General features: G+C 37.0%; 6 protein-coding genes across 7 annotated transcripts; all 6 read left to right on the top strand.

Moving 5' to 3' along the window:
• The first annotated feature begins 14731 nt into the window (after positions 1-14731).
• On the top strand, positions 14732-30600 carry LOC136251420 (ephrin type-A receptor 4a-like). The gene is made up of 7 exons (XM_066043868.1): positions 14732-14772; positions 15314-15598; positions 15662-15821; positions 16352-16444; positions 19009-19122; positions 30099-30184; positions 30256-30600. Exons 1-7 carry the CDS (start codon positions 14762-14764, stop codon positions 30446-30448), a joined length of 942 nt encoding a protein of 313 aa, XP_065899940.1. The 5' UTR covers positions 14732-14761; the 3' UTR covers positions 30449-30600.
• A 6743-nt stretch (positions 30601-37343) lies between these two features.
• On the top strand, positions 37344-56424 carry LOC136251421 (uncharacterized). Its single transcript, XM_066043869.1, has 14 exons — positions 37344-37478; positions 41149-41216; positions 41269-41757; positions 42015-42209; positions 42256-42450; positions 45245-45553; positions 46915-46973; positions 48767-49083; positions 49146-49430; positions 51012-51162; positions 52566-52658; positions 52704-52817; positions 52961-53046; positions 56174-56424. Exons 2-14 carry the CDS (start codon positions 41159-41161, stop codon positions 56367-56369), a joined length of 2547 nt encoding a protein of 848 aa, XP_065899941.1. The 5' UTR covers positions 37344-37478; positions 41149-41158; the 3' UTR covers positions 56370-56424.
• Positions 56425-56833: 409 nt separating this feature from the next.
• On the top strand, positions 56834-86150 carry LOC136251422 (uncharacterized). Of its 2 annotated transcripts, none has more exons than XM_066043870.1 (12): positions 56834-56969; positions 61480-61527; positions 62978-63463; positions 65764-66345; positions 68815-68903; positions 77987-78342; positions 80013-80297; positions 80520-80673; positions 85362-85454; positions 85505-85618; positions 85681-85766; positions 85816-86150. In XM_066043870.1, the coding sequence occupies exons 2-12, from the start codon at positions 61482-61484 to the stop codon at positions 86027-86029; spliced, it is 2505 nt and encodes an 834-aa protein (XP_065899942.1). In that variant the 5' UTR covers positions 56834-56969; positions 61480-61481; the 3' UTR covers positions 86030-86150. The 2 variants fall into 2 exon arrangements, with proteins under 2 accessions (XP_065899942.1, XP_065899943.1); XM_066043871.1 differs by having other exon boundaries at positions 62981-63463.
• An 8144-nt stretch (positions 86151-94294) lies between these two features.
• LOC136248618 (uncharacterized) lies at positions 94295-114123 on the top strand. Its single transcript, XM_066040378.1, has 12 exons — positions 94295-94374; positions 99138-99185; positions 99910-100413; positions 101845-102264; positions 102686-102810; positions 103274-103650; positions 103707-103991; positions 104043-104196; positions 112612-112704; positions 112751-112864; positions 112915-113000; positions 113825-114123. Exons 2-12 carry the CDS (start codon positions 99140-99142, stop codon positions 114036-114038), a joined length of 2418 nt encoding a protein of 805 aa, XP_065896450.1. The 5' UTR covers positions 94295-94374; positions 99138-99139; the 3' UTR covers positions 114039-114123.
• Positions 114124-122349: 8226 nt separating this feature from the next.
• On the top strand, positions 122350-125611 carry LOC136248619 (uncharacterized). The gene is made up of 2 exons (XM_066040379.1): positions 122350-122437; positions 122615-125611. The coding sequence occupies exon 2, from the start codon at positions 122822-122824 to the stop codon at positions 124901-124903; it is 2082 nt and encodes a 693-aa protein (XP_065896451.1). The 5' UTR covers positions 122350-122437; positions 122615-122821; the 3' UTR covers positions 124904-125611.
• Positions 125612-125933: 322 nt separating this feature from the next.
• Positions 125934-128559, top strand: LOC136251423 (gamma-aminobutyric acid type B receptor subunit 2-like). Its single transcript, XM_066043872.1, has one exon. The coding sequence runs from the start codon at positions 126148-126150 to the stop codon at positions 128485-128487; it is 2340 nt and encodes a 779-aa protein (XP_065899944.1). The 5' UTR covers positions 125934-126147; the 3' UTR covers positions 128488-128559.
• Positions 128560-132439: the final 3880 nt, after the last annotated feature.

Here is a 132439-nt window from a genome sequence, read left to right on the forward strand (position 1 = left end):
AACTCTTGATATGATGTACAGGGTAACACATCAAACCCATTAAAGCTTAACACTTGCACATAGATAATTTTTCGAAGTGTATATTTAGCTGGTCACCGGTCATGGTGCAAATATTTATTTAGCTGGTCATTTGTTGCATAAGCATTGGGAATTTGACCCTCGATTTGACCCTATAGTTAAGAAACACAGTTGTAGGATTAGTCCCTAGGATTAGGAACAGCACCCTTAGGATTAGGAACAGCACTTTTAGGATTAGGAACAGTGCTCTTAGGATTAGGAAGACACGCAACTAGGATTAGGGCACGGTTTTTAACCATTAGGTTAGGGTATGGGTTAGACTATATAGTATTTTATATATGTAACATTTAAATAGTACAAAAACAAGAGGAGTAGCCAGTGGAAGAGCGTGGGTACTCCACCTCGTTTGTGTCAATCTTTTTTTCTTCATTTCTTATAAAATAGCAGTGACCGGCTAAATATCAACAGCATAATTTTCAACAGCATAATTTTATCTATATTTGGACTCAGTGGATATGGATGTTTGGATCATGCCTGAGTCTGTTGAGCCCCTGGGGGTGCTAGCTATTGAATCTGTCTATCCACAGAGTCTCCATACATTTCAATTCTGTTTCCACCGGGTCTCTAGTGGCCAGTGATACAAATATCATAGAAAGAATATGTTACACTCCCCTCCCATAGCTGTCTTTGTCATGTATAAGTGGCAGCTATACACTTATACAGAAGTATCTCAGTATACTTAGCTACATCTGCTCTGCTTTATGGAAGCTATATTTTCTCCCCTTATAGCTATCCAGTCCATTGAGACTGAATAGAGCTCTGTGTGCATGTGTAAGTGTTAGGTAGGGTTTGACATGCTCCATCTTAGTTCTAGAACAGGTTAATTTACTTGTTTGACTCTTGTTTCTTTAGTCTTTCAGCGATCTCCATCAAGCATTTTAATAATATAGCTAATTTGTGTACTTTTTATAAATCTATTTACGGATAAATACACATTATAAAATTAATTGTGTATAACAGTAATGATCACAAAACTGGTGCTTGATACTAAACATATCATTATCATGTTGCATACAACTACTTGGTGATCAGCTGGCAGTTCACCAACACCAATATGTCCTCTCTTTACAACTTTGTACTTACAGCTTTGATCTATTTAACTATATAGGCACTGCATAGTATGCTGTGGTCAGTGATGTATGTATGGCTTCTAGTATTTAACAATGCACCCAGATCAAATAAGTTATATAGGCAGGCAGTGGTAGGCAACACTGTGGTTAAAATATAGGTAATGATATGTGTAGGGTTTCCAAATAAACATGTTCAGAACTTGGATAGCTAACTATTAGCACATATTAACACAAAACTTGTAAAAGTTTTGCTGCTCAAATCAATAGCTACAAGACTTCAGAATGCAATATGCACTTAGGTCATGGACATGGAGAAAGGGATAGTAAGAAGTTTTATCCTCCAAAAGAGCATAGATTTTCTTGTACACCTGCATGCATGCAAAGAAATCATACAGTACGGTAGTACTGTATATTAGAGATCATGGAGATTTGGCTTTTCCTAGCCACAAAATTCACCCAAAAACCAGCTTCACAACTCCATCCTGGCACCTTGGCAGTATTGGTTAGGTATAACCAAGCCCAAAAATTTCCTCAGTATGATCCTAACGGCTTCCAATAAATTGTTACAAAATTTAAAAAGAAATTTATTCAATGGAATTTTCTACTGACTAACTGCCTGCCTGCCTGCCTGCCTGCCTTCAGGCAAGCATAACTCGATATCTGCTAAGGCTATGGGCTTGATTTTTTCACTGTTTGACGTCGCTTCATCCCGAGACGTGCCTGTAGGGTATCAGCGCGCGGATCGTCGTATTTTCGTGGTGACTGGGTTGTTGCAGAGGCACTTCTTGAAGTCTTTTTATACTGTTTTTCATTTGTAGCGATGTGTAACGGGCTGAACGCAGCTGAAAGCAAAGCGTAGTGACCACTCCACTTTCAAAGCAGTATTTGATAGCTGGGGCACGCGTTTAGACGAAAACATTAATTCTGGTGCCATCCTTTCTTTTGATGCGGTAGATGCATGGGTCCACCAGTTATAATAATGTTTCAAAAAAAGTAAACAAACAAGTTAAAGGAAAAATTAGGAATTTTAAGTTCGATTAGGGATCATAGAAAATAAGGGAGGTTGCCTACACCTACAGATATACTAGTGAACATTTAATCCCTAATTTAGTCTTGGGTATAGACTGAATTAGGCACTAAATGTTAGGGATTAAATGTTCACTAGTATATCTGCAGGTGTAGGCGACCTCCCTTGTTTCCCTACTTTTTTTTCTATGATCCCTAATCGAACTTAAAATTCCTACTTTTTCTTTACACTTGTTATAATAGCAAGATGAACAAAGTGGCATATTTCAGTTCTTATAAAGACTTTTTCCAGTTCCTTTTGACTCATACTCACTTGCAGAACTATGTACTTATCATATAATTTAAGGCCTCTTTTGAGATTAGGATTTTGACAAAAATTATAGGCAATACTATGGTTCATGATATAATTTTGGGTGCTGATAGGCTGTGTCAGCATATATATCAGCTGCAATATATACAATCAATCTCTTTGTATATCTGAGTCTGTAAATTTCTGTTGTAAATGTAGCAAGTATCATTAATAATAAATAATCAAGTCCATACTTCTAATTTGCTATGGTGATATGTGCGATGTTAATGTGACAAGTATCAGTTGTGCTGTAAATTTCTGTTGTAAATGTAGCAAGTATCATTAATAATAAATAATCAAGTCCATACTTCTAATTTGCTATGGTGATATGTGCGATGTTAATGTGACAAGTATCAGTTGTGATATGTGAAATGTAACTTGAGGCCCCTAGTGGGATAGCATGTTAAGCTATTGATGTAATTGTTCTGTAGTTCAGAAGCTTTATGTGTAGCTGCTGTAAATGACTTGTATTATGTAGCTAATTACTGACTACCAAAAACACATCATTCTACTCATAATAGAAACCATTGCTGTGAATAGGTTAAGTTACACATTTTAGAGATAAAGTTTCATCATTGCTTTTCTTGTCCACGACAGCCACCACAATTACTTAATATGGTAATAGTACTGTCTAGCTACCATACTACATTGTAATATGTCAAGCATGTGAATGCAGTAGTGGCATCTTTGCTATGGTTGAGCTTTGTTATGGCAATTATTATAGCATGCATCAGTCACTTAAACAAAAACACCAAATTTGGCATGAATCCAGATCTGCTAGCTAGTGTATTGCATGTATTGTGTATATAACAACCTGTTGTTTGTTGCTTTAGATTTTATGTAGTTAGTATTGCTGTATGATGTACTCATTGATTATCTGGACTTTCCTTCTTCAATTCTTATTATCCGGTAAGCGAGCTTCTTAGCTAAATAATTACTGAATATTCAAAAGTTTATGTGTTACTTTGCTTTCAAACTAGAAGTGTCTTCACATGCAAATACTTTGTTGTCCTCAACATAAAGTGCATGGTATAGATACATTACACACAGAACTGGGTATTAGCTATGCGAATACCCACATATTACTCAATTATTTAGCATTGCTGTACGTATCTTATTATATAGATGGACAAGATTATTGTACTACAGTAACAGATGTTCAGCAAGAGGGGACTGACACATTGAATACAAATACTCAAGTTATTTCCAATAGTGGTTTCTCATGTAATGGAAGGATAACTAGTTATGAAATAAGTTTAAATCGGATTGGTGGTCCAAATGTTTATCCTAGTATACAAGTTTGGCATCCTTCAGGCTCCAATTTTACCAGAGTTTCAGAATACTTGCTAGTCAGCAGTGATATTGCTGAAACTGCTAACTATAATTTAGCAAATGTGTCATTTACTGGAGCTAACAGGATTGAGTTCCAGTCAGGTGATGTTATTGGATATTATCTGCCAAACAGCCTTCGTTACATTGTGTGGAACATTCAAACTGTAGGATCTGTTTCCTATACTTTAAGTACTGGTAATTCCTTAGCCATTTTCTCTATGAATGATGCTAATACAGAAGTTGATAGACAGCCATTAATCCAAGTAGCTTTTGGTGAGGCCATTATACTGTGCTTCACTATTTTGTAGCTTTCTGCTTTAGACATTCGATGTGATGACCTGTCAACACCATCCAATGGAGAGATAACATCATGTAGTTCTGGTAGAGTAGGAGTGGGTTATGAGGGAGACACTTGTAGTTTCACATGTAACACTGGTTATGAGCTAACTGGTAGTGACACTAGGACCTGTCAGAGTGATGGGAGCTGGAGTGGTAGTAATATTATATGCATGAGTAAGTTTGTAAATACGTATAATATACATCTGCATCAAGACACACGATAGTGTGTCATATGGCCAAGAAAGCCAGTGCACCACACTGAGTATATTGACAGGAAGAAAGAAAACAGGCATGCATAGCTCCATGGCCCCTTCTCCAAAGCACACCATTTTTGCATTATAGCTGTCCGTCAGGTAGGGTACACCACACAGCAAATTTGATTAAATTCACAATAGCCATTTGCAAGATATAGGCATTCAAAGTTTTGTTTTAATTTCTTCATTGTTTTCTTCTTATGCCGTATGGGGGCTTCAATTTCTTTTCACACACTTTGCAAACATTGCTATAAAATGCAAACATGGGGTGAAAAAGTTGTGAAATCAAAGGTGGCGGCCACGAAATGGCTGCAATGATGTTGAGGCTAAAAAATTTTAATAATGGCTGTGCACATTGTTAGCATTAACATCATTGCAGCCATTTCTTGGCCACCATCTTTGATTTCACAACTTTTCTCACCCAGACTTTTTAAGGCTACACCATTTTTTCACAGCTTGGCTGTTTTTGTGTGGTGTACTTATCAGCTTATCATATAGCTATAACTCATTCGGTTGTGCAACACGCGCTCATGGTGGATTGAGGATCTGGTAAAGATTTGGTAAAGGGAGTGTACACCTCTGAGGGTAGCAGGTACATGGAACTGGGTTGGGTCTGGGAGCAACCCAAAATTAAAAATTAAAATTCCTCATATTTAGCATAAATTTCATACCCAAAGTTTTACTGTTTCTATATTCTGAATGGTGTTTGTTAAATGTAAGCTGCATAGTGGATGGTAATTTCCATGAGCAGTTTATACCATGTGCAAATTGTGATGTATTGCAAACTATGGTATGCAAAGGACTTGCATTTGTAGCACCATACTATGGCATAGCTAGAGCTGTGAAACTGAAGAGAGTATCATAACCGGTTATTGAGCAGGTCCCATTTATTGACTTTGACTGAATCGGTTCCAGTTTGTCACATTGTTTGTTTAGTAGCCAAAATAATAGGTACCAGATAATTACATATACCTATTTACTACAAATGTGTTGTCAGTGTTGAAGAGTACCCATAATATACATGACCTTGAGCGAAAATTTTAGAGATCAGTTATCCAGGTATAGAAAAAATAAACTGATAACTAAAATAACTGGTTGGTTAATTAATTAGTTTATCTGGTAAAGTTTCACAGCTCTAATAGATACTCACTATTAATGTTTTATTCTAAATGGAGTGCACTTGGAGGACTATTAAAATTAAAGGTTCAGACTTATTCCTCCTTCTTGGGTTGTTCCTCCACAAATGATATCAACTCTTGTTACAATAGATCATGTGGTGATTTTCTATTAGAGTATTGGCCATTCCTTTAGATTGTCTCAATCTTGTTTGAATTCTTAGTTTGGTTTGCGTGGAAGGGGATAGGGTATGAGTCTACCACTGACCCTTATCTGGCATAATATTAATAGGTAGTAATTATTTATTTAGTTAGCTAATGCACGTATGTAACTACCCGTGTGGTCTTCTTTTAGACTTGTTACTACACATAGTTGTAATAGTAGAGCTTCTAAGTCTTAAAAACAGGCAGGTTTGTGCAGTTTGTGATAAAAGCATGAAACTTGGTACATAGTTTGTATATACCATAAAGGTCATTTTAAAATTGGGAGCCACCTCAGATTTGACCTTTGGTGACCTTTGTGTCCAATTTTATACTTAAAAATTGATAGTTTTCCTCTATTTTGCTTATACATGACTAGAAACCCACAAACTTGGTGCCAAATTAATGCTTTTACTCTAAAGAGCAAGTTGATGCTTACAGAAAGTCTGTAGCTTTCTCTATTCAAGAGTTACAGTTATTTGTAAGATCATACTTTCACCCGCCCATGCACTCCATGCATGATAGTTGTATATATGTATACTACAGCATTTTCACATAGTTCTATTACATCCTGAGTAATTGCTGTACAGTTATATAGTGGACCCTGTCTTAGTAACCACCTGTGTAAAGAGACCACCTCTCCATACCAGGGACACTAGAACAGCAAATTAAAAAAAAAACTGTATTGCATGGTAAAAGCCTGCTTGTCTAATGCAGCCATTTGTCTATCTACATACCACAGCAAAATAACCCTGAGGTGATTACAGTAACTATGTATTGTATCAGGTTACATGATTTTGTTTAAGTAGCCTAGTCTACAACTGTAATAATTTTCAGGATAGGAAAACTATAATATGCAGCAATATGCACCGATTAAATCCTGTGTAACAGATTAAGTGATATCAAGTATAGAAGGCTAATCACTCCATGTAGTCTGCAGGAGAATGAAGTGAATAGCATATATTTCATATATTAACCCTATATATGGCCATAATATAATTTTATATTGACATAGCTCCAAGGTAGTTTGCCTCTCCATATTTGTGAACAATGGTTGTTAATAAATCTGTACAGCAGGATATTTGTATTTGAATGTTAAAAAGTAATGAGCATTTTATGATTATGTGGATATACTTTCATTTTTATTGTTGCCATTCAAATCTGTTATTATACCATATAGGCAGAATCAAGGGATGAGCAGAATCACGTAAAAAGTGATTTTCATTATTCATAAAATTCTAGATTGTGCGGCCTAGCAAAATAATATTTTAAACTCAACCATATTCATTCATGATCACAATTACATACGTACGTTTTCACAAATTTGTCATCATTCACTCATGAAATTAGTGAAAATTTTCTTCCTTATATTTTTAAACTATAAAGTAATAGACTTTTCTAACTCATGACTAGTTTCATTCTTGGCCTATTTGGAGGTTAGCTATAATTACATATCACCCAATGTGCCTTGACTTTACACATTGGAATACAAATTGAAATTATAGAACAGTATCACTGTGTGCATGGCTGGACCAAAATAGCATAAGTAGATTTCTCAGTAAATAGATCAACCTTGACTGTGAAATATGTCATAAATCGAACGTACATGTGAGTAGCTATTAGACCAACCAGCTAAAAGGCATGTTTCAAATGTAATCAAATGTTGTACTTCCATGCTAGTACACCAATTCTAAATAAAGCTCTTCCTAAGGTGATTTTATATATAGATACATGCATATTCCAAACTATCGGCATAACTACAGTATCTTAACCTGTAAGTGTACATACAAGTCTAACAGTAATAGGGATGCTATGCAAATAATCTCCTTTACACTTCTGTAGGTTCCTTGTTACAACTATAGATTGTACAGAAAGGGGATTGGAAACCACATGTTCCATCCGCACCTACAGACCCAGTGTAACCTTCGTGTTATTACAAAGATATATTATAGCCTATAGCATAGAACTAATGTACATAAAGTTAACTTGTAAATCTTATCGCAAAATGTGCAAGTACAAGCCCAATAGAAGGAGGACAAAATGTGCAGTAAAAAGTGAAATCCGAGTGAAATACTCTTTATTCACTTCCGCTCAAGTTCTACATAAATACTACCCTATACTCAAGAAATAGTATTAAACAAGTCACTGTACAAGTTTCAGTCAAAAATTGGCTAGGGAGGACAAAACCTTGTGTTTCTGTAGTCATGGATCAGAATGCATACCAACTGTATTTTACCCTATAATCTATGTTACAACCTTAGCCTATACCCACTTGGTTAATAGAATTATTTAAAATTGGTCTCTACTTTGTATAATTTATATACTGTGCAAGTGGGTTATCCCAACCCCCTACCCACCTCCTATTGTACTCCTACTACGTACCTTATATGCATCCTTTGATAGTTCATGGGTCTGCTCCTGATACTCATGCCCAATTGAGGTGATTAGCTACCAAATAGTATGATAATTGAATAAACAACCTTCTTTCTTTTTACATATCAAAAAGTATATGCGTGGGCGGGAGGAAAATGGCATTTGTTATAATTATAAAATATTCTATAACTTTTGGAATAGAGAAAGCTACAGACTTTCTGTAAGTATCAACTTGCTTTTTAGAGTGAAAGCATTAATTTGGCACCAAGTTTGTGGATTTTGAGTCATGTATAAGTGAAATAGAGGAAAAACTGTCAATTTTTAAGTATAAAATTGGACACAAAGGTCACCAAAGGTCAAATCTGAGGTGGCTCCCAATCTTAAAATGACCTTTATGGTATATACAAGCTATGTACCAAGTTTCATGCTTTTATCAAAAAGTGCACAAAGAAAGTGCTTAGCAGCTCTACTATAAAAGAAACTATAACAATTAAAAACAAAATGAAATGAATTAAAGTGAAACACATGTGTTTGAGTTAGGTGGTGCCCAAACACATCATTTTACAATTGAAGGAATACTTATGTACTTTAAAACTCATAGTGGTTTAATGTGTACCATGATAGATTTGGTTGCTACAACAGTTGCTCCTAGTGACACAACTTTATTATCTACCACAATTATTCCTACTACTACTGATACTGTCTCATCATCTACTACACCAGCTATTGCCAGCACAACTTCAGTTACTTCTCCTACCAGCTCAACTGTTGATGCAGATTCATCAGCTTCTGACACTGCTGTGATGTCTACTAGTAATGAAGCAGCCATTACTCCTAGTACTGGTGCCAGGGGAGATGGTGGTGGTGGTGGTGGTGGTGGTGGTGGAGCTGGAGGAATTGTTGCTGGTGTTGTAGTGGCCATTTTATTGTGTGCTGCTATTGTATGTCTGATAATCTTTCTGATATGGTACCGAGCAAAGAGAAAAGAACAATACAAAACTGATCAAAGTAGTGAGTCTATCAGCATTTGTTGCATGTAGAAATCATATGACTTACTCTATTGTTGTCACTGCATGTAAGCTAAGCAGAAATTATCTTTGCATGTGATTAAGAACTGACTGGTTCTAACCCCTGGGGGAAGCTGGGGTTCAGACAATTCTACATGCAATTGTCAAATGATACAATAGTGTAAATAGAGCATTAAACTACTCTAATAGAACATCCATTTGTCATTAATGTACTTCAGAGGTCATTTTATTGTGACAGATAAGGGGCACAGTGTAGAAATTATGGTGCTCTGTAAGCGCTAGTTGTTTAATAGTAGGCCATTCCACAAATATTGTGTACTTATCATGTAGCTATATAGAAAAAAATGTGTGTGTGTGTGTGTGTTTATAGTTAAGGCCAGAACAATAACGTACTGTATATATTATATGCATGTGTTTGTGTGTGTGTGTGTGTGTGTGTGTGTGTGTGTGTGTGTGTGTGTGTGTGTGTGTGTGTGTGTGTGCGTAATGTGTTTGTGTGTGTGTGCGTACATGCGTTTGTATAGTGTGTGTGTGTGTGTGTGTGTGTGTGTGTGTGTGTGTGTGTGTGTGTGTGTGTGTGTGTGTGTGTGTGCATCAGGGCACCTGTGAGACATGGCACTGCCTCCTGCTGGTTATTATAGTCCTGCCACAGAAGGATTTGCCCGTACTGACTCATAGTACCTGAGTAGTGCACAGGTGTCCCAGTGCTGGTTCACTGGGTAGGCATAACTATGATAGCATGGCAGCTGAAGGCTTTGCTCTTTGTGTGTGTGTGTGTGCATGTGTTTTTGTGCTCATGTATTTGCATGCACAGTACATACACACATACATATTAATTATTTTTCATAATTTATCTATATAGACCAAAGTAATGTTGAACAACTTTCAAACTATTTACCCACTCAACATTCTCTAAGGAACAATGGCACAGACATCTCTATGGCTACCACCTCAAAAAGCAATTCATTAAAGGTATGCAATCTTGTGGTGCAGCTAGTATGAGTAACTGTTGATGTATTCATGTATATTATACCTACACATTTTTCATCTCAGCATTAGCATGCAATGGTTATTTGTGAGACGTTTGTATCTATAATGTAGAAATATCTATTTCAGTTAACTGAATTATGCTTACCACTAAGTACATTGAAGCTGCATAACATCTGCTTGTCACTAATATATGCATCTATTTCACCATATTGCATTAGTACAGCTGTAATAATGCTCTACCTTGGTTAAATGTAGTGAAAAGTTGACTGTTTTGATATACAGTGAATTTAAAATTTTGAAATTTACCTGCATTTCATCTGCTTGACTGCCTGCCGTAAGACCTGGTAGCACTAGGTGTAGGGCTCCAGAAATTGCCTTCTCCTTCTTCCCAAAAGATAATTTATCGTTGCGGCGGACGCATCTGCACACGTGATTTTTGCACACTAACATGTCAGCCATAGTAAAACAAGAGTGTACAGGTGTAGTATTCAAAGAGTCATTGCCTTAACATTACATTGTGTAGTCGTTTTAGCTATGATTTTACCAATTTAGTTTTAGCTCTAATCATGTCTAGCAAAGAAAAAAGGCTACAACAAAAAGTACTATGCTGAAAGCAAAGAAAAGATAGCAGACAACAAGAAAAAATATCAAGAAGACTTAGAGAATAGCTGTGCAGGCAGTGCAGCACAACTTACATGAAGAGCCCAGTGCTAACAGTGAAACAGTGCTGCATGGAGCCAGGAAAGTTACACAAAGGACCCGGAGAAGAGTTGTGCTAACAGTCAAACAGTGCTGCATGGAGCCAGGAAAGTTACACGAAGGACCCAGAGAAGACTTGTGCTGACAGTGCACTATTCTAGTGTTGAAATTTTTGCGATTGTGTAATATAGTTAGCAAGCTAGACCTAAAAAGTGAACAAACTAGCTATAAAATTTAAAAGGCAGTAGGGATTGATATAATGCACACGCTATAAAAAGTAAGGAAACAAGCTAAAAAAATGTTACAGGTGAAATGAGAATAATCCATGCAACGTAGCTACTTGCTAAAATGAGGCACATTTTAATTCCTACTTTGACTAATTTGATATAGCTAGTCCCATTTCAAGATGTTAGCCAAAACTAGGCTAATATTAAAATGCGTCTCATTTTAGCAAATAGCCATCTAATCTTGTTTCCTTACTTTTTGTTGTGTGAATCATTCTCATTACAGCTGTAACATTTTTGAGCTTCTTTCCTCACTTTTTTAGCATGTATATTATATTGATCCTTACTTCCTTTTAAACTTTTAATTTTTAACTAACTATTAGTAGATGTACATATATAATGCAAAAATAATTGTGTGCACTACAGCTATACTTCAGCATTTGTACTGTGAAGCCTTAATATTATATAAAAACAAATTCCATTTGGTTTCACATGGGGTAGGTACTGTGAGATAATAAGTCAATCGCTACAGTTCCTATGGATACAAAAACATGAAATTAACAAGGAGAAGATATCTTGACTGCTTGGCAGACTCCTGTATAAGCACCCAAGTGTAAATCGGATTGCTGCAGGGTTAAGAACCACCATGCAGGTCCAGTCATGGATTTTTCTCCTCTCTGCAATTTTTCAAACATACTTATAATATCCTTAACCAGGCTGTAGGACCAGGTGTACTACAAACCTTCAGTACTTGTGCTGTAAAGCCTTAATTATAAGAAAAAGACTAAAAAACAAGTTCTTTGCTTTACTGCCAGGCATGGAGTGATTGCACAACAAATTCAATTGACTTCAATTGCATGCAATTAAACTTACAATGATTCCAATTGCAATAACATGATAGCATTTACAATCAAGACACACGGTAGTGTGTCGTGCGGCCCAAGAAGCCGGCGCACAACACCCGTGAGTATATTGACAGGAAGAACGAAAATGCAATTTTCGCACCTTCGTAGCTCTGTACTGCCTTGATGAAACAAGACGTTTTTTGCTGTGGACACTCCCTCCAACTTCAGTACTCCACATTCAAAATTTGAGCAAAATCGCTTCAAGCGTTCTCGAGCTATGCGACTTCAAAAATTGGCTTAGTTTCTTTGTTTTTTCTTCTTATTTTTCTTCCTCTTTTCGCACACTTACAAAAACTGCTATAAAACACAAACGCAATATATGATTGCCTTGAAATGTGGCACACAGAAGGGGGGTATAAAGGCGCATCTCTGTACCAACTTTGGCTGGAATATGATAAACAGACAAAGCGTTATTAGCGATTATTCACGAAAAATAACACCAATATGTTGTCACGCCTACAGGGTAAACTGCTTACGGGAAGAAGTTGAAGGTGAATAGGTTAACTATTGAACCTCAAACCTTTTGTAGTTTGAAAGAAATCGAGCTAAAAACCAGGAAGATACAACGAAAAAACTAACAGTGTGTAACAATTATGCAATTGAGATTAGCTAATAAAAAACGAATACTTTCCACACCTACCACAAAAACCACTTAGAGTAATTCACTGTACAGATGGAGTAATCATCTTAGAAAGGCTCTTCAATGGTGTAGAAGAATCAGACTTAAAGCCACGGAGTTATAACACGAAATCCAACTTGGTGTAGCAAGTGCGAGATCAAGATACTCTAATAGAGCAGTCATCCTAATAGAGCAGTCACCCTGAAAAGAATTCAAGAGATCAGCTAGAAACTAGTAACCTGTATAGAGATCAGCTACAAACAAATTGCCCTGTAGAGAGTTCAGCTACAAACAATTCACCCTGTAGAGAGATCAGCTAGAAGAAGTTACCTTGTAGGGAGTTCAACTACATAGTTCAGCTAGAAGAAGTTACCTTGTAGAGAGTTCAGCTACAAAGAAACCATCATGTAGAGAGTTCAGCTACAAACAAGTGATCCTGTACAGAGATCAACTAGAAGAAGTTACCTTGTAGAGAGTTCAGCTACAAACAAATCACCCTGTAGAGAGATCAGCTAGAAGAAGTCACCTTGTAGAGAGTTCAGTTACAAAGAAACCACCATGTATAGAGTTCAGCTGCAAACAAATCACCCTGTAGAGAGTTCAGTTAGAAACAATTCACCCTGTAGAGAGATCAGCTACAAACAAATCATTCTGTAGAGAAATCAGCTAGAAGAAGTTACCTTGTAGATAGTTCAGCTACAAACAATTCACCCTGTAGAGAGATCAGCTAGAAGGACTCACCTTGTAGAGTGTTCAGTTATAAAGAAACCACCATGTAGAGTTCTGTAATAAATATATGTATTATATATATAATTTGTACATTTACTTATAAAATCAGAAATATTTAAAGTATTTAACATCTGCTTCATCTTTTATTCTTCCTATGGTAAAGAAAAAAGACAGGTAAAAAAAGCCCCAAAGCCAGCCTATAAGCCCCAAAGCCGGCCATAGGCCGGCTTTGGGGTATACAATTACAAAAAGAAGTGAAATCTAATCCAAAACAGCCAAGCTGTAAAAAGAGTGTGGCCCTCAAAATGGCTATGGTGAAAAAAGATGTGAAATCCAAGGTGGCGGCCAAGAAATGGCTGTGATGGTAGGTTAATAGTAAAAAGTTTAATGGTAAAAATTTTAATAACAACAATTCAGGTGAATTTTGTGCCAAGATCAAGCAGTACCAAAATTCACCTGAATTGTTGTTATTAAATTTTTACCATTAACCTACCATCACAGCCATTTCTTGGCCGCCACCTTGGATTTCACATCTTTTTTCACCATAGCCATTTTGAGGGCCGCACTCTTTTTACAGCTTGGCTGTTTTGGATTAGATATTACTTTTCTAAAGGAATTGATTGCAATTATGAGTGGGTGTGTACTGCAGAAATTGTAGTATGAAACATTAGACTAAACTATTTTTAGTAAACATCATGTGTATTGCAATAATTTTGCTGTCTATGCTAAATATATAGAACTGCATAAAATGCTTTTGTGCAATCCTGATAGCTACTGAGATTAGTTAACAATCATATTTTTCATATTGAATAATTGTTTAATAACTGGCTTATATAGTAAGTAAACACTTCTACGTTCACACAGAGGTAACTATGTACATGATCTGTTGAGTGTTTCAGTGATAGTCATCAGTAATATTGTGTTGAAATACACATAATCACAGAAGTAGCCATTTGTAATTATGATTATTATGATGCATTTTAAAATGTTACAATAACAGTTAAATCCATAACTAATTGTATAATCAACAGGATTAGGGATTACAATTACCCCATGCCTGTTACTGCATGTGTATTCTATAGAATCAAGTCTATCACAATCCTACTTATGAGAAAATGAATGCTGGTGATGATGTTGGACCAATGGATTATTTAGACCCTGTGGCAACAATGAAAAGAGACGATTATGAAGTTGTTCCCAGTTTGGATAATTATGAGCAACCACACATTAATGAGTCTCATTATGAAGTTGCTCCTTTTTTGCCACCTGATAATGATAATGATGGAAACGGCGCATTACATGTTGGAGGAACACTTCCTGAAGACGAAGAAGTTTATGTTGACCCAGGACATGAAAAAGAAAAGATATATGAATGGCTTGAGCAAAAAAGAATTTGGCTTGAGCAAAAAAGAATTTGTAAACTTAACAAAATGTTTATTAGGTATTTTGCCTATTCATTGTTAGTATCAGTATATCATAGGTGTAGCAAGATATTTTTATCTAGGGGGTAAAGGTCCAAATAAATATCTATACTAGTCAGCATGTGAATCATGCTCTCTCTGGAGGTATGTCCCCACAGAAAAATGTGAAAAGATTTTAGCTTTCTGAGGTTAATTCTGAGGCATGCACTGACTATTCTGTTAGAATATCTGACTGTTCTTTTAGAGTGTCTCAATCTTTTACAAAATTAAAGTCATATATATCAGTGAATTAATAAAGGGCTCCAACTCCTTGTCCTCTTAAGTTGCAATTCCTATGTAGCTATCTAATTATATTATCTGTCTGGGAAAGCTGCACTAGTGGTTGTAGACACACAATACAGTCCAAAGATTGCTGCATGTATACGTAGCAAGAACGTATGCTCACTGACTCCACTGTACTCTTTTCATTCCATTAAAATGTTGCTGTGGTTATCAGTCATTAACAAATTAAACTTTATTTTCATATGTAAAGTGTGATGTTAGCTACCTTCTTTGTTTTAGTGTTGCTGAATTTATTGGATCAGGTGAATTTGGAGTAGTCCATTTGGGCACATGGACTGATGGTTCTGCTGATCCTATACAAGTAGCAGTGACGACACTCAATTCAGAAAGTTCAGAGTCAGACAGGGTGAAGTTTCTGAGGGAGGCAGCCATTATGGGTCAGTTTCAACACAACAATATAGTACAGTTACATGGAGTAGTGACTGAAGAGGAGAACATGATGATTGTACTGGAGTATATGTCTAAGGGAGATCTACAAAGTTGTTTAATAAAAACTAGAACAGTGTAAGAAGTATACAGATAGCATAGTTTACTTAAGTTTATGAACCTGTTGCATTGAAATATTAGAACCATCCAATGCCAGAAAAAGGATGTTGATTTAAAACATGACCTACTCAGCTACTGCAGACAGATATCATCAGGACTGAACTACCTTGCTAACAAACACTTTGTACACAGAGACCTGGCTGCTAGGAATATACTAGTATCAAGTGATGATGTGTGTAAGGTATATATATATAAAAGATAAATCCAGGCATGCATGTGTCATCAATATAAGCGAGGGGTCCACAACGTAGCCAAAATTTGTAAATTTGTGTATGGGATTTGGAATCTGTACAGATTCACAACAGATTTCAGGGATTCAAGTATTAAAGATTCAACGGGCACCACCAAACTAATGTATAGTATCCTGAAGAACACAAAGTTTTACTAAGATTTAGAAGATTCAGTGGTAAAACTGTATGAGATTCAGCTGCATTGCGGACCCCTTGAATGTAAGACTGCCTGTACAACATAATGCAGTGCAACACAAGATAGTAAATGAGCACATCATGTTTTCATTAACTATCCTGTTTTGTACTTCATTATGTCATTATATGCTCTGTTGATTAGGTAATATCATCAAAATGGGTTTACAAGTGTTCATTCAAGTTCTAGCTAAATAGTTTTAAAAGAGCAAGACACTTTTTTGACAATCTACTGAGTGAACGTTTTGGTCTCATAACACTTTAACTGCAATTTGTTACATTTTTACAGATTGCTGATTTTGGAATGGCACGGGATATGACTGATGAAGACTATTACGTTGCTTCTGGAGGGAAAATACCAGTGAAATGGACAGCTCCTGAGGTTGTTTACATATAGTGTCACATTACTCTAAACAATGTGATGACCTTCTTAGTTTTAGTGATGCTTTGATTAGTGTTACCAGTATTTAACTATAGGGAGCATTTCAACCAGAGCACCCACTATATGCGACAAATACATAACTGCTTCTGACATGGCTTTTAAAATGCAAAAGAATTGCACAACATAAAAAGGTAGCATGGAATTATTAATTAATATTAGAGAGGGTTACTGATGTGTCCATCGGACTAGTCCAAAGTAAGTTAGAAATATCATCTTTATACAACAATGTTGATTATTCTGGACAAAGGTATTTAGAGGATATGCGTAACTGATCTTCATTTCCATTTATTTTAGTATGTTTGACTGCACTATGTGTATGCTAGCTCAAGTTGCTTTAATTTACATTAGAAACTGAGGTTTCTGATGTAAGTCATAGAAACCAACTAATGTAGAGCATAGCTCGTGTAGATTACACATTACTCACTCATGTTGTATCACACTTCTCATTGTAATGAATCTTGTTAACAGAGCTGGTTTTCAACATGGGTGGTACAGAACTACAATATTGTTATACAGATTCTACCCTCTATAGGAGGTGGTGATACAAGATACCACTTTTGGGTCTTCTGCTGTGTTCATACCCATAGGTATATATAGCAACATGGAAGGCTAGGGGGGCCCTCCACTTCTATTTTTGTATTTTAACCTATCAAATTGTGTTGTAGCACTGAAAATTATTGGTTCAAAATTAGTGGATTGGATTCAGGCACAAAAAGCATCTGTGTAGGAACAAAAAGTAGTACTTGTCTTCAAGCATATACATTATTATGGTCTAATGTAAGATCCAGTAGTGATTGTGAAGTTCACATGAAGAGGTCAATGTACATAGCTATAAGCACTAGGCCTGTACACATGTCCATAATATTATGTAACACTTTCACACCTCAGATCAAAGGAGCCGCCCGGGCTACATTTTGTATGTAGCCCAGCTATAGTATGTTCATGTTGAGCTGAATCCTGAAAAACGGCTAAAAATTAAAAGTGGATTTTTTCTCAACAGAGTAAACATTTCAGCCAACCAGATGATTATTGGTAACAGCAAAGGTGTCAACAACAGACACGTACGGTTTGGCTCCATTACAAGTTCGGCAAAGGGCTGTATTGGACACTGTACTTATATGGCTTCCACGTAGGAAATGTATTGTGAATAGTTTGATTGACCATAAATATTATGTCTAACATTTGAACAACAAGATTTTGAAATTTTTTAGCGGGTCAAACAGTACTACAAATGAGCCAAATTTCAAGATCGTGTGTAATTGCATCCATGAGTTATTAAATGTTTTTGAGGGTTCAGCTCAACGTGAACATACTATAGCCAGGCTACATATAAAATGTAGCCGGTCTACAACTGGGCAGTGATTATATAGATGTTGATGCTGAAATCGATTGTGGGGATCGATCAACACTCACGTGATTAGGATGCACAACTTGGATTTCGCTATGAAAACCACTCAGACGGAGAGCGTTTTGTTATCCTTGCCATCCTACAGTTGAAAAACATTGGGCTAAGGTGAAAACTAGTGCTATAGCTTATTCATTGATCGTTTCCGCATGTTTTCGAATACGGACACGCCCCCATCACAAAGCTATCACTCTGTATGGAGTAAGGCCATACCTATTTGAAAAGTTGTTGCTCGGATTTATTTTACAACAAAATGGGTCGGTCGGTAGGCAAAAAAGAAAGAAAAAAAAGCTAGCTAATATAATATTATTATTATAGATATGTACATGCTGGTTACAAGCCATATAATAGATCAGTAAGTCACATCAAAGCTGTATGTAGACCTATCAAATACATAACTATTAAAAACGGATAAACATAGCACTGATGCTATATAGATTTTCTTCGCCAGGGGTGAGGAACATGCTGGTTTTATGTTTAGCATTATATTTGAGATCAAAATTGTACCAACTGACTGTTCTATTAGAGTATCTTGATCTTTTGCAGCAATTTTTATGGTGCCATGTGATCTAATTTTTTTCTTTTCTTAATTAAAATCTGTGCAAAATTGGGTCGGTTGGGTCCGAGCAACAACTTTTCAAATAGGTATGGCCTAACCATTCTACAAGCAAGCTTACCTGCCTAGGCCTTTAGTGAACTGTGTAGTTTTTCCATAAACGATTCAATAGCACTGATTAAAACATTAAACTCGCATAACGGAAATTCTCCATGATATCTCTAGGGTATGTCCGTTTATCATAACCGAACGTAACCAGAACATACTAGCTGCTGACCCATAATCAAAAATTTTAGGTATGCATATATAATACATCCAGTGGCTGCACTCATATTGGCTTGGGTGATTGATTGCCCTGTACAGGCTATCAGCCTAATAAGTGTTACATATTAGCTGTAACACAAGCATTCAGGCTTTGCCTGATATGTATGCCCTCAGGCAGTTGGGCATACATATCAGGCAAAGCCCTCATGCCCATGTTACAACTATTACGTATACACTGAGTGCTGATCAGTCATTACATACAGTATGTATTGTTTACAGGCAATATTCTACAAGAAGTACTCAACACAAAGTGATGTGTGGAGTTTTGGATGTGTAATGTATGAGATATGGAGTTTGGGTCACAAGCCATTTGAAAAATACAATGGCACTCAGGTAAATACTAATGTACCAGTTGTTTGTTAATTGATATGGTATAATTATTCAATTCCTACATGCCGTCATATAGGTTTTGTTACAGTGCATGTGTATTTCATCAAATAGAAAATCATGGGTAGCAGCATCTCACAGGTTCCATGGTAGTTGTAGTTCAGCTACAGTACCTTGGATTTGGTGCAGCTGAAATCACTCACACAATTATGGAATGGCTTATGTGTTTTAGTAGCAAAAAACTTTCATTGTTAATGTGTAACTTTTGTTGTTCTTTATTAAGGCTTTACAAAATCTTCTAAAGACCTTAATAAAGCAGCAGTGGAATATACTTAGAAGTGATTATTTTACCACATACTCTGTTCTACAACTAAGTAGCTAGCTACACTGTAGTCATATGATGTCTCAAAGTAGAACTTTTATTATGCTATTTAATTTTGAGTGTGTGCACGTGCTCCCTTGGGCCACGCGTTATAAGTTTCCCACTATTTTTTAACTTAAGGTTGACTTTATCAGGTGATCTCCAATAGGAGGAGCTGGGTGGAGGGGAGGGAAAGAGGCTGTTTACAAAATGAAAGAGAAACAAGTAGGGATGAGTTATGTGAAATTATGGACCATTCTGGTCTCAAAACTGGCTAAAATGAAAAGAAATTTACAGCACAGGTCTTTATTCAATACCATAGAGCTGTACAGCTACATACCAGTCAGTCAGTCATTCTCTGGCTCTATTAAGGCCCCAGACCACTTGTACAGTCCTACAAAAGCAGACCACTAAAGCCTTGATTGTGAAACTTTGATATGTATAGCTTTGTGTTCTTGGTGAAAAATGAAATCTGCTGTCAGGGGCAATAAGACCGGTTTTCCCAGATCCAGTCACAGTCCTATATAGTGTTGTTCAGGCTGGTCATATTATCTAATCAAAAACAGCCAAGCTGTAAAAAAAGGTGTGGCCCCCATAAAGGCCATGGTGAAAAAAGATGTGAAATCCAAGGTGGCGGCCAAGAAATGGCTGTGATGGTAGGTTAATGGTTACATTTTAATAACAACAATTCAGGTGAATTTGGTGCCAAGACCAAGCGGCACAAAATTCACCTGAATTGCCGTTATTAAAATGTAACCATTAACCTACCATCACAGCCATTTCTTGGCCGCCACCTTGGATTTCACATCTTTTTTCACCATGGCCTTTATGGGGGCCGCACCTTTTTTTTACAGCTTGGCTGTTTTTGATTAGATATCACTTCTTTTTGTATTTGTATACTGCAAAGCCGGCCTATGGCTGGCTTTGGGGCTTTTTTAACCCATGTGTTTTTTTCTTTACCACAGGAAGAAGAAAAGAACTTAAAGAAGAATTTTAGTACTTCAAATATTTTTGATTTTATTAGTAATTATACAAATTATATACATATATTTATTACATGTTCATTATTCCCCACAGGATTTTTTTTGCAGCTGATTTCTCTACTGGATGACTTGAAATGTAGCTGAACTATATACAGGATGGTTTCTTTGTAGCTGAACTCTCTGTAACAGGTGATTTGTTTGCAGCTAAACTCTCTACATGGTGGTGTCTTTATAGCCGAACTCTCTACATGATGGTTTCTTTGTAGCTGAACTCTCTATAAGGTGACTTCGTCTAGCTGAACTCTCTACAGGGTGATTTTTTTGTAGCTGAACTCTCTGCAGGGTGATTTGTTTGCAGCTGAACTCTCTACATGATGGTTTCTTTGTAGCTGAACTCTCTACAAGGTGACTTCGTCCAGTTGATCTCTCTACGGGGTGATTTGTTTCTAGCTGAACTCTCTACAGGTGAATTGTTTGCAGCTAAACTCTCTACATGGTGGTTTCTTTGTAGCTGAACTCTCTACAAGGTAACTTCTTCTCTACAGGGTGATTTGTTGTAGTTGAATTCTCTACAAGGTGGTTTGTATGAGGCTGAACTCTCTACATGGTGATTTCTTTGTAGCTGAACTCTCTACAGAGTGATTTGTTTGCAGCTGAACTCTCTACATGATGGTTTCTTTGTAACTGAACACTCTACAAGGTGACTTCTTCTAGCATGATCTTTCTACAGGGTGAATTGTTGTAGCTGAACTATCTACAAGGTAACTTCTTCTAGCTGATCTCTATACAGGGTGATTTGTTTGTAGTTGAATTCTGTACAGGTGGTTTCTTTGTAGATGAACTCTGTACATGATGGTTTCTTTGTAGCTAAACTCTTTACAAGGTGACTTCTTCTAGCTGAACTCTCTACGGGGTAATTTCTTTGTAGCTGAACTCTCTATATGATGGTTTCTTTGTAAATGAACTCTCTACAAGGTGAATTCTTCTACCTGATCTCTCTACAGGGTGATTTGTTTGTAACTGAACTCTGTACAAGTGCGTTTTTGTGGGTGATCTCACTGCAGGTTGATTTGTTGGTAACTGAACTCACTAAAGGGTAATTTTGCTTGTAGCTGAACTCCTTGCATTGTATCTAGTTTCTAGCTGATCTCTCTACAGGGTGATTTGTTTGTAGCTGATCTCTCTACAAGTTGATTTGTGTGTAGCTGATCTCTCTGCAGGTTGATTAATTTGCAGCCGATCTCTCTACAAGGTAATTTGTTTGTAGCTGAACTGTCTATAAAGTGATTTATTTGTAGCTGATCTCTCTGCAGGTTGATTTGTTTTAGCTGAACTCTCTACAGGGTGATTTACTTGTAGCTGAACTCCTTACATTGTGACTAGTTTCTAGCTGATCTCTCTACAGGGTGATTTGTTTGTAGCTGATCTCTCTACAAGTTGATTTGTGTGTAGCTGATCTTTCTACTGGTTGATTTGTTTGTAGCCGATCTCTCTACAGGGTAATTTGTTTGTAGCTGAACTCTGTACAAGGTGCTTTTTTGTAGGTGATCTCGCTGCAGGTTGATTTGTTTGTAGCTGAACTCACTAAAGGGTGATTTGCTTGTAGCTGAACTCCTTACATTGTGTCCAGTTTTTAGCTGATCTCTCTACAGAGTGATTTGTTTGTAGCTGAACTCTCTATAAGGTGATTTATGTGTAGCTGAACTCCTTACATTGTGTGTAGTTTCTAGCTGATCTCTCTACAGGGTGATTTGTTTGTAATTGATCTCTCTACAAGTTGATTTGTGTGTAGCTGATCTCTCTGCAGGTTGATTTGTTTGTAGCCGATCTCTCTATAGGGTAATTTGTTTGTAGCTGAACTCTCTATAAGGTGATTTGTTTGTAGTTGATCTCTCTGCAGGTTGATTTGTTTTAGCTGAACTCTCTACAGGCTGATTTGTTTGTAGCCGATCTCTCTACAGGGTAATTTGTTTGTAGCTGAACTCTCTACAAGTTGATTTGTGTGTAGCTGATCTCTCTGCAGGTTGATTTGTTTGTAGCCGATCTCTCTACAGGGCAATTTGTTTGTAGCTGATCTCTCTACAGGGTGATTTTTTTGTAGCTGACCTCTCTTCAGGGTGATTTGTTTCTAGCTGATCTCTCTACAGGGTGATTTTTTGTAGCTGACCTCTCTTCAGGGTGATTTGTTTCTAGCTGATTGCTCTACAGGTTGATTTGTTTGTAGATGAACTCTCTACAGGGTAATTTGCCTGTAGCTGAACTCCTTACTTTGTGTCTAGTTTGTAGCTGATCTCTCTACAGGGTGATTTGTTTGTAGCTGAACTCCTTACATTGTGTGTAGTTTCTAGCTGATCTCTCTACAGGGTGATTTGTTTGTAGCTGATCTCTCTACAAGTTGATTTGTGTGTATATAGCTGATCTCTCTGCAGGTTGATTTGTTTGTAGCTGATCTCTCTACAGGTAATCTGTTTGTAGCTGAACTCTCTATAAGGTGATTTGTTTGTAGCTTATCTCTCTGCAGGTTGATTTGTTTTAGCTGAACTCTCTACAGGGTGATTGCTTGTAGCTGAACTCCTTACATTGTGTCTAGTTTCTAGCTGATGTCTCTACAGGGTGATTTTTTGTAGCTGAACTCTCTTCAGGGTGATTTGTTTCTAGCTGATCTCTCTACAGGTAGATTTGTGTTGATTTGTTCATTGCTGATCGCTCTAAAGGTAATTGATTTGTTGCAGTTGAACACCCTGCAAAGTGTTTTGTTTGTAGCTGATTACTCTAAAGGGTAATTTGTTTGTAGCTGAACTCTCTCCACAGTGACTTGTGTGTAGCTGAATTCTGCGTAACTGAATTCTCTAGAGAGTGACTTAATTGTAGCTGAATTCTCTACACAGTGCATGACTTGTTTACAGCTGAACTTTCTTCAGTGTGGTGTTCTGAATCTCTATAGTGGTGTATTTGCTTAACTCTCCACATGGTGACTGTCTTCTTGCTGAACTGTCTATAAGATTAACTGTTTGCAGCTGAACTCCCTACACAATAACTTGTGATGTAATAAAATTCTATAATGGAGTAAATAAATTAGCCGAATGCTCTATTAGGGTGACTGTTCTATTAGAGTATCTCGATCTCGCATTTGCTACACGGAGTTGGCTTTCGAATCATAACTCAGTGGTTTGTAATCCGATTCTTCTGTACTACTGCAAGGACTTTCTATGAAGATTATTCCAGCTATACACCGATTTTCAGCTTATTGCTCTAAGCGGTTTGCCTAGTAGGCGTGAAAACTAATACTTTTTTATTCATAAAAATCGATTGCGTAATTGTGACACAGGTTGGGTTTTGTGTCATATCTCCGTGGTCTTTATCTCGATTCCTTTCAAAACACCAAAAGGCACTCCTACGATGGTTACTCCATCTACATAGCAATTTTCAACTCATTCCATGAAGCGGTTTACCCTGTAGGCGTGACAACAAATCGATCTTGTTTTACGCGAATAATCGGTCATAACTCCTGAACCATTCATCGGATTTGTACCAAATTTGATGCTAGGATTCGCCTTTGGACTCCCTTTCTGTGTGTAAAATTTCAAGGCGATCGGAGTACGCGTTTGCTTGTTATAGCAATTTTTGCAAGTGTGCGAAAAGACGAAGAAAAAAAAACGAAGAAAAAAAAACGAAACTTTGGCAGCTCGTATCTCGGAAATGGCTGGAGCGATTTCCTTCAAATTTGGAATGTAGACTCCCTTGGCTGGCGGGCAACTGTGTAGCAAATTTGGTTCCAATCAGATAAGTGATCCCCGAGATACAAAGGTGTGAAAATGACGTTTTCGTTCTTCCTGTCAATATACTCACGGTGTGGCGCGCCGGCTTCTTGGGCCGCACGACACACTACCGTGTGTCTTGATACACTCCATGAATGGCTGATCTCCTAAGGCTTGACTGTAACCTAAATGCTGCATTATGAAAACTATATACTGGTATATGTAATTTTCATGGATTAACAAATTTCAGGATTTTTGCAGCATTATTTTCATGGGTTACCTATTATATAGCATAGAGCTAATCTCAGTAATTTTTGAGAACGAAAATTTCACAGAAAGCTAAGCAACCGTGAAATCCGTTAAATTACATCCCACAAAAATTTTGTACATATACAGTAATATATACATGCTGTGCAGTTGTGCTTATAATTATACAGTTTTCAGGAGATGGTTCTGTTTAGTTATCATGGTATATCTCAGATGAATGCACACTGTTAAGGCCACTCCAAATAAATTCTCTGTTTCCCGTCCACCACCCGCATTTGGGTACTGTCAGCTCTAAATATTCCATTATTCCGTATTCTTCCATTATTTTCCGGTTATTCTTGCATACTGATAGGCTCATCTTGAAACAATGTCAGCTCACGTGTCATCAGTGCTATCAAGTCGGCACAAATTTCACGTTATACAGCGATGTAGTTTGGTTCTTACTTTATACACAGTGCAAGTTTCGTATGGATCTGAGCTTTCCTTCCATGGCATGAAATTTCTTCCTAGCACACCTGAGACTAAAACAGGAGGCATGGCTGCAATAACTCCAAGTTTTAGTTTCTCCAGCAAGTTATTTAGGTTTCAATATTAAGTTGTGACCACCTAGTGGAATTAGTTTCCAACCAGAAATGAATCACGTGATCATCGATTGATTTTTCGTTTGCATTAAAGCTACATGGTTAACTACGTAGTGGTATAATCCAGGTAAAATTCGCAAGTATTTTCATCAACATTTGACTGAGACACCACTGACAAAGCATAGAGTTAGGCATAGTAAAACTTGGGCTCTACCAAAAAATTTTTAATTGCAGGGTTGTTTGTAAGATCGAGATACTCTAATAGAACAGTCATGCAAACAATCTCCAGTCTCTCTACTATTCCGTTCTCTTCAGTAAGAAAATGGAATCCAAAAGCAGGAAGACTTAAATATCAGGGTAAAGTGCAATTGGAAAGAAACCTCAAGAGTATCAGATTGTTGCACACCATAAATGAATCCATATTATGAGCGCATGGCTATACCTAGAGGCAATATTTATAGAGACAAGATTAGCTAATAAAAATAATTATACTGCTAGAGTTTCAATTCACTACAATGATAATTCTATGTAGTTGCAGGGACATTCCAAAAATAAATATTGGTGTGAATTGGCCACCTTGCAGTACTAAATGGCACAACACACACTATTGATTAATTAGCTATTACCTTCATACTAAACTGTAACTGTAAGTTTTGTACATTAAGTAATTGTAGTGATGTGTATAGGTCCTGCTAGCATGCTGCTAAGCAAAAATTCATCACACAAACTGGCTGTCAAATGTTAATGGTACAAATGCATAACTATGTAATTATAATTTTAATGGTACAAATGCATAACTGTATAATTATATTTTAATCAAATTTGCAAGCTTTTAAATTTCTGTTTTGCTTATAGGATGTGCATGCAATTTTATGTTGAGCTAGACTGTGTATGGTATATATTTGGTAGCATAGTGCATGTGTGAGATGTAGACATTATACTATAGATATCCTTTTTATTATGAGTCATAAGTTTAAGGACTTATGATACTCGGTAATATATGCAGTTTCAATGGCCTGTGTCTTCCCACTATGGATCTATCACCTTAAATGCGATTTAAAATGTGATTTCTAAGGTACGTACATGTGATTTGCTTCAATGGCTTATAAACCTCACATAAATTCAGGAATGGCTATACACATGCATAGACAGCTCTACAAAGTGTTACACATATATTATAGAGCACTCAGTACATTGTGGCTGTTGGCATAACAGCTATCCAACAGGCCTTTGGTGTTTCTCATGATAAAGCCAAAAATAAGTAATACCCTTCAGCTATGGGTGGAAAACCTAAAATTTCTTGTTTGTTAAAGGCTCATATATATAGCACAGAGTAACTTGCTGCCTGCTGTAGAAAATAAGATTGAAGACATGCCTCCCTAATGTTTAAGAAGAAAAATTATTAAGTACAAACTAGCTAAACTTATATACCACTGATGTAAATGATTTTTGTTGGGTTTTTAAAAATACAAAATGCAATACTCTTTGTCAGCTGTCTGCTTCAAATCCGTTAAAATACCATGACTGTTTATATATGACTGTTCTATTAGAGTAGCTATCTCGATCTTGCATACAAACAACCCTACCATTTTTGGTAGGACCCAAGTTTTACTATGCCTAACTCTAGTAGCTCCGTCAGTGGTGTCACAGTAAAATGTTGATGAAAAATACTAGTGAAATTTTGTCTGGATTATACCACTACGTAGCTAACCATGTAGCTATCAATGTGCATGAAAAATCAACCAATAATCACGTGATTTCATTTCTAGTTGGAAACTAATATCATTAGGTGGTCACAACATAATTTTTAAGCCTTAATAACTTGCTGGAGAAACTGAAAGTTGGAGTTATTGCAGCCACGCCTCCTGTTTTAGTCTCAGACTCACTAGGAATAAATTTCATGCCACTTAGTTTGATGGAAGGAAAGCTCAGATCCATATGAAACTTGCACTGTGCATGAAGTGATAACCAAACTATATTGCTGTATAGTGAAGGTTTGTGGGCTTTCCTTTTGTGGATTGCTGGGTTGCTCCGAATCCAAAAATATGTGATTTTCGGCCGATTTTCGGCAAAAAGTAGCTCTGTACCAAATCCACAGGAGTAAATCAATTTATTTTTTCTGTGGGTTATAATCACGTATAGACCTGGAGTATATATGCCAAGTATGGGAAGGAACCCATGCTTCATCTGGAGAGTGCACAATTTTTCATAATTTCCAGTACAAATCAATCTGGAGAAAGATAGAGAAATCCACCTATATAATATCGGAAGGGTTCACCCTGGACACACGATTATACAAAGATGAATTACAAGGTTAAGGTTGCATGAGTTCACACACCAAGTATCAGCCTTCCCAGATTCCTTGTCCCGTCACAGCAGCCTTCCAAAGAATTATCTGATTAATACGTATAATCGGAAAAAAACAGTTGATTCACGGACACCCACTGTCCACAAATAAGACTTACATCCAATCAACAGTTTTATATTTGTAAGTTATAGAGTAACTTATCTACTTTCTAAATGTCCCAAGTTTATTTGATCAAATCCTTTTAATCACGAATTACAAATCAAATCAAATGAGACATCACTAAAGTAATGATTGCACCATGAATTTAAGTATACGGAAGTATATGGTGTTTGTTAAAGTATACGGTACACATTTTCCGTAAACGTATCTCAAACTATGTATACTTAATCAAGTTTCCGTATATTTAAATGTATGGTGCAATTATTACTCCAGTGGCATCTCATTTTATTTGATTTGTAATTCGTGATTAAAAGGATTTGATAGAAAGTAGATGGGTTACCCTACCACTTCAAGATGTAAAACTATTGATTGGATGTAAGTCTAAACTGTAGACAGTGGTGAGTGGATGTCCGTGAATTGACTTTTTTTCCCGATTATTATGTATTAATCAGAAATGACTTTGCAGGGTTGCTGCCGCCAGCCTCAAAGAAGCCAAGAAAGTTGATACTTAGTGTCCCAAGTTAAACTATCTAAAGACATATAAGTTGTTCAAAAATTCCTGTTGTAGCTCGAGTAATCACGTACGATTTTGGAGCCCGTCTGATAATAGGTGAGGTACTCTACATAAGGTTTATTAGTACATACAAAAATATACTTCGATGTACCCTACAGGTTGAAATAGTAGGGAGTAATTTCATGATTATCGATTTTTCATTGCGGACCCTTGTAGTGGTTTGTAATCCGATTCTTCTGTACTACTGCAAGGACTTTCTATGATGATTATTCCAGCTACATACTGATTTTCAGCTCATTGCCCTAAGTGGTTTGCCTGCATGGTAGGCGTGAAAACGAATAGTTTTTTACTCATAAAAATCGATCATGTAATTGTGACACAGGTTGGGTTTTGTGTCATATCTCGATGGCCTTTATCTGGATTCCTTTCAAACCACAAAAAGGCACTCCTACGATAGTTACTCCATCTATGTTGCAATTTTCAGCTCAATGTTTACCCTGTGGGCGTGACAGAAGTTTGACCTTATTTTACACAAATAATTGGTCATAACTCTGTGAATGTTCATTGGATTTCTACCAAACGTGGTACTGAGATCTGCTGTAATGAGCCCTTTAAGTGTGCCAAATTTCAGTCTGATTGGAGCACGCATTTATGTTTTATGATGGATTTTGCAAAGTGTGCAAAATGAAGAAAAAAAACGAAATTAAAATGAAATTTTGGTTGCTCGTATCTCGGAAATGTCTGGAGCGATTTTCTTCAAATTTGGTATGTAGACTCCCCTACCTGGTCGGCACGTTTGTAGCAAATTTGGTTCCAATCGAATAAGGGATCACAGAGCTACATAGGTGTGAAAAACGTGTTTTCTTTTTTTAGGCTTCCTGTCAATATACTCACGGTGTGGCGCTCCGACTTCTTGGGCCGTACCAACACACTACTATGTATCTTGATGTATTTATAATGTAACTACCAAAGAAACTTTTAATTGTGGAATTCATTCTTTGATACCATTAACACCCAATGGGTGTAACTATAAAACCTCTTAAGGTATTATTATTTCAGGGGTACTACATCAACACCCTTTTTGATTTTTAGTAAAATATAGGTGTTGTGGTAGCACCTAAATTTTAGCAGTGAAGGGCACACCCCCAGATGCTCAATTAGTTTAGTGTTGCAAAATCTGAAGTGTAATAAAATGTAACAAAAAAAACAAAAAACAGAAAAATCACCGGATCCTGTGATAAAGTAGCTAGCTGCAATCCATCCAGATAATGGAAGGAAATGCAGCAGTGGTCAGAATCTAGAAATATTTCATTTTTGACTCAAGTCTCACAACAATCTAAATCACTTTACTCTATAATGTTAGATATGCACTCCTCACAAAACCATCCCTCCAGCAATAGTTAATGTTATAAGTGTCTATATGATAATTATTATCGTGTGATGGAAACTTACATCTCTAATAATGAACTCTTATCCTTTAATCCTTGTGTAAAAGCTTAATAGTAGATTAAATTTTCAATTTTTACTATACCAACACACTGACGATCCCATTCACTAACACTTTCTATTCCCTCCTCAACTATCAATCCTTACTGCCATTTTTTTTGTTAACACTCCTTTTTTATGGAACTCCATTCCCCATCAGATTCTTCAATTGTCTAATTGTCCTGCATTTCACTCTGCACTTCCATTGTATTCTTCTTGTATAATTTAACTGTTTTGTTATATTTTTATCTGTTGTAATTGTTAACTTATTTTTCATGTATATATGACTGTATGTACTTTGTTTGGGTAGCACGTTAGCAGGCTAATATGCTTTATGTGTACCCTTATCTTTGACAAAATGGATAATCTAATCTAAATATTACTTGCACTGAGTACAAACCAGCTAGCAATACAGTAGCTAGCTCAACTCAAAATGGGCTTCTGGAACCCTCAACTCCCCTGAAAGCACCCCATAACTTTATTGTCAGTTATGGGTACTTTCAGGGGAGTTGGGGGTTAGTTAACCACATTTGACATTGTCAGTGAACCACATTTGTTTCTTTCAGTATTTGGAAAAGATCACTACTGGATACAGACTCCCACCACCTCCTGGTTGCCCCAGAGCTATATATGAACTGATGGTGCAGTGTTGGTGAGTACAGCAGCTGTTTGAAGACATGTGCACTGAATGTATGCATATTGCATACACTTATACATATACAGGCATCCTGATGTTAATGGTCGTCCACTGTCCAGTGCAATGTTGAGAACATTACAAAAGTCTGACAGGAACCTACTCCACTGGTCTACAATTGTGGATGATCAGACTGATGGACAAGTGGCAGTGTTGGGAGCCCCACTCTCCTGTGGTGTACACCTCTACACTGATCTGCAGCAGATGTATATAGTTATATAATCATGCATTTGGATGATGTTTATTATTAATAAAAGAGTGCTTTTCTTATGAACATATTATTTCCTTCCTATGAAGACACTTGTAGTTTCACATGTAACACTGGTTATGTGCTAACTGGTAGTAACTTTAGGACCTGTCAAAGTGATGGGAGCTGGAGTGGTAGTGATGTTGTGTGTAGAAGGGGTATGTGTGTCCATTGTACATTCTTCATAATTTCTAGTTTATTTCAGTAGAAACGTGATCTCATGTTTATGGTTTTTCTATCTCATGTTTTTGCAAAAACACTGTATGAGAGTCAAAACGAGTCACACTGTTATCATTTAAAGGTAATATCACAACTGTACAGCACACTAGAAAGTTACACACATCACCGAGACAGCTATAAGAAAGTTTATTTGTTCAGGTAGTGTACATAGCTATATTATTTTTTTATTGAAACATGTATATACTATTTTGGTGGGGGACACATGGATGCATACACGACACACAACTCTCTTGAAATGAATTTAGGAAACTAAATATTGAACTATGCTGATATTCATCTGATCTATGAAATTCGCTACTAATATAATGTTGTATTGATTTGTTATTTATAATGCTGTAAGATTGCTGGCCTGATAGTCCAATTAATAGTATAATTACAGTCCAATTAATAGTATAATTACAGTTGCCATTATTGAAGTCAGTGTTAAATATGATATGGACCCAAATACACAACCCAACAATAGGGCACATATTATAATTCATACCAGGAATTGCGTGGGAACTACTTCATATTTTAATGGCTTGTATATAGAACAGCAGCTATCTATTCTATATTTTATACTTTGTTGTTTTATTTCACAAGAAGCTTGGTACGTTCTAGGAAAATTTTTCACTGTATAAAAACTAATTTGCAGGTGTGATTGTATAGCTTCTTAAAATGTCTACACTAGCAAATAAACGATAGTACTGTAGCATTGAAGAGCAATGTACAGTATCTATTGGAAGAAATGTCCTTATGAAGATTGGTATATTGAATCAGCCTTTTCTGCACAGTATCATTTCCAATTGAATTTGCTCAACCGGGAGAAATTTTTTGACATTTTAATGGAATTTCACAACATTGTAATGAGAATTCTTAATGTCATTATGAAATTTCATAAAATAATGAAACACCCATACCTACCAACAATATTCTGTTACACAATTGGTAGTTACCTCTATAGAAAACTAACCAGAAATGTGCACCTTAATTATCACAAAATTAAGAACCAATAAGCGGTTGTGGTGTAATATAGATACCCAGTGCAGGTCACAGCTCTAATCATACAATATGGTAGATGTTTATAGTGCTTACTTGCCCAAAACTATCACAGCCTCACTTTCCCTTCATAACAGCTTGGCGGTAATTGGTTGGCATAACTAAACCCATAATAAATATATTCAGAGCAACATGCAAACCCTTCCAACAACTTTTTATTCTGCACTTGAGTGGTGCAGCAATCAACTTTTAAAGTAAGGCCATTTTCGAGTATCAAGTAGGGGTGGTCAAGTTTGAGTAGTCACTGTATCAATTTTTGATAAACACCATGGTGTTTAACCTAGTATGTACCACATTAATGTAACAATGTAATTGTTGACAGATTATGCTTACTTCAGTTGGTTTGTCAGTCGGTGGGTCAGTCAGTCAGTCAGAGTCAGACAGTTGGTAATTCTGAATACCATTGTTGTAGCAATTTATCGTTAAGTATGGTAGTACTTAATAAGTAGGGATCGGTAAGAAATCATACAGCTCATAAATTTTCACACTTTAAAACACCAGCCTTGCAACAAATTTTAAATGAAAAACCACCCGGAATACATTAGTACTGCTGTAATGATGCTGTACCTTGGTTAAACGAAGCGAAAAGTCGAATGATTTGATGTACAATGAATTTTTTAAAAATCGAAATTCACCTGCATTTCGTCTGCCTGCCATAAGGCCATTATTATTATATCACCCAATAGGACAAAAAGTGATGCGGGTGGGAGGTGATTATTGATTATTAATTATAAACTTAACTCTTGATATTATTGATATCTGACTGCTCTATTAGAGTATCTCGATCTTGAAGACTGCCAGGACTGTACATCCATACAGCCTGTTGAACAACAATGGAGGGGCTTTCACCCTTCTTCTATGCTTATTTGCACAGCTAATGTATTTACCTTAGAACTTCATCACTCTGTACCTCCTTCTATCATGAAATAGTGCATTCATGTGATCTATAATCATATAATTAAAATTTGGTGCAGGTGCCAAAAAAATGATGCGGGTGGTGACGGGAAACAAGGAATTTAATGATGATGGCCTAAGACCTGGTAGCGCTAGGTGTACAGCTCCAGAAATTTCAGACAGTGAAGGTAGTGGTTGATTCACGAATCTGTTGTTTCAATTACGTTTAGTCCACTGCACCATGCTGTTCATCATTCAAGCCTTTCTTGTTCTTCAGAAAGGATAATTGATAGTTGTGGCGCTTGATAGTTGCAGCGTGCATCACTGCCTGAACATGTGATTTTAACAAAGTGTGCTGTAAGACCAGGTTAGTAGTCAAGGAGTCTTCTCTAGCATTTGTTAATGTGTATAGTCTTGTATAGTCTTACCAGTTTAGTTATTTGCGGAGTAATCATGCCTTTCAGGGTGGATACAGTCTTCTAAAAGGAGGTTTCACTCTTAATGATAAACTCTCCAGCGATATTTTACTGTTAAAATTTAGGCATTTAGAAATGTATTTGAATTGAAGCCTTTAACAGTTGCTGTGATAGCTTTAAAGACAAAGACGATAATTATTTTAGAGGCGCTTATTGTGTACGAAAATGAGTGATCATTGTACTATGCAGGAGTGTAACATAGCTAGCTAGCTGTGCATAAAAAGTAAACAAACTAAAATTTAAAAGGAAGTAGGGATCGATACAATACACATGCTACTAATAGTAAGGAAACTGACAAGCTCACAGCTGAAATGAGAAACGATCCATGCAACAAAAAGTAAGGAAACAAGATTAGATGGCTACTTGCTGAAGAGACACATTTTAATCCCTACTTTTGGCTAATTTGATAGTCTCATTTCAAGATGTTAGCCAAAAGTAGGGAATAAAATGTGTCTCTTCAGCAAGTAGCCATCTAATCTTGTTTCTTTACTTGTTGCGTGCATGGATCATTTCTCATTTCTGCTGTAACATTTTTGAGCTTGTTTCCTTACTTTTTGTATAGCATTCAGTTTGTATTATATCGATCCCTACTTCCTTTCAATTTTTAACATTTTTAAATAGCTAGTATAACTAACTTTTAAGTACTAAGTTGCTGATTTCTTGTGATATAGTACAAATCATAAACTTTGCTGTGTGCCTTTGCTGTGTGCCTGAATCAGATGCTCCAGGTGAGTCATCTGATTCAGTTGATGGTGGTGTTGTCGTCAGTGGAGCAGTGGCAGGAACTGTTATATTAGTTGTCATCGTTGTATCATGTTTTATGCTGATGTTGGTGAAAAAGTTTCGAAAGAAAGGCAGTTACAATACTGCTTCAAACACAAATGAATTGGATATATATGTTGCTTTTAATCCAAACCCTGCGTACAGTGCTGCTGTTACACCAAACTGGCAAAGTGAAAACGTGTATGATTATATACCACTTAATGAAGATCCTCGTAATGCTGTTAACACAACACATAACCCAGCTTATGGAGTAACCAAAAGTAGTTACACTGGTGGACATTCTGATCACCATTTGATTAGTTCTACTGTTCCTGTGGCAACTACAAACCAGACATCCAGTATTGAGATGAGTGAAAGTTGCTATGATTACATTATAAAAGACAAAAATAAATTATTACCTGAAACTCACTCACATCAAGTGCTGAAAACAAGAAGTAATATTGAGTCAAGTTATCTGTCACTGATTGAGGACTAATGCACATATACAGTTTGTACAGTGTAAAGCAAAGTTTTTCATATTCATGTTGTACATACGTAGCTGTGTATATCAATCTGACAATTTTATAAATTGTGCATGGTCAACTGTTTGTAACTGAAAGTCCTCATAGGAGCCAGGGCTTTCTTTGCATGCATTATTACCAGTGTTGGGCAAGTCACTTTTTAAAAGTAACTAGTTACATATTACATATTATATTACTTTGTGTCCACAGCCTTAAGTTGTCACGTGTGAAACTACCACCTTATCACGTGACATGATTGCGTTGTTGGGCAATGTGCAAATCTTGGGTATAAGTAAGAAGCTGGTAAATGAGCCTCATTCAGTAGGCTTCATTACTTCGTTGTGGCTAGGCGTTACTCAGTGGATTACTAACGAGATTAATAACTTCGTTACTTGTAGTAGTATTACGTAATATTAGATTCGTTACAGTAACCATATTACTTAGGTAACGCGTTACATTTGTAAGTAAAGTAACTTGAGTTATATTACCTGTTTTTGTAGCGTATTTCGTTATATTACTTAGTTACCACAAAAGTAATAATATTACGTAACGCGTTACTTATGTAACGCGTTACTCCCAACACTGATTATTACTCTCATGGTTTGCACTTATACATGTATATATACAGTTGACTATAGTTGGATACAGTATATTTGTCTATAGCTATACCTTAGAGGTTTCAATTGCTAGATTAAGCCACTCCAAATAAATTCTGTTTCCCGTCCACCGCCCGCATCTGGTTACTGCCAGCTCTAAATATTCCATTATTCCGTATTATTCCATTATTTTCCGGTTATTCTTGCATACTGATAAAAGCTATCTTGAAACAGTGTCAGCTCACGTGTCAGCAGTGCTATCAAGTCAGCACATACTTCACGTTTGAGTTATTTTTGCAACTTACACAGGAAGGAACAAGCTTAAGCATACTTTTGTGCAGCCTTTTTAGCTGTGCCAGGCAAATAATGGCTTGAAAACTAGCCAATCTTATCATAATGAAATAATGGAAATGGACCGCCCGCCCGCCCGCATGCAAATATGCCTGAGTCCAGGACGGGAAACAGAGAATTTATTTGGAGTGGCCTAATGGCACATAGACAGTTAGATTCAGCTGACTGCTACCCATGCATGTATTATCTATAATCTATTTATCTGGCATTTTCAATCAACCAGTGTGAGCTTATTGCTGTATACATTTCACATTTTCAGAAAAATGCAGGCAGTGCCGGGACTAGGGTCTGGTGATATGAAAGTGAAAATGAAACCAATGATACAATTCACAATAAGTATTGATACTTGATACCAAAAGGGTTGATATGATATACTTTCAGATGGCACTTTTATGCTTGATTAAGTATTGTTTATAGCTACTTATGCACTTCCAGGTTTTGAACCACACTGATATCATGCATGTTGTTACATTCCAATATAGGAAGGACAACCTGGGGCGGACCCAGGAGCTGGCAAGGGGAGGGGCACAAACAAGTTCAGATTCACACCATTAAAATCAGTGGGTAATCAACTATTAGCTGCGAGGATTAGCTGCAATCTGTTGTAGTTGATATACATACAGCAACAAATAATCACCTCTCAGCAGTGTTTCACTGTTGAATTGTGCCATTTAGGCCATTGCAGAAGGTTGTGAAGTCTTAAAAAGGTGCTACAAAAGCTAAAACCTGTCACACGATAATTATTTCTAAAGGCGCTTAATACGCACGAAGGTGTTGGGTCAGTGACAGTTTGAGTTTTACTTTCAGGTTAATGTGTAGTAAAGAGAGGTAATATGTCTGCATTTCTTGAGTAATAAACTGATATTGGCCTAACTGGCATTATTAAAGTGATAGCTATTCTTTCTAAAAGGAAAGGGCGGAGCCGCTGGAGGGGTGGGGGGCATTTGCCCCAAATACCCCATCCTGGATCCGCCATTGACAATACTATTATCTATTTTTTTTCTTTCAAATTGTATAGCTAATTGTGTAGTTGTGTGATTCACGTTTGTTTAGTGTCCATTTTGTTTTTGTAGTAGCTAGTATATAGCTATGTTGAGTGTAATATCTGTGGGGGCACACCCACCCTGTACAGGCTTAGCTATGCCTTTTGTGTAACTCCCAAATTTGATACGAATTTATTTATTTTTAACCTGGGCTAGATGGACTGCTTGCCACCATAGATAATGCCACCACTCATACGAATGAATGAAAAGTACACCTACTGGCATAACTTGGCAATGCAATGTTTGGCATACCAATTTATTGATCTTTGTGAAAATTTACCATTTATCCAAGTTTTTGTTGACCTCCCAAACTTGCAAGCCAGTGTGTCACCTCCAGCCACAATTCCACCAGAGGTGATGGTGACTTCTTATTGTCCAGACCTTGTATTTTACAATACTGCCACCAACTCTATTGCCTTACTTGAGTTGACCTGTCCATTGGATTCAGAAAACCATCTTCAGTCAGCCAGGTTACGTAAGCAGAACAAAGTAGAGTATCAGCAGCTGTTAGCAGAATTAGATCGTCTGAATGTTTCTAACTATTACGAAACTCTTGAAATCAGCGTTCTAGGCCACTACCATCCTTCTTGTGTAAAGAACTTATGGAACCTGTTACGTTTTGTTCACCAGGAAATATTGGTGTCAAAAGCAGCTCTAAGGAAAGTTTTGGATTCTGCTTCGCAGAAGTGTATTACAGCATCTCAAAGAATATTTATGGCTAGGGACTGTCGTGAGTGGTTTCCTGCCTCCCCAGACTGACTCTTTAGTTAGTTAAATGTACATGCATGTATACTTACTTTATGTTTTGTACTCCCTTGCCATGCCCACCCAGGTGTTTTTAACCAACCCTGTCTGGTGGTCGCATGTAACCGAGGATTCCTTAATGTTTAATGTAAATGTTTGTGTCTCATTATAATAATGATGGTTTTCTCTCTCTGTTGAGGCGTTTAGCTATAGTGCGCGGAAATCGGGTTCAAGTGACGAATTGCTGAACAATCACTATCATTCACAGTATCATTTACCAAGGCTCCAAATGAAATATGCTCCTTGGTGATTCAGGGACATTGGTCTGATGCGTAACAAGGTAAATAAGGTTTAGTTTACATGTTCGTCGTCTGATGTATTTGTACTATTAAGTGAGCTGGCCGGGCCCGCTGACCGGGCCTTGATCACAGATCAGCATACATTATATGTATCCTATCGCAAGTTTCCAACCCAAATTCCAGGAACATAATGTATCCATCATTCGACTAACATTAGATTATACGATTTACTTAATTCGTTAGTGTTGATCAAGGAGGAGTAGCGCTACTGGAAACACTTACAGTCGCATTGCCGGAAGCTCTGTCTTCTTTGTTCGCTCTTTAGTCAGGTTTATCTGGAGTAAAACACTGGTCCTATTCGAGGTCCCTTGTATATGAAGGGTTCAGACTTTTAGCCACACCCCTGATGTTGGGACACCTCATAATTAGTATGGGAAAGAGTTCATGATACAAGGGGTAGTCACTACCAGTAGCCCTGTAAAACCATCTGCGACCGGGATCAAAATCAAATCAAGCGATCAAGAGTTAAATTTGGAGTGAATCAAGCGATCAATACGTCCTAGAAAGTGGTGATTAAACTAGCCCGAAACCAAAACGAGAATTTACGAAAATATGCACTAAACTATCAAGCAATCAAGGCTATTTTTAAGGCGAAATCAAACGATCAAGGTATATTTTCGTCGATCAAAAACCTTGATCCTGGTCGCAGATGGTTCTACAGGACTATTGGTAGTGACCACCCCTTGTAATAATATATATATTTAGGGACACCCCCCAGTGTGATGTGCACACACACAAATTAAATAAAGTATGTATAGAATGCTGCTATAGCACCACAAGTCTCCTTATGGAGTCTCGCATGAGAGTAAGATCTCAACTTTCCTCATTTACTATTGGTGGCTCTCTCAGATAACATTGCAATGAATCGTAGGCACAATTCACCTGGTGACTAACATTGATGTTATAGTTGCCATAAGAGTAGAGGAGGATTTTCAAAACAGCAAAATGTTGGTCTAAAATTATGAGTATTTTTGTAACAGGTAAAGAAGGCTTGGAGAACCTGAAAAGCCTGATCTTTACAAAAAATAGATTAACAAAAACTATATACAACTGTTAGGCGGTGCTTGAATGTTATATTGGTGATCTTTCATTAGTTTAATTATTAGGTCATTTGTTTTATACATGTATACATTCTCTTGTACTATTTGTAACTTTAGTGTAAAAGCCTAAATGACACTATAACTGTTTATGACCATCTGTCATACCTTTTTGTGCATGTAAGCCATGTATCACTTATTAGATTAGTATATGCAATTTGTACTAACTATACGCCTGACAAGTGCTTGCCAGTTGTGTGTGATAGACTTTTTGGTTTGTGGTAAGAAAAGTGTATTTTCTGGTGGTTGAACGCAGTGAATTAGACAGAAAATAAGCTCCCACAGGAATACGTAATGTAGTTGCGTCACGTGGGGACGTGACGCAGCAGGGTGGGTATATAAAGTTGGGATAGTGTGCACTAATTCAATCTATGCCACGTTTTCAGTACAGGTTGGCTCCCACCCACCCACCCTAATTTCCTTAGCTGTGTTTAGATGAGTTGTTACAATGAAGTGGATTGGATGCTGGACTCTTCTGACATTTTGCATACACTGAACATCTGTATCATTTTGCACACATGCAGAGTGGAGCATTTTTGGGTTTTTTCCCTATTGGTAAAAAAAAATAATAATAATAATAAAAAAAGAAGCCATCAGGTTTTTCCTAGGGCCGCTTGGGCTGAGCATTCCTGAATTTTTTTGTTAAGTTTATTATTATTATGCTAGCCCCCACTCTGCCACTCAAGTTATCGTGCATACTGTGAATTTTACTGTTAGTGTATGGTGTCGTGCGTTTTGGTGTCGTGTGTGTTTTAGTAGTATCAATAGCCAACTGCTTTGGTGGCACAACCCCATTGGATGAGAGTTTATATGCATGTGTATTGGGGTGTATGGGTAATCAGGGTATGATGTGGGAGGTATCCCTTTCCTTGTAGACCAGTTACTAGCTGTTTAAACCATTGTGATGTTTAGGTATATGCTTTATGGGGACTACATCTTGAAATATTATAGTGTAGTTGTTGCATAGAAAGTACTTGGGACTATTCAGCTATTGGTGTATTAAGATTCTTTGAACAGATTATTCAAGGTAGTGCATGTGTTTGCTATATATTGTAAGTATCTATTGATAGTTTAATGTTAACTAAGTGCTAATGTGATTGCTCTATTATATTAATGGACCATATTTATGCTGTTTTGTTTAATATTCATTTCACAAACAGATTTCTGAATACCAATTGGTCCCCAAGTTCCACTACAATTTCTTTAAATCACCACCTAACTTGTCCATGTAGCTATTTGACTTGATTATTGATTGTCTTGCGAAGAATAAAATGTGTTGACTGTAGTTTAGCTGTACGTAAACAGCATTGCGCTGCAACTGTTGACTGAGGTGATTGCACGTAAAGGCAACTGTACTGTAAAAGTTAAGAAGAATGTACCAAGTTGTATATTGCATTTTGTTGTTTCTGTTAAGAACACACTACATGGTATGGAGTGCTGGCTTCCTTGACAGCTAGTACATGTCTTGAAGACCACCGTAGTGCACCAATTGTCTGATCAATGTTGTATATTGTAACAGAATATACCGTATAGCTTAAATATTTCAAGGGGGGAATTTTTTGCTGATTTTGTGGTTTTGGGTGTTATCAGCGAAAATTTTCTCCTCGAAATATTTAGACCTCCATATAGTCCAATACATTTTGGGAGTGTTTGCAAATCCGTGAAAATTTTATTTTTAGCAACATTGCTCAACCTCGAAATATTTGCCCCTCGAAATATTTTGGTTATACGGTACTGGATGCACTTCAATTAGGAACCACCTGGTGATTAGATATACCATATGGCTCCAAATTTTCGTAGTATAAAAATTTCGTAAAAAGCCATGTTTTCATCAATAAGTAAATTTTCATAAAAATAAATTCGTAATTTCAAGCCCTTTCGTAATTAAAAAAAAATCGTCACTTTGCACGTACGTGCTTTTACAGTAATATGTGGAACACAAGTTACATCGTCGCGAAGTAGAATACTTGTGAAGACAAAACCAGAAGCACGGATGCTTAATGGATGGATGAGTACTGAGAAAAAAAGCATCATACTTGTGTCAGAGGTTATTAAGTCTACCAAAAACGACTGGACAGGTAGTACACCGAGCATTATTTTAAGGTCGAAGAGTAATAATAATAATAATAGTAAATTTCATGTGATAGTAGCCTACTTGGAGATGGTATTTAACAAACTCCTTTTACACCAACACTCTCGTATAGCTAAACCCTCACAAGCCTCGTGCTTTAACTATCGGTGGCTCAATTTCAATGCACATGAAAATCTCGTAATAAAAATTTCCGAAATTACAGTGCAATTACGAAAAATACAAAAACTTTTTGCTACGAAAATTTGGAGCCATATGGTATCATAACTGAAAATTTTGTAAAATCTTTGTAGCAGTCTTGACTACTCTAAAAAGAACACATAACTATGAACTCTTGTTAGAAAAATCATAGAAAGCTTGAGGTTCCACCGTATTGTACCATCATGACTAAACACTCTAATTAAGCACTCAATTTTATAAGATCTGTATACTATGCATCTTCAAGTATATTACATGTATTCGTAGGTTAGACACAATGGACATGATCATATATGGTGTTACACTGTTTCTGATTGCTTACCTCATGACTGCTGGTAAGCTAGTCTGTACTATTAGTATGTTAGTATCATCAAAGTCTCTATACAGATGGTCAAAACTGCTTTAATATAGTCAATGTTCAACAGAAAGGCACCGATACACTGAACGCTGAGAGTCAAGTCATTGTTCCCAGGAGTAGTTTCTCCTGTAATGGCAGAGTGACTGGTTATCTGATAAGTTTAAATCAAGTTGATGATGTCACTGGTGACTATCCTAGTATTCAAGTATGGCGTCCATCAACCTCAACAAATTACAATGCGATAAGTCTCTACACACTAACTCAAAATGACATATTCAATATGAATAGTTATTATTTGGCAAATGTGACATTTACTGGAGCTAACAGGATTGAGTTCCAGTCAGGTGAAGTTATTGGATATCATCTACCAAACACATTACGTTATACTGTGTGGAGTATTGGAACTACAGGATATACCTCATTTAGTATCAGTGCTAGTAGTCCTCTGAGCAGATTTCGTACTGACAATGCTGATAGTATGGATTCTGGTAGGCAACCACTGATCCAAGTCCTATATGGTAAGGTCACTGGTGATCTGTGTTGGTTAGAAATGTCTCCTGCAAATTAATCATGCAAAAAGTCTGATTTGTTGAAAGGGTGTATGTGTGTGTGTTTAGTGATCAAAAATTAATGTAGAAGATGTCGGTTGTAAATAGTGTATAACAATATTTCTAATGGGTGTATGTGTGTGTGTTTAGTGATAAAAAATTAATGTAGAAGATGTCGGTTGTAAATAGTGTATAACAATATTTCTTTATGACATTTCGTGTTTTAGACATTCAATGTAACAACCTATCAGCACCATCCAATGGAGAGATAACATCATGTAGTTCTGGTAGTGTAGGAGTGGGTTATGAGGGAGACTCTTGTAATTTCACATGTAACACTGGTTATGAGCTAACTGGTAGTGACACTAGGACCTGTCAGAGTGATGGGAGCTGGAGTGGTAGTGATGATGTGTGCAGAAGAGGTAATAAAATTTTATATGTCTGTTTCACTTAATTCATCCTGCACAGTTTCATGTCCACAATTACCCACCATCGGGGCAAATGGAGGGTTTACATGTACTACTGTTGTTATGTCATCAACGTACTATTTTGAAGCTACTTGCAGCGTATCATGTGACCTTGGTTATGAGGTAATTGGTGATGAGATCTGGACTTGTCAGAGTGATGGGAGCTGGAATGCCAGTGTGGCTACATGTGGAACAGGTATTTGTTCTTATTATGAGACATACATGTGGTGTTGATGTGACTCGGGCTGGCCAGCATATAGAGAATCTCTGGAAGTAGGGGAAGAGTACCCCAGAAACTGTAGCCACTTTTTCATAATGCTTAAAATTTTATTTATGGTGTGGGCAAATGAAGAGAAGCAATTTGACTGAAACATCATCTGTAGCATCATGGTGTAGTTTATCACTACATGAAGAGACTATGAACTTACTGTAGTACCCTTATCCATGTGTATAATACATAGTTTTAGTCACTTTTAGACTCTATTTCAGCCATTTTAGATGGGTAGCTAATCCCTTAACCTTGTTTTTCCATGCCTTCAGGCAAGATGCATGAAATCATAGCATTATGGCAAATGTGTATGCTGACATGACACATTAAGTGCCTTCATTACATCACTACACATAAGAAATGTGTACTCATTGGTTAAATCTATGCTTCATACTGTATATTAGGTATCACTGAGGTTTGGGTCTTTCTGGCCAAAAATAATCACTCTTCATAATACCATCCTGGCACCTTGGCAGTATTGGTTAGGTATGACCCTAAATGCTTTAAATGAAATTATTAAAAACTTTTAATCAATGGAATTTTCTACTGACTAACAGGCAAGCGTAACTTGATAACGGCTAAGGCTACAGGCTTGATTTTTTTACTGTTCAAAGTTGCTTCATCCCGATGGCATACTACTGCATGCATCATGGACTTACCTTTGTCCTCCTTTGTGTCCCCTTTCTTTTTGCTGACTGCCCAAGGTGTCCATTTGCTGTAGTGTGATGCATGGCTTCCCTAGGTTTGTAAATGGGAATTGTCCGTATTTTCTGTGGTGACTGGATTGATTGCAGAGGCACTTCTGATACTGTTAATGCTGTGTATCAGGCTGAAAATAGGTGAAAGCAAAGTGTGATGGCCACTTCAAATTCACTTTTGAGTCAATAATTGATACTTGAGGTGCACAAATCGTCCATATTTTTTTGTGGACTGGATTGATTACAGAGATGCTTCTCCTACTGTTCTTCATTTGTAGTAGTGCATAAACGAATGTCGATTTTATGCTTCGAAGGTTTGAATGCAACATTCGAAGCTTTGATGAATATTGTATGTATCTATAGCTACAGTTAACTACATATTATGTAGGTGGCATAATTTTAAGCGTATTGTAACTTAATCCATTAAACAATGGTTGTTGTTTGTGGCTCCCTATGGCAAATGGAATTTCTTACATTGACACTAGTAGTATAGCGGCACAACCAAAAAATCGTGCACTTTTTCATAAAGCCATGAAACTTTCCACATAAATAGTAGTCCTCAATACATGTATTTTTAGATATAGTGCCATGGCTGATTTGACCTTTGGTGACCTTTACGGCCATTTTTGTACAGAAAATTGATCAATTTTGTCTTTAACTCCCTGAGGTAGTAATTAACTTGTTAAAACATGGTGCCAAACAAAAGATCTTGCTGATAGAAACAACTTGGTTTTTATTTGAAGTCAATAGGTGATTTCATTACAAAGTTATGATCATTTTTATTAGCTGCAAAATTTGATAAAATTTAATTTATGCATAATTATCTGCCCACTGCCCACAGGTAATTCACACCTCGAAGGCAGGTAAATATATCAAATTTTGTAGCTAATAAAAATGATCATAACTTTGTAATGAAATCATCTATTGACTTCAAATAAAAACCAAGTTGTTTCTATCAGCAAGATCTTTTGCTTGGTACCATGTTTTAACAAGTTAATTACTGCCTCAGGGAGTTAAAGACAAAAATAATCAATTTTCTGTACAAAAATGGCCATAAAGGTCACCAAAGGTCAAATCAGCCATGGCACTATATCTAAAAATACATGTATTGAGGAGTACTATTTATGTGGAAAGTTTCATGGCTTTATGAAAAAGTGCACAATATTGCCAATTTTGGGGGCTAGCCGCTATACTATAGCTATTGCTTGTCTGTTTAACAAGATATAGTAGCTGGAGAAAACATAAAACAATATGTAGTTGCTGTTAAAATACCTTACAGTAGTACACAACTCGCGAATATTCTTCCTCTACAGCTTGTCCCAACTGCACTTCACGATGTGGTCACTCGTGGCGTGAGCTAATTAACTTGTCAGACACCTAGTACAACCACTTTCCATTACTTTCTAGTGCTGCCGTAACTGCCCATGCTGAAAATTATTCATAGCATGATGAGCAGTCAGATTCTTACAGATGACCAGGTTGTGCATGTGCAAAAATTCGAACTTCATTTATGTCATTCGAATAACGCACCATTTAAACCATTGAACGAATGTGTTTATGTACTAGTTTGTATCACTGTATCAGGCTGAGCATAGCTGAAAGAGAAGTGTATTGCCACTTCACTTTCAAGTCAGTAATTGATAGCTGGGGCAGGCATTCAGACAAAAGTATTAGCTCTGGCACCATCCTTTCCTTTAATGTGGTATGCGTGGGTTCGCCAGTCTTACAAAAAAGTAAGCAAACAAAAATTAGGAATTTTAAGTTCGATTATATAGGGATCATAGAAAAGTAGGGAAACAAGGGAGGTCGCCTACACCTGCAGATATACTGGTGGAAATTTAACCCCTAACTCAGTCATGAGTATAGACTGAATTAGGGATTAAATGTCCACCAGTATATCTGCAGGTGTAGGCGATCTTCTTATACTTTTTTCTATGATCGAATTAATTTTTCCTTATACTTGTACTAAAATTGCAAGAAGTTTAATACAACGTACTCTATAACTTTTACTTGTGTTACTTTAGTGCTTACTACTACTATGGCAATCACTACTACTAATGTTGTTATGACAACTAGAACCATTTCAATGGATACCACACCCTCTACCATAACAACAATTTCAACAGTAGCAACTACACATTCTAAGAACAGTGATATGACCACAACACTGAAGACTACTGGTACTGCTGCTGGTGCCAGGGGAGGAGGAGATGGTGGTATAGCTGGAATAATTGTTGGGTGTATACTAGCATTGATAATCTTCTTCATCTTTGTTGTCTGCCTCATCATATCACTGTTATGTTATTATTCACAAAGGAAGAGAAGATACGAAGGTATTGTGTATATAACCCATGGCTGTACTATGTCCCTGATCATGAGAAGAGAAATTTACTGTTAGTAAATCTTTCAAGTTGCAAGTTTCAGTGGAAAAGCAATCTAGTACAACAGCCATGTTCAATATTCTAATAGAGCAGTCACATGTGCTGTAGACCAGTCACATGTGCTGTAGCTATAACAAAAAACATAAACAAACTATTATCAATTTAGAGATGAAGTAGGGATCTAAGTGATAACAACTGGTGAGTCAAGATTATATGAATTAAGGTATTACAGCATAGCTATGTGGAAAAATCCCTACTTTTATGACATGCCAATGTAGGGTTTTCTCACAAAACTATGTTGCAATGCCATCATTTTTGTCACACTAGTTTTTATTACATAGATCCCTACTACATAATTTTTAAAGAAAATTTTGTACCTGGAGTTGGCGATTACACCATGAATTGCAACTTTGAATGAGACCACTTGGATACGATTGGCATTGTCATATCATATTAATAAATTGTGTTATTCTGTAAAGAGATCAGCTACAATCAAGTCATCATGTAGAGGGTTCATCCACAAACAAGTCACCTTGTAGAGAATTCAGCTATGCTAAGGTCAACTTGTAAAGTTCAGCTATGTTACAAGTCTCGAGATTAGCTACACTACAATCAAGTCACCATATAAAGAGTTAAGCCACAAGCAAGTTACCCTGTGAAAAATTCAGCTACATTACAAATGTCCTGTAGAGAGTTATGTATGTATAATACTATACAGTTTAATAAATATATAGTCAAAAACACATCTTCATCTTCTTCCTGTAGCAAAGAAAGACGATTGAGTAAAAAGAAAACTTCAAAGCTGGCCATGGCCAACCGTGGTGTATGCAATTACAAAAAGAATAATCCACAACAGCTAAGCTGTGAAAAAGGGTGTGATGCGGCTTCAGTCCAATGTTAAAACATATAGCTAATTAGTTGTATTAACATTCATTCTTGGCTGCTTCAGGTATCAGCTCTTTCTGTTGCCAGTTACTAGTACTTTTTTTACACCTAAACTGATGTTTTTTTGTATGAAGAATAGTAAATCCATATGCGCACATGGAACATATACTCGTTAAATTGTAATTCACTTTTCTTGATGAAAGTCACACAGACACACAGACACACAGACACACAGACACACACACACACACACACAGACACACAGACACACGGACACACGGACACACAGACACACACACACACACACATACACACGCACACACACACATACACACGCACACACACACGCACACACACACACACATACTGGTTATGGTTATGATTATTTGCTCTCACTATTATACATGATATGTTTAATGTCATTGTAGTTCTGTCACCAAAGGGTAAAGGACTAACACCTGCAGCATACTGTGAGCCAACAATGAGGGTAAATTATATTGTATAGTTTTGTTTATTTACTTTGCTACACTGTAAGGTTATACTATGAGGACTAAATGGGGGTATATTCATATAATAAAAATTCACTTTTTCAAATACACTCACTATGTATACGTCTTACAGCTCCCCAATTATCCAAATAATTTTCATGACATAACTGTTTAGTTCTACTGTCTGAGAAAGACTTGTGGTGATATTGCCAGACCTGGCGGTGTGTAGCAGTCTTCAGTATAAACATACAATCTTTATTGTAGTGCTATAGCATCAGTATCACTTGTGTATTGTTCTTAGTCTTCTATACACATAATCAAATGGTACGGTAGTACCAGGAATCACCCCCAAAGTGCTGCCCAAAATTCCGCCTCTGAAAATCATCCTAGAGACACCTTACGTGACAAAAATCACCTTTACACAATAGTACTAGTCCATATAATATATAAAGTATAACAAAACACTTACAAGTGGCTGGATATAGAATTTTTTTTTTAAATGCCTAAAGTTGAATTTTAGTCTCACTGCCTCACTACCTGCCTGACCACAGTTGCAAGGCTAGAGGCCAAACGAAGCAGCGCACAGCCACTATTTTATGCCACAATAACAAACTCACTAGTGGGATGTGTCTTTTGGGGTTCTGATGAGTGTAGACCCTCTGCACCTTGTCTTTTCTTTTATCTTCAATCAGGCTGCTTGTCCTCTTCTTCATCCAACGAAACCATTATGGAGGCATTAATTTTCTGTATCAACACTCAGCATATTTAGACGCCACAGAATTATTTCAGAGCTGGAGTTCAGAAGCGCTTTAGTCCTGGCGCTACTATGAGAGGTATATTAGCTAGTAGATATCTGCAATTCTGTGATTGGGATCCTATTTGCGATAGGTTCGTGACCACACTCATTACTACACTGTGAAAAATTAGTAGTGAATTTCAGTACTAATTTTTGCTACAATGCTCACTATTTTTGTGTAGTTACGTTCACTACTTTTATAGTGACCCTCACTACATAGTAGTGAACATCACTGCATAAATTAATAGTGAATGTCACAACACAAAAATAGTGAGTATTGTGGCACTGCCGGACAATAGTAGTGAAATTTAGTAGTGACCTTCACTAGTTTGTTTTTATTGTGTAGGTGGACCAATAGCAATAGAGTACAGATACCTCTTAATAATCTAGCTATTTACTCAACAGTAAACAAGATGACCTCACCCCTTATTGGTCTAGCTAGCTACACACACCTTGGCTGACTCAAGACACTCTAATACAACAGTCACTACAGTCATGTGTGATATTTTAATAGAACAGTCACAAGTTTACACTCTAGCTAGCCATGCTACAATAACTTAAAACTAAACAAACTAGTATTTTTTTAAAATGTTAATTTAAAAGTGAAGTTGGGATCTATGCAATAAAAAGTAGTGAAACAAGAGATGAATGCTGATATTACAGCATAGCTTGGTGGGAAAGTCCCTACTTTGGCACATTAGCTATGACAATTGTTTTGTTCAATGCTAAAGTAATGTGCCAAAGTAGGGACTTTCCCACCAAGCTATGTTGTAATATTATCATTCATCTCTTGTTTCACTACTTTTTATTGCATAGATCCCTACTTCATTTTTAAACTAACATTTTTTTTAATACTAGTCCTAATCTAACATTATACCAATTATGATTCCTGCTTACTTTGATTTGTGTCTTTACGTATATGTTATACTATAGTATGAGATCATTCAGATACATTGTATGATACTATTACAGTTAACACAATTTGCTTTATTGTAGAATATTTTCTTTGAGAATTCTGACTCACTTTACAACACTATTGATGCTGTACCATATTTGGAACCAGTGACAGTGGCAGGGACATTTGTTAGAAATGATTATGAGCCACCTCCTGTCGTCTCCTCTGATATTCATTTGTCTAACCAATATGAAAGTGTTGATGCCAACAGTGTTGGGTTTGATAATAAGGGGTACCAATCCAATGGTGTACTTCCTGATAATGAGCAGGTCTACGAAGACCCAGGACATGTAAAGGAAAAGATTTATGTGTGGCTTGAACGAAAGGACATTTATAAACTCAAGAAAAGTCATGTCAGGTACTCATGCACAGTACACGTGACTTCATTTATTTTACTAAATTTGCATTCTAAATTTCTAGAATTTTGAATGAAATTGGATCTGGTGAATTTGGAGTAGTCCATTTGGGCACATGGACCAATGGTTCTGCTGATCCTATACAAGTAGCAGTGAAGACACTCAATTCAAAATGTTCAGAGTCAGACAGGGTGAAGTTTCTGAGGGAGGCAGCCATTATGGGTCAGTTTCAACACAACAATGTAGTACAGTTACATGGAGTAGTGACTGAAGAGGAGAACATGATGATTGTACTAGAGTATATGCCTAAAGGAGATCTTTTAAATCATCTAATTAAGATTAAAGCAAGGTAAGAGTTACGTATGATGGTGAGACTAGCATATATATTAGACAAGTGTGTAGTGTGTCACATACATGCTTCTGTTTTTCATCTTACGGTAAACACATATAAATTTGAAATAGAAACTCTATACACCCTGCAATGCCTGTGAACCCTGCATGTGTATATGGCAACTACTGAATGTACATATCCAGCATTGTAAGTGGGTCAGTACAGTTGACCCGGTTGACCCACTGACCCAAATAGTAATCCAGATGGGACCTGGATTGAAGCGATCGTACGTGATCGATTTTTCGTCACGAATTTCGCCTTTGTATGCAGGGAAGAAGGGTGAGTAAAGGAAAAACTTACCCAGTAATTGATTCCCCTGTTCATGGCGAACACGATGGTGAACATTTTAGCTCTGTACCTCACTCCGTTGGTATGTTACAACCGTTTTTGTAAGCGCCTGTAATCTATTTTCCCTATACTAGCTGTACAAATCGATTTTTCTGCTGTTGCTACTTTGAAGGGCTGTAACTCCCAAAGTATTTGGCATATGAAGCTGAAACTTTGCCAGTGGGTACACTTGGCTAAGTACATTACAAATATTTAATAAACAGGAATTTGAAAAAAAATGCGATTATGTCCTGTTTACGCAGATCCAGTCACACAATTGGGTGTGACTCCACGTAAGTCTACATGGAGCTACAGCAATAAAGAATTTCCAGAAGTTAGTTACATACATTTCAAGTAGCAACACGGATCCAGTGATGCCATGCATGCCCACAGAGAACAGTTGATATAACTCCAATAAGTGGCCTTGGCTCCACATATCCCACACAGACAGCAAGCATATTCCTGAATGGTGGGTGTGGCTCCATGTAAGTTTCTTGAGTATTTACAACTGCATTTCCACCAACACAATCGAGCTTGTTAACTTATTGTCACAGGTGATCTCATCCGGGTCAAACCCAGATATTCAGTGAAATAGATAAGACCCACTTTACCCGGAAAAATATGATCAAATGACCTGGATAATCTGGATGACCCGGCCCACTTACAACGCTGTACATATCAACTGAATGTGCACATATGTACAGGTTGACAAAAATAACACAAACATAGTACAATAGGTATGTATTAGATGTGTACACAAACACAGAGTCACAGTTGGAAATAACATTAGTACTTTAAACCTATACACACGTAGCATATCACTTAGTTCAAAGCATACGGTCTGCTTCTGCAACCAATCAATGGGCTGACTTTAAGGTTGACCAGATGATTGGAATGCCCCCAGTAAGTATTCTTTTAAGAAATATTTTTGAAGAACTGTGATCAATTGTAAGATAGCTTGACGTTTGCCATTGTATTGGTGAAAACTTTGGTGAGCGCTTGGTTAAACTTTCAATACAAAATGTATGTGCTCATGTGTGTGCATCCAACCTCCTCTGGCCATTAACATATACATGGGGTATACCACTATGGCTGTTCATCTCCATGAGGTATTCTAGGGTTGCCATCAAAGAGCTATTTAATGACTGCATCCATATGTCCTTTCATGCTTGAGTTGTGAGGCATCTATATAGAGTTGGTATCCTTTTACAGAGGTGTCAAAACAGACCATGAACTAAAGTGTAATCTACTCAGCTACTGCAGACAGATATCATCAGGACTGAACTACCTTACTAACAAACACTTTGTACACAGAGACCTGGCTGCTAGGAATATACTAGTATCAAGTGATGATGTGTGTAAGGTATATGCAATTGTACATGTCACAACACTATGGGATATTGAAAACCTCATAAGTGTCACTTGTTAAATTCTCTAAGTGAGTTTTAGATAAACAATTTTGGCATTTAAAGAAATGTCAGCTGGCCTAATTACAAGTGGCCAGATGAATGCAGACCAACTCCTAAAGCTGTAACTTATGTAAGCATTTTAAACTTGCATGTTTATAGGAACACTTCATGACAGCACAGCGTAACAAGTTCATATAATAGAAGAAAAATTTCAGAATTTTAAGTTGGACTAGGTAGCACAGAAAAGTCATGAAACAAGGGAATAGTAGTGAAACAAGAGAGGTTGTCTACAACTTCAGGAAAGCTGTACCATGCTATTGCTAATCAACACCTTGCCTTGTCAGCAAATAGAACTGGGATAAAGGAAAGTCCATGTTGTATGGTTAGTGAAAAGGCACGTCTCAGGATGAAGTGACATTAAACAGTGAAGAAATCAAGCCTGTAGCCTTATCCATTGTTGGTTTATGCTTGGCTGTTAGTTAGTCAGTCAGTCAGTCAGTCAGCATGAAATTCTGTTAAATAGAAAACCTTTAAAATGTAATCTCATAGAAATTTGGTCAAAGGGTTTAGGATCACTCCAAAGACATTATGGGTTTGGCTATACCTACCAAGCTGTTACAAAGGAAAAGAGAGGCTGTTTTTTGGGTGATATTCACCCAAATCTCCACATTCCCTAATATACAGAACTGCCATACTGTATGATAAACAATTGAGTGGATGTTGGAATATTATGTGTATGGGTGTACACATAACTCGCCAATATTGTTGTTGTGAGTATGAAGTTGTCAGTAAAGTGGAATTGTAAATGGTTTGAACACATCCAGCGTCAAGCTTTTAGAGTTACCTGTCGTATGACATATATGCATAGCTTTGTATTGAGAATGGATGTATTACAAGTCATTACATCTATGAAGGTAGTTGGATGGAGGTGTCAAATATGACAAAGAGGGGATTTGTGGCACAAGAGCAAATTACAGTTTGTTGAGCACAATTAAATATTAACATATTTTTATGTGTTCAGTATCCTACTGATCTGTCCAAGGAGACTGCAATTGTCTCTGAACAGCTGTTTCCTTTTGAAGAATCTTATAAAACAGAAATGCTTTTACAGTTGACAAATTATACCAGTGGTCCAACAAATGTACAGCAGGTTTAGTTTGGTCTCAAAACTTGCTTGTATACGTATGTTGTTTTATTACACCAGTGTGATCACATTTATCTGTGGCATATATAATCATTACAGTTATGACATCAAATTTAACTACCTACTATGGTTACATAATGTGACTACATGTTGATAATAGCCTATGTTGATAATAGTATATGTAGTAGCTATAACTACACTGTTTGTTGAAAGATTGCTGATTTTGGGATGGCACGAGATGTAGCTAATGAAAACTACTACATCACATCAGGCGGAAAAATACCAGTGAAATGGACAGCTCCTGAGGTTGTTACAAAACTCACAAGGTTAACTATTAAATTACATTAATAGGTATTATTCTACAAGAAGTACTCAACACAAAGTGATGTGTGGAGTTTTGGATGTGTAATGTATGAGATATGGAGTTTGGGTCATAGACCATTTGATGAATACAATGGCAGAGAGGTTGGCAACTTGTATACTGTGATCTTTTTATAGTGGAGGGTAATGTATTGCTAAGCCAAGTCTGCTGCAGTCTTGTTTGATGCAAACAACATTGATGCATGACTTTCTTTCAGTTTTGATCATTGATTATGCATGTTATCTAGTACATAGAGAAGATCACTACTGGATACAGACTCCCACCACCTCCTGGTTGTCCCAGAGCTATATATCAACTGATGATACAATGTTGGTAAGGCCATGATGTAATGATATACAGTGTTGGGAAGCTACTTTGTAGAAAATTACGCTTTGCTTCTGAGCAATAAGTTACATAGAGGAGGTTGGATGCGCTCTAAATATATTACCCTTAATATTAATAACATTATTTTATTTGGTATTTCACGTGACCATCAATAGTCACAATGCAGGTTTCGTTGGATAGTCGGATTGTGCTTCGCGTAAGCTTCAAGGCAGTGTACTTTGTTTTGTATGTAAGATACAATAATAGTGTATCACATGATGACGTAATGCTGTTCTATTTCTCAGAAACTGGGAGCTTGCCTTGTACTATTGTAATTAATTCACCATTTAAGTAGTTTAATTACATGTTGAGTTCACAATCTGAAACCATCTGTCTGATCGTCTATCTACATTCGTTTTGGATCAGACAAAATATGACAGGTGTCCAAGTGATTTTCTTACCTTGTGAACCACTGTTCACCTGGCTTCACTGATTTTTTTTTGTTAAAAGAAGTTTTTAACGGTGATCATTTGCCATCTGTTGAATGCAAGGGTGTAAAGAAAATTTGCTGCATCATTCCTGTCAGAAACTACAGACAAACAGCTATAGTGATAGCACATTGGATGTTCAGAGTTTGATTCCTGCTCATGACAACTTTTTCTTCTAACAGAACCTTTTGGTGATATCCTTTTTTCATATGTTGGATATTTGCGATGTTTTCTCAATTACACAAATCATGCTTGAAATAAAGCACTCATCACATGGTTACTTGAAGGGTTTTGAATAAAGCACTCATCACATGGTTACTTGAAGGGTTTTGTTACAAGCTAGCTTCTACAAACTTTCCTTTATCCACTACACTACAACATGTTGAAGGCCATAGTATAGAGAAACCTTGAGCTACATGTAATTGCAAACCACAGGACAATTTGTTCAAGTGTTAGAACACCTGATTTGCATGTGAGTGTTGTGGTTAAGTATACTGTAATGACCCACTGTACTGGCAAAGGTTCTTAGCTAAGATCATGTGATTTCTTGATTTTCGTCAACTTTTAATCAATACTATACATCAAGAGAAATTTAAGTAAAGTAGAATGGTGCTGCACTGCTCTACTGCTCTTTAGGGAAGCCCCTGAAATCTTTTGAAAGCTTTCTCTTGTGTTTGAATCTTTATTAATTTTGTGTGAAGTGTTTTCACAACAGGTCATGCCCCAGGTGAAGTACTTTATTCTTAAGTTACAAACATTGAATTTTATAATACTCATTTTGACATGCTATAATATAACTGGGTTTTAGATAGTTTTGGATAGCATATAGTCACCTACATATAAGTATGAAATACCAGGGTTGTATAGTTTAAGGTCACAGCAAAGTTCTTTATTTAAGTGTCTCATCATGTACTCTATTGAAGCAAAGGAAAGTGATGCATACTTTAGTAATTAGGCCAAACACATTATTCACCCTATATGCCACAGTTAAGAGCTTCAACCACAAGAATCCAAACACAATGTGGATTAAAAATCTTTTTTAACAGTGTATTCATTGCTAGTTATTCCAATGTTTACATATAACTGATGGTCCATATTACGTGCCTAGTGGTTTATAAAATGTCATGGCTATTCACATGACCAAGAGTTTTTATCATGTGTTCTTAACATGACCTGTAATATCCTGTAAGGTTCTCTTGAAACATATGTTAATCTGTTTGGGTGTTTAACACATGCAGTCTGTAAATATCTTGAAACTTTCTGGATCTCTTTAAACTTCCAGACATCAAAGGAATTACCTGTATTATTTTTATAAAGTAACTTACTGTGTTGTGCCTATGACATCTTTTCTTTCTGAAGAGCTATCTGCATTAGATGAGTAATTGTGTTACTTTTGTTGCTCCCAGTAGAGTATTGCTACTCTCATGTAAACTGCTTTTTCTTTAAGACTGCTAACAAAACCCTTGATCAGTTGTCTAGGTGTGCTCTATGAGATGATTATGACTATTGCAGCATGTCACATGTATTATCAAAACAGCCAAGCTGTAAAAATAAAGCCGTAGTGAAAAAAGATCTGAAGCCCAAGTTGGTGGCCAAGAAATGGCTGTGATGGTAAGTAAATGGCAAAAATTTTAATAACAATTCAGGTGAATTATCAACAAATTCCCCTGAATTGTTGTTATTAAAATTTTTGCCATTCACCTACCATCACAGCAGTCCAAACAGTAGAAACCGTTGCACAATTTAATAATGTGTTATTCTAAAACCTTAAGACGTAGCCATGTAGCTTATGTAAATTGCACTGTAAAGTAGCAAACTACAAGTGATCCATGACTGGAAAGTTTTTGGCAGCGGAGGTGTTTATTAAGACTTTACAGTAAGTGCTGAAGGCTGGTTGTACAGCCTGTTTAAAGTTGTTACAGATATATGTTCCTTCATGTACAATATACGTGTGCATACATGAGGGCTTTAAACTATCAATTATTTTTGTCAGAATTGGTGATTACAATCATTTAATTGGGTTGTTCGTATTCTAGTTAATGAACCACTGTGGATGTCATGAATACACTATTTGTGTTATGTCACAAATGATGCATGCATGAACATTTATGTCTGAGTAAAACATAAACAATCATTTTATATAGCTGTGTGAACAAAAGACAGGTAGCTATGTACCTTCGTATGTACATAGAGGGTATCCATTTATATTATTATTGTAATTAGATAGTTACTAAACATCATGATGTTTTGAGGTAAAAATTAATGACTCGCATGTGAGAAAATGAAACTTTGTGCAACTAACTTACAATAGTCAATTCAAGAGAGGGAATGAAGGGTACTGGGCTAATACAAACCAATGAGCCGCTCGGAGAAGCTTACTGAATCTGTTTCTTTTTAGCAGTATTGTCAAGTAACAAATAATGTAACAACTATACAACACAGCTTCCTTATTTTTGTCAGCGCTCTTTGGCTTATAGCTCACTCTTGGCTCACACATTCACAAAGACAACTTGTCATCATACCGATAATATTTAGTGTGACATCAAATGGATAGCAAACACAAACACGTATTATACAGATTAATAGTTAAATCAAGTTTGTATACATAAATTTAACATGTCAGCTTGAATAGTGTGTTTATCATACAGGCACCCTGATGCTAGTGGTCGTCCACACCCCAGCATAATACCACAAACACTAGAAGGATCCAGCACAATACTACTACACTGGACCACACCAGATGATGATCAGACTGATGGACAAGTGGCAGTGTTGGGAGCTCCACTCTCCTGTGGTGTACACCTCTACACTGATCTGCAACAATTGTATATGACTCGTGCATAATCAAAAATATTTTTATTTATTTATTTATTAGTATAGTCATCATGTCTCTAGATTAGTTCCTATCGTACTTAAGACAGCTCAGCTGGTTTTGCCCAGGGGGTGAAAAACCCCAACAGGTACAATCACCTTATAAGTGTTAAGGGTGCATGGCTTGTGGCAGGATAAAGTGCATGATTCAAGTGGTGTTGCCTTGTGTGAAATTGGGTACATTGGTAATGTGCGGGAATAGAGATAGGTTGTGAGTTGTTAATTATTTTGTAGAACCGAATGTTAGCCTTGATGATTGACAATGCTAAGAGTGATGTAGCACTGATAGTTCTTGGTGACAGTGTACATGTTGTATGTTTCATCGTAGTTATTTATAGATTGTACCACATCAAGGATGTTAACTGAACAAGCTCCAGTTCAGTCACCCATTATTAACTCAATTACTCTGGCATGCAAGAAGGTGTGTGCTCCCCTAAATGATGCCCTATCAAAGTGCTATGTATAGCTTCCATATACGTATAGAGTGCCGAATTGACTGTATTTTGTAGATTTAATCAATTGCACGGTGTGCAGTGAAGTTGGCGCCACTACTAGTACTACGCTGTTACAAAGGTGATTGTTTTGTTGTGCATGTTGTGAGGATAGAGGGCTACTTTTTCAGACGTGTATATATATGTCTGTAGCTATGTAGTACCGGTTATTCCGGTTTCTTGTATCCTGCCGCTGCTACGCCAGCTATCACAATTGCGACTGATTTGCTAATAGCTAGCTACATGCATGGAGTCAGAAACAGGCCGCTATAAGTTATGTATATATTTCATGACACGAAAGTTCGTGAACAATGAACATGATCGTCTACAAAGACTAGTATATTGTAGTGTTTATGTATTGTGGTAAATAAAATTGAATCATAGATAATATATTCTCATTATCTATGATTGAATTTAGTTGTTATAGTTCTTGTTATGTAATTACTAATTACGGAAGCCACTGATATAATGTAGTTAGAAGGCTTCTTACATGTGTGAATTTTATCTTGTGGTAATGTCATAATCAGTGTTGCTGATTATGATATTATTCAGATGGTGTACATGATTGCAGCACAGTAGTACCAAGAGTTAATAATAGTGGAGGGAGAGTGTCTAACACTGCATAGGCCTGTAAAAAATGATCCTGAGAAATTCAAAGGGATTCTTTCTGTACAACTCTGTAATTTGTAGTATTCTCCATAGGTGAAGATTGTTTCAATCGTCACATTTCTTTGTTCTCTCAGTGTGCAATCATCACATTACCTTGTTCTGCCTGTGTGAACATTTTACACATCTGAAGGAATCCCTTTGAATTTCTCAGGATCATTTTTTACAGGCTTATGCAGTGTTAGACACTCTCCCTCCACTATTATTAACTCTTGGTAGTACTGTATGTTATAGGGATCATGGAGATTTGCCATTCCTCACAACTATTGACCACCTTACAATACGCTCATGGCACCTTGACAGTATTGGTTACAAGCCCAAAAGTGACTCTATAAACATTTGCTTTTAAAAAAATCAGTAAAGCTTTCTGCTGATTAACTGACCGATCATGACTGACTGCCTGCCTGATGCCTTCAGACGATAGATAGATGTTTTTAACTCCACACAATCAGCTAAAGCCGTCCTTCCTTGCAGGAAACATTACAATACATACGTGCAATACAACTACAAAAACAAACACTACAGTTAACTACAGTTATAAACAAGACAATGCGTACACAAAATAATCATTACAAAAACTATTAAAATAGCATCAGTTAATGGTATTGTGGAGGGAAGCTGGACAAGCATAACTCAATTACAGGTAAGGCTACCGGCATAGGCGGCGGAAAGGGGGGGGGGGGGGGGGGGGGGCTAGGGGGCTAAAGCCCCCTCTCAGAATGATATCACACCGAAATTATCTTTCTTGGAGTGGGGCTGAAAACCGTGATAAAGATCGAGATACTCTAATAGAGCAGTCACTCTAATAAAGTAGTCAGTGTGTAGCGAGCTATGTAAGGATTTTTATGTAGTTTATCAGCTAGAAATGGTAGCTGGTGAGGTGGAAAGCTCTTGTCAGTTGGTTGTGACTTTTTTTTTTTTTGGTCTCACCTTACCAAACTATAGAAATAAGTCTGGATCAGCCCAGCCCCCCCTCATATCAACTACTTCCTCCGCCGCTGGCTACCGGTTTGATTTTTTCACTGTTAGATGTCATTTCAGCCTGACAGGTACCTTTTGGCATACCACAGTATGTACAATACATGCATCATGGACTTACCGTTGTCCTCCTTTGTGTCCCATTTATGTTTGCTGACAGCCTGCCAAGGTATCGATTTGTGGTAGCACATGATGGCTCATCCGTATTTTCTGTAATGACTGGATTGATTGCAGAGACTCTTCTTGTACTGCTCTTCATTTATAACACTATGTAACAGGCTAAACATAGCTGAAAACTGAAGTGTAATGTATGGCCACTTATCATAATTGATATATAGTTGGGATATGTGTTCGCGTTAAGTCTGGCACTATTTTCTTGGACATGGGTTCACCAATCAATGTGCAAAATAGTGAAAAAATAACTACAAGGAAAAAATGTAGTGAAACAAGGAAGGTTGCAGATATACAAGTGGACATTTAATTCCTATTTCAGTCATAGGTGTAGAGATTTAACGTCCATTAGTATATCTGCAGGTATAGCGACCTCCCTTGTTTCCCTACTTTTAATGACCAACTATGGTACTTTTTATCGCTGTAAACTAAATTTTATGTTATGTAAAACTTATACCAATCTTTTTTACAAGTACACAGAAAAATTTGGAATTTTCAACTAGAGTAGGGACCATAGCTCATCGATGAAAAGTACTGAAACAAGCTGGAGTAGTGCACGATATTAAATCACAGTAAAACAATAAGAAGTATTATATCCCTACTGTGCTCAGGATGTGTACTTGACTTTTTTGTAAATAATTATTATGACTGTCATACTGCCGCATCTGAAATGGCACCGCACGCCCCAGCTATATCAATTATTGTCTTAAAAGTGAAGTATCTGTTATGCTTCATTGTCAGCTATGTTCAACCTGTTACACAGCATTTCGGGTCTAGAACTGTTTGTAAAGCACCCCTGCAATCCATGCGCATACTGGTGTGCACTCCAGTTATATCAATTATCATCAAGAAAGTATCCATTACACTTTGTTGTCGACTATGTTCAACCTGTTGCACAGCAGTACGAATCGAGAACTGTTCAAATGTACATCTGCAATCAGAATAGCCACTATGAAAAATACGGACGATTCCCATTATGAAGGAAAGCCATCAAAAAAGCCCTCATGTGCTACCGCCAAATCAACACTTTTCGCTGTCAGCAAAGATGAATGGGACACAAAGGAAGACACTGGTAAGTCCATGAAGAATGCATTGTATGTACTGTGATATGCCAAAAGGCACCTCTTGGACCAAAGTGACGTCGAACAGTGGAAAAAAAGCTTTTAACCTTAGCCATTATCAAGTTACGCTTGTCTAAAGGCATCAGTCAGTCAGTCAATTACTCAGTCACTTACTCAGTCAGTAGAAAATTGCGTTAAATAAATATTTTTATAAAGTTCTGTAGCAACTTATTGAAAGCGTTTCGAGTCAATCTGAAAGCTTGTTTGGGCTTAGTTTTACCTAACCAATAATGCCTCATTGTTGGCTGGGAAATTCGAGGCTGGGTTTTGGGTGATGTTATTTCGTGGGCCACGCCTACTCCTTTGTGGTCCCTACTATATAGTACTATCATACTGTATGATACATGAAAAATACTAACTAGCTATATAGCTAGATATCAGCTGCAGTTCCCAGGCTGTGTGGCTTACCGCCTTAAATACTATAGCTACTGACTTCTAACTAAAGCAGATCAAGCATCAAAGAACCTGGCTATGTGACATATTTTTACTACTGTAGCTACCAGTGCTGCAAAAGATCAAATTAAATTACTCTATTTTTTTGTATCCACAGTTGTTTACAGTTTTAAAACTGTACATCAGTAATTCAGTATGTAGGGATCTGTGCATAGCACCTTAAAATTTTCAATTTTACCAATTCACTTTATTCTCACCTACTATTTTCAAAATATTCTTGGGAGCACATAGCTATTACCCTGTTTACTTGGTTAAATGCCACATTACACTTGAGTGGTGCCACAGTTGATTTAAAATAACATCATTTTCAATCATCAAGTAGTGGTCAGGTTAAATGATTACCACAGTAATATTTGAAACTAATAAGGTAATAAACACTGAGGCATTTAACCAAGGAAATACAATATTCCCAAAGTTATTTTTGGAATTGATACCATATATAGACAGCTTAATTAATTTACTAGTATAACATTTTATAATGTACTAGTAAACATAAACATTTCACATGACCCATGATACCTATCACATGACCCATGATACCTATCACATGACCCATGATACCTATCACATGACCCAAGATATACCTATCACATGACCCATGATATACCTATCACATGACCCATGATATACCTATCACATGACCCATGATACCTATCACATGACCCATGATATACCTATCACATGACCCATGATACCTATCACATGACCCATGATACCTATCACATGACCCATGATACCTATCACATGACCCAAGATATACCTATCACATGACCCATGATATACCTATCACATGACCCATGATACCTATCACATGACCCATGATATACCTATCACATGACCCATGATACCTATCTATGAATTTAACTCATACAATAAATACTTTTCGTGTTGATATTCATTGGTCTATAAATTTAATTATCATTGTCACATCATTAGGGTACGTACTATGGGTAATTCAGATTTTATTGCTAATTTACAAAATACTCTATGAAATGTTTCATAGGTAGATGTACAGCAGAAATGAGTTACTTGCGTGTATAGCTTTAAGTGAGGTGCTGAATTTTGATATTAATTTTTTAAAACAATCTAGCACAAAATTTACAAGGTTTTCCTCTTTAGAGAAAATTTATATAGGTATACTGGGAAGTAGCTCTGGGATATTGCAACTTTCAATGAAATGTGTTTATGTGTTGATTATTATAGAAATGATTTACGTTGTGATTTGGATTGCTGTTGAGCTGATCGTACCAGGTAGGTTTGTATGCATTGTCCATAAATGTATTTATAAAATTTGTACTTCAACTAAATTAAATCACTAAAGCTTGAATAAAATTTGGATTAGACTGTATTGTATCACCACAATGCTTCTCTCCATGAAATTATCGGCTTTTATGCAAAACTTTTAAATAAACAAAAAAAAAAATGCCCATTGGACACTGGAAGTTGTACACAGAAGGTAGAGCGTGTTCAAGGTACTTACCATAAAATGAAACTTTTGAGGCTATGACATTCATCAGTACAAAAAATATACCTTGTATGAAACAATAAATTTCCATTGCTTCTTAGTATGTGACTTCATTGAGTCAAATGTTCTGTCGCTACATTATTACCATCAATAGATGCACAAATGAGTGCAGACTCCATATCTTGTGTGAAAGATCTTAAAGAAAAATACTTTGACAATAACAGGATTCAGTTCAAGCAAGAATGCTTTAGACTCATCATGGCGATAGCAAATTACCAGGATTTATGATTAATATTGTAATGAACATTCATCGGTCTGTTGAAGAAAGTCAGTGTACCCTCAATAGACAATACAGAATCACTACGTTCACATGTTTGTTGCTCAATTATGCTGAAACAAAAATGTACGGTGTAAATTTAACCAATGGAAATCTCCTCGGTATGTATGAAACACCTTCCATTCCAAATTTAAAATAAAGTCCATGTGGCTGTCCCAGAGATTATTTCTTTCAAAATTTGTCATATTTCTCTTGTGGTATTTAACGCTCACCATAATTTGTCCATACTTTATTTAATTCCCTTCACATTCAGAGAGAATTAATAAAGACTCTATTTACGTATTATTTTTAATAATTAGCAAGTAATATTTCTAGCAATTACTGACAAATCACGATGTCATGCCTATAGTCTATAAGATGAAGTGCTTATGGGAATATGTTGAAAATCAGTCAAACATGTATGACAATTAAGTGAAGTACTTTAATAGAACAGTCACTTACATTTTGAAACCTGTTATAAAAATCTTAAGTGCCTTTACTGAAAAATATTTGTAGAAAGAAGGAAATGTAACAGCTTCTGAGCTTGCAGATGCAAACAAACAAGTAATGATTATGCCAAATCAGCCAAATTGTGAAAGTGCTACCTTCAAAGTTGCCAGGGCTAAAAGGTTGGTTTATAAAAGTTCTAAAATCAAAGATGTCAACTGAGAAATGGTTACAATAAATGTTACTGCTAATCAGTTTCAATAATCACATCATGATGCTGTCATAATAATGATGTGGTGATGCATTTCTTGATATTAATATTATTGTAGTAGTCTTTTCTTGGCTGCCATGCAGCTTTGATGTTACAGTTTGAGCTAATTATTTCACAGCTTAATTAGCAGTTGTGACATATAATATAGTACCTAATTGCTAGCTAATATAGTTGTATGACTTGATGTGGTATTAATAATCAGCAGTCAACTGTGAAAGGTGTATGATACCGAACACTGTTGGATCACTGGATTATGATGAGAATGTTATTGGGGCAGATCAAACATACATACTAACTGGATATACAATTCAGTGTGAAGGAATTGTGACTACCTGGGAGTTCTGTTATCAGTTACTAGGAAATGTTCCTGGAGTTACATTTTATCCTGGTATATGGGAGAATACTGGAGGTACTACCTATTCACTTATCCAATCAAACACAGTTGTATTCACTCCTAATGGTACTGGTCCATCTTTTTCGTGTCAGAACTACACTCTCCCAGTAACAGAACAGTTCACTGTACCATCAGGATCAGTTGTGGGATTGTATTCTAACCTTAATGTGCAGTTATTACATACTACTGATAACAGTCAAATAACAACTTATCAAGTTACTGGTAATCAAAGCAGTGTTGTTGGTGGAAGTACTAATGATGTTAACTACACCATTGCTATTAGAGTACACCTTGGTGAGTTAGTAAGTCTTATCATCTGTCCTATTTTGTCACATCTGTACAAGTAGTCCTGAGTAGTCTATAATTAAGTAAAATTCATCTGGCTATGGCCTATGTAGGCCATGTCCTGCTCAAGCAAATGTTCTTTAGCATCATGGGAACTGTTGAGCTGGTCTTTGCATGTGTGTACTATACAGTCTTATATGCATAATCTGTAATTTTTAGCCTTTCCAGGGCACTAGTTTTATTCAACTTGGTATCCACGTCCCTTGGAAATAAGATACCAGTTGTGCACCCCATGGCCAACTGGCCAACTGTGGGTGCATGCGTGGTTTCCTGAAATTAAAATAAATTATATGAGTGTCTGTATGTCTGTCTGTCTGTCTTCACAACCATGTGGACAAAAAAAAGTTTCTATATAGGAAAATAAACCATCATTCTGAAGGCAGGTTAGCCTTCTTATAAACCGTGCTTATTTGAAAGGGATATGCCCCATCATTGAAATTAACTACTGATGGGAGCTTGCCCTTGTGCTGCTTAGACCAGACAGTGTAATGAGAACAGAGGCTATATATATATAATCTGTACTGAATGCTCTATTAGAGTACATTACGATGACTGCTCTATTAGAGTATCTCGCTCTTTTTGATGCAAATTCAAGTAACTGAAAAGTGTTCCAACCAATTCCTGATTTTGTCACCGTGGGCTCTGGCCCTGCTTAGTACTACAGCCATATAGATCCTACTATGTGTGGTACAGTAATGCTGTCTTAGTAGTAGTAAATGTTTGAGTAGAAAATTAGGGGTGCCACTGAATCTCAGGCTGCTCAGCCTGAATCGTTGGGCATTTTTTACCGAGGCAGCTGCCTCGGTTGCCTCAATGGTAGCTACACCACTGCCCCCCAAAAAAAGAAAAAAAGAAAAGCCAGGTGGAGAAGTTGTGAATTAGTCAATCAAAGCTGTGATGTTAATGTCAATCATTAATGAACATCAGTGTCATTGCAGCCATTTCTTGTTCACCACCTTTGATTTCACCACTTTTTTCCCTCCCTTTTCACAGTATGGCTGTTTTTTGTTTTGGTATAGATATTTCTTTTTATATGTGTAACACCCCAAAGCCAGACTGTGGTTGGCTTTGGAGCTGCTTGTTTTCTTTTCCACAAGAATATATAGCAGAGTGAGATAGAAGAGAACCATTTTTATAACTTTGTTATCAATTTTTAATATGCAGTACATGAATATTTGCCAATGAACATTCTATTAGGCGACTATTAGAATATCTCAGTCACGTATTATTACACACATTAAGCTTTTACATTATAACTTCACACACAAATACAATACATGATGAATACACTATCCACACAGTGATTTTAAATTTTTCATTTGCCTGAAAGGCCAATAATTCACAGTTTATCTTCATTGCCTATACGGTGCTTCAAGATGCTCCAAAATTTTCATTATTTTATTCATTTTATTAGTTAACAAAACCCATCAAGGATGAATGCTAATGTACATTCTTTAGTTCAACACTTGAATTATACTACCTATAGTTATCGGACTTCTCGAGACTCTGTGAAATATTACTTGTTATAACCATTGAATTTTTTTTAAAGCATGAAAGCAAGTAGTTATTTTCACTTTTCCTTATGGAGATTGAAGTGTGCAATACTTTAGAAGTCCTTGCCGAGCTGCGCTTCAGCTAGATTTTTCCACCAAGACCTTATGATACGATCTGATGCAAAAATGACATAGTGGTGCCACTGCCAGTAATAACGTATAGCTAAGTGTGATGTAGCATCATTGTTAAAATTGTATATCAACTTTGCCTGCTTGGCCTAACAATTGGTCATGTTTTGCATACTAGGCAATCAGATGACATGTTTGCATTCTATCACAGGTTTTTTAAGTGTACAAAAAGGAAGAAAAAGTAATGAAGAAATTAAGCCAATATTTGATAGCTTATGTGAGCCGTATTTTGGGAATTCTTGGAGCACATGGGCTAGATAGAATGTCCTTGCCTATTACCCTAGTCTCAAATTTGGTATGGGAACTACTGAAGGTAGAGAGAATTTCCATAACAAAAATTTGGCAATATGGAGCTACACTGTATGTATGCATGAATATAGCATTATTGTTTTCCTGACATACTGGTGTAGTGCACTAACTTCTTGTGCCGTACTGATAGAAAAAAGACAGTTCACCTGCACTTGCAGCCATGTTTAATCAGTTCTTTAGTCATGAGTAAAAATTAATATTCTTTTATTGTTATAATTAAATTCAAACTATTGATACCTTATGTTATTATTGTTATAGAGCCATCCCCTACTACTATTGGTCCTGCTACAACAACAGATTCATTTTCACCAACAACTACAACATTTGATACTCTCAATCCCACAACTACCTCTATCTCTACTATGATCACTGGCAATGTTGCCATGACCACCAGCACTGTTACCATAGCCACCAGTGATGTTACCATGACTACCAGTGACATTGCCATGAACACCGGTGATGTTGCCATGACCACTAATGATGTTGCCATGACAACCAGCGATGTTCCAATGACCACTAATGATGTTTCCATGACAACCAGTATTGCTGCCAGTATCACCAATGACATTGCCATGACTACCAGTGACATTGCCTTGGTTACTACCACTACATTTGTTGTCACTAGTACATCAGCTGACATATCTAGTATGACCTCTACTGATATGATGGAGCCATCTTCTACCACGATAACAAGTAGTGGTGATGGATCATCACTGAGTATTGCTCCAGTCATTGCTGGTGTAGTAGTTGGTGTAGTAATGTGTATCTTTATTGTATTGGTGATCATCTTTCTGATGTGGTATCAGAGGAGGAGGGGGAGAAAGGAGAGAAGTTTTGAAGGTATTTACAGCCATATTGAATTTGATCTCAGCTCAATATTTAAATCTGTTAATGCTTTTACTATAGAAAAATCCAAAAGTGTCTTTTTGTACATGTAAAACACATAAGCTCTTTTGTGTCTTGTCTCCAGATCTGCTTGTCTCTTTTCTCCACCAACACAAAAGTGTTAATTCATGTGACATCTGGGTTCTGCCCAGACTTTCCTGGGTGGTGGCCTAAAGTTAACATGAACTTGTGTTGTACCAGTATGTGTACTAGTATGTGTACCAGTATGTGCCACTCATTCTGATGATGTATAATATGAATGAGTCCACTAATGATGAGTTACAGCCCATATGTTAAATAAGTGTATGGAGGGATCACTAAAATAAAGAATGGAATTATCATGTCATATGCAAATTTACTTTTACAATAGTTACTCTCTTAAATTCACTGGATAAGGATTAAATGCATATCTTGTGATTTCTCTACTAGGCTACGGTATCACTCAAATGCAGTGTGTATGTAGTTTAGGCTTGCGCCAATTATGCTGGCATTATTTTGAGCATCATAGGCTAGCAAAAGCATCAAGCATTATGCCACATTATAGGATGGTTTTCAAGATTTTAAATTAAATGTGCAATGCATACGCCAAAATACAGCAAAACATGAACACACTACACTTTAAAACTACATGAAAATGTGCAATGCTATTGTTTTTATTGTTTCTTGGTGATTATATAATTATTCACACTGCGGAAATAAGAAGTCAGGAAATCTACTCCTATGTACAAGCTATATGCTAGGCCTATTGTTATGAAAAAGGCTTGAGCCAATTATGCTTTGAAAATAACCTATTTTGAGCGTTGCTCAAAAATTCACCCTATTTTGCTCAGATTAGTGGACTGAAGCTCCCATACACTTTGGATTACTTCATAAGATCAACGTGCTTTAATAGATCAGTTTAACAGTCAGGCACAGTTGAGTAAGTCTGTAGACATTATTTTAGTTATAGCACTTTTATATGTTGTTGTTTGGTAACTCCAACTGTACATGTAAATCTCACACTGTAAACTGTAAGTATAAGCGGATCTAGGAGACATTGCTGGGGGGGGGGGGGGGGGGGGGGCAAGAAGTTGTAGGATAAAACAGCGTTCATTCCATTAAGAGCTCTAGTACACAAGTTATATTCATTTGCATAACTTTGTCTGGTATTCAGTAGCTAGCTGGATAAAGGGAGTACGCTTTCTCAGTAAGACTCTAGTTGGATACCTTCTGAGAAAAGTTTTAATACTAGACCTCCTAGGTTTGAATTTGGGAGCATTTTTGATAGCTATTTAGCTAATAAAATGCATGCTTTATGCAAGACATAAAAGTTGGTTAGATAAACCTGTTTGGTACTAAGCAGTAGCTATTGTTACAAAAATTGTCAGTTAATTACATTAAAATTGTGACTGTTCTATTAGAGTATCTCAATCTTTAGTGCAAAATTTCATAACTGTTGAGTGCATATATATAACTGCCATCTTCTATTTGCTGTTGGCTTTCTGTACTTCTGAATACAGTGTGAATGCATGATTCCTGTTTCTGGTGTCAATGTAGTCCTGTAAGTCCAAGTAGGGCAAGAGAAGGTTAGGGGACAAAGCCCCCCTTGGTCTCCCCTCAGATCGGCCTATGACTGTAAGTGCCAGGGACTTTGCAAGGGTACAAGCAATTAAATGCTAATTAAAGGGCGTGGCACCCATTTCATTCACGAGTATTCATCTCAAACAAATTGGGATGAATAATCACAAGCAAAATATGTACCATGCCCTTTAATTATCTTTTAATGACTTGCACTTGACATTGCATTTGAGTGGTACCATATGTAAAATATCTAATTAATTTTTATTACATACATTAAGACAATAGATTACCAACTTCAGTTGATCTCAAGTGTATCACTCCTTGCATTTGCAGATCTCAAGTGTATCACTCCTTGCATTCGCAGGCTTCGGTATTCTTGTAGTTCCTAATGGTCAGCACGCACAATTCCAATAGATGGCTAAAGTAGTATATTGTGGCCATACATTACTTCATGTAAATACTTTTAGGGTTCAATATAGAATATTAACTTTTTTAGAGTTCAGTCTAGAATATTAATTTCAATGTGATAATAAATTATTATGCCCTATTGAAAAATGGGTTAAACTGTAGAGTGGTTACCATTTCAGTCAGACCACATTAATAAGGCCACCTCAATATAGAGACGTTTTGTGGTTCCATTCATGGCACAATACTGTAAAAGGTTTCACTGTATTAATTTTGTTGTTAAGGACAATTAAATTGCTACTTCGAAATAGTTGCATACACAGCACACTTGGGTGCATTAAGCTATTGCTATTTTGATGGTTCATTTTAGACATTGCCACTTTAATTACTCTTGAAGTACCTTGATTAGTTAGAAATTTATGTAGTTGCTGACATTTTTAGAGTGACTCTTTCTTGTAGTTCATGACAATTACAAATCATCTGATGAGGATAAAATGTTCACAAGTCATCATTACTCTTTGATAAGGCAGGAAGTCAAAACTATTAAGGTATGTGGTTGTGTGTTGTGTAGATTAGATTTGGCATCCACATCTGATGTATGCCACTGTGCAACTTTCATTGCCAAAGGCAGCCCCTCATTCTTTGGCCTGCTCCACCACCTTGTGTGGATGCATGTATCCATTTGTATAGTGTGGTATGTATTTGTGTGGAATGCCCCAAAGGGAAGCTCTTCTTATGGGACAATATTATCATACAATATGATAGTAACTGTATAGTAGGGACCACAAAGGAGTAGGCGTGGCCCACAAAATAATATCACCCAGAAATCAGCCTCAGTTTTCCCTTACGATGATGAGGCAGTATTGGTGAGGTAAAACCAAGCTTTCAGATCGACTCGAAATGCTTTCAACAAGTTGCTACGGAATTTTAAATTTTTTTTTATTGAACGGAATTTTCTACTGACTGACTGACTGAGTAACTGACTGACTGACTGACTAACTGACTGACTGACTGATGCCTTCAGACAAGCATAACTCGATAACGGCTAAGGTTATGTGCTTGATTTTTTTATTGTTCGACATCCAGGGGTGTAGCCAGGATTTTTTGAAGGGGGGTTCCAGTGCCAGCATTGAGTTACTAGAAGCAGGGGTCTGGGGGCACAGCCCCCAGCCGCTGAGAGACTTTCAATATTTTAATAAATCAAAACTCAGCAAATTGCTATATTTTATGCAAAAGTACATTAATTATGATGCATTAAGTGCCCCTGGGATGAAGGTAGTACTAGATAAAGTCACCTAGTGGAAACAGACAGCATAACACATAGAGACACATATAGTAATCTGTAAGTGATGGTTATATCTCACTGTGGTATAGGAGCCATGAATCCACTGATAGAAATGACAATCAAAACAATGTAACTATACAAATATGCATAGCATGAATTCATTTTGCATAACACAAGTGATAAATTACTGGAGCTCTATATCTTTAAACACTGCACACCAAAGCTATAACAGTATAAGGTCATGCTAAGTTTTGCATTTAATGTTGGAATGTCTGAAAAACTTCATATGGACATGGATATTTACATGCATGTTCTATTAGAGTATACCTGACTGCTCTATTAGAGTATATACCTGACTGCTCTATTAGAGTATATCGATTGTTTTGAAGAGGGCTCATGTTACCTCTGTAAATCTTTCCCTGAGAGATGAATGTAAGTTTTATCAATTGTTGTGCTGTGCCATTACACTATATTGCTCACTCATTTTGTCCTGCACACTAAATGGTGTGTTAGGATCCTGCTTGCAGAAGTCTAAATTTTACAGGGGGATTCCTGAACCCCCCCTCCCTACGCCCCTGATGTCGCTCCAGCCCGACAGGTGCCTTTTGGCATACCGCAGTACGTACAATGCATTCTTCATGGACTTACCAGTGTCCTCCTTTGTGTCCCATTCATCTTTGCTGACAGGGAAAGGTGTCGATTTGGCGCAAGCACAGTGATGGCTTCCCTTCGAAACAGAAATCGTCCGTATTTTTCATCATGGCTATTTTGATATGCAGAGGTGCTTTTCAAACAGTTCTTGATTCGTACTGCTGTGTAACGGGTTGAACATAGCCGACAGCGAAGCGTAATGGATACTTCACTTTTCAGACGATAATTAGAGTAGGTGCTGGTATTATGGGTCAGGGGGTATTGTGGGTCTGTCACAGAAATATCGGTCCGGGTAAAATCGGTCCGGCCGGACCGATTTTGGATACCAAAACTGGTCCGGCCGGACAAAATTTGGTTTGCCAAGTTTAGTCCGGCCGGACCATTTTGGCATCCGAAATTGGTCCGACCTGACCAAAATTGGTCCGGCCAAAACTTGGTTGGCCTCATGCACCCCCTGACCACTTGGACCGATTTTGGTTGGTCCGCGGGTGTGTGGACAGGTCGGTCCATGCTAAGTTTTTTGTGACGGATCACTGCAGCCGACTTAGCCTGGAAACTATATAAATGAGTAGCGTATAGTTTATGATTATGATTATATTACATTGGAAAGACAGCAATGTGCTGATATACATCCAATAATATAAATTTACTTATAAATGTTGGTCCAGGAGTTTGTCATAACTAGATGGTTCGTTTTCCGAGTTGATATACGGGTTAGTAGCTAGAAACCAAATTCCATGTCATAGCTATATGCAGCGATGAACATAGTCGCAAAATTAATGCTGTTTTAATTTAAAGTAGTGTGAGATGATAAAAGTCCTGCATTCTTCTTTTCCATGTCAGTAGCTAGCTGTCCGAGTGGGAAGTAGAGGTTTTCTTCTGGCATACATCAACTCAAATGCATGGTCAACACTGGACTCTTGGTGTGTAATGTTGTATGCAAAAACACAGGCATCAAGATATTCTTCCCAAGTATATTTTTACATGCTCAATAAACTTTACAAGCATCATCGGCTCTGCAGTGTTTGGTTGAATCTTTCATCCAGCCTGTTAACGTTAGTGTTGATTATGACAAACAACTATAGCAACATGACGGAAATCACCAGTTTATGCTGGATCACTTATACTTGAGGATGGTAGACAATTATAAAATCTATCATTAAAACGTGTCTTATCTTCAACTTCTGCATATAGCTAGCTCAGAATTTAATTTGTTAATTCTGACCCTTGGTCAGTTCTATATTAATCAGGGAATACCCATGCATGCATTGTTATAAACAGCTACACATATCATCTCAGGTACTGATTCAGAGGGGGTGGATGGGGTGGCTAGCCACCCACCATGCATAGCCTTGCAGCCACTCAGACATGCATTATTTAATAATGCTGATCATGAACATGCACTCTTTCGTTATATCAACATGAATTAAATGCCTGCATTGCATCAGATTCCAATGCTAGCTGGCTATAACCTTACAGTAGATGGTAGTAATATACATGAACTTATCTATGATCATGGGCAGTATATTAACTATCACCAGGTAGAGGACTTTTTGAAGGAAAATATGGGGTCTGCTTTTAGGATTGAGTTTTTATGTCTGCAGCAATTCACCCTAAGGCCATGAAATAATGCGACTGCCTCAAAATTTTAAGTTGGCTAAGTAGTGAAAAGTATACTGAGAATATTATAGCTACAACCTTTATGGTGATATTTCTTCTTGTGGGGCATGTCATTAGTAGGAGATGATAGTTCACATTTAGTTATTCAATGGAGTAAACCTAAACTATCATCTCCTACATATCACATATGACAGAGGAATGTGCAGTATGTGCACAGGTATTACAAGTGTATTACAATTTGTTTTAACCACTGGTGTTAACTCATGATCAACCTGTACTGGGATTACAAAATACATTAGGCCAGGAAAACTTGATTACTAGTTTCTCATCCACAAAAATTCAGATTTCCATGCGGGCGGGAGGTTATTTATCATTATTCATTAGTAAAGAAATACTCCAAATCAAGCTGTCTGTTATAAAGGTTAACTAAAACCTTTTAAGAACTATTACTGACGTATTAGCTACCTTTTCTGAGGTGCAAGTGACATTTGCTGTGCTGTAAAATGATAACCAGCCTTCCTAACATCAAAATACGTGTGCACGTGATTGATAACAGCAACAATGAAATTAGAGGCGGTGAGGTAAAAAGGGATGCGGGTGGGGATGAGAAACAATTAATCAAGTTTTCCTGGCATTATTATGTTCACAAGGGCATGCTACTAGCTATGTGCTTCACTGTACTAGCTATAGATGATAATATTGCCAGCCCTTCTTCCCTGATGTAACTACCAAGACATTCAAGGCTCTCATCTTAAAATCTGGGCCAGCAACCCACCTTGGTTTATTCTGGATCAGTGACTGCATCTCCTACTGGTATATGTGCACAGGTGAAAATTGGTAAAAATTTAAAGTTGGTTAAGTAGTGAAAAGCATACAGGGAATATTATAGCTATAACTTTTAAGGAAATGTTTATACCAGTATATAGGAGCATGTGATCAGTAGGAGATGATAGTTCACATTTAGTTATTTAATGGAGCAAACCTAAGCTATCATCTCCTACATATCACATACAAAAGAGAGGAATGTGCAGTATGTACACATGCAGGTGTTACAGATGTATTGTTCTAACCATTAGTGTTAACTCATGATCAGACATTATATGTGCATAAGAACACAGTGCACATGCTACTGTGCATGAGCTTCACTGTACAAGCCAAACAACAACAGTGTCAGCTTTTCCTGATGTAAGTTTGGACTCTCAACTTAAAATCTGGGCTAAGCTGGGTAGCCACCCACCTTCATTTATTTTTGGACCAATGCCTGGTGATGAATGTTATAGGTGACTGCTCTATTAGAGTATCTCGATCTTAAGCACCTCCAATGCAGCTATAACTGATCCCATGCATGCAATAATCCGTGCCCTTGTTGGATAACCTTTTAAGCACAAATCCATACAGTAATAATGCCTGCAATGCTCATTATTCGAGATTGATAAATGAGAATAGCTATAGCTACGGTCGGCTGCAGTGTTCCGTCACAAACAACTTATAGCTATGCATCATTGGCTGCATGCGTTAGTGGTCCACCCGGACCCATTTTGGTCTACCAATATTGGTCCGGGTGGTCAGGAGTGCATGTGGCCAACTAGGTTTGGGCCGGACCAATTTTGGTTAGGTCGGACCAATTTCGGATGCTAAAAATGGTCCGGGCGGACTAAATTTGGTCGACTGAAAATGGTCCGGCCGGACCGATTTTTTCCCCGGACCAAATTTTTCGTTACAGTCCGTAATCGTCCGTATTTTTCATCATGGCTATTTTGATATGCAGAGGTGCTTTTCAAACAGTTCTTGATTCGTACTGCTGTGTAACGGGTTGAACATAGCCGACAGCGAAGCGTAATGGATACTTCACTTTTCAGACGATAATTAGAGTAGGTGCTGGTATTATGGGTCAGGGGGTATTGTGGGTCACATAGCTTAAAATGAATTTTAAAAAGGTTGAATCATGCAGATTTAGGATGAAAGGGATGCTACCACTTTAGATCAACATAACAAGTGATCATAAGCTAACCACAAATCCAATTAAGAGGTTACACAGGACTTTAAACTATGTCACTATAGAAATGCCATTCCAGATTAGCTACCTGTATACCCCTTACCATGCAGTAAGCAGGACAAAGACATGAAGCATACGTATTAAGGTAACTAAGGTGTTTTGACAGTATTTAGAGTTGCTGCAAATGTTTCCATAACATTTATCATAATTAGACATGAAATGATGACCTTATGAACATGACAACTCATAATACCCCCATATGACTCATAATACCCCCATATGACTCATAATACCCCCATATGACTCATAATACCCCCATATGACTCATAATACCCCCATATGACTCATAATACCCCATATGACTCATAATACCCCCATATGACTCATAATACTCCCATATGACTCATAATACCCCCATATGACTCATAATACCCCCATATGACTCATAATACCCCATATGACTCATAATACCCCATATGACTCATAATACCCCCATATGACTCATAATACCCCCATATGACTCATAATACCCCCATATGACTCATAATACCCCCATATGACTCATAATACCCCATATGACTCATAATACCCCCATATGACTCATAATACCCCCATATGACTCATAATACCCCCATATGACTCATAATACCCCCATATGACTCATAATACCCCCATATGACTCATAATGCCCCCATATGACTCATAATACCCCCATATGACTCATAATACCCCAATATGACTCATAATACCCCCATATGACTCATAATACCCCCATATGACTCATAATACCCCCATATGACTCATAATACCCCCATATGACTCATAATACCCCCATATGACTCATAATACCCCCATATGACTCATAATACCCCCATATGACTCATAATACCCCATATGACTCATAATACCCCATATGACTCATAATACCCCATATGACTCATAATACCCCAATATGACTCATAATACCCCCATATGACTCATAATACCCCCATATGACTCATAATACCCCCATATGACTCATAATACCCCCATATGACTCATAATACCCCCATATGACTCATAATACCCCCATATGACTCATAATACCCCCATATGACTCATAATACCCCATATGACTCATAATACCCCATATGACTCATAATACCCCCATATGACTCATAATACCCCATATGACTCATAATACCCCATATGACTCATAATACCCCATATGACTCATAATACCCCATATGACTCATAATACCCCCATATGACTCATAATACCCCATATGACTCATAATACCCCATATGACTCATAATACCCCATATGACTCATAATACCCCCATATGACTCATAATACCCCAATATGACTCATAATACCCCAATATGACTCATAATACCCCCATATGACTCATAATACCCCCATATGACTCATAATACCCCCATATGACTCATAATACCCCAATATGACTCATAATACCCCCATATGACTCATAATACCCCCATATGACTCATAATACCCCCATATGACTCATAATACCCCCATATGACTCATAATACCCCCATATGACTCATAATACCCCCATATGACTCATAATACCCCCATATGACTCATAATACCCCCATATGACTCATAATACCCCCATATGACTCATAATACCCCAATATGACTCATAATACCCCATATGACTCATAATACCCCCATATGACTCATAATACCCCCATATGACTCATAATACCTATGCTTACATGGCTTCAGTGAAAAGATCAAATGCCCAATATATGGTAGGTAAATTTTTTGAAATTTTAGGATAATGTAGCATATGATTACATCTTTCCCTACAAGTAGTATGAAATATTGGGGTCACTGTATTAGGTGATAGCGGTGCTTGGAATTTAAGTGACTCATAATTACCACACACACTCTAATATGATTGGGGCTCGTGGCACGATTTCTTTCTTTTGGTATGCGTGGATTGTGGAGGTGCTTTTCGAACAGTTCTTGATTCGAAATGCTGTGTAACGGGTTGAACATAGATGACAACGAAGCGTAATGGATACTTCACTTTTCACACGATAATTGATGTAGCTGGGGTGCGCGATGCCTTTTCATGTGGTATGCGTGGGTTCACCAGTCATAATAAAATTATTTACAAAAAAAAGTTAACAAACAAGTGCACGAAAAAATTTGGAATTTTCAACTAGAGTAGGGACCATATAGCACTTCGATAAAAAGTACTGAAACAAGTTGGAGAAGTCCATGATATTAAATCACTGTAAAACAATAAGAAGTGTTATATCCCTACTGTGCATTTCCGTTATGGTATCTTGAGCACAGTAGGGATATAACACTTCATAATAATAATAGTTTTACAGTGATTTAATATCATGGACTTCTCCAACTTGTTTCAGTACTTTTTATCGAAGTGCTATATGGTCCCTACTCTAGTTGAAAATTCCAAAATCTTTCATGTACTTGTACAGTAGTAGGATAGAGATTTATGGAAGTTACGATTTTCTGACCAAAAATTTCACTAAAAAGTCAGCTTCACAATACCATCCTGGTGTCTTGGCAGTATTGGTTAGATATAACCAAACCTGAAAGTGCCTTCAGTATGACCCTAAATGCTTCCAATAGGTAGCTAAAATAAATTAATCAATGAAGTTTTCTACAGACTGACAAACTGCCTGCCTTCAGACAAGCATAACTTGGTAACAGCTACAGCTATGGGCTTAATTTTTTCACTGTTCGATGTCACTTTGTCTCTAGATGTGCCTTTTGGCATACCGCGGTATGTAACATGCATGCATCTTGGACTTACCAGTGTCCTCCTTTGTGTCCCATTTTTTTTTTTTTTGCAAGGTGTTGCTTTGTGGTAGCATGATGGATGGCTACTCGTTTAATTATCTGTATTTTCCATGGTAACTAGATCAACTGCAGAGGCATCTTTGTTTGTAACACTGTTGGCTGAATACAACTGAAAGCAAAATTTAATGGCCATTTCACTTTCTAGTCAATAATTGATAGTTGGGGTACACATTCAGATGAAAACATTAATCCTGTCACCATCTTTTCTTTTGATGTGGTATGTGGGGGATTCACCAGTCATAAATAATGCTACAAAAAATGTAAACAAACAAATATAAGGAAAATTAGGAATTTTAAGTTTGATTAGGAATCAAAGAAGGGAAACAATGGAGGTCGCCTACACCTGCAGATATACTAGTGAATATTTAATCACTAATTCAGTCATGGGTATATAGACTGAATAGTCACCAGTATAACTGCAGGTGTAGGCGACCTCCATTGTTTCCCTATTTTTCTTTCTATGATCCCTAATCAGGACTTAGCTTTTTAAAATTTCAGAAAACAAGGTTGCAAAATGCCAGTAAGAACTTCGTCAGATTTTTTGACTGTAGTTAAGGTCAGCAGCAAAACAAAGGTGCTCCAATAAAACAGTCTCCCTAACACTACAGTCATGTCTGACATTCTAATAGAACAATCAAATGTGTATATCATAATTATATACAATATATGTGTTATTAAAATGGAGAGGAATTAACATTATTGCAGTCATTTCTTGGCCACTGACTTTAAATTTCACAACTTTTATCACCCAGGCTTTCAAATGCTGCACTCTTTTTTTTTTACAGCTTGGTTGTTTTGCATGGACTTGAGCTGCTGTTTGTATAACAACACAATGAAAATAGTATATTATTTAATTATTCACTATCTCACTAGAGACCTGCAAGAATGCTAAGGTCTGTAAAGCAAGGGGTCAAAAAACATGATATTAAAATTGTTGAATACAGACCGACTGGTGACTTGATCCACAGACAGCTTGCAGTCTAGGCAAGTGCCTGAGGAGCTACACAACTTGGGATTAAGGATCTATACCACATTCAGTCACGACTTAGCAGCATAACTCTTAACTTCTCACATTTCATTTTATACAAGTATAATGAAAACTTAGGAATTTTAAGTTATTCAGCAGCTGCCTGGCTTAGCTACATGGTCAGTGCACTATATACCATATAGAGATTTTGATGTATTTGGCTATCAGATTATAACCTGTGTTCATTTGTGTGTTTTTTATTTTAGGCTGTTGCACCAGCTGATTATGAAGCAGTGAGTAATGCTAACTATTCCAATGTTAATTGTGATGTCAATGATAAGAAAATAGAGCAGTATCCTTATAGTGAACCAATTGATGCTATTGTTAAAGATTGTCCTAAGCTTGCAAGTAATGACTACCAGACACTTTCAGTACTTCAGAAGGCAAACATACCATACCAGTATGAAGTAGCCATCACAACAGTGTACCAGAATAGCTCTGATGGTAGTGATAGCTTGCCTGATGATGAGCAAAGATATGAAGACCCTGGACATGTTGAAAAGAATATCTATGCTTGGTTTGAGAAAAAGAAGTTCCGAAAGATTAACAAGAATAATGTTAGGTATGTTCCAACCTAATTGTAAAATTAGTGTGTTGTTTGAAAGAGAAGTCATATTAACAATGGCAGGGTTGCTATGCACATCCTTCTCTACATCACGTAGTGTAGGCTTGTATTGGAATGTGTAAGCTCCACAGCTGGTTGTGCTGACACTGCATTTTAATTGCCAATGCTGCACATTAATTTTGATGTTTAACACCTCACTGGAAAAATAGTAGTTACTGCAACTACCATATTGTGCAAGTACAATGGAACCTCAGTTATCCAGGTCCCACTTATCCGGATTCTTGGTTAACTGAACTACAGAAATGACTGCTCTATTAGAGTAGTGACTGTTCTATTAGGGTACTCTATTTTATGGTTACAATTTAAGAGATACGGACTTTTCAGACTTATGGACCACCCTTGGATAACTAAGGTTCTCCTTTAAAGCATGGCTCCACAGAGATATAAAACTGTTATGTGCAGCTGTGTTTCACATGGCTGCCATAGGGTGGCTCTGTGTGTGTGTGTGTGTGTGTGTGTGTGTGCGTGTGCGTGTGCGTGTGTGAGTGTGTGAGTGTGTGAGTGAGTGAGTGGAGTGGAGTGGAGTGGAGTGTGAGTGTGTGAGACAAATGCTGTGAACCAGCACTGGGATTCCTGTGCATCATTCAGGGACTTGAGCCTTGTGCAGACAAATCCTCCTGGAGCAGAGCTAGTAACCTGCAGGAGGACTGTCCAGGTCTCATAGAGAGAGGTCGCAGAATTCAATGACCCCAACATCGCTAAGCAAGGCAAGAACAATTAGGCATTTGTTTCCCCAGTAAATGCCTTATGTAACAGCTAGGTGGGCTACTTCCTCAGATGACACCAGGCCACCTGGTCCCCGATATACGACTGGGTAGACTGGAGCAATGTGAGTAAAGTTTCTTACTCATGGAAACAACATCAAATTGGCATAACTGGGCATCAAACCTGGGTACCAGTCCAATACTCTACCACTTGGCTATGCTACCTCACACACACGCACGCACGCACACACGCACACACGCACGCACACACACACACACACAAAAGCAAAAGCCTACGGCAGCCGTGCAAGGCACCACTATTGCCGCCCAGTGAACCAGCACTGGGATGCCTATGCACCACTCAGACGTTTGAGCCTTGTACAGGCAAATCCAAGGCTAGTAACCCGCAAGAGAACTGTCCAGGTCTCACAGAGAGAGGTCACGGAACCTGAAGTTCCACAACAAACCCAACACTGCTAAGCAAGACATTTACTTCCCCAGTAAACACCAGGTACCCATTGATGTTACAGCTGGGTGGGCTGCTTCCCCAGATGACACCAGGCCACCAGGTCCCCATTTAAACAGCTGGGTAGACTGGAGCAATGTGAGTAAAGTTTCTTGCTCAAGGAAACAACAACAACAACACCAAATTGGCATAACCAAGAATCGAATCTGAAACCTCTCGATTACCAGGCAGATTCTCTAGCCACTTGGCTATGCTGCTTCGCGCGCGTGCACACACACACACACACACACACACACACACACACACACACACACACTACACACTACACACTACACACACGCACACTACACACACTCCCTTGGCAGCATAGCACACTACTATACTGCTATGTCTTGAACAATCATATTATGGTGTCTGCTTATACATGTCCACTTTAGCACATTGCAAAAACTTGGATCTGGTGAATTTGGAGTAGTCCATTTGGGCACATGGGCTGATGGTTCTGCTGATCCTATGCAAGTAGCAGTGAAGACACTCAATTCAGAATGTTCAGAGTCAGACAGGGTGAAGTTTCTGAGGGAGGCAGCCATTATGGGTCAGTTTCAACACAACAATGTAGTACAGTTACATGGAGTAGTGACTGAAGAGGAGAACATGATGATTGTACTGGAGTATATGTCTAAGGGAGACTTGCAAGAGCTTTTATTTAAAATGAAGGCAAAGTAAGTTCTATTAGTCTGTTTAACTATTACACTGAAACCTCTCTAATCCAGCACCTCTGTAAACTAATCCAGAACACCTCTATAATCTGACATTGTTTTGTATACTAAAATTCTTTCCTGTGCTCAATAATTTGACATCCTTGCTAATCTGACACAATCTTCTTATCCCAATGAGTGTCAGATTGTAGAGGTTTCACTGTACCGTTTTGTTTACTACCACAGAATACTAGAGGATGCATACAGTGAAATCAAACATGATTTGTTGAGCCACTGCAGACAGATATCATCAGGACTGAACTACCTTGCTAACAAACACTTTATACACAGAGACCTGGCTGCTAGGAATATACTAGTATCAAGTGATGATGTGTGTAAGGTAATTGATTTAAATCAGTGTGTGAGAGATACTGCAACTTATGCTGATGTTTACCATCATGCAACAAGTATCATGGAATGCATCTTTAGCATGTTGCAGCAAAGTAAGTACTGGAAACCTACCTTACAAACTAAATACAGAAATTTGTAGACTCTTCTGATAATAAAATTGTAGAGGTTTTTCTACAGATGATTGTCTCATTCTTACCCAATTCAATATTAGTTAACACTACACACTTAAGTTGCACAGGTGGATATCGTTAATTTTGTACTCAATACAGCATGGGTAAATCAAGGATTGTATTGGGTGGTTTCAATTGTTTACGGACTATTATTGTAGTGAAATTTACTGGTCTATAAAGTCCTATTAGTATCTACACTTAACTTTTGTGACATAGCACATCATTAGTGAACTTCTATAAGCCTCATCAAAGGAAAGAATGACAACAGACAAACAGTTAGATTATAAATTGGATAAGAGGCTCGTGTTTCACAAAGTAGTTGTTCTCTCTTAAGTTTCAGCTGTGTTCTACCAATTATATATGGATGACAGTTCATGACCTGTGACTACATTTATTCTACTCCATTTGAGTGTAGCAGGCATGGATGATTCTCATTTGATATACTTATTCATGATAGCAAAGTGACATGTTACCCACAAAAATTGATATCTTTCCACTAGAGGCAAATAAAATCATAGATAAATCCATGACGTGTGCATAGTAGGACCTTGATTATCTGAATATTGATTATCTGAACCCTTGATTATCCAAGCAGTATAAGTGACTGCTCTATTAGAGTATTTCGTCATTAGGTGAACGTTCTATTAGAGTAAGTGTATGTTCTATTAGAGTAGTTGAAACTGTATTATAAATTAACTGGCTTCATTTATCTGAACAAATTCAATGCTTCTAACTGGCATATAGGTGTTTGGATAATGGAGGTACTACCGTATCACATGTGGTACACAAATACCAGGTTTATCAATTAATATGAGCTAAGATTAAATTTGTACATTAGGTGATTTTCCTTGTTTCTAGTACCTTAATACCTTTCATTGTAATTTCTAGAGTCTTATACTGGTAATACATACAGAAAAGATTGAATAAAGGTATACATATAAACAAATTACATTTGGTATGTGTGTTAATCAACCTTGAATATGCTACCATGTGCAATAGCTTTCAGTAATCTTTAAATGATTAGCCATATAAGGTAAACAAATAAATGTAAAGGAATTGTTGAAATTTCAGATTTAGTAAGAATCATTGCAGTGAATATTTCCAAAACTATATATTATTGTAGGGAGATAATCCCTACTTTAACCATATTGTTAGTACTCTAATAGAATGTTCAAATATTTTAATAGAACAGTCAAAAGCACTTTCAAAATGTGCTCTAAAGTAGTATAATGACAACATTACACAGTACCGAATATTATTAGTCTATGACTTGTGTTTCTCACCATTGTGCTAACCAGTGTTGGGAGTAACGCACTACTTATGTAACGCATTACATAATATATTATTACTTTTGTGGTAACTAATAATATAACAAAATACGCTATAAAAACAGGTAATATAACTCAAGTCACTTTACTAATAAATGTAACACGTTACCTAAGTAATGTAGTTAGTGTAACGAATCTAATATTACATAATATTATTACTGCAAGTAACAAAGTTACTAATCTCGTTAGTAATCCACTGAGTAACGCCTAGCCACAACGAAGTAATGAAGCCTACCGAATGAAGCTTATTCACCAGCTTCTTACTTATAACCAAGATTTGCACATTGCCCAACAACGCTATCATGGCATGTGATAAGGTGGTAGTTTCACACGTGACAGCTTAAGGCTGTGGACACAAAGTAATATAATATGTAATATTATTATAGTTACTTTATTTTTTGGGTAATATGTAACTGTAACTAAATAGTTCGATTGCAAGTAATATGTAATATGTAACTAGTTACTTTTACAAAGTAACTTGCCCAACACTGGTGCTAACACTTCACAAGTGTCTACCCTTTTGTGTCATGTATAAGTGTGCACATATAGCAACACCGAACAGTTTGAATCTAAGTGATAGTTGGACACTGTATTTAAACATTTAAAACTTGAGGTTACAATAACATCAACAATTACCAAGGCACAGCTGGTGTAACCATTGATGTTACTGATGGTTTTAAATCTCAAAGATATCATATTAAAAGATTCTAAACATCTTAGACAATAGCATACAAGTAGCAGGGGCGTACTGAGGGGGGTTTCCAGGGGTTTCAGGAAACCCCTTTGGATTTTACACACTACTTGAAACATTAAAAAATTGAAACTTTAGGTTTCCAGAATCTGGAATCTATCATGGAACAGAATTTATCTTTGTTAAATAATAGTTTCTAACATGATAGCAACACTTATAGCATTGTTTTTTGAATTATGATTTTGGTGAAAAGATCGAGATACTCTAATAGAGCAGTCAGGTAATACAAACTACTCTAATATAACAGTCACTTAGCTGTAGTGGAACCCCTTTTCAAAATTCCTGTGTACGCCCCTGAGCAGTGAGTTAATACAGAGATTGTGTATCATGAATACCAAGGATATGGAGGGGTCATGGCAAGCCAAAGCCATGCTGGAGTATGTGATATATAATTTTTAGTAACAAGATAAATATGTATTAGAAGTTTCAGAGATATGTGAGAATGGCTCTAAAAAGTAATGTGTATAGCATACCAAAAGCTATATAATTTATAGGCTTTTAAGAATAAGTGTCAAGATAAATTAGAAATTCTACGTTTGAGTAGGGATCATAGAAATGGAAGGCTATGAAACAAATAAGGGATGATCTACAGCTGCACCTATACTAGTGCACATTTAATTCCTACTTCAGTCGATCATATATGACCTATTGATAGTATAGCCATGATAAAGTAGGCCAGTAGTAAAGCTGCAGTTGTGGTCAATCTCCCGTTATTTTTATTTCTATGATCATTCTTTTTATACTTTGTTTACTTTTTGTGATAACATAATTCATTCATTACTGGTGAATCAGTGAAGACCACATCTAATAGAAGGAATGGCACCAAACACAAATTCTTTGCACACAACTGAAAGTGCACCCAGACTATCAACTCATTTTTAGCTATATTCTGCCCATTACACAGCTGTAAATGAAGAACAGTACACACTCTGCAATCAAACCAGTCACTATGGAATTACTGATGATTCTCATGATAGCCAACATTGAAGCCATGACTGGACAAGACAACCTCTGCAATGATGAAATATGATGTCATAATTATTTGACAAAATGGTCATGTTAGTGTAGGGGCTTCAGAGACTTTGGCACGTAGTATTGGAAATAAATATTGTTCATAGTGTTTTACACATGGAAACATATTGTGACAATGCAAAACCAGCTGCAATTAGGTAAATGTGCCGCGCTGCATTATATTGTACGTTTATAACTCACCTTTGCCCTTTCTTGAATATATAAACACTATCAGAGGGAAACATTATCTCTCCCAATACCTTCCTGTACAAAGTCCCCACACTAGTATGGCCATCTTGTTTTGTAATACCAACAAATAGTTGGCAAAATTAATTTTATTTATTTATTTATTATGTCATTATAATTGTCCATGACATGTAACCGGTGAATCAATACTTGTGGAAAAACTGAGAAACAGGACACAAAGGAGGACAGTCCATGATGCATACATTGTAGCTGCTGTAGTTGTTGAATAGTCATGAAAGTGACGTCGTACAGTAAAGAAATCAAACCTGTAGCCATAACTATAGATGAGTTATGTTTGGCTGAAGGCATCAGGCAGTCAGTCAGTTAGTAGAAAATTTAGTTGAATAGGAATTTTTTTTAAACTGCAATTTATTGGAAGCATTTAATTTGGGGTTTCTCTGAAGGATCATTTAGGATTGATTATGCCTATATTTGTAGGAAAGTCCAAACCTTCATGATCCCTGCTACAGTACTGTATAATAGCCAACTACAACTACAGTTAATTCGATTCCTTTTGAACAGCTACAAGGATTACCTGAATGCAATTTGTTCATTACGAATGTGACACTTTGCTCATAATTATTATTATTGATGTGTTAAAAATACTAACTGTCCACTGGAGTTGTATAACTTGTGTATCATTGTGGTTGTAAACAAGTGTCTTATTGAATAGGTTTCTTTGCTAATAAGATACCTCCATGTGCACATCAAGCATACCATTGTCTAAGTATAGTTAGTCAAATAAACTCTGTATCAAACACTCTTTGGCTAGATATTTAGTGAAATATACTACTTTAGGTGAACTTTACAAAAGATAAAACTGATGGGTACATATTGTGAAAAGCTAAGAGGGCTACAGTTTCTGGGGCACCCATAAACCCTTACTACCGGAGATTTTATACCCTGGTTAGTTCCAGCCTATCATCAACAACTTTCTCCATTACTGGGCTCCCTAGTGTATAGTAGAAGAAGCTTCCCACTAAACTGTTCCTAAAAAGCTTTATCTAAAGGTATGTTACCTGCACCTAACCCTCGATGATAAACAGTAAATCTAGTAAAGAAAAATCATAATTAGCTATACAAATACTCTTATACAGCTATCATATTTGTGCTCATTCCAGAATTCTCTCCACATTTACTGATCTTTATAATTAATTACCTTACTACACAGATTGCTGATTTTGGGATGGCACGAGACATGGAGGATGACACATATTACATCACTTCAGGAGGGAAAATACCAATAAAATGGACTGCTCCTGAGGTTTGGCCACTGTGTTCATTGTATCATTGACTAACAATATCACTTACTAGGCAATTCTGTACAAGAAATATTCCACTAAAACTGATGTGTGGAGTTTTGGTTGTGTGATGTATGAAGTGTGGAGCCTGGGCCATAAACCATTTGAGAGACTTAATGGTAGAGAGGTACATTACCAAAATATGAGTTTATTTGCTTTGTGTTTATCAAAAGTGTCTTATCTCTATAGTACCTTGAGAAGATCACTACTGGATACAGACTCCCACCACCTCCTGGTTGTCCCAGAGCTATATATGAATTGATGATACAGTGTTGGTAAGGCTGACTACAATGTGTGATTATATTACTGTCTATAATATAATAGGCATCCTGAGCCAAGGCAACGTCCACTCCCTTGTACAATATCAAGGACTCTACAGAAATCAGACAGGGCCTTGCTGACTAGCTCCACAACAGTCACTGATGATAATACATCTGATCAACTGTCAATGACTTTGGGAGGCCCGCTTGCTGCTGGTTATCAACTCCATCTTGATCTTCAGCAAAGTTATATGACATTAAAATTGCAAGCTTCGTAATTATTGAGTAACATTAATTTTTGTACTGTTTTATATTTTATACTCTATATCATTACCATACCTGCCATTAAGTTCACCTGACAGTGAGGTTGACAGTATGTGTATACTTTAAAGCATTCAGTACATACACATAAGTGTATTGGTCTTAATTTTGGTTTATTCCATCTTCAAAATTTACAGTTTTCTAAATTTTGAGGATCTGGAGTAGTCCATTTAGCTAGGCACATGGACTGATGGTTTTGCTGATCTGATATGGTAGAGACTAAGAGAAAACATAGTTTCCATATCGTGTATCTATTATCCTGGCACACCCTCTCTTGCAAAATGCTGGATCACACCTCGTAGCCACTTATCTGCTTCTGATTTATGGACTATATGGCAGCCCCCAGGCACTAAAGGTAGGCATTCCAGCCCAATTTTTAAACTTTGGAAAAATGGACTTTTTATATGCTCAATAGATAGAGTATTGATTGCCAATCTCAGAAATATATAGTTTGTTGGGTTGGAATTAACTACTTTGGCATGCACAGTGCTTTAAAACCGAAAAAAGGTACATTTTTTCTCCAGGGCTCCCCATACATTTTAAAGGGGAAAATGGCACAATTGAATCAGGAAGCCATCTAGCAATCTGGACTGTCTTGAAACTAGTTGCTTCTAGCTGCAAGTTTGAACATATAATGTCAGATGTTATCGGATCTCAGCGATCTTTGTATGCTTTGTAGTGAGCAAATACGTTTCACCTACTGCACACTTCTCAATACAATGGTGCATACCCACAGGCAAGAGGCTATCTCCAGTAAGGAAAAACATCAAGTTAACAACTTATAAAGGTAAACAACTAAAGTGGAGGTGCCACAATGATGCAACAATACCTAAGGTGGAATTGTGGCTTCAATTATGGTATTGTTATGCCAGCTTTGAAGTGGTTTCAGTGTATTTTTGAGCTGATGACACAGCCATCAGAAAATTGCTCTGGAGCTGAAAATCGCTAACCCGAGCAAAGTAACTACGCACTTTAAAGTAAGCACCAGTGACTACCTTCCACCCGACACTACGTTTTTTTAAAGTTTTAAAGTATTCTACATACATTACTAGGGCAAGGCATGAAAAGATTACAAAACAACACAAAACTTACTTATATGTAACGCGCACGACAAAACTAAGATTTTCATGATGATCAGTGTGTGGACAAACCCCATAGCGATTTTCATCCTCATTGGAGTTCGGACTACGGAGCAATCCCAAGTTAAACGCGAGTTGTTGTTTTGTGCCAGGGTTCTATTGGGGAATATACGGAGAAATTTTTTATTAAAAAATCTCGGATACTGGAATGCCTACTAAAGGTACTCAGGACTTAAAAGTTTTGATGTAGAGCAGTTTTTTACTAAATATTTTAATACTGTAATAAATTATGCTTCTAACTGGTCTGCATTGATCAAGAGTTTTACGGATCAGTGAGAGTCATAGGTAGTTCACTTATGAGCCAATTGTCATAGATGTACCATGTGCAATATCTGCAAAATTCCTAACAGACTAAATGTACATGTGCCTATGGGATGGCCTACAGATGCCAGTTTATATATATATATATATAGTCAACAACTGTAAAGGATCAGCAACTGTGGAGGATTCTTATGTGTTACATGCAGTAACTGTTCAATTAAAGTATTTGACTGACTGCTCTATTAGGGTTTCTCGTTCTTGCTTGTATTTTTGAGGGGGGAGGCACTTTCCGCCCTGTGCCCCCCTCCCCCTTGGATCCACCACTGCTACTGAGAATGTTTCTGTATAGCTACCATGAAATGAAATGCATACACTTTCATTTTTTGACAAAGGCAGCTAACTACAACAAGTACTATTCTTAGCAAGGGTTGTGTAGCAGCAATTTCAGCATGCTCTTTAAGCTTTTCTAATTGTCCAATTTCAATAAAGTAAAGTCTTTAAATAAATAAATAATATATGTATCAATAGTATGTACCGTATTCATTGAGTCCAAATAGAGATCTGTTCTGTATGTGACAATTCAACTGTAGGCTTTGACATGTAGTCCTACACAGAAAATTGGAGGGGATAAGAAATTTATGTGGCTTAAAGACATACAAACGTGAGTTTGTCAATACTTATATTCATCCATGCAGTTTTTATATTTAAAATTGCCATTTTTTAATGTCTGAACAAGCAATGTAAACATAATACTAGCAGTCAGGTCTGTGTACAAAGTGTTCAATTGTTAGATAGTTCAGTCCTGATGATATCTGTCTATAGTAGCTGAGTAGATACAATTTAGCGTGTTCATATAGTCTGTCTATATCTCTTGACCCAGCGGGCCTGTTATGTTATGAAAGATATAGAACTGTAACTGTCAAAAAGATTCCTTAACAGAAATCCTACAATATTAAGCAGCCATAGTGGCATTTAGGGATATGCCATAAGTCAGGTTCCTGTAGAGCACAGACATATTGTAAGACATTTGGCCAGTTCAGTTAACCCATCATGCCCTGTATAATATAGCTATAAACTGCCTTTTTGTGTCATATTTTACATACATGTCAATTTTTCACTAAGATGTTATATATTTGCTATTCAGCATAGGAATCATGTTACAGTGTGTAGAAGCCAGCACATACTTGTAAGAGGCCTAGTGAAGTTGTGCATAATACTAAATGGCAAAAGGAAATTCCAGTAGACAATGGATATAGCTATATAAATTAGAAGAGATATCACCATGATGATGTGTAACTAATGTTTGTTTTCACTGCTAGAGAATGTGACAACAATGTACCCATGGTAAACATATAATGTTTTCTTCCCCTTTAAAGTGGCTTCTGTTGTTGATAAGCATTTTCAAATTTGGTGAGGGAGGGAAACAATTAAATGTAGAAAGTAGTTGTGGTTTGTTGCAGAACGAATAATGGATACAGACTCCCACCACCTCCTGGTTTTCCCTAGAACTATGAATTGATGATACAGTGTTTGAGATGATAAGCCAATTGTATTTTCACTATAAAAGCAAGGGAGACAATCAGCGCCAAAGCTGAACAAGCATCATGTGAGATGTAGTAGTTTTGTAACATACGTATGTAGCCATACAAGAATGTCTTACCTGTAGACATACCTACATGTGTGTCAGATGTAGTGAGTGACACAACTTTAACAGCAGAAAGTTGCTTCTTATAAAGACAAAATCCAGATACTATGAAGTAGTATAAAATATATATTATTGCAACTAATGTACAGCTACTGTATAGTGGATAAAATGTGTGTTGATTAGAAGTGTGAAAGATTAAGTCAGGAATCAATTATGGTCACTTAATTGCATGATCAAAGTTTGTTATTCATATCAGAGCTGATGGATCATTGCAATTACAACTGTATCTCATAAACACGTACGTATTGATGTGGCTAATGACACGTACTTATCAATCAAATAACACACTGTATATAGGTTGCATGGTTACAAGTATCATAAATGTGATGGAGAGTTGATGTGCTACTTCTATATATAAGGTGGCTACAGTTAAATTCTATTTTTCTCTCTATGTAAGTAATGTTGCTTAAATGCTTCCATAGTAGTTCTGTGTACATGCATGTTAGCTATTGAATACTTTATTAAGTTGTATTGTCATGCATTTAATTGTTGTTCCAATTCACTTTTCACCACTAAAATAATTACATTACATTATTATCAAGGGAAGGAACAGTACAAAAGGCGAGCCTGTACAAGGTACTGTCCAAAATACAAAAGCAATTACTCAAACACAACGTTACACAAAAACAATACAATACAAAAAATTACAACAATAACAAAAATTACACTTAGAAAGTACAACAGAAATGTTTATAAGCAGCATGGTGAAATGAATGACGGCTTTCAATTCCCAAGATGTCAATGGGAACCTGGTTCCAGACAAAACAAACACGCACAAAGTAAGAATATCGTCTAGCATTGATTGTTGATGGTGGGAGTACAAGAGAAAGGGAATGGCTACGTGTAGGCATAGTGTTGTATGTAGAATAGTTTGAAAAGGGAATGGAACCATTATGACGAATGTCCTGATAAGTAATCACGCCTGGCACGCAAGGTAGGTAAATGCAACATCTGGTAGCACACATCATGGGAAATAGACCAAGAACATGTGGTTGGGTCCCAGTGACTACCACAAGCCCACCTTGCAGCACGTCTCTGAACAGCTTCCAACAAGTTCACATCCTTCACAGTATGCGGAGACCAGACTACACAGGCATATTCCAACAGCGGCCTAACAATAGCTTTGTATGCTCTACATCTGGCCTCTGAATTACAACCAAACATGGTACGTCACAAAATATTCAAAACCCTGGTGGCCTTTGTAGCAACAATCTGACACTGAGTAGACCAAAGCAATTTGCTATTTAAATGAATCCCCAGATATTTCACAAGGTTGGTCCATTGGACTGGTTGATTTCCAATAAAATAAGTAAAGGTAATTGGCTTCCTCTTGTTGGTAATGGATAAGGCCTCACACTTGCGATGATTCAAATTAAGCTGCCACAGTTTAGACCATGAAACTATAGCAGAAAGATCATTCTGTATTAACTGGCAATCCTTCACTGATGTCACACTAAAATGAAGTAGCACATCATCAGCAAACAACTTCAATTTGCACACTTTAGGTAGAGTAGTCAACTGATCTACATAAAGTAAAAACAACAGAGGGCCCAAAACAGACCCCTGTGGCACTCCAGAAGTGACGGGCACCCAATCTGAGTAGGAGCCATTAACAACTACCCTCTGAAATATCTTTGTAAGGAAGGATCGCATCCACTCCAACAGACTACCACTTATCCCAAGGGATTCTAATTTCAAGAGTAGGCTTTCATGTGGAACAGAGTCGAATGCTTTTGCATAGTCCAAGAACAAACAGTGAACAGATTCACGACGATCTGATGACAGAGACCAGTCATCTATAGCTTGAAGCAGTAGAGTAGTCGTAGAACGATTCTGTTGAAAGCCGTATTGGTACTTGCTCAAAAGGTCATTCTTTCTCAATACAAAATATAATTGTTTGTGTATTATACGCTCCAAAACTTTCACAACAGTCGAAGTCAAACTAATAGGGCGGTAATTTTCTGGAGAACGTCAGTCACTGCACTTATGAATGGGAACAATGTTGGCAGAAATCCAGTCAAAAGGTAAAGATCCTGAAACAACAGATTTATTCATCACTTTACTCAATGAAGAACACACATGATCAGCTGTTAGCTTCAGCATACGTGGTGTAATACAATCAGGGCCACAAGACTTTGCAATATCCAGAGAGCTCAACTGACTAAGAACATCATCAGGCGAAATTGTGACCGAATCAATGATAGTAGCTGGTGAGACCTTTAGTTTGAGTTCGTGGAGGTTAGATATATGTTCTTTCGTAAAGACTGAACAAAAATATTGATTTAAAACACTAGCCTTCTCAGCATCATCTGCAACATCACAACCAGCATGAGACAGTGGGGGAATTGGTGATCTAAACCTCTTAACTGAGTTAATCCAATGCCAAAATCTCTTAGTGTTAGAATGGTAGTCTGCAGAAACAGAAACTGAATGCTTGATGGTATCATCCCGACAGCACTTACACACAACATTACTAAGTTTCCTGTACTGATCATGGAGTGCTGGAGTGGGATTGAGTTTATAAGCCTGATATAGTTGTCGTTTTTTGTGGATGAGTTCAATGGTTGAATGGGAAAACCAGTGCTTAAGTTTTCGCTTACTCCATTTTACTGATGGTATAACCTGATAAATTGCTGAAAGGAAAAGATCTTTCCACTGCAGCCAACACTGGTCAATATCTGCATCATAATCTATAACATCCCATGGAACGCATGAAAATACTTCATTGAGATAATCAAGATCAACATCATCGTACTTAAGCAATCTCCATTTTCGTGATGGTTCAGGAGGCAAGGTAGTAAGGAGAGTAAAGTACACAGCATCATGATCACAGCCATAAAGGCTAGCCCCCACAGAGATACATAAAATAAAATCAGGTTCATTAGTCAACAACAGATCTAAAATGTGATCACTGTGAGCTCGAGTCGGATGGCATACCAGCTGAACAAGTGAATTATCTTGAATGAAACTATGTACATAGGAGATTAGCAATGGGAGAACTTGTCAAACTCCAATCTATGTCAGGGACATTAAAATCACCACACACAATCAGTGGAAGATGGGAAGTTGTAGCAAAAGAAATAGTAGCCATAAACTGTTGCAAATCATCCACAGAGGAACCTGGAGGATGATAAAATGTTACAAAGTTAACTTTACCTCTAGGAGTAAGCAGTTCCATCCAAAGCATTTCACAGTCAGACTCAAGATCTTTGCGACGAAATGAAATAAGTGAGGACTTTAACAAAGCTAAAATTCCACCACCATGTCGATTACGGTCTTGTTGAAAAACACTGTATCCATCTGGGACAATCAGGGTATCAGGAATAGTCTGATCAAGGAAAGTCTCTGTTATTGCTACTACATCAAATTGATGGGCACACATAAATGCCACAAAATCCAGTCATTTGGCTATAATACTCCGAGCACTAAAACACACACAAGACAGTCCTGGTTGAGATGGGATGGATGAATGAAGGGGAGCGAAGCGACAAAAAAAAGGTCATCACTAGGATTTGCCAGCATTTCATTGTAATCATTTATAGTCAAAGAGCAGTCACAAGTCACATGGACCCACATGTCACACTGATCACACTGAACTGCTGGATCACTATCCAATACCTCTTTCTGGCACACTCGACAGGGGAAGGCAGCACTGGGTCCAGGATTCAAGTGTACATCACCAGAGAGCAATAAAACAAGTGTAAAAAACCACCCAGGTGCCAGTTTCCAAATGATACTCACCATACCTGTACCTTTCGTCTTGAACATTCCAAATAGAAACAAAACGATGTTGAGAAAATCACGACAAGCACGAATCTCGGGTCTTAAACGGACAGTTAAAAAACACCTACAGAAAATTTTATAAAGTCACTTTCTAAAATTGCATTACTTTCTTTTATTTCTTTAATTGCATTACTATAAAAGTAAACAAACTGCCATGCACTTATATTTGCTTCAGAGGGGTACGTACACCCTTTTATATAGCTGAAGGGCCAACTCTCTAGATTTTCAGTCAATAAAACTCATTACTATAACATGATGTTCATAATGTGTGATACAAACTAACCACCACAGAGTAAAGTTTAGCCTGAAAAATTAATGCAAGATCTATAACACTGTTAATTTGTGTTTCGTAAGCAAACCAGCGCACACATATATGATTTTCTAAAAACAATTAGTTTCCCATGGCAGTGTTGGGAGCTCCATTCTCCTCTCTACACTGATCTGCAGAAGAGAAGCACATAAAATCAAAGCTAAGCAGTTTATTTATTTATTGCATGCATATCACCTTTTTTCGTCAGAGTATATACACATTCAAAACGGATGACTCTAAGAATCTAAGATGTATTTTTGAGTGGTATGTATAATGGAATCTCTATATTGGCAAAGGATATCAACACTCTAGAGAAAATTTAGAAACATGTCTACATCTCATCTGTTATATGAAACTAACTAAAAAATATATATCTGTACCGCCTACTCTCTTATTGGCACAAAAAGTCCAATAAAGTGGTCAGTAAAAGAGAGAGAACCGTCATTAGTAATACATACAATACATTATTAGTCCTCGGTCTCGTGCGACCACAGTCAGATCAAGCAAAATGAGAATACTCTAATAGAACAGTCACCACATGTAACACTTAAGAATCCTCCACAGTTCAGGGGTGGATCCAGGAGCTGGCAAGGGAAGGGGCACAAACCCAAGTTCGGATCCATACCATTAAAAAGGGAAGCCACTCTGAATCATAGTACTGCAGCTAGCCGACTACACTCTGTTAATTACGGCGCATTACTGGTGTCTATTCGTCCGGCCATATGCATGATATGGTCCGGCAGCAGGACATTTTTTCCAGCCCATCCAGGCAAAGCTAGTCTAGTGCCTAGGCCACTTCTCTTTTCTCGTCCCCAACAGGAGCCCTAGAAGGCTTTTTTTCAGCATTTGTCCCGCTTTACTAAACTCAACGATTTTCGCTTAGGTTCCCTGGGCTAGTGGTGAAGCACCTCGTACAGGCTCTGCCTTCTGTGCAAACCCTCCAGTGCCCAACTAGTAGACTTGATAATAATAATAATAATAAGGCGCCAGCGCTACTTAGCTATATATATTCCAATGTGTGAAAGCACAAGCATAGTGTAGTGCTGGCAGTGTACGCAGTTGACAAGTTGTTGGCTAGTCTACTTTTCATAATCGATTACTAAGGTGACTATACAAATGTGTATGCTCTTGTATGTGTATTCTGTTTGCTAATACCTTGCCGCGACTCGGCCGCGACCCAGCGGTTGTTAGATTTTATAGCTCATGATATAGCCTGGGGTGCCCATGATATACGGTGGCTCTGACGCTGCACGTTAAAGTCATGTCATGATACGTGATGCATGTGTACCGAGCGATTTTCGTGATCCTTTGTAACATAGCTATCATTTATAATGTATAGCTATGTAGGTAAGCCACACATGACCGGTTAATTCTTCTACATTAAAAATATATATTAGTGTTCTTGGCCATTATTTACAATCATCACTGTTCTCACTGTGTAATGCTCTAAGCTACGTTCAACAAGCTACGGCAATCTCACGGTCTCAACGTCAGTAGAAAGTTACTTGATGAAGCTGCTGGATTATCTATTACTGCGTCTAGAAGAATTTTTCTAGCAAGGAACTGTGCTGAGTGGTCGGTAGAAACATAGGACTATTTGTTTATTTGCTATTATTATTTTTATTTTTTTGTTTGTTGTTTTGTGTGTTTGTTGTAATTTCACTCCTTGCCACGACCACCTTATGGTCTTCCATGTTGTGGTCGCATGTGCCCGAGGACACACCACACTTTTAGTTACTGTATAATATACATATGCATTATTTTCATCATCATTGATGGTTCTCTCTCTGAGAAGCCATTGTGGCTGTTAGATGGCTTTATAGGTGTATTTTTTATCATGTGATGATGTAGTTGTTATGATTATGAGTTTCATGTAGTTTATGACAGTGATCTTAACATGTGAATGAATAACAACTTAACAGTTCACATGATTGTTATTGTAAATCTATAAGAATGGTTTATTATGAAGGTTACTAGATCATCCATGCAGTATATGCATGCTTCAACTATCATACAGTATTGTATAGTAGGAATCTCCCCCTTTAAAATGAGCCCCTCTAAACTACATCCATAAAAACCATCATATAAGTTATGTGTCCTGCAGAAACATCCTACATGATGAAAACATCTTTAAATACAGAAGAATCTTAGTGTTACTAATGCCAGATATAGTATTAGAGGTGAAAAAAAATGTCCAGACCAGAAGATTCTGCCTGCCTGCCCGCCTGACCACAGTCACAAAGCCATGTCAAAAATTTGGTACTTTAACAATAATTTACTACTGAGAAGTACATGCCTGGTAAAAAAATGTGTGGTTTTAGTCTACTTTTGAAGTGCCAGTAAAATTATGAAGTGATAACCACAGTGTCACATAATATGGATGGTTCGTTACTCACATACCTTTAGGGAATACTGCTCCATGTAATTTCACAGTTGTAGCAGCATTAGATAGTCTGCTCTCATCAGTTTTTTAAGTGCACAATGTATTGTGGGATTCACTTGTTACCAAGGCTATGGGAATTTACTCTGAACTAATCAAATTTATGACCTAAATTAGGAATACCATGCACATGATTAACAATTGAATAAAGGACAGTTGGCTGGGATATGCTTTTCAAGTTGAAATATGAAATTTTGTATGGCCAAGTCACCCTGAAAACCATTGTGTGAGTTAATTTCTTTTATGAAAATGTAGTTCTTGATTGTTCAAGGCTATATATGTGACCGGATTTAGCACAATCAACCATATGGGCGCAAAAGCCAAAAGTGAGATAACATGCACCAACATGAAGTTGCTGCACTATCAGGCTAACAATTTCCATATCAAACTCGCCTTAAACTTGGGTCTGCTTTTGGTGGACTGTTCTCTGATGGCCTGTATAACCACACCAGATGTCTATACAGGCCTGTGAACAACAGGGAAGTGCTTTGGGAGGTTCATCATACACTCTGGACATACGAGCAGGGAGCTGAATGTGTGATGTATGTCTGTTTTGTGAGATTTCAGTCTATTTCCTGCCTCTGACGGGCTGTTTTGTGGTTTGGTGCCTTCAATTACTATTGTCGTCCATTTTGTAGTCTATCTCTTGCCCGCCCTGCCACCCCCCACCCTCCACCTCTTTTTGAGGACTTGTGATACAGCAACACTGGTGAAAAACTTATCTAAAATGGTGGGAAACTCTACAGGGATTACCTTGGCCACTAGCTGCTCTTAAAGGTTGTGAATTGTTCCTGAAAAATCCAAACGTGTGGCTTCCAAGGCTGGTCAGTAACAAAGCTTTAAATTATTAAAATACGTTTTTCTCTGAATCAACAATGTGCCCATAAGGGTGATTTTCCAAATCCAGTCACCTATATCAAGCTACACATGTTTTTGAGCCTACCCATGTGTGGTAAAATGTGAAACCTTACTACAATTAGTAACTTACAGGGGTGGAGGAAGCATCTACAAGTTGGGTAGGCAACTGTGAGACCATACTTCTATGACCACCACCAGCATCATAGTTGTGCAAGCATAATTAGCATTTTCAGCATGCTTAGGTTAGCCCCAGAAATTTTTCAAAAAATTGCTTTCTGGGATTGAATCTGGAGACAATTTCACATCTATAAAAACAATATTATAACTGCTAAAATATACTCTAATGAAATAAATAGTCATTGACTGCTCTATTAGGGTATCGTTGACTGTTCTATTAGAGTATCTCGAGTGACAATATCCAAAAGCGATCCTGGAAAACCAGAGCAACCAGACTGCTTTCTGTGGACTTGGAACATGGCTCAATAGCTACTACTAAAAGCTGGGTAGACATTTAATGCTACCCTGCCTATCCGGTTCCGCCGCCCTTGAATTATCCTTATTACTTTCATAAATCCAATGACTAGTTTGTAGAGGCTAAATGATATGTTGTATGACCACCATAATTACGCCAAAATAACAAATTCACCAGTAAATGATGATATTACAGTATAGTCATGCAGTACTATCATTTCTATCTCAGTACATTTGTACATTAATTGTATTGGACAATTAATATCCATGCAATATATAGTTCAACCATGTTCCACGTGGTGCTTGAAAGTAAATTCTAATCAGGGAAACAAATTATATAATTTTTCTTGGTATTTGTATTGCAGTGGCTAAAAACACTAATTTTTTACAACTAGCTGTAGCTTTAAATAAGCAGAAAATAGGAAGACATGGAAAATATACATAATTATGGGTATTTGCTATACATCGTTGGTGGTTGATGTTAGCTAATTGAATATCAGAAGTGAGACGCTACTAAGAGGTGATTATTTGCTGCTTTAAAGATAACAAGAAAACCAACCAACCACCTACAACTTATCTGTTTTTGCCTTACCCCTTGCCAGCTCCTGGATCCATCCCTGCAATGAACAATAATAGAATATCTGTGGCAAAGTGTTAGTGGAAAAGAGCAGTCTGTAGGGAGCTCTTAGCATGCTCTAGATACATGGTGTCTGGGGGCCATGTTAGCAATTTTTGCAAAGTGTTCGAAAATAAATCAAAGCCCCGTAGCCCCCATACAGCATAAGAAGAAAGTAAAACAAAACTTTGAATGCCCATATCTCCCAATTGGCTGTTGAAAATTTAATAAACTTGCTGTGTGGCCTACCCTACCTGGCAGACAGCTATAATGCAAAAATGGTGTGCTTTGGAGAAGGAGCTATGCATGCGTGAAAAAGCTGTTTTCTTTCTTCCTGTCAATATACTCATGGTGTGGTGCGCTGGCTTTCTTGGCCACATGACACACTACCATGTGTCTTGATATAAACTTGGATTTGAAATTAAAAACCTTCTGTCATTTTACTTTGTATGCATAAAGTCTTTAATTTCAAATTTAATGAGGTTTGTAACATTTCAGAAATCTGCTGAGGGCTGGCATATCTCCAGTTGAGGGAATCAACACACGGCACATCTCACTTGTTCATAATTAATTTTAGAAATCAGTTTCTAAAGCATGAAAAACCTATACTTATTTATGTATAGGTGACCATAAAAAAGTAAATATTTGAGAAACTATTTTGAGATACCTATTGAGGTACTTAGTAGCAGTGTTGGGCAAGTTACTTTGTAAAAGTAACTAGTTACATATTACATATTACTTGCAACCGAACTATTTAGTTACAGTTACATATTACCCATAAAATAAAGTAACTGTAATAATATTACATATTATATTACTTTGTGTCCACAGCCTTAAGCTGTCACGTGTGAAACTACCACCTTATCACGTGACATGATTGCGTTGTTGGACAATATGCAAATCTTGGTTGTAAGTAAGAAGCTGGTGAATAAGCTTCATTCAGTAGGCCTCGTTACTTCATTGTGGCTAGACGTTACTCAGAGGATAACTAACGAGATTAGTAACTTAGTTACTTGTAGTAATAATATTACGTAATATTAGACTCGTTACAGTAACTATATTACTTAGGTAATGCGTTACATTTGTAAGTAAAGTAACTTGAGTTATATTACCTGTTTTTATAGCGTATTTCATTATATTACTTTGTTACCACAAAAGTAATAATATTACATAACGCGTTACTCCCAACACTGCTTAGTAGACTATTCATAATTTACACATATGTACTTTGACTTAGAGTATGCAGGTTGTCAGTCTAACTATTACAACTAGTCCCATCATCATTGACATCTAGCTCAAAACCACCAACAACATATTATATTCACCATATTCTACAGGGCTTTTGCTTGAAATAATAGGATGAATAATTTGCTATATAGGATGCATATGTGCTACAACAGAAACTATACTTGTCATGTTCAGATAACAGTTAACTATTAAAATGATAATTTATGTCTTTTATTCCTTTGTGCATATTATTAGAAATGATTTTTATTGTGATTTGCGCTGTTGTGGGGCTAATGATATCAGGTTAGTTTGTATACATATTATCAGTCTTATATTGGTAGTTCAAAGATGCATAACATTTTAGCAAAAAATAGGTCTTAATTATTTGCAACTTGTTACTTTGAGATAAGGTTGTACAGAAAATAACCTGTGAGAGGATGAGGTTTTATAGGCTTAGTCTTGCTGTTCCTTCATTATCTATGCCTTTCAATTAGTCAGTGAAGATGATCAAGTCCTGTAACTATAGTCTCGTGAATTATTGTCAAGAGCGCTGCCATGAGCATTTTTAAGTGCTGTAAGATATTTGGTCATATAGCATGTTTAGAGCATTTGTCTGTCAAACTACTTCAACTTGCAACTGTCAAAATTATCAGTAAATGTTTGCATGATCTGAATTTAGTTGTTCTGAACAAACAGTTAGAACTTCTTTGGCTGTTTTGCAATTTGAAATGTCAGAACGTTGTTGTGTAATAGGCACATGTATATTGTACGCATGTGTGTACAGTCAACACAGTACACATTTATTAGAATCGTAACACGAGGCATTGTTGTAGTAGTTGTCAGTATACAACAAGTGTCAACCCTGTTTTATTACCATATTGTTTCTTTATGGACATGAAAGAAACTTTGCCTCTCGGTCTTCCGCCAAGGCCATTTAATTATATTATTGTCACAACTAGTGATAAGTAGTGTATCATCTTTTGCTGTGGCTATGCATTTATATGGTAAATTTGATAATAAAATACAGGAGTCAGTGGAGCTGAATGTATGGGATCAATCACTGTTGGGTCACTGGATCATGATGAGATGATTATTTCTGCAGATCACACATACATACTAACTGGATATACAGTTCAGTGTGAAGGAATTGTGACCACCTGGGAGTTCTGTTATCAGAAACATGGTGCTACAGCAGTGACATTTAATCCTGGTATTTGGGAAGGGGAGAGGATTGGAAATAGCACCAATTACAGATATTCACTCATCCAATCAAACACAGTCACATTCAATCCTAGTGTTGGTAGTACATTTTCATGTCAGAACTACACCCTCCCAGTAGCAGAACAGTTCACTGCACCATCGGGATCAGTTGTGGGATTGTATTCTAACAGAGGAGAAATGCGAACATTATTATTACATACTGATACTACCAATCAACAAATAACACCATATCGACGTGGTGGTAATAAAAGCGAAGTTGTAACAAGTAATCAAAATGTTAACTACAACATAGCTATTAGAGCACATCTTGGTAAGTTATACACTTTATGCAACTATCACTATACTATCATGTTATGTATTATGATTACAACCAGATTATATTTTCAGTCACTCTGCCCACATTGTTTCAGCATTGCACTTTAGCCAGCTGTTTCATATGTATTTTGAAGTGATCATAGTGCTCATCACTGTAACGTAATTGTCTGTTTTCAGAAGATTCTGTGTGCTATCATTGGAGACCATTATCTAAGGTGCAATTTAATTCCTACTGCGGTTATGCTGTTTATAATATTATTATAGAGATTTACATGTCAGATGATGGTCTTCTTTTATTACTACCAGCTAATAAAATTCTTTATGTTTATAATATTTTTGTAACAAAATTCATCCTTAGCGAACATCTATTACATCTCACCAAAGGATAGAACAGTGCTAGCTACAATGTATGCATGTATCATGGACTTGCCTTTGTCCTCTTAGCTTCTTCTTCCACTGGGCTTTTATTTATAGGTAGTGTGTCATGGCTTTTTGGCTAATCACAAGAATCATCTGTATTTTTGACGGATCAGTTGTAAAGATGCTTGTCATAGTCTGTAATGCTGTGGAACATAGCAGAATGACTATTTTGCTTTCAGTAATTGATATTTGGGTCAGTTGCTAAATCAATAATAAGTCTGGCATCATTCTTCTTTTGATGCAGCAATGTACTGGTAATTATCTATATTGAAATCAGTTATTTTGTAGTCAATTTATTGGTTATTGGCATATTGATAAATTCCATATCAGTGCACTTCTAGTGTGCGCTACCTGTAGAGTCAAATTGTTAAGCGCATGCTCTTATAATTTTCAGAGAAAACTTTTGTAAAAATCATACAATCTGTTAGACGCATATGAGTAATATGGTGTGTTTAACACGGAATCACTACGTTGTATGAAAGATTTATCATGTGTTTGAAATCAAATCAACTACTATTATACTCAAAAAGGTAATAGAATACTCAACTGTTTTCACTTTATAGCTGTCTGTGTACTAGTATTAACTGTTTCAAGTGTAAGATACTATGATATAGAGTACAAATATTTGATGAGGAAAATTTTATATAATTGGAAGATTGAACATTATTTTTTAAGTAAATTTTTGATGAAATGCTTCAATATTGCAGGGTTCTACCCAGAAATTCCTGAGTGGTGGCCTAAAGCTAGCATTAACTGATATGCTGTGTGTTATATTAGGGTATATTGCATGTGTATCAGTGATATATGTATGAACTGTACTGGTCAGATTTAAGAGGGTACTGGTCGGTTTTTAGAGGTACTGGTCGTTTTGAACCACTGCCGACCAGTGTGGGCAGAACCCTGATATTGTGTAAGAGAATACACTAAATGTCAAATTTTGATGACAAATTGTAATGCAAATTGTCAAATTCATTAAAGTTTTCTCCCATTAACTCTTTTCGTATAGGGATAGCAAGTACATTATCCACTACTACTACTACTAGTAGTACATTAATGGAGTTATCCACTACTACAACACTGGTTGCTTCCAGTCCTACAACCACCATTACCTCTATCATATCCGTTGGTACTACTAGCATGTCTACCACCATCAAAATGACTACCACACCTGCTGCCATAACTACCACAAATTTCATGACTACTAGCACCACCACAACTAGTGCTATGAATATGACAGAGTCATCTTCTACTATCATAATGAGTAATCCTACTGCTGGTCAGACTGGTAGTGGTGGATCATCTTCTAGTATTGCTCCAGTCATTGCTGGTGTAGTAGTTGGTGTGATTGTGTGTATCCTCATTGTATTGGTGATTGTATTACTGATGTGGTATCAGAGGAAGAAGAAGAGAGAACAAATCACTGAAGGTATACACTGAGCCACACACAGACTTTAGAGGGTACATGGTAGAATGTGAAGGTGGGCTCCTGGGATGTGGAGCAACGACACACTGACTAGAGGCCCCAAAAGGATGGGACTCAGGGCAGTTGTCTCTGTGGTGGCTTTGACTACGTATGTATGTGATGACTTGATGATATATATATATATGTGATTTCCTATCAGTTAGCTAAGAAGTGTGCACTTCTAGTTCTTCGGGTTGGGCTTATATTTTCATTGTTAAGAAATAGTACAATGTAGTATTTATATTGTGATGGTGTGTGTAATGGGCATTTATTAATCATGTGCTTATCCCTTTAATGGAAACCATAGCAGGTTGTTGTTACAGGTTGTCAATGACTTTATAGTTAGTGCCAGTATAACAAAATTTTAACATGATTTCCATTATAGTTTATGACCAACATAAATCACCTGAGGAACCATTAAAAGACAAAATGTTGATTAATCATCATTATTCTGTGATAAGACATGAAGTGAAACATGCTCCAGATGTGGATGGGATGGTCACTATTAAGGTATTGTGTTTTCCATCACAAAGTTTGTGTGTGCGTGTGTGTGGTTTCAAGTCATTGTTCTACTGGCTACATACTTGGCCTCTTCTGCAGTGAATGCTCCATAGAATCCTATTGTTCAATAAATAAAAATTACATGTTTTAATGATTGTATTAGCATGTGAAGCAATTTGCAATCATTTTAAAAGGTTTCATTATAATCCCCTAAGATGAATATTATTATATTGAAACTAATTTTGACTGGGTAATTCCCACTTTAAATTTTTATGGGACTTCTACTGATAAAAACATTTGAAAGTTACTATTTCCTTTTCACAATAGAATATCAACTTCTGTAACATCATCGTTGTATCTGCCTAGCTTATGTACTTATTTCATATAAGTTAATGCTGTATGTCCTTTATTTGATGATGTACTCATAGATCAGATTAGAGACAATTTTTGGGTACCGCTTATTTAATTTCAGAATGCAACATCTGCTGATTATGAAGCAATAGATAATCCTGGATACTATTCCAGTGTTGAACATAGCAATAATGATAACAAGAAAAATGAGCCGTACTCTTATTTGGAACCAGCCAGCACCACTAAAGATCTCCCTAAACTTTTAAGCAATGACTACCAGGCTCTTCCAGAACTTGACGCATATGAGAAGGCAGATATACCATACCAGTATGAAGTAGCCACCACATCAGTGTATAGGAATAGCTTGGATGGTAGTATATTGAGTGATGGCCTACCTGATGATGAGCAAATATATGAGGACCCTGGACATGTTAAAGAAAATATTTATGCATGGTTTGAAGAAAAGAAGTACCGAAAGATTAAAAAGGATGATGTTGGGTATGTCATAATATAGCTGGTGATATCTTCATAGTGCAAACACATGTATGTTGTAGCATATTACAAAGACTTGGGTCTGGTGAATTTGGAGTAGTCCATTTGGGCACATGGACTGATGGTTCTGCTGATCCTATACAAGTAGCAGTGAAGACACTCAATTCAAAATGTTCAGAGTCAGACAGGGTGAAGTTTCTGAGGGAGGCAGCCATTATGGGTCAGTTTCAACACAACAATGTAGTACAGTTACATGGAGTAGTGACTGAAGAGGAGAACATGATGATTGTACTGGAGTATATGTCTAAGGGAGACTTACGAGAGCTTCTGCTGAGCATGAAAACAATGTAAGGTTTTAGACAGCTTGTTTTCTAATTTATGTTTTGTCACCACCAAAGGGCACCAGAAGAGATACACAGTGAAATCAAACATGACTTGTTAAGCTACTGCAGACAGATAGCGGCAGGGTTAAACTACCTTGCTAACAAGCGGTTTGTACACAGAGACCTGGCTGCTAGGAATATACTAGTATCAAGTGATGATGTGTGTAAGGTGTGTACACTAACTAAATCAGATAAAATTGTACTGTATAATTAATCAAGTGAGAGATAAATGTCAAATGGATTTTGTGATTGCTTGGCTGTCTGCAAAATTTTCATCCTTGAAATTTTGTGGATTAGAGGGTATCCCTCGGGGTATTCAATTTATACCCCACTGTGTGATCACAGGTTGTCTTCTTAGATGCATGTGGCAAAGAGAGTTACAAAAGGTAGAACGCTGGCAGAAAAATGGAAACTGTGCATCCTAATTTTGTGCTTGTAACACTGTGTACAATTGTACAAGTCATTTGGTTTTGTCTCAACTTAGTAACATCTATATAGTAGCCATCACAAATGTAAACAGATACTTTCTACTTCTTATAGGACAGAAAATTGTAAAAAATTACACATCTTTGTTCATTCTCGAAGATAGCATACGTCAAGGGTTTGTACATATCAAACAGTATGGTAGTACTGTTTAGTAGGGATCGCCGCAATTTTGAGTGGTGCCCGGCGAAATACCACCTCTAAAAACCATCCTAGAAACATCTTAAGGGGCAAAAAGTACCTTTAAGGAAGAGTTTTAGTGTATCTAAAGTGTTAAATCATATAATATCTGTAACAACTTTAAACAGGCTGTAGGACCAGGTGTCCTATAGACCTTCAGCACTTGTGCTGTAAAGCTTAAATAAATAAATAAATATAAACACTAATATTGAAGTTTTTAAAAATTGCCCAAACCAGATTTTTGGTCTACCTGCCTGCCAGCCTGACCATGGTCGCAATGCTAGAGGCTAAATGACACATCATAAGACCATCAATTTTTGCCACAATAACAAACTCACTAGTGGCATGTGCCTTTCAGGGTGGTTGCCCTCTGCGCCTTGCGTTTCCTTTTATCTTCAATCTGCTTGTACTTTTCTTCTTCATGCTAGGAAACCGTATCAAAGTGTGCATGATAGGACCTATTACGGACTAGCTGGACAAATAACAATCGGGCGACATGCCCCTTTACAATCTGGAACGATAGTAATAATCGAGAGACACGCCCCTTAATGATCTAGCTGTACTTATAACTGCGCTATGCATAATATTTAAGGGACATGGTCATGACAATGCCTTGTTTTTCACTGTGCTACTAATAAAAACATGTGTTTAATGTTCAGTTGCTTGGACTCAAGATACTCTAATAGAGCAGTCACCCTAATACAAAAAACTAAACAAACTAGTACATTAAAATTTAAAAATGAAGTAGGGATCCAAGCGATAAAATGTAGTGAAACAAGAGGAAGGTACAAACACTGGACTGGACCACTGCTGAAATGGACTACTGGACTGGTGTTTTTTGGTTTTTAATTTCGTTTTTTATATTCCTGGATACAGGGTTGTGCTTGCTGCTGTATTTGTGAAAAGTTATCCCTCAAAAATGCCTACAGTGGAATCTCAGCAATCCGGACCCCACTTATCCGGATTCTCAGTTAACCGAACTATGGAAATGACTGCTCTATTAGAGTAGTGACTGTTCTATTAGAGTAATTGATAATACTGAATTTAAAAAAACAGTTACTTATACACAGTTTCAGAGATATGGACTTTTCAGACTTATGGACTACCCCTGGTCCCAAGGGGTTTGAATAACTGAGGTTCCACTGTACTTGGTATATACATTTTCCACCGAAGCATCTATTGCAGACTACTAGCACATATAGCATACCCTGTTTTCAAAGTTGAATGTGTATATTGATAGTAAATAATGCCCATGTTGATCCCCAAATGTAAGCAGTATTGAAGAGAGATCAACTGCTAGACTTACACAAAGACAGAGTATAAAAATTTTCAGGGGATTAGATGTTGAAATGATATATACGAATCAAGTACCTGTAATTACACCTGTACCATTAGCAGCTACATAGTCATAATTACACCAAGTACGTATGTGTGTTGTACCACTATGTATACATTGGCTTAGTATCATCATTAAAGGTGGACCGATACCAGTATCGGTATCGATGCCAATACCAGTGGTATTGGTATCGGATCAGTATCGGTACTACAAGGTACAGATAGCTACGTACTATGCACCAGTAGACACTCACCACTTTTATTAAACCATATAGTTCCCAGTAGCTAATAACTTAGTTGAGCTAACAAAGTAGCGAAACAAAGCCTTTGTTACTTGTTTCCAAGTATTGCTGCATTTGCTCTGTGTGTATTCTAATATATTAGAGCATATGAACCCTTTGTAATTAAATGGCAGTGCAGTTGTTCCTCAAGAAATACGTTTATGACTACTTGGCTTGCCTTTTCATGAAAAAGTTTGGTTGCAAAGCTGTAACAAACATTGTACAATTATCAGTCGCCCACGCAATTAATTGCCTAATCAATAAGCTTACAAGAACACTACCTCAAATCAAGAACTTAGTAATCCACAATGATGTTTATCATGTTTAGCTGTTATACGATGAATATTTTAAAACTTGATTGAACAGAGATCTTACTGTGATATTTTAATAGCTAGCTATGTATCACAACAGTGAAATTTCTATAATAAACTTGTCTAGGCTTCAATGCTTAGTATCGGAATCAGTATCGGCAGATAATTTCAGTACAAATACAGTAGGACCTCCATTATCCGAACACCTGTGTGCCAGTTCAATCATAAAAGTGTTCAGATAAGTGAATTTGTTTGGATAAATGAAGCCCATTCATTTTTATAGGGAGTTCTGTTCAACTACTCTAATAGAACATACGCTACTCTAATAAGACGTTCACTTTATGACGAAATACTCTAATAGAGCAGTCACTTATACTGTTCGGATAATCAAAGTTCTACCTTACTCGTATCAGAAATTTCGGTAAAAAGTGGTATCTGTCCATCTCTAATCATCATACGTACATGTGCATAATTCTTATGTGCAAAATAGAATGGCTTAGTAGAGAAGTTACCAAGGAGGCATTTCTATACAATAACATGAAATTTCAATAGATACGTATGTCGCTAATACCATAGCTAATACAATAATCTTGGGACTTGTCACACTCACATTCAAGCAGTTATGACTAAAGCAAGTATTGAATAGCCAATGTGCCTAACAAAAGTATTGAAAATGCTATCTGAACCAAAAAAATTACCAGTCCAGTAGTCCATTCCAGTGGTCCAGTCCAGTGTTTGTACCTTCCCGTGAAATAAGAGATGAATGATGGTATTCCAACATAGCTCTGTGGGAAAATCCTACTTTGGTGGCATTGAATAAAATTGTTATAACATGAGATTTTCCCACAGATCTATGTTGTAATACTATCATTCATCTCTTGTTTCACTACTTTTTATCATTTGGATCCCTACTAAATTAAAATGTACTGGCTAGTTTGTTTAGTTTTACCAAACAAGTAGCTATAAGGGAAATTTAAAGTTTGAGGAATCATAGAAATGAAAAGCGAGGAAACAAGAGTCATCTACATCTGCAGCTATACTAGTAGATCCCTACTTCATTCAGCCACCTTATACATACTTGTTTGTTTATAGACATGTTTAACGAAGAGATGTGATCACAAAAAATGTGCTGCATGTGCAAATTGCCAGCCATTTTTGTGGGGCAAAAGAAATGCGATGTCAACTGGAACTTGTCAATCAAGCAATGATAAAGACAGGTAGTTTGATATCTAAAACCATTAATAAACTCAAGTTACCTTTCAGACGTTAAAGTACTAAGTTTTTAGGAGATTATTAAATTTCATGTTCATAAACCAGCTGTACAAAAGTCACCCCGCTATTTTTTTCAGCAAATTCCGAGTATTGATAAAGTATGACTACAAGGTTTGTATTTCAGGTAGTGATTACTTGATACAGTATTGCAGTGCTCAGAAACACTTCGAAAACATTTGTCCTACATTGATTTTCCCGATCTTTTTGCCCTACACAAATCCGGATTACATTACACAAAAATGATGCAATATAGTGCCACGCCTTCTTATTAAACCCATCTATATTTATGTAACAATAACCAGTGAACCAATGCACACTGGGTACCACATCAAAGGAAAGAATGGCACAGGTCAAACATAACGCGCCACAACTATCAATTACTGGAAAACATTGTTGTCATTCCGCTTTGTTTTCAGCTTTGCTCCACTTGTTATACAGCATTACAATGAAGAGCAGTGCAAGAAGTGCCACTGTAGTCAATCCAGTCACTACAAAACTTAAACATGTACCCCAACTTTTAATTACTAGGAAGCGACAGCTTATTTTCAGGTATGTTCTACATATTATACAGCATTGCATACAAAAAACAGTATAGAAGCACCATCACTCACTACGGAAATTATGAGCAATTCTCATAATGACCAGCTTACACTGAAGCCACCATGTGTTACTACTAATGAGGCAGTGGAGAAAGAAATGAGACACAAAAGAGGATGGAGTGCACTGTAGCTGCTGTGGTTTGCAAAAAGGCATGTCTTGGGCTGAAGTGATGTTGAACAGAGAAGAAATTAAGACCCTAGTGTTAATCATAGTTGAGTTGAAAGTATCAGTTAATAAGGTAGTCAGCTAGCAGAAAATTCAGTTCAATAGAAATTTTTGAAATTCCATAGAAACTTGTTGGAAGGGTTGGACTTGGTTATTCTTATCCAATACTGCCAAGCTGTTATGAAGATAAGGTAAGACTGTTTTTTTGGGTGATATTGATGAGCAAGAATGCCCAAACCTTCATGATCCCTACTTTGCGTGAGAGGATCAAAGTGCCGCCACGTGTTGTGTTTTCTAATATTGTACCAATTAGTTGCACAACTGTACTGTATGAGTCATACAGTACAGTTATGTGGCTAATTGGGCAAATACAGTACAGTTATGCAGGGCAGTTATGTAAGGAATGTTACGAAAACAGCAGCACGATTGATCATGTGCATGACATTGTAAACCGCTAAAACTAGCCAGACTAATCCTATCAGTTGGTTCTATGACTAGAAATAGATTATATAACACTTACTGATAGTCTGACATGGAAAATTGAACCAATAACCTCACACAGACAGCATGATAGATCACGTGCGTGACACTGTCAAATGCTAAAACTAGCCAAACTAACCCTACTAAATTGGTCTACGACTACAAATAGATTATATGACAACTTACTGATAGTCTGATCACCAAAAACTGAAGCGATTTGGGTACTCAAGAATATTGCTCCAAGCAAGACGACCAGGAAGTACAACAAAACACTTAAAGCACCACTTATGCTTGTGTGCTGTATTAGACTCTTGACACATCCCCTTTGTGCTGTATTTTCCATACACACGTGTGGCAGTGCTTTAACTATAACATACAGTATGGTGGTACTGTATGATATTTGTATGACAGTTGTTCTAACTTTTAGCATATCATACAAAAATGTATTTGCTAAATGCTTTGAATCATTCTAGCTTTATCTCATGGAAAAATTAGTTAGCAATACATTTAAATGATTTAAATCACATATATCAATTTAATGCATGTGTAGATTACACACAAAGAAATTTCTCACATAAAGAAAATATTGACTACAAACCAGCCACCTCACAATACCCTCATGGCGCCTTGACAGTATTGGTAGGTATAACCAAGCCCAAAAGGGACTTCAATAAGTTTGCTACAAAATTTTAAAATTTTCTGTTGACTAATTAACTAACTGATCCCTTTGTAGCTCAATAACAGCTAAGGCTACAGGCTTGTTTTTTTTCTCACTAATAGATATCGCTTTAGCCCGACAGGTACCTTTTGGTATACCACAGTAAGTACATTACAGACTTACCTTGTCCTCCCATTTATCTTCGCTGACAGTACAAGGACATGTGCCCCAATTATCAATTACTAAAAGTGGAGAGTGGTTATTCATTTTCAGCTATATTCAGTCCGTTACAAATGTAGAACAGCACAAGAAGTGCCTCTGCAACCAATCCAGTCACTATGAAAAATGCAGACAATTCCGGTTACAAACATAGGGAAGCCATTGGAGCACATTACTGCAAATTGACATCTTTAATTCTGATGCCATTCTTGGTACGCACAGGTTAACCAGTCATTGTGTTACAAAAACAAGTGAAAAGAAAAGAATTTTAAATTTGATTAGGGATCATAGAAATAAAAAGGGAAACAAGGGAGGTTGCCTACACCTGAAGATATACTAGTGGACATTTAATCCCACGGGTATAGACTGAAATAAAGATTAAATATCCACTAGTATATCTTTAGGCATGACATCTTGTCACTACTTTTTATTTTTATAATCCCTAATATTCTTAATTTTGTACTACAATTACACTGTTTATCAGTCCATAGTTTTAAAATTTAAAAGGAAGTAGGGATCAATAGTAGGGATCAACATAATACACATGCTACTAATAGTAAGGAAACAAGGACAAGTTGAAATGAGAATGACCCACGCAACAAAAAGTAAGGAAACAAGTCAAACAAGATTAGATGGCTATTTCCTAAAATAAAACACATTTTAATTCCTACTTTTGGTTAACTTGATGAGACACATTTTAATGCCTAAGTTTGGCTAATTTGATATAGCTAGTCTCATTTCAACATGCTAGTCAAAAGTAGGCATTAAAATGTGTCTCATCAGGTTAACCAAAAGTAGGAATTAAAATGTGTTTTATTTTAGGAAATAGTCATCTAATCTTGTTCGACTTGCTTCCTTACTTTTTGTTGCGTGGATCATTCTCATTTCAGCTGTAACATTTTTGAGCTTGTTTCCTTACTATTAGTAGTGTGTGTATTATATCGAATATCGATCTCTACTTCCCTTTGAAATTTAATAGCTAGTTTGTTTATAGCTAGCTATAGTACATGATCACATCTTTTCACAAGAATTTCAACACTAGAATAGAGCTCATGGCCTCCCACATAGCATTAATAAACACTAGAGATAACTACTTCATATCTACTACACTCATTCACTCTCGTCTTATGGCACTCATGTTCACACTTCATTGCAAACATCATGTGTTGAGGCTGTGATGTGCACCACAACTATCAATTATCCTTTGAAAAGAAAAGGGAAGGTCAATGAATGATGAAAGTTAACAGCATGGTGTAGTGGACAGCATGGTGTAGTGGACAAAATGAAATTGGTACAACAGATTCATGAATCTTCCATCATTACGTACCTTGGCTGTCTGAAGTTTCTGGAGTCATATACCTAGTGCTACCAGATCTTACAGCAGGCAGGTGGTAGGCAGGCATACGAAATGTAGGTGAATTTCAAAATTTTTAAAACTCACTGTACATCGAAACATGTGACTTTTTTGCTTTGTTTAACAGCATCATTACAACAGTAGGTGGTTTTTTATAGTAAAAATTATTGTGAGGCTGTTTTTTTTTTTAAGTGCAAAAGATTACAAAGTTGTATGATTTCTTACCAATCCCTAATTATCCAGTACTACCATACTTAATGATGAGCAATGTATAACTTTTTCTTCCCAAGTTAATCATCTTTCTTAGCCTATATGGATATTTGTCCCATAGACTAATTTGTTTAATGATGTAACTTTTTACAGGAATAAAGTAGAAACTAATTAATGCCTTCCAACACTTGGTATTTTTTCAAATACACAATCCTAAATATTTTATTTGGTCCCAGTTTTAATAAATCCTTTTTATCTTATAGTGCAAAAATCAGCTCCTGTCAAAATTAATGAACAGTTCCTGAAGAGACAACAGTATTATTGATTTAACTAACTACTCTTAGACTACAACAAGTTTGATACTGAAATTTGATTGGCTGAAAACGTGGTCTCTAACTCTTGTAGAATCACTCCAATAGAGACCATGCTCTGAGGCGATATGAAACATGATAACTACGTGGCTGTAACATTGGCAACACACGGGCGTTTAAATAGCTAGTAACAGCTGTACTGAATTAGAGGGAGGTGTAATGGACTTGTTTGTACTAATCAACACTACATTACTTGTTTACAAGCAACTGTCGAGGCACAACAACAGCTACAATGAGTTGTAATCCAGTTGCTCGAGTCCAGTACTTCAAAACATAGAACGCGCCTGTAACATTGGCAACGCATAGGCGTTTAAATGGGTAGAACAGCCACACTGAGGTCCCACCATGTAGAGGGCTTGTTTCCAGCAATTAGCCATACATTTCTCATTTACAAGCAGCTGTCAACTCAAGGTACAATGTGTAGTCTAAATAAGTTAGACGTCAAGAACCACTGGGTTCTACGGGATTTAGAAAACCCTCAGGCCCTTAGTAGCATCCTCGCTGCGCTTGGATGCTACAGCCCAGGGCCTTCAAGTTTTCTAAATCCTGCAGAACCTTGGTTCTTGATGTCTAACTATTATTTATAGGGTTATAATTATTTTAGTAATCAATAGATTACTACATTTGCCCCTCATGGTTATGACTTGTTATAAATAACTACACAGATTGCTGATTTTGGAATGGCACGAGACATGGAGGATGACACGTATTACATCACTTCAGGAGGGAAAATACCAATAAAGTGGACTGCTCCTGAGGTTTGTCAGTGTCTTCATTGTAACAACTAACAATATCACTCACTAGGCAATTCTGTACAAGAAATATTCCACAAAAAGTGATGTGTGGAGTTTTGCTTGTGTGATGTATGAAATATGGAGCCTGGGCCATAAACCATTTGAGGAACTAAATGGTAGAGAGGTATGTGTGTTATATTATTGTTCATCATAAATTATCTTCTCTCTGTACAGTATGTAGAAAAGATCACTACTGGATACAGACTCCCACCACCTCCTGGTTGTCCCAGAGCTATATATCAACTGATGATGCAGTGTTGGTAAGGCTGCTGACTGCAAAATCTGCAATACTTGGATACAGCATGGTACTGTAGCACAGGGATCATAGTTTCCTTACCCAAAAATAGGATGGTTTTATTGTTCTTCCATTATGTCATTATGACATCATAATGCATTACATCATTATGATGTCATAATGTGGTAATATAAAAGTATCATCGTCACATTTCGTTCATGGCAGCTAGAGCAACTCCAAACATTTTAATTTTAACCTTTTAATTTAACTAGAATTTCATGGACACCCAAACATGTCTGTTTGTCAACTGCAGCAACTACAATGCATGCACCATATTCCTTCATGTCACATAAGGTGTTGATTCACAGGTGGTGCATTATGGCTTTTATCATGAGAATCATCTGTAATGAGTGGATGGATTCCAGAAGCTTTGCTTGTACTGTACTATTCTTCATTTTTATGGGGGGAACACAGCTGACAACAAAGTGGAATGATCACATTGCATTTTCAGTAATTTATAGTCGGGGTGTAGCTACATTCACTTGTGTAATTCCTATTATAATTTGTCTGGATCCATTGTTTTGTGTATGCACCGGTTCACCAGTAATACAAATAACAGTATTAAAGAAAATTATTATATTTGAGTAGGAATCATGGAAATAAACAAGGAATGTTATCTACACCTACATGTATAGCTATACTACTATACTACTACAAATATGACTGTACTATTGACAGGCTGTATATGACTGAAGTAGGTTAAATCTCGTAGATGACTTTCCTTGTTCCATTGTTTGTTAATTTATATCCCTCAATAATAATTATTATTTTACATGACTTTACCTATAGGCATCCTGAGCCAAGACAACGTCCACTCTCTGGTACAATATCAAAGACACTACAGAAATCAGACAGGGCCTTGTTGACTAGCTCCACAGTAGTCACTGATGATAATACATCTGATCAACAGTCAATGATATTGGGAGCCCCACTTGCTGCTGGTAATCAACTCCATCTTGATCTTCAGCAAAGTTACATTACAACAAAGTCACAAACTTCATAGACACAGAATAACATTAAGTTTTGTACTGTTTTATATTGTACACCATGACATACATTTGCCATTCAGTTTATAGCTGCTTAAATGACATCAGCAGTACATGTAAGCAAGGGTAGACTGACAGGGGCGGATCCAGAGTCTGGAAAGAGGGAGGGGCACCTTGCTGAAAAAAAGTTGAGCAAAAAAAAAAAAAAAAAGGTCACAACAATAATAGCTAGTTATCCTTTACTAAATATATTATATCACGTATGTTATGTAAAATAAAATCCTATTCATAGCTTCCTAAGTAAGCTACACTTCCCCATGAACACTGTGACTGCTTTATTAGAGTGATTGGTGATTGACTGCTCTATTAGAGTATCTCGATCTTATATACATTTTTTTAAGGGAGGGGGCACGTGCCCCCTGTGCCGACCCTGACTGATGTTATTTTTTTTTAGATTTGCTGGCAGGTCAATGTTATTTTTCATCCAGTAAACAGAATTAGAATGTATTGCCTACTTGATTGTTGTACATGCATTTAAGCATGTAACTGCTCATTTAAAGTATCTTGATGACACGTTTCTCAGTTATGAAGGGTGCAGTATATTATTTGCTACACATGTGCTTATTTTTAGTTCAAAATTTCGCCTATTTATATGGTGGCATTGTGTCATATTAAATGCTGGTTGCTTTTTGTTAATCTTATATGCTGAAAGCTATAAAAACTTTATGTGATCAGAAACATTAAAATGTATGAAACAGGCCTGTGCTGATTATGCCTCCATAATTTGGGGCATAATAGGTAGCCAAAGCATTGAGCATAATGCCAGCACAATAGGCACAATTTTTGTGTATTGGTTATCAGAGAAGCTGAAACTCTGCATATTTTGCATGATGCAGAATGGAATAGTGTAACATAATGTAAACACAGTAAAGATTTACAGCTCCTTGTTGTGAAGGAAAGAATGGCTAAAGATTGATATACTCTAATAGAACAGTCACCGCATGTTGAAATATTCTAATAGAACGTTCAGATACTCTAATCGAACTGTCAAGATATGACTGTCTAGAAGCATATTTGAGCCATAATGGGGCACAACTGGGCATATATGGTTGGAGCATAATAGGGGAAAGTTTGGAGCATTGCTTAAAAGCATAATATAGACAATTTCAAAAGCATAATATTGTAATTTATTAGTGTAAGTCTTTCCAGGGCTCCTGTACTGTCCAAACAGTGCATGGTACGATGGTACCCTTGAGTCTAGACCCCTGTACTTATGTTGTATATTGCCTTAACAAAATAAGATCTCTCTCTCTCTCTCTCATAGGCTCAGGCTTAGTTGTATATGAATGATTTGCCTGATGCGTTCAGGAGGTTGGCTGCTAGCTACAAATGTGCATCAGGTAAATCATAAAGGCACACAATACAACTGATATACCAAATCAAGCTGTGAGAAAAAGGTGCGGCCTAGAGTTGTAGATCAATGTCAACAGCCAAATAATGACACTGTATTATTAAAGTATCAACAATGATCATTTTTGTAGGTTGCCACCCTTAATTTGATTTTACAACTTTTAGCTACCTTGATATTCTTGAAAGCTGCACCCCTGCATCCTTCTCTCAGTTTTAGTATAGGTAACCCATTACTTTAGGCAAAAATCAAAATTTTAAAGAAAGATCTTAGCTACTATATACAATTAGTAAACCTAAGAGGGCTGAATGAACAGTGTTTATTGTAGTCTATACAATTGTAGTCTAGATGTGTACATGGCTGTATTATGTAGTCATTTGATATGTATTAATTTTGGTGGTTCTATGCTGTATGCTTGTGTACATCTTTCGATTATTGAGGCCTTCATAGCTGAGAACATGTATATAGTTGAAAAGCAAACCAATAAAACATTTTAACTAATGCTTTTAATTGTTGTACAGGAACACCTATTTTGGTCCAATGTATCCATTAATGATTGTAAATCCAGTTGAGATCAATAGAGATGGTTGCAGTGATTATTCTGTTAGGAGGTAAAATTCTCCCCCAAAATGTGAGTGACAACTACACTGTACCTAGTTGTTAAAATTGCACACAAAATTGTCTTCAGATTCAATTTAATGCTAAAACTTCCCAGGTTGCATCCACAACCTTAAAGATACTCTCATGTAGATTTACTCTCAGACAGCATATAGATTTTAAAATTTCCTTACATGTGCGTGTGCATGAGTGTCTGTCTGTCTGTCTACGTGTGTGTAGTGCAAGGGCTATAGCCTGAAATATACAGCTGTATATAATCACACTATGCAGTAAAAAAATACTGTCAAGGTTTATTGCCAACTTAATATGGTCAGCACTGAACCACACATGCTCATACTACCTATCTCTGGCATACACATCACTTACTTTTGGAACTACTAACAGTGCATAAATTTATCATAACACCTTATTCTAATACGTGTGTGTATTGTATTGGCTAATTCAAAGCAGCGAACACATTGTGATTGCAAGGACCCAGTGTAAAAGTGCAAGTCTTTGAGATTGCAACTATGAGCAAATTCACACTGTGCAGTGTGTTGATTACTACAAGAATAACTGCATTTGAGCAAGGATCAAAGAAATATAAACTCACAAAGCAAGGGAGGTCACCTATGGATATACACCTGCAGCTATATGGATTCGAACCTACTTCAGTCATTATCATTTTTAATTAGTGATGTTCAGTATCACCAATCACTATCACGTGATTGTTGTAGCTCCAACAACAAGCCAATGACCCATCATTAAATACATTTGAGTGCATGCAGACAACTGAATTTGCTTATATTATAATATACTATAACGAATTGTCATTATGAAGAACTTACATTTGAGATTGAGCATAACCCATGGCACCTTTGTCAGTGTTGTTGCTACCACAAAATGTTGGACAATTAAGCCCTACAATAGCTAGTTATATCGCTATTGCTCAATTGCTTTTAACCATCTCCAGTGTATCCATTAGAATACACTGGAGATGGTTTAATAAATAATATGTTTACTGAATAGACAAATTTCATAATAATGAAAAAATTAACCATTGCCCCTAGCAACCTAAATTTTACATTATTTGTAGGTGTCAATGTTCTAAAGCCACCTCTCCAAGTTTTAAAAGGAATAGCATATATAAGTCATGAGATATCACATTTTGAAGTTGTAATTTTCCCATACAGGGGCAACAGATGCCCCTTCTGCATGGGAAATCATGGGATTAAATAATGTCATATCTATGACCTATATACACTATCCACTTAAACTTGGAGGGATTATTGTTGACATTCACATCTACACGTTATGTAACAATTGAGATATATTTTTGATTTTTTGGTTTTTGCAATCCCTCAGTTAAGTGATTGCCCGGAAGAGGCAACTGTTGCTCCCTCACATGGATATGTGAAACTACAAACTTCAAGATGTCATATCTTATGACACAGATATGCTACCCTTTAAAATTTGGAGAAGATATTTTAGATATTGTCACCTACGCATTTTGCAAAATTCAGGTAACAGTTATTATTATATGTTATAAAATGAATTTTGTCTACTGAATTACAATTTGTGTAATTCAGACTTTATCCCCAGGCATGTTGCATGTATGCAAAAAGTGTCCTTTGCACAGAACCATCAAGCAGTCAATTACTCCAAATAGCCAGCCATCATGTCTTCGCTGTGATTTAGTTGCTGTAGATGACAGGTCAATAATACTGCATGTATAGCTCTTAGCTACTATTCCATTTCACACCCGCTGTGAACAGAAAATATTTAATTTTGTAGATGACAGGATTTCTAATATTTATAAGATACAAGTAATTGCCCCCCCCCCCCCCCCCCCCCGAGAACAACTTCTTGCTGCCGATGACTAATACGTATCTTAATCGGCAACTGATAACACGTAGCTAGTTGGTTTTTGCATTATATAGAGTAAAGTATCAATTATCGGACAATATGATGTTCGGACAGCTGCCACTCACTTCCTGGAAATCCTGCAGCTTAGGTTATTGTAAAGAAAGGTAGGCTACAATAAGCAATAATTATCCTCCAACAATCAGCTTTGTGTGATTAAAAGCTTAAGAGTTACAGCCAATAGTATGCTTAGTCCGATAAAATCTATGCTCGGATAAAACTATCAGTTGTCGGACTTTGATTTTCACTACCAGTAAATAATGTCCAATTTATTTCAAATTTGTATGCAATATACCTGTACTCATTAGCTATTAATGGCCAAAAAATGATTTCGCTATCTTTAGCATAGAGGGAGTACGAGCCTCCCAATTTTTAGCGGTATTGTCGGACGCCCTCCGCTTTAATTTAGCCATGCCCACCAACAGAGTTTGTATGCTTTTGCAATAAATGCACCAGTGCTAAACCACAGAAGAAGGTAAATAAATATCTCTCAAGAGTAGAGGTGTGCTTTAAAGTTGATATTCAGGATATTTCCATTGGAACGCAGTATTTTTAGCTCCTAAATGAAGGAGATGCGCGCAAGGTGGAAAAATGAAGTTATGCAAAACCACCTTCTGACCACCTACATATGCTAGTCTTGGTGTCCTATCACAAATACTGTTACGAAAATTGAAAGGCTTTTCTTTCTCTACCTTATATGGGTGAAACAAAAAGGACGAAAATGTTGCTTTGTGCATCCATAGAAGGTAGAAAATGGAACATCTTTTCATTTCTAGGTGGTATTCGCGATTGAGGCACCAAGACTAACAAATGTGGTTGGTCAGAAAGTTGTGCCTCGTAATTTCATTTTTCCACCTAGCGTGCATCTCCTTCATTTAGGAGCCAAAAATACTGCGTTCCAATAGAAATATCCTGAATATCAACTTTAAAACACACCTCTACTCTTGAAAGATATTTATTTACCTTCTTCTGTGGTTTAGCACTGGTGCATTTGTTGCAAAAAGTATGAACTCTGTTGGTGGGCATGGCTAAATTAAAGCGGAAGGCGTCCGACAATACCGCTAAAAATTGGGAGGCTCGTACTTCCTCTATGCTAAAGAAAGCGAAATAATTTTTTGGCCATTAATAGCTAATGAGTACAGGTATATTGCATACAAATTTGAAATAAATTGGACATTGTTTACTGGTAGTGAAAATCAAAGTCCGACAACTGATAGTTTTATCCGAGCATAGATTTTATCGGACTAAGCATACTATTGGCTGTAACTCTTAAGCTTTTAATCATGCAAAGCTGATTATTGGAGGATAATTATTGCTTGGTGTAGCCTACCTTTTGGTACAATAACCAAAGCTGCAGGATTCCCAGGAAGTGAATGGCAGCTGTCCGAACATCATATTGTCCGATAATTGATACTTTACTCTAGTTATTATTTAGGTAATTTATATAACAGAGGACAATTTGGTTTCAGCTTGGATTAAGTCAATTGGCATTGATGTTAAAGATTGCCCAAAACATCCCTTAGAAGATCTAGATCCTCGTAAACATCTAATGGATGAACGCAACTGAAAGGGAAAAAGATAAACAGCATCCGCTCACCCACAAACTAGTTTGTCACGCGCCCGAACCGGATTACTACATACCGTGGCTTTACAAACGTATTTTCTATGTTACTAGCGACCTCAGACTGGCCAAAATTTCCACTACCTGCAATGTTTTCTTCGTAGAGTAAGCGATCTATTGTCGGACACCATCTATAATCGGACACTTTTTCTCAGAAACTACCAGGCCAAATCTTCTGAATTTTTCCACGGATAAACTTCACACTTAGCCTAGCAATGTACCAAAATTTGGGCTGGAAAGCTTTTGTGGTTGCTTTGCTACAGCCGATTAAAGTGACTGTCCGAAAACCTCTAATATCGGAAGTTTACCTCTTTTATCGGACACCGCCCAGCAATCCTCCACTAAAAGATGAAATTCCTCACAACCACCACTGACTGTTAGGGGAATACATGTACTTTCTAAGCAGCCATAGTTTGTTTCATTCCTCCACTCGTAAGCGGAGCTACAACCATTGATATTCGGGTGTGTCGCGACCTCTGTAATCGGACAGAGCAGAATTTCATTTCACGCGGTTTTATCACTTCAAAGCTACCTTTTAGGTATAATTAGCCACGAAAATGAAAAGTGTGGTACAAATCTAATTGGATTTCCAAGGAGTCGTAAAATTTTACCATTTTAGCGATCAGTATGCTACTGTGGGACTCCACCAACTGACTTATGGACTGTTCCGAAGAACTTTTAGCGCTGAAATGCATGGGTGTAGCACAAAGGGGAGGGTCTATAAGTCCTTCCACCCCTCCACTTCCAATTATCAAGATATACTCTAATAGAGCAGTCATGTGTCCAAACAAACATTTAGATTCAGGTTTTAGTAAAATTCAGTCATCTTTGTTACCAAAATCAATTTCTACTCTTCAACTTTCCTGTTGCATGGGGGTATTCCCCCAGACTCCCTTGATAGAACATACTTTGCATGGTAAGAATGCTTCTCACTCTCAACCAGCTATGCTACTTAAGCCCTTCATGCACCTAATTAACTTTTGCTATCTGTTCTTACAGCCATGCATGTCACACATGCTTTGCAACACATTAAACAAAAGGTAGTTTTGTATGAAATAAACAACTAGCTACATGCACTCACTGTGATATAGCTATACAGCTAGTAATTAGCTAGAAGATATTACAGATTTTTAAAATGAACGAAAGAAAGGCATGACATGTGCACTATATAGATATAGCTGTGACAAGTGTATAATGTAGGTTAAAAGCACACAATTAGCTCCAATCTGGATCGTAATTAATTTAACTGCTGGAATGGTTGTTTGCAGAAATGGCAAATATATAGTGATAGTCATCCTTGCTGGTTGTTACTCCAGAACATGAACATGTGATGTCATTCTTTGCATCACTTATATGTGACCCAATTTCTTGACTGGATGATAGGAGTTCTTAGCAATGTACAAGTTTTGTTTTCCACCTGCAAATTAGCTATATACACATGCATGCATGTCTTATTTTTAATTAAGCAAAATCATATACCTTTCATTGAGCACATTGTATAGTATGTGTGACATACATGGCTGCAAGGGATATAGCAGAAATAAGGTGCATAAGGGATTTACAAGCTAGAATGGTAGCTGGTCCATACAGTTTGCAGTGCATGTGATAAGTATACACTTATCATCATCTAAAGCATGCACTATCAAGAGGGCCTGGGAGCATGACTCCCCAAAAAAGCATTGAAAATTAGCCTTCTGAAATTCATTTTGATGTACCAAGGTTGAAATTTTATTCAAAAATGCACCTAAATACTTATTTGAATACATGACTGTTTCATTAGAGTAGCTGACTGCTCTATTAGAGTATATCTTGATAATTGGAAGTGGAGGGGTGGAAGGACTTTAGACGCTCCCCTTTGTGCTACACCCATGCATTTCAGTGCTAAAAGTTCTTCGGAACAGTCCATAAGTCATTTTGTGGAGTCCCACAGTAGCATACTGATCGCTAAAATGGTAAAATTTTACGGCTCCTTGGAAATCCAATTAGATTTTGTACCACACTTTTCATTTTCGTGGCTAATTATACCTAAAAGGTAGCTTTGAAGTGATAAAACCGCGTGAAATGAAATTCTGTTCTGTCCGATTACAGAGGTCGCGACACACCCGAATATTAATGATTGTAGCTCCGCTTACGAGTGGAGGAATGAAACAAACTATGGCTGCTTAGAAAGTACATGTATTCCCCTAACAGTCAGTGGTGGTTGTGAGGAATTTCATCTTTTAGTGGAGGATTGCTGGGCGGTGTCCGATAAAAGAGGTAAACTTCCGATATTAGAGGTTTTCGGACAGTCATTTTAATCGGCTGTAGCAAAGCAACCACAAAAGCTTTCCAGCCCAAATTTTGGTACATTGCTAGGCTAAGTGTGAAGTTCATCCGTGGCAAAATTCAGAAGATTTGGCCAGGTAGTTTCTGAGAAAAAGTGTCCGATTATAGATGGTGTCCGACAATAGATCGCTTACTCTATCTTTAAAACAGGGAAGCCTTATTCTCTCCCTCATTCAGCAATAACGATGCATTATAGTGCTGAAGTTCGGTGTACCAGGATTAAGCATTTCCGGAGAAACAGCACGGAACATTTTTAGGTCCGCATACTTTCTGTAGAAAAAAGTACGTACGGATATTTGTATTGCAATTATGGCACCGACCTTGTTTGAGTGTAATCTCGTGCCCAGCCGGGCTCGCGCTAATGCGCAAACACCGTGTTTGCGCATTAGCGCGAGCCCGACTGGGCACGAGACTAGTTTGTGTGCGGGTGAATTTGCTGATGGTTTTCAGAATTGTTTGAGACTTCCTTGGGCAAAGTGAAGGTGCTGCGTTCGATTCTGGACACATTTTGAGGTGAAACACATTCTTTTACGTTGATTTAGGTGAGCTAAATATGGTGTAGTGTAGAGTTCGTGTAGGTAACACTTTGTCTCGTGAAGTAGCCTCAATATTGATTGTTTTAGGTCAGTTTTCGGTAGCTTATTTTTAGCGGAATTTCGCGGAATGCCAGTATTGTAGTTGTGGGGTCATATTATTATGATTATGTGTCTATTGTGTAGAATTGATAGTGTTAATTGTTAGTTGGAGATGGCCTTGTCACTGCCTTACCTTGGTGAAAACTGTGAGCGAGTTGGAATCTCTGCTCAAGGCATTGTTAACCAGCCTTACCGATATCTTCGATTACTAAAGGAGTGGTTTTTGAACTAAATGCATTTCGAGTTAACTGTAATTTTTCATGGAATTGCTTTTATGAGTGGCTGACATTGATGGTTGATGATGTATTACCATTAACACTGACGGCTATTAAATCACTTGTATTCAGACTGAACAAGAAACGCTCAGAGCTCTCGCGTCACAAACATAGTGACCAGATTGTCCTACTATTTCAGGAGCCTTTTTTTGCACAGCAGAGTATACCTGCAGTAGAACATGCACAACCAAGTAGTGTTAGTGCAGAAGTACAGCAAAAGGTTGTAGTAAGTGCGAAGCCAAAGCTCTGTGTAAGAAATGTCAACAAGAAATTAAAACGCAAGGATGAAAAAATCAAAGAATTTAAATCTGAAGTTTCTGCATTGTCTAAAGAAAACCACGGACTTCACAGTTGCTTAGCTACAGCTCAAAGAGCAAGCGAAAAGAATCGGGTTGCTCTTAGTCGGTTGAATAAGAAGCAGGAGAATGTTATTATAGAAAAGGATTCTCAGCTATTGAAATTGGAAAATTGCTTTGATGTGCGCATGGAGTTGCTGGAAAAAAGAATAGAGGATTTGATGTGTGAGGTAGAAATTGTTAGAAATGAAAGAGATCAACTTGCAGAACGTTTGACAGAATTTGAATCACAAACATTGAAGACAAAAAAACATAAACAGTTGTATCTTGACAGTGTCCGACAGTGCTGTATGGAGCTAATGAGTTTAAATGTGAGCACACAGAATGTTGAGAAAGTGATTAGATCTCTATTGCAACATATTGCTGGTATGAATGTTGAAAACCTACCAAAGCCAAGTACCTTGATTGGGATGACATCTGAAATGAAGGGACTTGCGTGCCAACAGCTTGCAGAACAGTTAACTAGAACAAAGGATTTGACGCTTCACAATGATGGAACTTCTAAATTTGGGCAACACTATGGTGGATTTCAAGTTTCATTACCAGAAAGCTCATATTCTTTGGGCTTATGTGAAATGCTTACTGGATCTGCTGATCTGACCCTCAAATCACTACAAATGATCCTTGCAGATATTGAAGCTGTTGCAGGTGATGGAATAGGTGATAAAATATTGGCAAATATTAAGAATACAATGTCTGATCGGCATATAGTTGAAAAGAAGTTCAATGGTTTACTAGAAGACTACAGGCAGGAAATCTTGCCATCAGTTGTAGCTGGATGGGATGCTCTCTCTGAGGAAGAACAGCTGAATTTGTCATCTTTGAACAATTTTTTTTGTGGAATGCACCTAACAGTTGGCATGGCTGACTGTGTATTATCCACTTTGCTTGAATGGGAAAATGCTTACTTTGATGAAGTCCCATCAAGACATGTTTTAGCTCGCAAAACAGAACCTGGAATTGTTCAATTAATTCGAACGGCTTGTAAGGCTCTTAGCAGACATGGCTGCGAGAAAAGCGGTGTATACCAACACTTCACCGCTTATTTGAAGCAAAATGGTGTACCTCATAATCCATTAGCAACATTTCGAGGAAATCGCTTCAACATTGTCTTCTATGATGCTGGTGCTCTTTTCTTCATTGCTCCATTAGTCAATGATTTTTTTAAGAATGTGTGGCAAACTCCAAATCAGCTACTCAAGGCTGTTTCTGCAGACTTGGCAGTTCCTGAGCATTTAGCTGGGTGCAAAGCATTGGGGATAATCAATAAAGTGATCACTGGACCCCTTTGGAGGGTACTAGAAGACAAAGATATATCTATCCTTGATATGAATGGACGATTTCAGAATTTATTGTCTTACTTAGATAAGTGGGCTATGGATGCTTCCACTGTGGTTTCTGGTAATGCCATTGTCTTTGAAGATTTCCCTCCAACTGTTGATGCAATCTATGAATGCTTATTTGCACCAAGTGAGTATGATAATATTGTAGAGGAGATTCTTACTGTGTTGTTTGGTGCATTTTCATCTTTATTGACTCGACTTGTTGGTGAGCATCTACCTGATGGGAAATATGATGCTACAAATGTATCTTTGGTTGCAGAAACAAAGTCTGTTCCGAAGACCAACACTATCAGTGAGAGGGATTTTTGCACAGCTGGATCGCTTCCTCAGGGAAAAACCAAATGCATCCATTTTATCACTAGAAGCTTTGATCTTGTTCTGCAACAACAAAACTGCTAGTTGGTTGAATGATAAATCTCCTGCTGAGCGCTGTGAGTTGCTACACAAAGCAAGAAGTAGTTCCTCCGGTTTAAAGCGACAGTATCAAGTTCGGAGAAAGAAGCTGATTGAAGACCGTGCTAAACTTCTACAGGCAAAACAGACTTCTTTGCTTCGTTTGCGAGAAAAGAAGGTACGAGAGAAAGAAAACCTTACCAAGGCAGTCATGAAGTTTGGGTTATGGCAGAATGAACAGCATGTAGTGGATGGTCTTGCAAAACTAAAATCGAAAACTAGCAAGTTGCATGCTTTGAAAGTTCAATTGGATTTCAGACAGAAAGTTTTGGAGCAATGCCCTGCAGATAAAAGTATATTCCACCTCTCGAAGAATAAAAAAAAGCTGTCTGTAGAAGAAGTTTGCAGCAACCTGCACAAACTTTTTTTGCCACCTTCTAGTGAAGACCAAGAAGGACTAATCGGCCGAAGAATTAAGCACAGATGGATGGTTGATGGAGAAGAGCAATGGTACTCTGGAATGATTCTAGATGTTGTCCCTGGTACAGATGACTGGTATAATGTCCAATATGACAATGAAAACCAAGTTCTGTCATTAAACTTGCTTTTGGACATTGAACAAGGTGATTTGGAATTTGTGGATTAAGTTTTTTATCTTCGTTTTTGTATATAGTGTATGTGATTTTAGTGTGTTCTAGTTATGAATTTGACAAATTCCTGTGAAACCAAAAGTGGGTGTGGCTAGTTTTTGTTTCTATACATGTTTACATTATTGGGACCAAATTTGGTGGAAAAATTCTCACGTTTACTGAAGTTATGAGTTGTAGAAAATTTGGGGCCAGTAGTGGTGCCATTTTCCTATGGAGAAACTGTGTACAAAAAAAGCCTTACACTGGCAGACATTACTAGCCATAAAAAGACAATGAAATAAGATATTGAAAATCTGTTTTCAGATCTGGTATCCTCAATAATTTCTTTACACACCTGTAATGTAAAATATGCAATAATTAAAATTGGTCCGAGGTCGCTAATGTTACCTATTCAATCACCCGGCCTAGTAATCTACAGCAGGCAGCGAAAAACAACAAAGCCGTCCCGAGTCTGAAGTTCCGCGAATAAGGCAGGTTCCGTGGCAACTTCTCAGTAGAGCCAGAGATTTCCCGCGAGGCAGATTGAATGTGACTGACTCGAGCCACTGTTGTTCACTGGACTATATTTTATCATCTAACACGTAGTGAGAACACAGCAAAATGATCCGACGTAAGTTTCCGATTTTTGACAAGGTATTAATAGTTGTTGCCAGTGTGCTTGTACACTCTACCGAGGCTGGACGGCGCCTCGCAAGCCCACCCTGCAATAATCTCACTAATGAAACTACTACACTACGAGTACTCGCTTTGTTCCCATATCGAGGATCATTCTGGAACGGAGAATATGTCATACCAGCTGTAAGGTTGGCTAAAGACGAGATAAACAGAAATGATAGTATTTTACCTGGATATGTGTTGGAGTTGATAGAAGCTAATTCAGGTTGTGACCGCGACTCTGGAATTTACGAGTTTGTAAGCAATGCTCTACACAGCCAACATCAACCAGTGGCCATTGTAGGAGCTGGTTGTTCTAGTTCTACCATCCCCATAGCATCAATTGCTGGAAGAGATGATGTTTGCCTTCCACAAGTGTCATATGGAGCAACCTCACCTTTTTTATCATTTTCTAGCTCATATCCTTACTTCTATCGGACAGCATTTAGTGATGAATCTACCTCTGAAGCAATAATTTCCTTGTTTAAAAACTTCAACTGGAAACGTTATGGCATACACAAAATTGGAATAGATGGTGTAAGTGACTCCTGGATAGACCATTCTATCTATACACTACGCAATGGCATCCAGCACCACATTGGCGGTGCAGAGGAAGTGTACAGTGGCAATTTTATCCTGCCCGAAGATAGTGAAAGTGATGCGTTTGAAGAATATGTCCACTTCATGGATCTGAATGACCGCATCCTTTCATCTGGCATGAGAATCGGCATACTGTTTTCAGCTAACAGGGTAGCAGGTGCTGACTTAATGTGCTACCTTCATAATCAAAATCTTGTGTATCCTCATATCATTTGGATCTTGATTGATATATGTCACATTACATTGAACAATTCTATTTCAACAAGCAAATATTGCAAAGGGAATGATGAGTTTCAACAAGCGAAAGAGGGAACTATTTGTCTGGGATACAATCTGACAACCACTGACAATACCATCAGTGTCACTGGCAAAACATTTGATCAATACTATGAGTCCTATGTTAATGAATCAATAAAATATGCTGAGGAGAAAAATGACAGTTATAGCTCGTCACTGCTGAATGATTGGGCCACACTTGGTTATGATTCCATGTGGACGTTGGGTCTGGCACTGCACAATGCCAAGGAAAAATTGTCCCAGTACAATTCCAGTTTAGCGGACTTCTCATTAGGAAATAAAAACATATCTGGAATAATAGTAGAAGAGTTAGCTAAAACTAATTTTGCAGGTGCTTCTGGGAAAGTCTCATTTGATGAAACGCGTCAACGGCTACTTCCTATAACATTTAGTCAGGTTCAAAAAAATGGAGTTCTCAATACCATTGGTCACTACCATCCTTCAAGTAACAGTTCACAGTTGGGCAACTTATCTTTTATTAACAACGGTGACTTACTTTGGTCAATAGATGATCCTCCTAGATTTCCAATGGAAACATTGCTAGCTCAAAAATGGGCTGGTGTATTGATGATGGCTTTCTTAATAGCAGGATTTCTTTGGAACAGTTTCTCCATGTTAGTCAACTTCCGTTATCAGCATTTTTACTCAATCAAAGCATCAAGTCCTCAACTTAATTATGTGATATTTGCTGGTAACAACCTTTTACTGTTAAGTGGAGCCCTACTTGTGATCAGAACAATCACAGAACATAACATGGTGATATTCTCTAGTCTATGCCAAGTAACACAATGGCTGTTTGATCTTGGACTGTTACTAGTTCTCAATATGACATTATTGAAGAGTTGGAGGATCTACCGGATATTCTACTCATTCAAGCGAAAGCCAGGAAAGTTAGTTACTGACAAAGCTATTATTGCTGCCTCCATTAGTTGGATATTAATCAACACAACTTATCACATTGTATTTGCACTTGTTAATAAGAGTAACATTGTAAAGGAAAAGTTACTGCCTACAGAAAAAAATCAACCCCGTCAAAAAGTAGTATACTGTCAACCCCCTGATCTAATTGGATTATTTTACGTTCCACACTTTTTGATGTCTGCAGCATTGTGTTTGTTTGCCTTCTTCATTCGTCGAGTCTACCAGAAGCATTTTAATAGTGTTAAATACAAGCATTTTAACAATGCTAAAAATATTGCCATGTTTTTCTATGCTACTATACCCATTGCTACAATCTGTTTAGTTTTATCAAACTTTCTTTCTCCTAAAAATGGTGTCTACAATCTGGAAACGACTTCCTTAATACTGGACTGTATTGCTGTTTGCTGTATTGTGTACATGTGTCAGTTGACTCTGTTTGTACCTGTTATATTGCCACTTTTCAAGTAGTTGTACTACCCTAGCTACAAATTTGTGTATGGTTTGTATTTTATTTGTTGTTAAATGCTTTGCTTGTTTTTGCTGAACATAGATAAAACTATTTCACATACGTACGTAAGCATAGAAGCATGTTCCATATTCACTGTATAGTGATAATTTCCCACTTTATCAGCAGTCAGCACTTTAAAATAAAAGCTATTAGCCCAGTATGTGTATGAATAAATTGAGTGATTACCAGCAGTATGAATGGAATGTATGTGTACTATACAACACCATCACAGTTGAATACCAAGGTGGTGATTCTTTCTGAAATCATATCACCAAGTTTGGTATAGGGATCACTAAAGCAAAATGGTGTCTCCAGCTGTTCAAGAATATCTTATGTGAAGAGATAAATCTTAACAAATGCACTTTGCCGGAATCACTCTGTACAAAAGCCTCACTGTACACTAAACCACTTGGTTACTATGACACTGACTTGGTTGTTTATGTGTACATAAACAATAAACAACACTAAAAACAGCCTTTACAAGTATAGTAGGTCACAAGTATAGACTATCTGCAAATTGGTTTACATCATCTCTTCTACTGAGTGTGGATCATCGTCACAGCTAATATTGTTGAGCTTTATTACAGTATAACACATCAGTGTGTACTGTATTATATACACTCAGTTTTAACCAAACCACAGTTGTGAAAAGCCACCATCAGTATAGTCATTGTCAATAACCTTAGCCTATCTGTATAATGATGTATCATTGTTAACGTTCAAAATATGAATATAAAATTAAAAGGCCATAATTTATTACAAGTTTACCAGGTTACACAATTAACCTGCAACATTTATTGTGTCAACCAAGGGTACTGTCATACATTTTTTGCTGTTGTGAATGGACAAGACATATAGAACCACCTGTATTAACAGCCATTTATTGGGAGTGGCTATAGTTAAATGATATGCTGTTTGAGGTTCTTGGTAAATTGTTGAGTGTGGGTAAGAGAATGTCTCAACTGCAGTGACACAAAACTGAAGTTCACCTTATCTTTTGCTTATAATTTCCAGTCTTTTGAGCTACTATGAATCGCATCATTGATAAATTTTTAGCTAGGATATGAGTTTGTGAAAGCCATTATGTTTCCTGACTCCACACTACATACATTTGTAGTTCTAATTATTTATTAAATCAACTCAAAATTGAGGAACACAATTTACATACTATAATCAGCTGTTGCAATTGGTAAGACATGCAATCGGATTGATTGACACTATAGACACATATATTTTTACTAGATTGCCAATTATGGAACTTGATCTCTTCCCCATATCAATTTGCAATCAAGCCAACAAATGGACTATAATAATTTTGATCCCCTCACTGTAAAACAATTTACTGTAGTGAACTTCACTACTAATTCTGCCACTATACCCCCCCCCCCCCCCCCCCTCCCCCCCCCACACACACACACACTCATTAACATTTCTGTAATTCACCCAAGGCTAATGGACTATTAGACCTTCGGTACTATAATGTTCTGTGTCACATGTAGTCTTTCCCAAACTTTTGTTCCCATTTAAAAATATTTGTATCTTCAGACTGAAATATTTGAACTCCCATTCATTTAATTTTTGACCCACTGGAACTATTCTTCAATGCTATGATGAAACTAATAGATTTATCACTTTAAAATTTCTTTCTAAATTATTATTCAAGTAATATAAATAGTTAATTGAACTCTTGACATCTACATAACTCACCATCCCACTGACCTGTAGTCTTGTACCTCAGTCCATTGTGCGGTCATTTCTCTACCACAAAAAAAATATTCAGAGTATACTGAAATACTTTTGACTACTAATTTATTTATTGAGTTAGCTTGTATGGTGGTGAAACTGATTACAGTCATCTGTCATGTAAAAATTGTAAACAAGTGGAAACATAATAACAAGTAGTAATTTCAGAGCATTTCCGGGCACTGAAATATTTAGACCTTTGGTCCATTTTGTGAAACTGTTCAATCCCCTTATTCCTCAGCTTTTATTTCCATGGTCCTAATCTATGGACTGCCTGGTGGATAGATTGCGTCAACCAAAATATCATGTATTCCCAAGTCAAATATTTATCTGAAATGACTTTGAATCTCCAGAAAGAAAATGTTATTCTCACAGCCAGTGCATCTCACTTCCTTCTATGCAGCCATATACTGTATGTTATGATAAGCACTCCCATGTTGACCACATGTTGACCACATGTACAGTGTAATGTATGAATAACTTTTATCCAGTACAATGAATAGTCCTCTACCCAGCAGTGTCACTGCATGGGTATAGAACTAGTGTTGTTTTAGTACAGCAAATTCATTTTAGTAGTTCTAGTACTAGTACTCCAATTCCACCAAAGTTTTAGTTAGTTTTAGTTCTAGTACCCCAATTCCACCAAAGTTTTAGTTAGTATTAGTCCTGGTACCCCATATTTCTGTAATTTAGTTGGTATTAGTTTCATTTTAGTTAGTGTTTGTTAGATATCTTCACATATACTAACCTTGGTAGCACCCCCTAAACTTACAGAAACTTTAGATTTGGCGTTTTGATGTTCAGCACTATTTCCACTTACCATTGTGCACAAATGAACAAAAGCTCTAATAGAACTGAGCTTAAATAACCTAAATAGGCAGAATTAATGCTGAATAGCAATGTTTCAGAGGAGGTTGGACACGATACAAACACTTCTGAAATTTATTTCTGTTAATTGCATAATTCTTATATATGACAAGGAGTAAGTGATAGAAGAAATGTTTAGCATGCAATATCCACATCATGTTACCTTGTGCTTCTTAAGATGAACAGCAAATTCTTATTGCAAGGCGGGTGTGTGAGTTTCTAATTCTCTTTTCGATTCTCTGTAAGGCCAAACTAGCGGCGTCCGCTCTTCTTTTTCAATACTCTGAGAGGCTAATTGTTAGCATGCACATTGCTTTCTTCGACAATCATTGTGTTTAAATACACGTACATAAGGCGTTCCTATAGTATTACACATGGACAGTGTTGGGAGTAACGCGCTACTTATGTAACGCGTTACGTAATATTATTACTTTTGTGGTAACAAAGTAATATAACGAAATACGCTATAAAAACAGGTAATATAACGCAAGCTACTTTACTTACAAATGTAACGCGTTACCTAAGTAATATAGTTACTGTAACGAGTCTAATATTACGTAATATTATTACTACAAGTAACGAAGTTACTAATCTCGTTAGTTATCCTCTGAGTAATGCCTAGCCACAGCGAAGTAACGAGGCCTACTGAATGAAGCTTATTCACCAGCTTCTTACATATAAACCAAAATTTGCATATTGTCCAACAGCGCAATCATGTCACGTGATAAGGTGGTAGTTTCACACGTGACAGCTTAAGGCTGTGGATACAAAGTAATATAATATGTAATATTATTACAGTTACTTTATTTTATGGGTAATATGTAACTGTAACTAAATAGTTCAGTTGCAAGTAATATGTAATATGTAACTAGTTACTTTTACAAAGTAACTTGCCCAACACTGCACATGGATTCCACCCAGCGAATGCTTACACACATGATCCTGTAGATTTCAAGAGAAATTTACGTGCCTGGAGTAGTGGGGTTGAATGGGGTTGACCGGCTGAATAGACTAAACTTGAAGTGCACTCTCAAATGGTATTTGTGAAAACTTTCGTGGACGCTTGGTTAAACTTTCAATACAAAATGTATGCACTCATGTGTGCATGTCCAACCTCCTCTGGCAATGTTTATGGTAGCATTTACAGGCATTTGCAGGCATTTTCAGGCATCACCATCTTCAAAGAAAAGTGTTAAGTGGTTATAGTGTACAACACCCTTTTATGTAGGATTGCTTGAGAAACCTTTTAGTTAGATCTAGTTCTTGAACTAAAAGTTTTAAAGGTTTAGTTCTAGTTTTTGA

This window comes from Dysidea avara, chromosome 3, assembly GCF_963678975.1.
Source record: "Dysidea avara chromosome 3, odDysAvar1.4, whole genome shotgun sequence".
In the NCBI taxonomy this organism is placed as follows: domain Eukaryota; kingdom Metazoa; phylum Porifera; class Demospongiae; order Dictyoceratida; family Dysideidae; genus Dysidea; species Dysidea avara.

Coding starts and splice junctions, on each gene's coding strand:
- LOC136251420 (XM_066043868.1), top strand. Junction 15,599..15,661: donor TTAATAAAAACTAGAACAGT/GTAAGAAGTATA, acceptor TTGAAATATTAG/AACCATCCAATGCCAGAAAA. Junction 16,445..19,008: donor TGAAATGGACAGCTCCTGAG/GTTGTTTACATA, acceptor TATTGTTTACAG/GCAATATTCTACAAGAAGTA.
- LOC136251421 (XM_066043869.1), top strand. CDS start 41,159: ATGGACATGATCATATATGGTGTTACACTGTTTCTGATTGCTTACCTC. Junction 42,451..45,244: donor TGTGGCTACATGTGGAACAG/GTATTTGTTCTT, acceptor GTGTTACTTTAG/TGCTTACTACTACTATGGCA. Junction 49,431..51,011: donor CTAATTAAGATTAAAGCAAG/GTAAGAGTTACG, acceptor ATCCTTTTACAG/AGGTGTCAAAACAGACCATG.
- LOC136251422 (XM_066043870.1), top strand. CDS start 61,482: ATGATTTACGTTGTGATTTGGATTGCTGTTGAGCTGATCGTACCAG. Junction 80,674..85,361: donor CAAGTGATGATGTGTGTAAG/GTAATTGATTTA, acceptor CTTACTACACAG/ATTGCTGATTTTGGGATGGC. Junction 85,455..85,504: donor TAAAATGGACTGCTCCTGAG/GTTTGGCCACTG, acceptor ATCACTTACTAG/GCAATTCTGTACAAGAAATA.
- LOC136248618 (XM_066040378.1), top strand. CDS start 99,140: ATGATTTTTATTGTGATTTGCGCTGTTGTGGGGCTAATGATATCAG. Junction 103,651..103,706: donor ATTAAAAAGGATGATGTTGG/GTATGTCATAAT, acceptor TGTATGTTGTAG/CATATTACAAAGACTTGGGT. Junction 112,865..112,914: donor AGGAACTAAATGGTAGAGAG/GTATGTGTGTTA, acceptor CTCTCTGTACAG/TATGTAGAAAAGATCACTAC.
- LOC136248619 (XM_066040379.1), top strand. CDS start 122,822: ATGGTTGATGATGTATTACCATTAACACTGACGGCTATTAAATCACTT.
- LOC136251423 (XM_066043872.1), top strand. CDS start 126,148: ATGATCCGACGTAAGTTTCCGATTTTTGACAAGGTATTAATAGTTGTT.